Source organism: Schistocerca serialis, chromosome 2 (genome assembly GCF_023864345.2).
Source record: "Schistocerca serialis cubense isolate TAMUIC-IGC-003099 chromosome 2, iqSchSeri2.2, whole genome shotgun sequence".
Taxonomy (NCBI): Eukaryota; Metazoa; Arthropoda; class Insecta; order Orthoptera; family Acrididae; genus Schistocerca; species Schistocerca serialis.
Genome location: NC_064639.1, coordinates 379,283,846 through 379,428,024, shown reverse-complemented (window position 1 = coordinate 379,428,024; position 144,179 = coordinate 379,283,846). Strand labels below are relative to the sequence as shown.

Genomic DNA, 144,179 nt, shown 5'->3' with positions numbered 1-144,179 from the left:
CTACAACGTAACGAGGTTCGGTGGTGATCTGGTTAGCCATATCGTGGTATTTCTAGATCACGTAGTTGCTCTGCAAGGTCGGATTACTTCCAACAGTTATGTGACTATTCTGACTGATCAGATCCATCTCGTGGTACATTTTTTGTTCCCCAGTGCTGATGCTGTGTTCCAAGACGACAGGGCCCCTGATCTCACAGCTCGCATCGTCCAGGTCAAGTTCTGTGAGCACGAGGATGTATTGTCGCATCTCCCCTGGCCACTACAATCACCATATCTTAATACGGTATTATTGAGCATTTGTGATCTACGTTAGAGAGGTGAGTGCTTGATCACTATTCACCTCCATCATCGTTACCTAGACTTGCCACGATTTTGCGGAAAGAATCGAACAAGATTCCCTTGAAAGCCGTACAGAATCTGTATTTATCCATTCCGAAACGACTAGCAGCTGTTTCGAGTGCCAATGGTTTTTCTATGACGTATTAGGCATGGTAATGTGTTGGGTTTTTCGTTTTTCCATATTTTTGTCTATCCCCTGTACCACACCTTTGCCAATGGTTTTTCTACGACGTATTAGGCATGGTAATGTGTTGGGTTTTTCGTTTTTTCAGATTTTTGTTTATCCTCTGTACCACACCCTTGCCGAACTCTCCGACTCGTGAGCATTTTGGAAGCACCTATCTTTCCGCATCTGCAACAGTTATTATGTTAACACACATAATTTTGAATGACTTTAAGTAAATGTTTTCGTAAGCACTGCTCTGCATTATCTCTGACAATTTATTTCTATCCACCCAATCGAATGTTTTCACGAAATCCATCAGTGCCCGTACTTTTTTTCTTTGATAGTGATTTTGACCACTAATAGCGTTGAATGACCTGTTTATTTGTTTCTTTCTAACAGTGTACGTAATATCGATTATTCTTTCCTGGTGATACAGCCTTGACAGATAGTAAAGTGTATATCACATTTTTTTTTCCGTATCGGCTCCCCACCGGAAGCTTCTACACGTAATTTGTTTTGGAAGAATATAGGATCGGTGCTTCAAGTAGAGTACGCTCCATAACAGATCGGCATGACCGCTGTGGCTGATCCTCTAGAATCGCCTGCGGCCGTCTTTTGTCTCGCGGGCTCACAAGCATAGAGCTCAACAGATTTCACAGTGAACCGCTGACCTCGCTCCCAGTTAACGCGAACAGCTGACCTTGCCCACAGACTGGTAGCCCGGCCTTGATCTATGTCTCGCGCTCTCTCTCTCTCTCTCTCTCCCTCCCCATGTGTGTGTGTGTGTGTGTGTGTGTGTGTGTGTGTGTGTGTGCGCGCATCCCGACGGCAGCGCATCTGGCGTCCTCCTGCGCAGTTTCAGTCAGCTGTGCGTAGCGGAGCCCTTATTCGAATGGCTCATACGTTAATCATAGTGACAATCGCATTTAAGTCGAACATATTATTTGTGCAGTAGTTGTACTCGTTTCATTAATATTATTATAGATGGCTAAATGCTGATCATTTCACAAGTTATCAAACCGTTAATTTACAATGTTTCGCGACTGATCTAAGATGTGTCAAGATGCACGTTCTTTACGTGTTACAGAACTGCTTCATGCTCCATTTTCCGGTAAATGTCCCTGAAAGGATTTTGTAAGGGAGACTGAAGGATATTCTACTATTACTTTTCTTCCACTCAGCTGTGTTTATTACTTTAATCTACACTGACGAAAAAATAATCGCAACAGCAAGAAGGAATTGTGCGACATAAACGAAAGTTGGTAGCCGTGTTTCTGCACCTGAAAGATGATGATTCAAATTTCTCGCCAGTCCCATAACAGCAATTTGCTCTAAATGCAAGCTCTAACTGTTATTAGCGTAAGTTTGAGATTGGACATGTTGAGCTGATGTTAGTCAAAGACGCCTTTAAGGCGACAAAGATGCCATTATGAACACCTCATTCCTTCTGTGATATTGCAGAATGGGCAGGAATGTAACCGCTCTACATGGTTGCTGGCAGTGGTGATAACGGGAATGTACGGGCGCTAGAAGACCAGGGCCAGACGGTTACGTAGCACTACCGAGAGGGAAGGCCGTCGTGTTCAGCGTATGGCTCTGGCGTAACGCACAGAATCTGCAGCAGCAATCTGAACAACAGTTTACGCTACAGTGACACAAATAGCTTGCAAATCGGTTACTTCAAGGACAGTTCCAAACCAGATCCCCTCTAGCGTGCATTTTGCTGACCCAAAACCATCGCCATTTACGACTTCGATGCTGTCAAGCAAGACCTCATTGTAGGGCAGGGTGAAGGTCTGTTGTGTTTTCCGGTGAAAGCTAGTTCTGCCTCAGTGCCTGTCATGGCTGTGTGTTGGTTGGGACGACACCAGTTGAGGGCGTGCAACCAGCCTGTCTGCGTGTTAGACACTGGTCGCACACCTGGAGTTAAGATCTTGAGTATGATTTCGTATGATAGCAGGAGCACTCTGATTATCCCACGAACCCTGACGGCAAATTGCACATCAATCTGCTGATTCAACGTGTTGTGCTGCCATTAGTGAGCAGCATTCCAGGAGGTATTTTCGAAAAGGTTAACTTTCTCGCATACCTATGTCATAGCCTAACACGCTCTACAGAGTGTTCAGATGTTGCCTTGGGGTGTCCTCTATCACCAAATCTGTCTCCAATCGAGCACATACAGGACATTATTGGACGAAAACTCCAGAGCATTAACCACCCCCGTATTGGCTGCCCAAGAGCAACAGGTATGGAACTCCATCCCACAAAATGACATCCAGCAGCTGTACAACACAATGCATGCACGTTTTCATGCTTGCATTCAACAGTCTGGCGGCTGCACCGGTTATTAATGTACCAGCATTTCACATTTGCAATGGCTTATCTCATACTTATATTAATCTTTGATCTTGCAACGTTAATCACATACATATGTTAATTAGACAAATGTATTCCCGAAATTTCATTACTTTACATTAATTATTTTTTGGTGCTGCGATCCTTTCAGTGTATTTGAAATCTAGTTCAAAGCAGTTACAGCTTCAGTTTCAGGCACTTTAGCACTGTTTCTGATGTGGTATACCACCACAGGTATAACCTGCTATTTTCCCCTAGTGTGGAAACTAAGGAAGCATTTGCAACAAAGTGTCAAAGATTGAAGCACTCATAAAAAGCAGTGAAGATCACGTAATACTAAAAAAGCTGGGTAACACGCGAAATCGATATCACTGATATATTTGGAGGAGATTTAAGCATTTATCGAAAGGATAGGCTAATGGGAAATGGAGGAGGTGTATTTATCACAGTAGACAAGAAACTCAAATGCACCGAGATAGGAATGAGACTGTGCAAGACTAAGTGTCACGTATGGGCATAAAATTATACTTGGATTCTTCTATCGATCACCAGATTTATGAGTACCTCCTTATGTAACTAAAAAAGGATAGGCTAATGGGAAATAGAGGAGGTGAATTTATCACAGTAGACAAGAAACTCAAATGCACCAAGATAGGAATGAGACTGTGCAAGGCTAAGTGTGATGTATGGGCATAAAATTATACTTGGATTCTTCTATCGATCACCAGATTTATGAGTACCTCCTTATGTAACCAAAAACGTTGGAGAGAACCTCAGGTCGCTAGAATGTAACTTCTCTAATCATACTGTAATCACCAGAGGATATTTTAGTCAATAGTGGGACAAAGAGAGAACAAGCCCATTTTTATATCAAATTAATTATGCAAATTAATTAATTAATCACTTAATTACCCCCACCCCTTGAAGATGTCACAGGTTTTTCCCAGATGGCACATGCAACCCATCACCCTTCCCTCCCCCTCCACCATTGGAAATAGCAGGAAACTGAAATTTTGAAGGTAAATTAAAAATGGCGGCAAATACAAATTTAATGGCGGGAATATCAAATTTTGTGTGTTCACCTTGAGGTCCAAAGAACAATAGTAGTAGGACAGTGGGGGTGGGAACGTGGGCTGCCACTACATCAGAGATGGTCTTCTGGAGGAGGGAAAGGCATGAGTGTGTGTCATCAGGATGGTGGAAGGGGAGGGTTGGCTTCCGACCTGGGTGTCAATGAATTCCAGGTAGGCATCCCAGTCGGCATGGTGGTAGTCATGAATGACCTTGGGAGGGGCGACAGGGCAGAGAGCTAGGGGAGGGTGATGGGCAAAGGAAATGGTGAGAAGAACTTGGAGGTGGTCACAGCCAATGGGATCAGGTACTTCTGCAGTGAGACACCTAAAAGGTTGGGGGAAGTGAGAACAACAGCGAGTGTTGTATTAATTTTGGGATGGGTACGCTGAGGGAGGGGGATAAGGATGTTTGGAGGTTGGAAAGGAACTGATGCCACTGCCGGAGGATGGCAGGGTTGGAGCTATGAATGTTAAGGTCTGCAGCAATCACGTAGGTGGAGAAGGTGTGGTGAATATGGGAGAGGTTCAAAATGGTTCAAATGGCTCTGAGCACTATGGGACTTAAGTTCTGAGGTCATCAGTCCCCTAGAACTTAGAACTACTTAAACATAACTAACCTAAGGACATCACAAACATCCATGCCCACGGCAGGATTCGAAACTGCGAACGTAGCAGTCGCGCAGTTCCAGACTGTAGCACCTAGAACCGCTCGGCCACTCCGTCCGGCAGTATGGGAGAGGAAGTCATAGGCGATGGGAACAGCAGGATGGACATGTGTGATAGCACAGATGATGGTGGTGGTGAGGAAAACAACGCTGAGGACCAGGTGTTCAGGAGGATCATTGAGCAGGCATTGTTGCCAGATGGGGGTATACTAAAGGTGGCCTATAGTGATCCCACCTCACGCTAAGGGGTGGGGATTATCAGTACGGTGAAGAACATAGGGAGAAGTGTGGGCAGTGGGGTAAGGTTGGAGGAAGGTTTCATCGAGGATGAAGGTGTCACCGTGTTACTGGCACAGGGTATGCATGAATAGGGGCCTGTTGGCAGGGAAGGAGCAGATATTTTGATAAAGGAGGGGACATGGTCGTCGTGCCAGGATGGAGAGAGAAGAAGGGGAAGGACGGGGATGAGAGAGGCTTAGACGAGGGTGTCAAGGTGGGTAAAGATGAAGTGGGCTTGGTTGTGGGAGTAGGTGGCATAGCTGTTCAGGTGGAAAACAGAAAAGCCGGCGAGGGAGATCTGCTGGAGTATGCGAGGCCTTGGAAAGGGTGGATGTTTTGAAGAATGATAGTAAGGAACCAGATGATGTCTTTGGCTGTGGGGGGAGGGCGGAGTAAATTGTTGGGGTGGAGTGGTTGATCAATAGGATAAACAAGGACAGTGAGCACTGGTTTGCTTGGGGGCAGTTTGCCTTACATTTAGAGGAATAGGTGGGGTGGGCTTTATTACATGCGTTGCAGGAAGGTGGAGAGGTGAGGTTGGGATGTTATTTGAGGAGATGAGAGACTTTGCAGTGGAGGCAGGTGCGAGGATTTTTACAGGCGGAAGTAAGGTGATTGTTATAGACCAGGCACTTTTGTCACCAGTAGGACTGGGGAGGGTAGTGTGAAGGGTCAAATGGGTGGTAGCCGTTATAAATAATGGCTCTCTGGTTGAGTAGGTGGTCAATGGAAGAGGGAGATTTGGTGAAGAAACACAAAAGGAAGGTGGGCCTGGTGTCACTGTAGATGCAGCGACCAGAACAAATTTTGAGGACAGCGTGGGCATTCAGTTCCGCCAACACCTCCACCTCCATGACCACGGGGCTGAGCTTTGTGATCATGGTGGTGAGGGTTGGAAGATGGTGAGGGAGTTGGGGCTGGCATGGAGAGGATAGTGCAAGGAAGAGTGTAAGGGCAGCAAGGGGGTCAAAGGTGGCATGGGAGATCTTTTCGAGGTGGTCAGTGAGGAGGGAGGGATTGGGGGATTTGCTAAAGATGGAGTCCTTCTGGGGAATGAGTTGGGAAATGGGGGCACTGAGGAAGTATTTGCATATTTCCAAGGTGAGGGAGCGAGTGTCAAGGAACTTGTGGTCAGAGTGGGAGAGGATGAAGATATGCTTGGCAGGGGGTTGGGATGCGGGATAGACATGGTATCTATGGGAGTCAGAAGGGGTGGGGATGGGTAGTGGTTTTTTGGTGGATGGGGCAGGAGCGGGGTCAACACTAGGTAGTTAGGGTTTTTTTTTTTTTTTTTTTTTTTTTTTGAAGAGGGCGTCCTGGGAAGAAGGGTGAGGGACAGGTTGGAGAAGAAGGTGAAGGAAGGCAGGCTCTGCTTGGGACAAGGAGGTGCCAACAAGTGGTGTCAGTGAATCATCTGGGGCGGCGACTGTGGTCCAGCGAGCTATGACACACGCAAATGAAGGAGGTTCTGGGGTTGTAGGGCTACTAGGGAGGGGGGGGGGGAACTCATGAGGGTGGGTGACAGGGGCCGGAGTGGAAGCAGGAGCAGAAGTGGACTGATAAATGTGGGTATACAGTATGGGGGAGAAGATGGAGGGGAAGGAAAGAGTAATGAGGGGAGGCTGGGCATAAGGAGTGGGGCTGGGCAAGGTACTCCATGAAGTGATGGTGGGACCAGGTGAAGGGGAGGTGTAGATGATGGTGGTAGTGGTTGGAGTGTCCATGTTTAAATGGGAATGAGCCTCCTGGCAACAGGCATCACTGAGGTAGGGAAACGATGTGTGGGGAGACGACACAGAACAGGTGAAGATGATAATGAAGACGAAGATGAAGACACATGTGGCAACAGAGACGGTGATGGCAACGGGCAGCCAGCAGCCGGCAGCAGACCCCGAAGTGGTGGGTGGTGGCGACAGTAATGGCAAATGGTAGATGGCAGCGGCGATGGTAGACGGCGCTATTGAGAACCTGCATTTGAAGTTGACCACAGAGGATTCTACTGCCACCAACGTACATTTGGCATAGGGACTATGAAGATAAGGTACAAGAAATTAGCACTCATAGGAAGGCATATAGGTAGTCTTTTTTCCGTGCTCTGTTTCTGAGCAGAATAGGAAAGAAAATGACTAATAGTGGTACAAGGTACTCCCCACCAAACACCGTATGATGCCTTGCGAGGTAAGTGTACAGAAGGAAATGTAAATTTAGTCTACTTAATAAGATCTGAATCCATCCCTATATAGCTACACAAAACTCACAGAAGAATGTTGTCTCTTATTTATCAAGAAAACAAAACACAGAACTTCTGCTGCTGATTCCCTCTCTGTAGAAACCTTCACATTAGCTCCTAATTTTCTCATTGTAGTCACTTCACTAGATGTATGTGACAAGTTACAATATGTTTGCTAACAATACTTAGTAGAAACAGTATACAGCTCACCTCTCAACTCCGCTTTTTTCAGGGTATCACTTACCTATCAAATTCCCAAGAATCTTCCAGTCTTTGATATATAGCATTTGAATCCATCTGATTTCACCAAGTAAGAGATGTTCCCCACCAAGTTACAGACCCCTGCTAATTCTCTTGAAATCCCATCACGTTCCAACAGCAGTGTTCCATTAGTTAGAAGGCTGACAGATAGTGAAATTTCACTACAAGAAAAATAACACACTAACTTTCAAAAGGAAATTCAAAACCATACTGAGTATATATGAACTGCACGCTGAAATTCAGAAGTATAACACCTACAATTCATCAATATCGAATGAAGATTATTAATATCACTCCATACATGTCCTAATCTATTTTGTCGTGTTCCTATGATTACCAAGTCAGAAATACGACAGTGTGGTCTAATGGTGAGTGAGTCTTTGTTTGACATCACAGTGTCTCTCTCTCCCCTCGTAATTTTTGTAACAACCAATGGAGTAAAACTACGAACTATAAAAACTTTGCTAACATTACCTGGTAGAGAACTCAATAAGATCACACCACATCTCTCTCTTCTGATACACTATGGAAACAAATACCGTCTCCATGTTGACATCTACCATATGTGGTGATCTCATTAAATATGCATGTATCACCCACTGGAGCAGGCGAGTAGTGATCGAAGTCACTTCCACGGACGTGTGTAAAGTTTTGTCGCCTATACTGGAGGAAGACTATACTGACTATCGGGCACAAGGAGATGGTTCTTGTGTTGTTCATTCGTAAGCAGTTTGAGACATTGTTTTATTGCTGTAACACAACCAAGCAGTGTACGACTATGTACGATACATTTTGCTTTTCCATCATGATTTTGAGGTTTGTGTCAAATGCTAAACTGATATTAACATGTGTGGTGAATCCATTGACTCTCACAGAAAGCTAGACATCACATGGTATAAATTGTGCTGCTCCCACAAGACACAGGATGGTTGAAATAAAAGACAAAGTGGTGTTTGTTATTGACAAAAATGTGGAGGACAACTTGAAGAGTTTGCAGCGTTGTGGACCTCTTCCAAACAGCTGTTGGAAGGCGATGACCTCTACATTTTATCTTATCTTCCACAGTGACAGGATAGCATATGTCTCAGTGTTCCATTTTGAAGAGACCCTGAGCATTATTGATTCCTCATATCACAGCCATGTACAAGACTACTATTTTGGTGCTGGCCATCCCCAGAAGGTGTTGCTTCCACGAAGACCCTCTCAATCTCAAACAAGTGGCGCCAGTCGATCATTATTTCGTAATCACAGTGTACCAGTGCACAGGTGGGATGGAAAAGACACTGCTGATACGGGACACTGTACTGTATGAAGCAGCACTGTTGACAGTGACACCAATTCTAGGAATTTTACCAGCTTTTCTGTAATTTCAATGCCAAACAATGACACGGCTGCATGCTTCCAATTTCTGTATCTTCGCTAAACCACCCCTCCACTACTTTGTGGGTGCTGTATACTAGATTGCAAATCTAAATAGATGACTGTGCAGTACATCGATTCATGGTTAATTTTCAAACATATACACCAAAGTATACCGGACAGCGTCCTATACTTACGCAGTTAAGTTCTCTACATATTTCTAGAATTTCAATCATAGTGCGCAATTTACGATTTGCCATCTCTCTCTATGTGGGTAGGAGTCACAGGGTATTCTCGTATTTATAGGATCTCCTTGGATCATGTTTGACCAACTGTCCCTGCAACACTGTAGCTGATTTAATTAGCAACTGACCAGAAGTAGGAGGATCTTATGTTCACTATATTCCACATCTCATGAAGGAACAGAGTGACCTGAGTCCGTAACTACTGTTCCACACCAGTCTTACTCACAGCACACCCATCCCAATGCCAAGATCTCTCCAGATGAGTGGCCCCTCGAGCAGCTTGGTGCCCATTGTCGGCGTATAGTAGGTATTAGAGCGTTATGGTGCCATAACAGATGATTAAGAAGAAACGTGTGGTTTATGCATGATGAAGCTCCAGAAGGGCGAAGTTTGAAGCTTTTTACGTAAATGAACTGTAATATCAATTCTGAAGTATTGTTTTAGTGTCTAGGGTCAGTCCAGGAAAGTACTGACAATGATCATAGAAAATAAATACACAAACTCCTTCTCGATAAGTAAGAGACAATGTTCTTCTGTGAGATTTTTGTAGCTATATATGGATGGATTCAGATCTTAATAGGTAGACTAAATTTACATTTTTCCTCTGTATGCTTACTTCCCAAGGCATTGTATGGTGTTTGGTGGAGGGTACCTTGTACCACTATTAGTCATTTCCTTTTCTGTTCCGCTTGGAAACAGAGTGAGGGAAAAAGACTACCTATATGCCTCCCTATGAGTGCTAGTTCCTTGTACCTTATCTTCATGGCCCCTACGCGAAATGTAGGTTGGCAGCAGCAGAATGCTTTTGTAGTCAGCTTCAAATGCAGGTTCTCAATAGTGTTCCTCGAAAAGAACATCGTCTTCTCTCCAAGGATTTGAGTTCTCGAAACATCCACACACTAATTTGGCGGGAGCCAATAGGAACACTTCGATAGGGTTGTGTTCTGACAGAAACCTAGGTCTGCAGATTCGTACACGTTTGGGATGTTGCGGTCAATAGAAAGATATGTTGTTATTGTTCACTGCGTCGTCGACCCTTCCGAGATATTTCAAAAACAAATCTTGAAATCTTTTGTTTTGCAAGAGGGACGAGGGGAAGTATTTAAGCTCCCAGTCCTTCTGAGAAGGATAGGACAACTTTCGCGAGTGTGGAATTATTAATAGTTGTGCAGCATAGGAGTGGTTGGCTGTCGGCGTGGAGCGACACACCCCTGATGCTCGGAGGGAGGTTCGCGAAGTGGTGGAGGCTTTTGACGTACAACCCAGAGGCGGAAGCATCATGGGGGTGGAGAAGAGAGTGAAAAATCCTACAATCCCCCACATACCAACAGGTCTCAGCAGGTTTAGTTCGGGAGCTGAATAAGAAAATTTTTAAGTGACTAGCTTCCAGCAGGAAGACAAGACAAGAGAGAGAGAGAACGTAATTGGCATTGGATGTCTTCAGTTACTTGATGATGCTTCCTACCCATTTTGGTATCAGAGGAACTGACTACCTAGCCTGTGGGAAGCCTACAGAGACATCATGAAAGCGTCTGTAATCAGAGTGCAGGAAAAATAAATTTACTCTCCATGTAAAAGGACTCTCATGATCAAATTAATAAATTAACCTATCAGTTTGATATCAATGACATGCCGCTGGGAGGGTGGAAGCGAGAGTGAGAGTTGTAACGGTAATCAAGCGTTTTTCGTTGCAGCGAGATCTTTTAACGAAATTTCAGTCCCCCACCCATACTCGGGGAGCTGATCATCATAATAAAATTAGCTATTTTACCGAATTTGTAAAGTGATTATACACTATAAACCTGATATTTATAACTTCTCTGTGCTGTTATGTGGAGAGACTTCGCATGTGATGAGATGTTTGTTTACTTTAAGGGAGAGTACGAAAGTGAGGAGGCATCCTATGACAGCGGTAGAACATGCTCTTAGCACTCTGTCATAAGCCAAAAATGTTTTTAATCTTCTAGTCCTAAGATGCAGGACGTGGCAGATAAGAAAAGATATTTTTGTACCTGATGAGAAAATCCATAGAGCAAGTATAGCTTATGCCATAGTGTTGTCCAGGATTTTCACAATAAGTAACAACATTTTATCGATGTGAAAACACATGTATGGTCTGCCTGCTTCAGTCTTTGAAAACAACTCGTGTGAAAGGGTGGAACCTACAGTTAGGATGAGAAATTAGAGGTATATTGAGAAAACAACATCCACGTTTTGGATTTTTAAATGGAGGAGTACATGTCACAGCTGAAACTCCAGTAATTCTAAGTCGCACCACACTATGCCCCAGTCAGCAGCAGGAGCAGCTGGAAGTAGTGCTTAAGAACACTGCCACAAGCTGCAATTTCGCAGCTGCCCGGCTTTTCAGGTATACAATACACTCAGTAAATGCTACTGGGCTAGACTGGAGCTGGCCAGTCTTCTTTTACATATTGAGACACTGTGTTCAGGTAAGATAACAAGCACTGCAGTCGTAAAAAATATCATACGATATATTTCCCATGATTCTGCTGGCTAAGATGTAACTTGTCACTCATAAATAGCTATAATTGTGTTTCATTCCCAAATGATGTTGCTACAGGAGTTCTATATACAGGAGGCAGGAAGTTACAGGCTCACAACCAGAGGGTTAGAATTCCTCATCCACAAGGAAGAATTTGCCGACTGGGCTACTCTCAGTACCTACTTTTCTGATGGAAGTTCAGTGGCCCTACTCTGCACCGTTTTGCTGTCTTCTCTCCAGGGATTTCCATTTGAGTTCTCAAAGGATTCACCCACAAATTTGGCGGGAGCCAATAGGAACACTTCGATAGGGTTGGATTCTGAGGGAAGCCTAGGTCTGCAGATTCGGTGTTGCTGTCAGTAGACAGGTATTTTATTACTGTTTACTGCGGTGGCCCCTTGGGATATTTAGAAAACATATATCAGAACGTTTTGCTTTGCAAGAGGGGTGAGAGGAATCATGTAAGCGCCCAGTCCTTCTGAGAAGGATAGAACAACTTTTACAAGTGTGAAATCATTAACAGTTGTCCAGCATGGCGAATAGTGGGGTGTCGGCCGGGAGTGGTACAGCCCTTATGAGCAGGCACTGTTTCATGTCCCGGTGGCAGCTGTTGACAAGCAATCCGGTGGTCGAAGTGTCATGGGGGTGGAGAAGAGAGTGAAACATCCTGGTCGTGGTTGTGGTGGTGGAGTTGCAAACTATGTAAGTTGGTCTCCAGACCTCAAGGTGAATACAAAAAATTCAATATTCCCACCTATAAATTTGAATTTTGGCACCTTTTTCGATTTTCATTCCAAAATTTCAATTTCTGGCTATTCCCATGGGTGGAGGGTGAAAGGGGAAGGGGAGAGGACGGGGCCTATGTGCCAGCTGGGGAAAACCCATGATGTCATCAGGGTGTGGGTGTAATTAATTTATCAATTAATTAATTTACATAATTAATTTGTTGCCAGTTTGATAGCAAATTATTTTCTTTGCATAATTAAATTGATATCTATTTGATTTCAAAAGTGAACTAGGTCTCTTCCTGTCCCACTACTTTTAGTCATCCAACAATCATTTGAGATATTTACAGTTTTGTTAGTGATGGGCGCGACAAGACAATCTGTGAAACATTCCAAACTGCATTCTATGAAAAGTATGCAAAACAGATGGTTCAGAATCCCGCTTCCGATGGAAATTCACTATATCTAATGGTGAGAAGTAGACATGACCTCCTTCGAGAAGTCTATAGTGAAACTGGTGTCGGTGACAATGAGGCAGTTGCAACAATGATAATTACCAAAGTACAAGGCAAACTAAAATAAGTAGAACAATGTACATGCTCATTACATTAGATAAAGAGGAAATAGTGTCTTATCTCAATGAGGAACTTGAAACTTTTGGCTTAAGGCAGGAGCATGGCTCAAGTTTAATAGAATAGTTGACCATATATTGGAAAGATATATACCCAGCACAACAATTCGTGATGGGAGGGACCCTCCCTCGTAATGTAGTCATTGTAAAGAAAGTTCTGAAGAAACAGAGGTTACTGCACAATATACCCATCAAAAAAAGTTAAACATATAATTGGTCCTCATATTTTGAAATGAGACAGATGTCTTATACTGTAGTTTTTTATAGTATACATATTACACAAAGGAAAACCACGCTATTTGTTCTCTTTTAACCAATTACGAAATTAAAAGAACATTATTTGAAAAAACAAAAAGTTACAATGTCTGACAACATCAAAAAACATAAAATGGTGTGTTCAGTGCACTGTTCAATAACATGTAGGTCCTCCATGAACCCTCAGGCATACTTGAATACGAAGGGGCATGCTCAATACCAACTCATTTCAGGTCTCTTGAGACTTATTGCCCCACTCCTTAATGGCAGAAACCGAACGGGGTGGCAAAGTGATTAGCACACTGAACTCGTGTCAGGATGACAATGGTTCAAACCAGCATCTGGCCATCTTGATTTAGGTGTTCGGCGATTTCTCTAAATCGCTTAAAGCAAATGCCAGGATGGTTCCTTCGAAAGGGCATGGCTGATTTCCTTCCCCATTCCTCCATAATTCGAGGTGATGCTCCATCTCTATTGAACTCATTGTTGATCTCCTCCTCTTCCTCCTCAGTGACAACATTCATGAGTGTTTCAATTGTTAGTTGAGGATGTTGACGGCCTGAAACTGCCCTTTTGAGCAAGCTCCATGTATACTCTATCCAATTCGTATCCAGTGAGCATGCTGGCCAACCCATACCTCAGATCCCATGTCCTGCCAGATACCAACATGATGAGGTTGGGTATTATCACCCTGCAGTCTCTGCAAAACCATTGACTATGGGTTGGAGAACGTTGTTTTCATACACTGCAGCAGTCATGTTGCATTCAAATGGAACGAATGGTGTGCAGCGGCCACACATGACACCTACCCAGAATACGATCAAGCCACTGGATTATTGCTTACATTCCACACTCATAGAGGGGTGATTGCATTCCCCTGTTCACCTCTGTATGTAAACAGAGTCGTTGTCAAGGTGCAAGCCTGTTCCCACTTCATCTGTGGGCAGTGTTTTGGTCCACTGGTCTCGTGCCCAATGTTCATGTTCTCTAGCCCATCTAACATGAGCACCCTGTGATGTGGATGTCGTGGTGGAGTCTTGTTGAGAGGTCTTTGGCTGTAGTAACCCCCCCCCCCCCCCCCTCCCCATCACGAAGTCTGTTGTGCACAGTTTGGGTATTTGTGGTAACCCCTAAGGCTTCTTGAAGCTCGTGATGCAGCTTAGTTGTTGTCTTTGTTGGATGTCTCCGCACACATATCATTACATACTGATCCTGAGCTGCTGTAGTTTTGCGTGGAAGGGCTTCGCAATGTTGCTGCACTATTGAATAAATTTATGGAACTTTTTCCACAGTATGGAGACAACACTTTGATTAACGTGACCAATATTCGTAACGACAACTTGTCTCATCAGTGTGATGATTTTTATACGGTCTGCCATGGAGAGCCTGTTACAAGGCTTTGTACTGCACTGCTAGGCACACAAACAACTGTTCATTCACAAGAACTCAGCCCTAGTGTGTTTACAAGCTGTGACTGCACGGCCCCGTGAGGCAGAATGGCAACGACGAACGTATTTGCATTATGTACACAAGCACCTTCCTACACAGACACAAAAGGCATAGTGCCTATTGGCGGGTAATTTCGAAATACGCTTAACTTTTGTTGATGAGTGTAGGTGTACAACAAAGCATAGGGCTATAGATAGAGAGATGCTAAATGTAACGCGTTTAGCTGTCAAGATGACGTTATGTAAAGCCTTCAGTGACTACCATAGTAGAATATTATAAAGGCCTTTCACAAAATCCGAAGAAACTCTGACCCTATGTAAAGGCTTTTAGTGGTTCCAAAGTTAGTGTCCAAACACTCACATTCAAGGACAAATTGAGTGTAATATAGGATCACCAGATTTCCAAAATCAAAATATAGGATCCATATTAAAGGTTAATCAACATTTTGTGGAACCTTTAGTGAATACTATATCTGTGTAGTAGAGATGTGGTAAACTATTTGGTTTACGCTACACTACACAGATCATTCCCTTAAAATTCGCACTGAAAACTGTCAGAATACCTTTCATTACTAATCAAGTAAATACTTTGTTGTTATCACTTGCAAATAATATATATCCCTTCAATATAACGATGTCTTTAACTAGAGTAGAAAATGGTTATTGTTTACATCAACTGGACTGGAAGTTTCGTTCCAGTTTGGTTTAATCAAAGAGTGTATTTTCTTTTTTCTCGGGGTATGACCACATTTGCTCTTCATTTGGTTATGTTACATGTTAGTTAAAAACACGCTATTTCTGAATATACGGGACAATTAATCGAAAACGCGACAATATACATCCCGTACATATTGTGTCGGGCAAACAGGGCACTTAAGCTAAATAAGGAACGACCCCGAAAACTGTGGGGTGTCTGCTCACCCTTGGGTAGCAAAGCAAAATAAACAGAAATAGTTAACTCCATTTTCAAATGTACCTTCACAAAGTAAAACCTAAGAGTAATGTCACAGTTTAATTATCGTACCATTGCAAAGATGAATAAAAAAAAAAGATAGGTCCAGAGCCTGATCCAAGCCCTGACAGATTCTATACCGAACTTGCGCCTGAGTCAGCACCTCTTTTAACCATAACCCTTGAACAAAAATCTGTGCCCAGTGCTTGGAAGAAAGCACGGGTCACACCCTTCTACAACGGCAGCAAAAGTGATCCACGAAACTACCGTCAAATATCCTTAAAACATACCCTGAGCTAAAATGTAATGAGGTAAGGGAAATATGGAAACACCCAAAACATAACACATTTGCATGCCTAAAACGATGTAGAAAAAGCGCTGGCATTCAAAGTCGTCTCCTAAAGGATAAATACAGTTCCTGTGTGGTTTTCAAGGGTATCTTGTATCATTATTCTCTCAAAATATTGGAGATTTCAGGTAATGATGACAGAGATGTATAGAAACCACACAACCTTCTCTCCAAACTAGACCACAATGGCTCAGTAATTTTGAGATCTAGTGACTGGTGGCCAGCATCTCATCCTCGTGCTCACAAAACCAGTCATGGCTGAAGCGAGCTGTGTTAACAGGGGCCCTGTCGTCTTGAAACACAGCATCACACTGGATAACAAATATTGTACCAAAGAATGGACCTGCTTCAAGAAATTGAAAGAGGGTCTGGCAACTATCTGGTATTAATATTTCTGAATTATGTGCAAGTGTTTATCCTGTCCTCCGACCCAATTAACTAGGTGATTGGGTAGTTCGAAGTCAGGACGTGAATGGCAAGGAATACCCAGTAGCACATGCATAAAAGCAGTTGAATTGAGCCGAGCAGAATTACACCAGCATGGAGAAGAAGATACTGAGTGTCATATATTGTATTACCTATTTTTGCTGTTACCTGTATGGCAGGAAATTCAAAATCATAATGGAGCAACAGGACATTAAATTGGTTATTAGTGTTGAAGGACCCTTTGAGCATTGAAGTTAAGTGAATTGAATTACATACATAGGAAACATACCAATTACAATAGCTTAACTAGAAAGCTTAGGGTTGTACGAGTGACTGGCAGAAGCCTTGCAGAGTGTCAAGAGATGCAGACCACTGACACCGACTGCCAGTTATCTAGGACACCACCATATTTTGCTATGCATGATGGGCTGTAGTGTATGATGAAAAAGTTTCAGTCATACATTAAAGTACCTGTAGCACTGAGGTATGAAGTGTTGAAAGAAGCATGTTGGAACAAATGGTGCCTGTTGTCTGGGCTCTGAGATCATACTTGGATCACACCAGCGAGTGGCAGAGATCACTGACTAGATCAGCCTTGCACATGAAGTTTCAACAAAGCTCATGATTTGCAGCACTGTCCCAAGAACTCGTAGTGCCCCCTGGTCCTGAGTTGAATGGAAGGATTGAGTCAAAGGCATCCTGTGAAACAATACTAAATGCTTTCTCTGACAACTACATAGCACAGATACTTCTGAACCCACTCATGATGGAAATATATGAGACATAATGGCAACAACTGACCTGACCTCTTTGAGGATGTCCGCATCAGAACTGATGTTAGTGACCACGAGGTGGCTGTGACAACAATGATTACCAAAGTACAAAGGGCAACTAAACCAAGCAGAAAGAGATGTATGTTCAGTAAAGCAGATAAAAAAAAAAGTAAAAGCATTGTATTTCAGTGAGGAACTTTAAACTTTTGGCACAGTGCATGAGTATGTAGAGGAACTATGGCCCAAGCTTGAAAGACTAGTTGACCATGCACTGGATAGATACCTACCCAGTAGAACAGTTTGGGATAGAACCCTCCATGGTGTACAGTCAATGTAAAATAACTGATAAAGAAACAGCATATGGCTACAGATGTGGAATGAAATGTGTTTGGCTGTCAACAGAACAATGTGTGAGGCCTTTAGTGACTACTTCAGCAGAAAATTATCCAAAGATCTTTCACAAAATCTGAGGAAATTATGGTTGTGTGTAAAGACTGTTAGTTGCACTAAATTTAGTGTCCAGTCACTAGTGGTTGAGACAGAAACAGAAACAGTGTAGCAAAGCAAAATCAGAAATGCCTAACTCTGTTTTCAAAGATTCCTTTACAAAGGAAAACCCTCAGCTGAAATGACTTAAACGGAACAATCCCCAGGGCCTAATGGAATCACTAGTTGATTCTATACCGAATTCACAGCTGTGTTAGCCCATCTGTTAACAATAATCTATAACAGACCCCTCAAACAAAATGCCATGCCCAGGAATTGGAAGAAAGGACAGGTCACAAAGATAAGTAGTAATGATCCACAAAATATGATCCAATATCCTTGATGTCGATTTGTTATAGAATCTTAGAACACATCCTGAGTGCAAATAAAATAATGTATCTTGAACAAAATCACCTCTTCCATGCCAACAAGCACGAATTCTGAAAACATCGATCATGTGTAACACAAAACGCACTTTTCTCAAGTCACATACTGAAAGCCGTGGATGAAGACACTTAGGTAGATCTGATTTCCAAAACATATTTGATTCAGTACTACATCTACAGTTATTAACGAAAGAACAATCACATGGGGTACCAAGTGAAATTTGTGACTAGATAGAGGATTTAACTGGTACAGTGGCTGCAGCCTGAATGGAGAGTCATACACAGATGTAGAATAACGCTGAGTGTGCCCCAGGAAAGTAAGTTGGGACCTTTGTGTTCATGTTGTATATTAATGACCTTGCACACAATATTAATAGTAACCTCAGATTCTTTGCAGATGATGCAGTTATCTGTAATGAGGTACTGGCTGAAAGAAGCTGCATAAATACTCTCAGATCTTGATAAGATTTCAAAGTGGTGTAAAGATTGGCAACTTGCTTTAAATGTTCATAAATGTAAAATAATGCACTTCACAAAACAAAACAAAAAATTGTATACTATGACTATAATGTGAATGAATCACAGTTGGAATTGGGCAACTTATACAAATATCTGGATGTAACACTTTGTATGGATATGAATTGTAAAAACCACACAGGCGCAATCATCAATAAAATATATGGTATATGGCAGACCTCAATTTATTGGTAGAATACTGGGGAAATGCAATCAATCTACAAAGGAGAGTACTTACAAATCGCTTCTGTGACCCACCCTCGAATACTGCTCAGGTGTCTACGACACACATCAAACAGGATTCACAGGGGATATTGAATGTATGCAGGGAAAGGAATCATGAACAGTCATAGGTTTCTTTGATCCATGGGAGAGTGTCACAGAGTGCTGAAGAAACTAAACTGGCAGACTCATGAAGACAGCCTGCAAACAAATTTTCAAGAACCAGCTTTAAATGAGGACCTTAGAAATATATTACAACCCACTATATATTGCTTCTGTATGGGATCATGAGGACAAGATTAAATTAATTTCAGCAATCACAGAGGCATTTACACAATTATTCTTCCCACAGACCATACGTGAATCGAATGGGTAAAAAGACCCTAATAAGTGGTACAACGGGGCTTATCGTCTGCAATGAACTTCACAGTGGATCACAGAGAATAGACATAAATGTAGAAGCACACTGTCAGGTATTAGCAAGTTACAGAAGACAAACGAGAATTGATCATCAAATAGCTGAATAATAGTGGTGGAAGACAAGGAGGCCGGACGTTGTCCAGTATGTGAGCAGTTGCATACTATGTTCAGCAAGTACCGGTCTCAGTCATCAAAGATTACCAGAGACAAGCAAGTCATAGAAAATGGTAGGAATGAACTTTGGATCCATTTAACCTAACACCAGCTGGTAACCACTGTGTGTTAACCCTCGCAGACCACTTTTCATATTATGTTGCTCCAAATAAACAAGTGAGTACAGTGGCACAGGCAATGATATACAAGTAGTTATTAAAATTTGTCATTTCTGCCAAATAATTACAGATCAGGCACCAACTTCATGTTTAAGATGATTAACAGCTGTGCCATCGATTGCAAATTTGAAAGCTAAGGGCTAGTCCCTTCCACCCTCAATCAAATGGATGACTGGAGCATGTCCCTTGTACTATCAGTAAACTGTTAAGTTATTATGTGAACAGCCATCATGACAAATGTGACCTGCCACATATCATAGCTGCATATGATTCTAAAGAGCATGACAGCATTGGCCTCTTGCTGTACATGGTGGTATATATGGTAGAAATCTGTCATTGCCTTGAAAGCTGCCATTGCCTTTTGATGTGAGGAAGTCTAAAGTTGGGAAAAAATAAGGAGTCAATGAAGTAGTTTGTGGAAGTGCTTTGGGGTGCATGGAAACAGGCAAAGAAACCAAATACAAAACTGCTTGAGCATCAGGGATGATGTGATGTTAGGGTACCTGCATATAAAATGGGTCAATGGGTTATGCTGATGAGCCCCTACACACCCATATGCAAAGCAAGAAGATTCCTTAGGCAGTACCATTGGCGAGATAAGGTCACACAAAACACATCACACATGAATGTGAAGTTACAATTACTGACAGCAATTTCCATTGTTCATGTACCAGGTGTACCGGTATGAAATGAGCGTTAAGATAAGAATGTGTCCATAAGGAACATTTGTTGTGAACGAGCCTTAATTTTTTTTGTTTGGTTGGTATGACATCTGTCAAAGATATTTAGTATACATCAAGTCATGAAACAAACATCATCATATGTTTTCATCGTGTTAACAATGTCAAATTTTGTACCAGAAAGTGATGATCTGTGGAAAGCATTAATTTTTTGTTTTCATTTGAAAAAAAGTGCTGCAGAGTCGCATCGAATGCTTGTCGAGGCATATGGTGATCATGCTCTATCAGAAGCAACATGCAAAAAACGGTTTCAACGGTTCAGAAATAATTATTTTGATGTAAGAAATGAAGAACATGGAAGACCACCAAAAAAGTTCAAAAACGCCGAATTGCAAGCAATATTGGATGAAGATGATAGTTTGAGTCAGAAGCAAATGGCAGCAATGCTAAATGTTGCACAACAAACAATTTCTGACCGTTTGAAAGCTATGGGAAAGATCCAAAAGTGTGGAAAATGGGTGCCACATGAATTGAACGAAAGACAGATGGAAAACCAAAAAACCAATTGTCAAATTTTGCTTCAAAGACATGAAAGAAAATCAATTTTGCATCGAATTGTTACTGGCGATGAAAAATGGATTTATTTTAAGAATCCTAAATGGGAAAAATCATGGGTTAATCCGGGACAACCATCAACATTGACTGCAAAACTAGATCGATTCAGCAAGAAGACAATGCTCTGTGTTTGATGGGATCAGAAAAGTGTGGTGTATCATGAGCTTCCAAAACCCAGTGAAACTGTGAATATTAATCGCTACAGACAACTAATGATCAATTTGAACTATGCATTGATCGAAAAAAGACCAGAATGGGAAAGAAGACATGGCAAAGTAATTTCTTTTACACGACAATGCACCTGCACACAAAACAAAACTGGTTCAGGATACAATCAAAACACTTGACTGGGAGCTGCTACCCCACCCGCCATATTCACCAAACTGGGCCCCTTCCGACTACCATTTGTTTTCATCAATGGGACACGCATTGGCTGAGGAACACTTCGATTCCTATGAAGAAGTCGAAAATTGGATGTCTGATTGGTTTGCTTCAAAAGACGAACATTTCTATTAGGCATGGTGACCACAAATTGCCAGAAAGGTGGTCAAAATGTAAAAGAAAGCAATGGTCAGTACTTTGAAGAAAATGTTTTTACTTTTCAATTCAAAATTAGTGTTTCATTTTCACACACACACACACACACACACACACACACACACACAAAATAATAATAATAATAAAATTAAAAAAAAAGATAAAAAAATACACGCTCATTTCATGCCGGTACACTTGGTAGAGTGCATTAAACCTTTTAAGGATACTCTTGGGCACAGCACTGCAGGTGGAAGTGTCATACCTGCAGGAAAATTAAAATGAAGGAAGTGAGAACTGACAAGCAGAATGCGCGTAGAGTGTGTCACACACACGACATCAGTATGCACCAAATTATGCCACATATATAAATCGTTTCACAGAAGATTATGTGATATCTGTCTCATTGCCTTACCATAGTGGAATTTTTAAAATTTAGGGATTGTGTTGCATTGTTATTAAGCTCTGTGATAGTTAGTTAGTTTGTAAGTGAACCGGAGGATGCTATGGCAATACAATGCTTGAGTGGTAATCAATCGTGTACAACCAGACTTGCAAGACGGGGAGGGAAAAATGATGCAAATTTCTTTTTCCAAGATGGCATACTAATGAGAATGTCTAGGGTGCGTTTGATAATTCTTATGATACTGCATCTCTTCTGGGAAGAAGTAGTGGATTCACTACAGATCTAATAACTCCAAGTTTGAGTGCTGTTTTCCAGGCAGCAGGACATTATGTTAACCAGTCACAGGTGGACAATAAGGCTAACAGCAACATATGGAAGGTAAGAAATGAGAGACAAAGATTGGAAGAGATAATCATCGAGCTGCATCTCGAAGCTGTGAGAGGAGCAATATTCGGGGTACCTTTACGTTGAAGTCAATGGATGAGCTCCATTTGCACCAGGGAGAGAGGATTATGATATGCCCAACCAGGATGGTTCAAACCAGCACCCAAACACGAGAAGTGCAGCTATTCCTGTGTAAAGTGGAAGTGGTAGGATGCCACTCACACTTTGAGAGGGTGGGTATGCATTAGGTTTACTGCGTACTTGCTCCCAAGGTACTGATAGTTGATTGTTACAAACAAGGATGGCGCAAGAAAATAACGAGGTTGGAATTACAAAATGTTGAATATTAGTCAATGGTAACACTTGTGATATAGCGGGAACGACTCCCTGTCTCCCAGCTACCATCACTGGAACAACCATAATTAATCTGACACAACCTTCATTCTACTGGCAAAAAAAAAAAAAAAAAAAAAAAAAAAAAAAAAAAAAAAAAAAAAAAAAAAAACCGTTAGATGTGTTGCCAACACTGAACCTGACCTATTTAAATGGCATCCTAAAACCAGACATTCTTCATTCAATGGATGAGCTTACAGCTTCAAAAAAGGGGCAAATTACTACTGAGCAAATGTTTCACTTGCATGATAGTAATGTGATAAACAATGAAATAATTTCATGACCTTGAATATTTCAGTTTCTGGCAATGTTGTGTTTTAGTTTTGCATCTAACTCAGGCGGAAAACTGCTCGCCACTGTAAACTCAAGGCGCACCAATCACCAATGGATTGTGTTACTTGCAGCAAGTAATGGTTTTTAAGTAAGAAACAGATAAGAAGCCACCTGATAAACAAGGAAATATGATAAGCATCAGAAAGAAATGAACTGACTTACTCACTGTTAAATGTTTGCTGAGGAATTTGACAAGGAAAAAAATCTGATGGCATTATTGCACTAGTCTGTAAGTGATGGTGCAGTGGAATCATGTACTGTAGTGAAGCAAAGGAAGTTCAGTCGACTAAACATAGGAAATATTGTTTACATTAAGAAACAGCCAATACACATTTTAGTCCAACCTGAGCTAGTGTAAAAGAGGAAAATCAGTGTACTATATATAACTGTCAACTTGCAGACTATGTATTGTGACTTTGCAAGATTGCCATGAGCTGGATCTGGTGGACCAGATCTTTTGAAGGTGGGTAGCTAGCGTGTTGCACCACAAATAGTTTCTTGAGAGCACATGCGTAAAATTGAGACACCACCCGTGTCTAAAGCACAAGGTCATGGAAATAGGTAATTTCAGGCTGGCCAGAAGAAGTTACATCAAGGGCTACCTGTTAATATCACAAGTATTGTTTACAAGGTGTCAAACCAGTTACCGTTTGCTGTGGTAAAGCAGAGGGACCAGAGGCATAATAGCACAGATGCAGCAAAAGTCAGCATGGGTGATGTGATTGCTTCACATTCAAGCCTTGGTTCTGTTATGGCTTACATACAGAAACTGATGTATTAGCAGAACAAGGACAGGCCAAGCCCACATAAATCCTACTCATTTCTAGTCGGAGATATTGCAATCTGCCAGACACCAGCTCGGGGGAGAGGACCAATGATGGTACACGAACTTATGTGGATCAACCAGTCCCCACCTCCGGACTCTGCCACTGTTAGCTGTGGCACTGTTGCCTGTGATGTACCAATGCAGTGTACATAGCATCTTCCAAGCAGCTGGCCACCTGATGGCCTACAGTTCAAGCCCAGGGCAGTGCAGCTGCACAGCCACTGTCACTTGTGCAGGCAAGGTCCTCGTTGCCTGCCTCTGCTCTTGTAGGTAGATACTGCACCAAGGTTGAAGATGTCATTCTAGGCCCCAATCCTGTGCTGCCACGGTGTCTCTAGCCCACAACAAGAGCTGCTGCCGACTGCTGTGGTCAGTGGCCCTGCGAGTTGCTGCCTTCATCACTCCAACACCAGTACGATGCTGCAAGCAGTGGGGCCACCTGCCAATGACTGCACCTCTTCACAGGCTACGTACTGCTTATGGCCAAGGGACGTTGTCCTCTTCAAGTATCATCGGGATTGTTGTAGATGATGAACAATAAATGAATGCTTTAAGGGGACCAGGATGTCGTGGTCGATTATGCAAACTGGTGCTGCTGATGTGCTCGTATCAAATAACCTACAGAGAGTGATTAAGCACAGAACTCAGGACACATGTCTAGATTATGCGTATTATTTTATCAAAACACATATCTTAGTTCTGCTTAAAACAACAACAGTCATCAATACACTAAACCCTCCACGCTACGGTAGAATTATCACGTTCTTTCATATGGTTGTTGGGCTTGAGAGCTGTATCTCACACCTTTTTATAGACATCGAGCCTGATACATTAACAAATATATACCACTAAGTATGTGCTTCTTGGTGTGCATAGAAGTAGTGTGCTTGTTGTCACACCCCCACCCCATGATCTTGGGTATCAACACTGCAACACACACAAAACAGTGTAATTGGATTGCAGGTACAATCACATTTAGATAGTATGGCCAGGAGATTATGTGACTGGAAGTCATCGTGATCTTTTCCTGAAGGCTTTTTGCTACTAGAATGAATAATTATCATCAGTAAAAAGAGTATTTGCTGCTGGTTATCATATTCTTATGCTAAGATGCATTCCAGTGCTTGTTCTACACATTTAAGATTACTAAGAAAGATTGAACTGGGGTCTAAACTGGCATCTTCCGGAGAATAAATGTAAATGCTGTTGACATGTGTGGATGTACATACACCCCAGGTAATTAAGAGTGATGACTGGTTATAAAGCTATGCTCTATATGTCTATAATTATAATTATTTAACCTGGAAATTGAGCTACCAAACAGAAATGCTTACTGTCCTACTGTGGACTACCTCTGGGAAGATCACTGTCTATTTGTCATAAGCAAATCAGTATGGGAATCAATAACTTCCCAGAGGTTTCCTTTGTTAGTGATAAGAACATGGTAGGTTCTAGTGACAAAAAATATGAGTATACAAAGAACAACTATACATCACTAGAGAACCTGACCATCTTCCTGGCAAAGATATAGAACTGGTTATACTTCCCTGATGTGTAAAGGAGGCAATGTGTATCAAGTGAACTTGGATCATTACCTATTAAAGTTTCTGTATATGTAGTCCTAAGACTGTTCACCAGTTCTGTCTACTTCGATGTGTACGAGGGTTGAATGAGAAGTAATGTGTGTGTTTGAGGTTTACGGGCGCTAAACAGCAGGGTCATGAGAAGTAATGCCGCCACCTTCGTTAATTGGGTTTGGATGGGAATATTTTAATAAATCAAACACAGAAATAATCCTTAGAATGTGATTATTAATCTCCAATAGTAATTTTTCCACATAATCACCAGCCAATTGGATACATTTCTGCCAACGATGAACAAGCTTTCTGAAGTCGCCACGGAAGAAGTTAACATGCTGTTTCCGCAACCACAGTCTCACAGTTCTCTCAAAGTCTTCATCAGCAGCATAATGACATCCCCGCAGATCATCTTTCTTTATCGGAACAGATGGAAGTCAGATGGTGCTAAATCTGCAATATATGGAGGATGCCGTATGATGGTGAGATTCAGTCTCTGAAGTTCTGCTGTGGTGGCATGTGAACTGTGTGGTTTGGCATTGTCAAGCTGCAGGAAAACATTTCCCTTTTCCTTTTGGACCATTGTTGGCCACTGTTTCAGAGTTCACAGCGTTGTGATGTAACACTCTGAATTTATTGTTGTTTCACAATCAAGGAAATCTACATGGATAACACTGTCTGCATCCCAGAACACCGTGGCCATGATTTTTCCAGCTGAGGGCTGCGTCTTGAATTTCTTTTTCTGGGGCAAGTCTTTGTGTCGATATTCTATAGGCTGATGTTTTGTCTCCGGCTCTTAATGGTGAACCCCCATTTCGTCTCCTGTCACAACTGAATGGAGAAAGACATCGCCTTCATTCTCGTAATGTGAGAGGAGTTGCTGGCAAATTCCAAGTCTGTGCCCTTTCATTTCACGAGTCAGAATCTGGCGTACCCATCGTGCACAGATCTTCCAATAGCCAAGCAAAGCAATAATGTGACCCACACATTCTTCTGAAATACCGACTGTGCTTGAAATTTCTCTCTGAGTGATAGGATGCAGGTCAGATGTTACCGCCTCAACGTCTTTAAACTTACTCGCCCAACGACGCACAGTACTCACATCAACACCATCACCATAAACTGCTTTCATTCTCTGATGAGTCTCCTTTGGGGTGACACCTTCTGCTGTCAAGAACTCAATGACTGCACATAGCTTAAATCGCATTGACCGAACATTTGCACAGAGTTCCATACTTAACACTGTAACAACATAACTGTTCAACGCTAAGGCTTCCCGCCAACTGGAGCGGTAGAGAAGAGGCTACAGAGCAAGCCAGTACCTGCCGCATACAAATTCTGCCAACTGTTGAAGAGTTACGGAGGTTCTCGCAGAACTGTATTTCGTCGTTAAAATTTTCCTGATACATGCTGTATGGTTCACGTGAAGAGGTGTTGAATATAGCATTTGCACTAGTCCTGACCATGTTTGAAGAAAACTCGAAACCATACTTACCAATGGGATGGTCACTGAAGGATCGGTGGCTATCCTACCTGAATTTTTTTACATTTCTTCTAGCAATGTCACACACACACTATAATAATTATGCAATAGTTTATATTGTGTTGCGTGTCTCCATTTCACCTGGGAACTCTTGCTGACGGACACTGACACTACCCATTCATAATCACTAGTTTTGTAAGGTTCATTCTAATTGGTCCAAAGAGAAAGGGGAAGGGGAAAAGGAAGTGCTTGGCACTTAACTGTTAGAAACACTTATCTGCAAAGGCATCCACCTATTTCCACTGGTCAATGCATAGGTTCAGCGATTATAACTGATTTACTGTGGCGGGACGCCAGATTTCCTAGCAGTGCCTTTTGTGCCAGTCACCAGGTTGGCCGTGTTGGAGACAATTTCACACATGCATTGTTTAAATAATGTAAATTTCTTTACCATTCCTGGGGCGATGGTTTGGCGTAGTGTTGGGCAGATACATTGAGCTCTCTCAACAACGGCCAAGGATTCAGTAGCGACCACTGCGACTCAAAAGTTCCATTTCCTACCAGCACCTCACTTCGTTCATTTGACCTGCATTATCCAGCAGATATGGGAGAATGGGTGGAGTCCCTCATAATCTAGGTGTGTATTTGTAGCAGTCTCTGATATTTACACTGATGTGTTAGGATCTGCTTGCCATTATTACTATTGGGGGGGGGGGAATCCCTTGGCCAGAACTGATATAGCAGCCATGCCTTTTGTGCCGGCAACCAGGATGGAGAGGATTACACCTATAATAATGCAACTTCCTTGGCCACTGCTGGGTTGGAGCAAAAAAATGGTTCAAAATGGCTCTGAGCACTATGGGACTTAACATCTGTGGTTATCAGTCCCCTAGAACTTAGAACTACTTAAACCTAACTAACCTAAGGACATCACACACAGCCATGCCCGAGGCAGGATTCGAACCTGCGACCGCAGCAGTCGCGCGGTTCCGGACTGCGCGCCTAGAACCGCTAGACCACCGTGGCCGGCTGGGTTGGAGCAGTGTTCAATGGCTATACACCACATATCAGCATTAGAGGGGCGGGTCTAACACAACAGGCAGCATACTTTTCACAGGGGTGCCAGATACTGATCTCTTTCTCTCACAAATACACACACACACACACACACACACACACACACACACACACACACACACACACATGCACACTATCAATGTGTTCGTTTCTAACACAAACATTATGATGTGTCACACACACTAGTAAGGTAGTGCTGTCTCAGCAATGATAAACAGATTAGGTATATGCTGCATTGTGAATGGCTGAGAGCGCCATGATGTCAACACAAAGTTGGGAACAGTGGGATGGAGCTCTTGTAATTGGATAAAATGGAAACATGGGCGAAAATGTATAAAACTGGGGAACAGTGAGAGTTGTTACATACCTGCCTGGGTATGGTCTCTGCTGGTGCCTAAAATGACGTAATAGTAAATTGACAAATATACCTCAAGTGACATGACAACATAATTTGTTATTAACAAAAAGACACAACCTGATATTCTTCCTATGTTTCTCAGCTCCCGAGTTAACTCCCCCCACTTGTGTGTCCCAGATATGAAAGATGACGATGGGAAGGGGGTGCTTGATTCTCATTGCTCCAAGGGATGGGAAGAGGATGAGGATGAGGATGAGGGGGAGAGGGGTGTTGGGGTTCTCCTGGGTGACCTTGATCAATTATCAGTGATTCCCCGGTGAAAACTGCGGGGGCGGCAGGGGCTGGGTGGGTTGGGAGGCTTTGAATATAAGTTGATCTAGTGTAGCCTGAAACTTGACACTGGATGTATAATCTGATACCCCCCTTATCTTACCAGTGATAAGAATGGAATGTGCCAGAACTTACGCCGCTATTCCACTCAGCCCTCCTCCCAAATGCGCAGTGCCCCCCCCCCCCTCCCACACACACACACACACACACACACACACACACACACACACACACACACAGTAGTTTTCACAAAGAAGCAATGAGGCTGTTGAAAGTGCCACACACTGTCAGGTGGCTTGCGGAGTATGGCTGTAGATGTAGATTAGGTAAAAGCAAAATGTATTTATGTATGTTTACCAGCTTCTTTCACGACTATTCCTTTCACTTTGTATTGCGAGCAGAGTTTGAAAAGTCCGCACAAAGTCCAAGAGATGGCACCACCGGCACATATCGAGGTCATGTTTAGTTAGTAGCATCTTTGGAAAGAACGCACACCAAGTTTCAGCCATACTGGTCTATTTCTTTGTTTTTGGCATTTGTGTGAATCAAGGAAGTCGAGTGATTGTCAAAAAATGGACGAAAAAGAATTTCGTTTGGTGATTAAGCATTACTTTATGAAAGGCAAAATGCCTCAGGAGACCATAGAGAAGCTTGGTAAACATTACGGTGACTCTGCACCTTCGATTAGAACAGTTTATAAGTGGTTTCAAAATTTTTGGAGTGAACATAAGGGCACAAGTAATGCTGAACATTCTGGATGCCCTGTGGAGGTTACGACTCCAGAAATTATTGATAAAATCCATGATATGGTGATGGATGACGGAAGAGTTAAGGTGCGTGAGATTGCTAGTGTTGTGGGCATCTCGAATGACCAGGTGCATAATATTTTGCATAGACATTTGGACATGAGAAAGCTATCTGCAAGATGGGTTCCACTATTGCTCACAACTTGACCAAAACCAGAATCGTGTGAAGCGTTGTAAGGGTGGTTTGCAAATGTTCAGAAAGAATCCGCAGGACTTAAAGCGTCGTTTTGTCACTGTGGATGAAACATGGATACATTACTGTACTCCTGAGACCAAACAACAATCTAAACAATGGGTTACCAAGGGTTAATAATCTGCACCAAAAAAGGCGAAGACCATTCGTTTGGTCAGAAAGGTTATGGCAACTGTCTTTTGGGATTCGCAAGGGATAATTCTTATCGACTATCTGGAAAAGGGTAAAACTATTACAGGTGAATATTATTCATTGTTATTGGACCATTTGAAAATCGAGCTGCAAGAAAAACGCTGGCAATTGAGCCACAAAAAAAGTCTTGCATCACGACAATGCACCAGCACACATCTCAGCAGTTGTGGTCGCAAAAGTAATGGAAATAGGATTCCAACTCGTTTCACATCCCCTCTATTCTCCAGACTTAGCTCCCTCAGACTACTATTTGTTCCCCAATTTGAAGAAATGGATGGTGGGACAATGATTTTATTGAAACAAGGAGGTGACTGCAGCAGCTATTTTGTGGACTAGGACATTTCCTATTATTTGGAAGGGATAAACAAATTACAACAGTATTGAACAAAGTGTATAAGTCTAAAAGGAGACTATGTCGAAAAATAAAAAAAGGTTTACCCCAAACACGTAAGTAGTTTTTATTTTTGAACGCCCCTCGTATTTCTCCAGCATTATCTCATTTCCATACTCAAAAAATGTGCATATTTTTACTGTATCTCAAACCCCATTGGTATGAGCTTCTATAACTACTTTCCCCAAGCTACATTTGTCTGTGTGGCAGATCATGTACCACTGTCACTGTGACCCCTTCGTGTGTTCCAATTTATACTGACAGACGGATTACATCTTGAGAGCCTCCAGATCAAATCAAGTTGTGCTAATACTGCAATTGCTTCTACATCTGTGCTCAGTAAACCACTGTGAAGTGCATGGCAGAAGATATTTCCTACTGTACCACCTATTAAAGTTTTTCCCAGTTCGAGTTGCATATGGAGCACAGAAAAAATGTATGCTTGAATGCCTTTGTGCATGCTGATAACTAGTCTAAGCTTGCCCTCACAATACCGATGTGAGCTTTTAAGTTTAGTATATTACCAGATTCCTCATTTAAAGCTGGTCCTGTAGCTTTGTAAGTAGCGGGACAGTCTATCTTCAAGTGTTTGCCAGTTCAGGTTTTTCAGCATCTGCCACACTACATGTGGGTCACAGAGAAATGTGACCATTCATGCTGCCTTTCTTTGTATACATTCATACCTCTACTGATCAATTAATAATTTTAAGAATAATAATTACAATGGAAATTTGCTGGCACTGCAAAAGAGGTGCAACAATATGGAGTTCACTTGGGAGCATGTGTTTCGGCTAATTTACACGCAGCGACGCACACACCAGACAGTCAGGATTATGAATTTTTGTGTACGTGAAAAATAATATTGTATTATTAGATCATAGTTCTTTGAGCCTTGAAGTTATTTACCACCACTACTTCTTTGAAGACAATGTTACAGTGTCCAGCTCACTCTACTTTAATTTATTGCTTCTCCAAAGCATTACAGGTATCAGTAACGCAGATAGATAGACCAGGTGAAATAACGAACTGGTAAATGAAATTGACTTGGTACTATAAAAATTAAGGTATTTCACATTATTAGGGAATTAAACAGAAATCCACGTCTTCTCTCTATCAAGGATGGGAAAAGACAAACAGTACAAAACCTATGAAACATCCGATAAGAGTTTTTACAAACATAAGAAAACCAATGTTGTTCATCTTTTCTCACTAGCTCCACAGGCTTGATTGCTGCAGGCACACCGCATTTTAATCTTTTGTGTCAACTACTTAGCTGAATGAATGGATAAAAATAGACAGAAAACATAAATCATATACCCATATATGTAAACCAGCATAAGTTCCAATAAATATCCCTCGTTAGTCCTATTTGTTATGAGTTCCACAAACTTGAGCAATATACTAGGATGGGTCACACAAGTGTTTTGTAAATGATCTTTTTTGAAGGCTGACTGCATTTTCTGAGCATCCTACCAATCAACTGATGCATGCTACCTGCTTTACCTACGACTGAGTCTATATGATCACTCAATTTCATGTTCATGTTGTTGTTGTTGTGGCCATACCCTTTCACCATACTTCATCACATGCACCAAATTAGGCAAGAAGATGACGTCACACCACTTGGGGAGTCAATGAGTGGGATGTGCATTATCGCCAGTGGTATCTGACCACATCGCTTTATAACTCGCACTCCAGTGAGTCTACATGAGTTCTTCGCTTAACTACAGCAAAGTTCAGTCAGAGTTCACCTAGAGTTAGTCATCAGCTATGCAGTCCGGAGCTTGCACTCAGCAACAGTCTGAAGAGAACGGCCACCATTCTGGAACCAGTCACTAAAAGTAAACAGCCCACAAGGATAGGGTCTGCCACAGCCCTTAGTGCAGCGACTTAGGCAATGAACATAGTCTTTGGAATGGTATTCACTTGTGGACCTGAATCTTTGTCGTGGAACTTAGTTCTCTGCCTGGACAGACTAATACACGTGTCTACCTCAATGTTACAGTTTGTGTGTGCAGTGCAATAAATCAGTGTTCAATCACAATGAACTAATTAATTCTGTAGCAGTGCTCCCGAAACAAATCATGACAGATTTGTACGCCCACATACATTGGCACAGTCAGCTGGATATCAAACCACTATACATCAGTAGCACAGTCAGCAGCTGTGACAGGAAACAGATGAATGCCCACACTTTAGTGATACAGTCAGCTACATCTACATGATTACTCTGCTGTTCACAATAAAGTGCCTGGCAGAGGGTTCAGTGAACCACCTTCATGCTGTCTCTCTACTGTTCCACTCTTGAACAGCATGTGGGAAAAACGAGCACTTAAATTTTTCTGTGCAAGCCCTGATTTCTTTTATTTTATCGTGATGATCATTTCTCCCTATGTAGGTGGGTGCCAACAGAATGTTTTCGCAATAGGAGGATAAAACTGGTGATTGAAATTTCATGAGAAGATCCCGTCGCAACGAAAATCGCCTTTGTTTTAATGATTGTCACTCCAATTCACGTATCATGTCTGTGACACTATCTCCCCTATTTCGCGATAATACAAAACAAACTGCCCTTCTTTGTACTTTTTCGATGTCATCCGTCAGTCTCACCTGATGTGGATCCCACACCGCACAACAATACTCCAGAATAGGGCAGTCAAGCGAAGTGTAAGCAGTCTCATACGGATTACCAGATCTACTCCCTTAAAGAGGAGGATACATTATCAACATTTGTCGTTAATTAACTATATTTTTGATTTTGCTAATTACTATAAATAATTTAGTAATTTTTACCAAAAGTTTTTTATTGCCTTAATAAAAATCTCGTTTTGTGTATTTGCTTTGATTCTTATAGGGAATTAGTATTTTTTTAGCTTAACAGACATAAAAAATAATCAACAGGCTTAGTTTAAAGTTATTAGTTCACTGTCCTGTAATACAATGTACCAACCAAAATGCAGCCCCACTGTGACTGCTGTTCTTGTACACGGGATGAGTTGGTTGATGTTCTTAATCAGCTCGACATTGCCCTGACTACTGTCAAACAACTGGCAGCTGCTACAAATCAATGTGTTGAAAGAGCTCCTGAGAGTCATGTATCCCTGGTACCAGTGCCAAAGGCACCTTAAGTACTAACCTGTCCTGTGGATCTTGTCTCCTCCATAGAAAATACAGGATCTGTCATTACTTGTCCATTTGACTCCGAGTGGGATTCCAATTTCACATTTAGGCATCCTGTGCAGTGTAGATGGGGACCAGGGAGGACTCAGGGTGTGATACAGAACCCATTAGCCTACAAGTTTGAGGTGCTGTCTATCACTGAAACTGAGCCAGTGGGACCCACTTCAGCTGTTTTGGGGACATCCAACAAATATTACGATATCTGACAGAATATTTGCAATTTTTTCCTTTTTTCTTAGGAATCACTTCACTTCACTATACCTAATTTTGTCATCTGCAAAAAGTCTCTCTGGTCATTAATGTGAAACATAAACACCAACAGTCCTAATACACTTCCCTGAGCACATATAAAGTATTTTTACTTCCATCAATATTTCTTGATGCGGATTGACACACTGCATCCTTCCTACCATGAAATTCTCATCCCAGTCACAAGTATAATTTCATACTCATACGATAGTACTTTTGAGATACTTTCTGGAATGCATTCTGGAAGTCAAAACACACTGCATCTAAAAATAGTGGCACATGTAGGCATGAATGACACCTGCTGCATGGTTTCTGAGGACATCTTCAGTTCTTTTCGATTGATGCTGATTTGGTGAAGGCAGCTAGCATTGCATGCATGGTGCAGGGTAAGCTCATGATCTGTAGCATTGTACCCACAATCGATCAGTCGTCTGGCTTGGAACAAAGTGGAAGATATAAATCAGAGTCTCAAATGATTCTGAGAGAGTATCAGATGCAAATTTCTCAACCTCTGCTGTTGGGTAGAGAATTTAAGTTCCCCTTAATAGGTCACATGTGCACTACATGCAAAGTGGCAACTAGGGTTTCAGATTATGTGTGGCATGGACAGGAGGATTTTTTACGTTAGAGGAACCCTGCTTGGGATCAAAGACAAACTACTGCCCAAAATCATTGTTCTCAGATTGGGTACAGAAAAGATTAAAATATGAGTAAACTGTCGGAGCACCCAAGGAAAGGTCCTACAATTAGTACCACTTAATGATGTTTATAATGCCCAAATAGTATTAGGAACAGAACACTGCTGGAAACCAGAAGTGAGTTGCAACAAAATCCGAAGATCAGATTGGTATATTTATCGTAGGGATAAGTTAGTCGTCAATGGTGACTATATATTTGTTGCAGTACAGAATTCCATAATATCTAGTGAGGTTATCATGGAATATGAAAGTGAATTAATATGGGTGATGTTAAGCATCAAGGTGGGTCAAAAATAGTAATTGGAAGCTTTAATAGACAGCCTGGGTCAGGAGCTGTAGTGATAGGGCAATTCAGAGAGAGCTTGAAAAATACTGTTAATATCTTTCCTGATCATGCTGTTGTCATAGATGACTTCAAATTGCCAGGCACAGATTGGGACAGTCATTCTATCTAAACTGGTGCCAGAGACAGGTATTTGTACGACATTAAGAGTAATGTCCTTTCCAAAAATTACTTTGAGTAGATAATTTAGAGAACCCACCCAAGAAGATAACATCTTAGACCATCTAGCAACCAACACTTAATGTGCAGGAAGGTGTCAACGATCATAAAGCTGTGAGAGCAACTATCATTACAGGTATTACAAGGAACGTTAAGGGAGGTAGTAAAAAACTTTTGCTTTGCAAGAGTGACAGGATAGAAATTGCAGAGTATCCGAGTAGTCAACATCCAGAGTATCCGAGTAGGCAATATCAAATAATCAGTGCTGAGGATGAAGACGTGGAGCAAAAATGGAAAAAAATTCAAAAGCATCATTCAATATGCCTGAGACCAGCATGTACCAAGCAATTCCTTAAAGACAGGAAAGATTCACCATTGTTTAATAGTCTTGTTACAAAACTGCTACATAAACAAAGATAGCTTCATCACAGACTCAAGTGAAGTCAAAACGTACCTGACAAATGAAAGCTGAAAGAAGCACAGTGAGTGTAAGGAGAAAAATGAGAGAAGCGTTCAGTGACTTTGAAAGTAAAATTTTTTCAACCGATCTGACTGAGGTTCCAGTCTTACGTGAAATTGAATAGTTAATTTTGAACAGTTTACCAATCACTCAGTGACCATACTGGCACTGGAAAATCATAATATGGCCCCTCCTTTCAATCATTGTATGAATGTCAAAAAGGCAGAAATTGAAATACCTGATTGCGGATTAGAAACGCAACTATAGTTGCTTAGTAGTGGAAAGTCACCAGGACCTGTAAGATTCTACAAGGAATTTGCTCCCCTTTACCAGCAGTTTATCATAGATCACTGGAGCTCCAAAGGGCACCCAGTGGAAAAGGAAAGGGCAGTCATACCCATCTTCAAGAAGAGTCACAGGACAGATGCGCTATAGGCCTATCTCGCTTACATCAATCCATTGTAGAATTATGAAACATATTTATGCTCAAGAATTGTTAAGTTTCTGGAGTACAAAAATCTTCTCCATAAAGATCAACATGGATTTCTCAGAGATCTCGTGAAACTCAGCTTGCTCTGTTCCTCCATGAGATGCATAGGCTACTATAGACAATAGCACTCAGCTTGATTAAATGTTTATTGACTTCATGAATGCACTTGACTCCATCCCGCAATGCTATTTGGTGAAAAAATATGAGCTTACCGAGTTTCGGACCGAATCTGTGACTAAATTCAAGACTTCCATGCAGAGAGAACTCAACAAGTCGCTCATAATGAAACAAAATTGACAGTTATAAAGTACTGCAAGGAAGTGTGATAGGACCATTACTGTTTACAATGTGTGTACATGATCTAGTAGACAGCATCAGAAGATCTTTCAGACTGTTTGCAGAAGATGCAGTTGTATATAAGAAAGTAGCAATGCCAGAAGAGAGTATCATTTTGCAGAGGACTGATGAATGTTGCGAACTCTGGCAGCTGACCCTGAACATAAATAAATGTAACATACTGTAATTATATAGGTAAAAAAATCTACTATTGCACAACTACACTATTGATGACAAATTGCTGGAAACAGTATCTACCGTAAAATATTTAGGAGTAACAACCCTGAGACCCTACGCGGAATGACCACATAAAACAAATAGCAGTAAAAGCAGATGCCAGACTGAGATTCATAGAAAGAATCTTACGTTATAACTTATCCATGAAAGAAGTTGCTTACAACGCAAATGTTTGACCAATTCTTGAGTATTCTGCATCAATCTAGGACCCTTCCCAGGTAGGACTGACAGCGTTTAAATGGTGCAAGAATGTTACAGAGATGCTTAACAAACTCAGAAAACACAAGAGGCATTGCGCATCATGGAGAAGTCTACAATTAAAATCCAGAGACAGTACTTTCCAGGAAGAGTCAGACAACATATTACTTCCTCCCACATACATCTTGCGAAATGACAACAATGAGAAAATGTGAAAACTTAAAGCTAATACAGAGGCTTACTGACACTCATTCTCACCATGTGCCATTCGTGAGTGGAATGGGGAAATGGGGGATGGGGTGTAAGATAGTGGTACCCGAAGTACACTTCGCCCACACCATCAGGTGGCTTGGGGAGTACTGATGTAGATACAAATTTGAGATAGTAGTGTGTGTTTGGACAAGAAGAGAATAGAAGCTTTCGAAATGTGGTGCTACAGAAGAATGCTGAACGTTAGATGGAGATGGGTAGACCACATAACTAATGAGGAGGTATTGAATAGAACTGGTGAGATGAGAAATTTGTGGCACAACTTGACTAGAAGAAGAGACCCGTTGGTAGGACATGTTCTGAGGCATCAAGGGATCACCAATTTAATATTAGAGGGAAGCGTGGAGAGTAAAAATCGTAGAGGGAGACCAAGAGATTGAATACACTAAGCAGATTCAGAAGGATGTACGTTGCAGTAGGTACTAGGAGATGAAGAAGCTTGCACAGGATAGAGTAGTATGGGGAGCTGCATCAAATCAGTCTCTGGACAGAAAACCACCACCACCAACACAACAACAACAAGTGTGTCACCATGAACTCACATTCTTAAAAAATTTGAAGCTTCTTGTTTGAAGCCCTGAAAGTGAGTTATTTTCATGTGCTTTGGTAAAGCAGCAGACAGTCTGTAACTGCATTCCGAAATATGACATCAAGTTATAAAATTTTAAGTGTACTGTTTTTAATAATCATATGTTTTTGTGTACAATTCTCTCATAACACACATAGCTCAATAATCAGTCCATCAATGAAAGGCACATTGCATTACAGATTTCTTTCAGGATGTATATACATGCAGATTAACAAAATAAACACGTTCATATACATCTTGGGTCAATAATAATAATAATAATAATAATAATAATAATAGCAAAAAACCTGAAAATATGTTCCTTGAATAGAATTAAAAATACACATATATCTTACACTTTTGTAACATTACTATGTTTCATGGGGCTGCAATTAAAATACATCTATAAAACTTAACTCTTTTTAAAAAAGTTCATAAGTGTCGCCTGTTTTGATCTCTGAGGAGGTGAAACCTTTTTCCTTGGGCTCTCTCTAACATTATTCTCAGTCTCTTTTTTGGTATTGTTTGGTGTAGATTCATTTTTTGTCTTCACTTCATTTTCTTTCCCTTCTTCATGATCACTATCACTGCAGCTTTCATACACAAATTCCTTCTTTGTAACTGAAACAAAGCAGTATAGTGTGATTACTATTAAGAGACTAAAATTATTGCTAAATTATAGTGAGACTTAATAAAATTATGTTTATAAGCTATTCCTGCAAAGAGTAAAATTCCTTTTTTCTACGCTGAAGAAAATTTAGTGGACACTAATGAACACAGAGTGTGTCCATAAAAGTTTGGAACTTTAAAACCTAGTATATAGCAGGATGAAAGGACCACTACATGCTACAAAATCAATTACTCATGATAATAAACACCAAACCTCTTTATTTTATACCCAATTATTCATTCCTTGTGGTATATGTGGAATAAAATAAAGAGAAAAGTAGATAGACAGAGAAGTGCATCACAGGGGATGTATACCATCTAGGTGCTTGGAATACTATGTACGACAGTCTGACCACTAACACCTATACAAGAGTCAACAATGACTTAAAAAAAAGAAGGTAGTCTCAGTAAGTAAGAAATACAATTACATAACTTAAAACAAATGAAAATGCTGTACAAATATGTATGATATCGATAGTGGAAAACATTTTATTACTTGTACAGTTATTACTATCACGATAAACAAACAAATTCTCCTCTATAAAAATGTAGGTATGACTTTGGTGCCTATAGAAAACTTAAAAAAGTTTCTGTGCAACAGAAAAATTGAGAATATGCCAGCTATGCTCAAAGCAGGGATGCGTGAGAATGAAAAACTCAGAAATAAATTTATTTGAGTGACATATGCAAGCAGTCTTATTACTCAGCAGTGGGAAAACACAAAACTGTCAATGTAACAGTATGTTATACTGCATAAGCAGAATTCTACCCTGGGGGTCCATTAAAGATAAAAAGTGCTGTCTAGTAAAACACCACAGCTGCAGGACATGAGTTCCGCTACTAGACTAATATATAAAAAAGGTATATGATCACACGATGATTACACACTGAAGTCATTCATAAAAATGAATGTATCATGTAAATGTATGAAAGATACAGATTCCAATAGTGTAATGATAACACTTGATACCTACATTAAGGGGAACATAATTAAATTAAAATGCAGTTGTCACAACTGATATGAGCCATCAATTTCCTAAAACAAAGGGCAGATTCTTATACATCCAAAGGCCACCATCAGCAAGGAAGGAGCAGTCATCCAAAATATCTATACACATACACCACAAGCATCACCATCTGGTACATCCTCTTGCCGAAGAAAGTGGCATGTTAGAAACACTTTACCTCGTCTAAAAGTAGGTCCAATGTGAAATCAAACAATGGAAAATCCAAGATGGAAAGCAACAATATTATGAAAAGGAAAGTTGCTACTCACCATACAGCGGAGATGCTGAGTCGCAGATAGGCACAACAAAAAGACTCTCACAATTATAGCTTTCGGCCGTTAAGGCCTTTGTCAACAATACACACACACACACACACACACACACACACACACACACACACACACAGAAGACTGTAGTCACAGGCAACTGAAACCACACTGCGAGTAGCAGTGCATGATAGGAGGGGCAACTGGGTGGGGGTAAGGAGGAGGCTGGAAAGGGGAGGGTTAGGGATAGTATGGTGAGGATGGCAGACAATGAAGTGCTGCAGGTTAGACTGAGGGCAGTGGGGGGGGGGGGGGGGGAGGGCGGCGAAGTAGTGGAAAAGGAGAGAGATAAAGAGACTGGGTGCGGTGGTGGAATGATGGTTGTGTAGTGCTGGAATGGGAACAGGGAAGGGGCTGGTTGGGTGAGGACAGTGACTAATGAAGGTTGAGGCCAGGAGTGTTATGGGAACGTAGGATGTATTACAGGGAAAGTCCCCACTTGTGCAATTCAGACAAGCTGGTGTTAGTGAGAAGGATCCATAGGGCACAGGCTGTGAAGCAGTCATTGAAATGAAGGATATTATGTTTGGCAGAGTGTTCAGCAACGGAGAGGTCCACTTGTTTCTTGGCCACAGTTTGTCGGTGGCCATTCATGCAGACACACAGCTTGTTGGTTGTCATGCCTACATAGAATGCAGCACAGTGGTTGCAGCTTAGCTCGTAGACCACATGACTGGTTTCACAGGTAGCCCTGATTTTGATGGGATAGGTGATGTTAGTGATTGGACTGGAGTAGGTGATGGTGGGTGGACGTATGGGACAGGTCTTGCATCTAGGTCTATTACAGGGATGTGAGCCAAGAGGTAAGGGATTGGAAGCAGGAATTGTGTAAGGAGGGACGAGTACGTTGTGTAGGTTCGGTAGACAGTGGAATACCACTGTGGGAAGGGTGGGAATGATAGTGGGCAGGACGTGCGTCAGCATGACTTGGCAAGGACTCAGCTAATGTCTGAAGCAGTGCTGAAGGGAATTCACACCATTAATCCTGCAGGGCTGTCCACAAATCCGTAAGAGTATGAGGGGGTTGAGATCTCTTCTGAACAGCACGTTGCAAGGCATCTCAGATATGCTCAATAATGTTCATGTCTGGGGAGTTTGGTGACCAGCAGAAGTGTTTGAACTCAGAAAAGTGTTCCTGCAGCCACTCTGTAGCAACACTGGATGTGTGGTGTGTCCCATTGTCCTGCTGAAATTGCCCAAGTGCATTGGAATGCACAATGGACATGAATGGATGCAGGTGATCAGACAGGATGGTTATGTACGTGTCACCTGTTAGAGCCATATCCAGACGTATCAGGGGTCCCACACTCCAACTGCACATGCCCCACATCATTACAGAGCCTCCACCAGGTTGAACAGTACCCTACTGACATGCAGGGTACATGGATTCATGAAGTTATGAACATACACATACTCGTGCATCCACTTGACGCAATTTGAAATGAGACTCAACCAAAAACATGTTCCCTGCCATCAACAATCCAACGTAGGTGTTGCTGGGCCCAGGCGACATGTAAAGCTTTATGTCATGGAGTCATCAATGGTACACGAGTGGGTCTTCGGCTCCAAATGTCCATATCGATGATGTTTCACTGAATAGTTTTCACGCTGACAGATGACCCAGCATTGAAATCTGCAGCAATTTGCAAAAAGGTTGCATTTCTCTCACGTTAAATGTTTCTCTTCCGTTGTCATTAATCCCGTTCTTGCAGGATCTTTTTCCAACCACAGCGATGTCAGAGATTTGATGTTTTACCGGATTCCTGATATTCACTGTGCACTCGTGAAATGGTCATACTTCATCGCTACCTTGGAGATGTTGTGTCCCGTCCCATTGCTCAAGTGTTGACTATAACACCACGTTCAAAGTCACTTAAATCTTGATAACCTGCCATTGTAGCAGCAGTAACTGATGCAACAACTGCGCCAGACACTTGTTGTCTTATTCTGCCTGTTTACATATCTCTGTATTTGAATATGTATGCCTATATCAGTTTCTCTGGTGCTTCAGTTTATTTTAACTGGACAACTGCCAGTCATCTTCAGGTGAGCCATCGAAGATTGAGGAAGATGTTCTCTGCTCCGCCTTACGTAGCGGGCTGATAATACTGCCACTCGTGCGTCAGAGTAATGGTGACAGAAGTGCCACACTGCCCGATGGCAGCACCCTCGCTGGTGGAATTGCAACGATCAGCTGTCTTCAGTATTGACACTCATCGCAGTCATCAGAGTACTCTGGCATCTTTGTCTGGAGCAAATCTTATAGATGACTGAATTCGACACATTATCTAGCTGGTAGCCGCTGTCATAGTTCATTAGATTTTCCGCAATGCTTATTTCAATGGATTCTTTTATAACAAAGTCCCAAAAAGATGTTGCTGTGCCCAAAATTAATGTTTTATCATATTCCACTTAATGTCACTCTTCCATCCAACCAAAACATCCAGGAATGGGTAACAACCATCTTCCTTCACTTCCACATAAATTGAATGCTCTCATGTACAGAGTTAAGAGGATGTAAAAACTCCACTAACTTATCTTCTCTGCGGGGCCACACTATCAAAGTATCACCCATGTACCTCCAAAAAACAGTTGGTTTTAGAACCGCTAATTTAAGTGCTCTTTCCTCTAAATCCTCCACAAGAAAGTTAGCCACCAGGGGAGACAAGGGGATGCACATGGCGACACTGTTGGTCTGTTCAAAATATTCTTGGTTAAACATAAAATAGATTCAGGAAAGAGCATGCCGAAACAAAGCAGTGATGTCCAACTGAAACTGTTTACCAATTAGTGCATAGTAATCAGCAAGTGGTACCTTTTTAAAAAGAGATACAACATCAAAACTCACTAGGAGTTCCAAACTACTTAGCTGGAGAACTCCCAGTCTGTTGATAAAATCGGCAGAGTTCCATATATGATGTGGACATTTGCCAACCAATGGTCTCAGCAAGAAAGCAAGATGTTTGGCTAAATCATATGTGGGGCATCAATATTACTCACTCCACATCATAAAGGAAGATCTTCTTTGTGCACTTTAGGAAGACCATACAGTCTTGGTGGTACGCTACCTTGTGGTCTTAACCATTTGATGGTCTCTGGAGGTTAGGAGTAAGAATTCAGGAGTGTACACATTTTCTGTTGCACACATGCTGTAGGGTTGTGATCAATCTTCCTGTACACAGTATCACTAAGTATGTCATACATCTTCTCCGTTACTCTGATACACACGCGGGAATACTATCAGCATGCCATATAAGGTGGAGTGGAGAACGTCTTTGTCAGTCTTTGATGGCTCACCCAAAGATCACTGGCAGGTGTCCAGTTGAAATATGGTGGAGTGAAGTTTACGACGACTGGCTGCAATCCCAAAATCTCTTCGAGTATTTTCTTAACCAATCTTCTACGGTAAGTCGTACGGTCAGTATTGCCTTGCGCGTTTCTACATTTCTCCGGAATCGAAACTGATCTTCCCCAATACCCAAAGTTTGCTTCTACCAATTTTTCTATTCTTCTGTAAAGAATCCTTGTTAGTATTTTGCAACCATGACTTATTAAACTGATGGTTCAGTTATTTTCACACCTGTCAGCAACTGCTACCTTTGGTATCAGAATTATTACATTCTTCTTGAAGTCTGAGGTTATTTCACCTGTCTCAAATATCTTGCACACGAGATGGAAGAATTGTGTAATGTTTGGCTCTCCCAAGGCTATCAGTAGTACTGATGGAATGTCATTTACTCCCACGGCCTTGTTTCAACTTAGATCTTTCACAGCTTTGCCAAATTCTCATAGTATCACATTTCATATCTCCCGTCTCATCTTCATCCTCTTTCATTTCTATAACATTCCTTTCAACTTCATCTTCCTTTTATACACCCTCTACATACTCTCTTCACTTTTTAGCTTTCCCTTCTTTGCTTAGGACTGGTTTTCCATCCAAGTTTTTGATATTCATGCACATGCTTGTCTTCCCTCTAAAGGCTTCTTTCATTTTTCTGCAGGCAGTATATATCTTTACACTAGGAAATATGCTTCTAAATCCTTTCACTTGTCCTCTAGCATTGCTGCTTCACAATTTTGCACTTCTTGCCACTCTCATGTTTTAGACGTTTGTATTCCCTTTTGCCTGGTTCGCTTGCTGCATTTTTAAATTTCCTCCTTTCATCAATTAAATTCAACATCTCTTGTGTTATCCAAGGATTCATACTAGGCCTTCTCTTTTTACCTATTTGATCTTTTGCTGCCTTCACTATTTCGTCTCTTAAAGCTACCATTCATCTTCTACTGCATACCTTTCCCCTGTTCTTGTCAACCATTGCCTAATGCTCTCTCTGAAACTCTCAACAGCCTCTGGTTCTTTCAACTTTTCCAGATCCTCTCTCCTTAATTTCTTATCTTTTTTCCAATTTCTTCAGCTTTAATCTACAGTTCATAACCAATAAATCATGATCAGAGTCCACATCTGCCCCTGGGAATGTCTTAAAATTTAAAATCTGGATCCTAAATCTCTGTCTAACCACTATATAATCAATCTGAAACCTTCTGGTGTCTCCAGTCCCCTCCACCTTCTTTTATGATTCTTAAACCAAGTGTGAGCGATGATTAAATTATGCTTTGTGCAAAACTTTACCAGGTGGTTTGCTCTTTCATTCCTTTTGCCCAGTCCACATCCACCTACTATTTTTCTCTCTCTTCCTTTTCCTACTATCAAGTTCCAGTCCCCCATCACAATTAAGTTTTCGCCACCTTTACCTATATGAATACTTCATTTTACTTCATTATACATTTCTTCAATCTCTTCATCATTCCCTCACCTCACTGCCTCAACTTCCTCCTTGCCCCAACCACCCTAATTGCTTCACCCATCATGCACAGTTGCTTGCAGTTTGGCCTCGGCAGTCAGGGACAGAGGTCACATGTGTGTGAATTTTGTTTGTGCATGTTGCATATTCCAGAAAAAGCCCCTGAAAGCTTACTTGTTTAGCAGTCTTTTTTTTTATGCCTGTCTGCGATTCAGCACTTCCACTTATGGTGAGTAGCACTCTAATACTGTCATTATTCCATCACTGACTTTCCATTGTTAGATAAAGAGTATCCACATATGAGCTGCATGTTTCATCACAAAATTTGTTTAGTCAGTTCATGAATGTTACAGAAATCACAAAAAACTTCAGTAGAGACTTTATGCAATAATATGGGGGAAAATTCTGATATGTCATGTACCCTCCCATGGCAGCTCGACTAGTACAGATGACGATGTCATTTACTCGCGAGTAACATAAATTATGATTGTGATGAGAATGGATATTTTATCATTTTGAGAATGACAATGATGGCTACACATACATCAGTATCTTGTTCAATCTGTTTTGACAGAACTTCACCTACTCACTACCTACAACAGCAATATGAGGGAAAGGAAGATTTTCAAAGAAGTAAAATTCATAAAGCTGTTTCTGAATAATATACAGATAGTAGTACTATTGGCCTCATGAACTCTGAGAAGAAGGAAGGAAAAAGAAGGAAGATAAGGGTGTAACATCCAGTCAGTGATTGGGTCATTAGATACGGACTACAAGCTTGATTGGGGAAAGATAGGGAAGGAAATTACCCACATCCTCTTCAAATGAACCACTCCAGCTTTAGCTTTAAGTACATTAGGAAATCACAAAAACCTTAAATCTGGATGGTCAGATATGGACTAAAACTACATGCGCCTTGGACAAATTAGACAGATTAGGGCTCATTCGGATGCATAGATAATTGTTTTTCCTTCTCTCTACATGTGAGTGGAACAGGAAAGGAAATGACTAATAGTGGTACAGAGTATTCTTCGCCATCCACATTATGGTGACTTGTAGAGTATGTATGTAGATGTAGATGCACATGCAAATCCAATGCCTTAATCACCATGTCATCGGTAGGAAAGTCTCCAACATGGCACAGTTATCAGTGGTAGAACGGTTCAGTGAGAAGTATTAAGGACCACATCACCTACCTCTTCATTCTGGGTACAAAAACGTTGTTATTCCAAATCAGCAGATCTACGACTGTGCACGGAAAGAGGTGACCAACTATTCACAGTGTTTCAAAACTGACACACACAATTCACAATAGGATATTCATCAACAAACAACTAATTCTCATTTCACACTGAGCTTAAATGAAAAATAACTGACCTCAACAGCCATTTGCACAAACCTCTAGGCACTTCCCTGAATGCTTTGAATGTTGTGTGAATCAATACAAAACAAACAGGAAAAAAGTAAGTTGTTCACTACACATAAAATTTAAACATCACTACTACTTACAAGTGAAAAATATGTAGTAAGGGGACAGTATTAGGTCGGATATTATCAGAAAATAGCACACTGAGTAAAGAGACGAAGGAAACACACACCTGTAAAAGAAACTCTGAGTAGATACTTACTCATATAGCCATCCTCATCCATAAATGTTTTATCAACCAACTTCCGTATGCGTTTCCGACCTTTATTGAGTTCTTGCTGAGGAGTGCATGGTATTATGTCTTCCATGTCACTTCGCTGGGACGGCAATTCAGGTTCATGTTCTTCTAATGGTGGTGGTGATTCGGGAATTTCTTCTTTCTCAAATATATCTGCAAGAAAATACTTGCATGAAATCCTTAGGTAACTCTGATTTCTTGATAACAGTTGTCAGTTAATACAATAATTTACACACACACACACACACACACACACACACACACACACACAGAGAGAGAGAGAGAGAGAGAGAGAGAGAGAGAGAGAGAGACAAGCACACTATATTGTGAAATACATGCAGCTTGCTAGTTTTCTGGCACTAAAATATGGAAGACATATTTCTATTGTTTGATGACAGTTAACTAAATCAAATTGCAAAATGTTACATTTCATGCCAATAACATCAGAAACTAATCATTCATAAAATTCTTTAAATGGCATTATATCATTAGGCTGCTATTTGGTTGGGATCACAGAAAGACACTGATTTCTCTTTAATAGTAAGTGGCTTATATGTATCAGCCGTTACACAGGGGATGAATTGCAACTTGAGAACTGATAATGTAGTCGAATGACAAAAGTATGGAAAATGGGTGTAAATCCCAGAAGCCAACAAAGATGTCATTTTCACTTCAGGAGAACAGCTTGACAATTCACTTCATCTTTCAGATAATTTTTCTTCATCTCTGTTTTATATGTGAATACAGAAAACTGCATTTAAAAGTTTAAAATTTTGCCAACTTTGAGTAAAAAGATTATCTTATGAATGGCTGAATAGCTTCTGTACACCTCTTTTAAGACCTGAATATGAAGCATCACACCCAATGTGTGTCAAATTGTCAATGTGTTTTTTTTTTTTCTTTCTTTGGTTCAGTAACATGTATATCTACCAATAATAGCAAGGATATTGAAGTCATTGTTAATGCAATAATTTTAAGCTTAATGACATCACAAAGTTTGTGAAATTATTACAAAAATAGGTACTGGGGTTTAAAGTGTAATTACAGAAAGCATCTTTTAGAATGGCCAAAATGGGATTCAAATCATGATCACTGCAATCATACACTCAAGGAGTTAAATGTTGAAAGCCAAGTACAAAGGCTGTTTAGTCTGATGATCTCATCGTGGATGGGATGTTAAACCTCAGACTCTCATCCTCCCAATTAAAAACAGCTTTGGTCCATACCATCATTTAAGTTTCTCAACCCACTGATGAAAATAAATTATTGAGTTTAGTTCACCAATACACTCACTCATGTAGCATATTGGTTCAGAGAAAATGGTTTCCTGCTAAATGAAAATAAAACTCAGCAGACAATCTTCACTCTAAGAGACAAGCCACTATCTGATGACCCCAGTTCTGTTAAATTCCTGGGAGTTTATTTAGACGAAAAGTTATCCTGGGGCCAACATGTAAACTATATTAGTAGTAAGCTATCTAGAGTAATTTATTTATCAAGACAACTCAGAAATTGTGTGCCTGAAACATACATCAGATCATCTTATTTTGCATTTCTCCAAAGTATAATGTCCTATGGCATTATCTTGTGTGGTAACTGTAGTCATACACATGACATCCTATTATTGCAGAAGAAAGCCATTAGGATAATTACAAATTCTTCACATAAGGCTCACTGCAAACCCTTATTTACTAAACAAAAAATTATGACAGTAATAAACCTCTATATATACAATGTCTTAATCTTTACGAAGAAGAACCTACAAGATGTGAAACGTAGAGAAAACGTACATTGTTACAGCACAAGAAGCATCAAACACATCTACACACCTTACCACAGATTATCAATATCAATAAATAGCTATGAAGTCACAGGGCACAAACTATTTACTAAGCTGCCACATGCTATACAGGATCTTCCTGAACATACATTCAAAGAAAGACTGCATGAATGGTTTATTGCCCACCCATTCTATGATATCAATGAATTCTTCAACTGTAAAATGCAGTAATCCAACAATGACCCACTGTACATTTATTGTAATATAAGCTCAAATATTTCAGTAGTCAATACCTTATCACAATGTATTATAAACTGTATCTTCATTTGACGATGTCAATTGCTATAATGGCTTATAGACAATAAAATCTTTATTATTATATAGTCTGTCTTACACCAGCTAATGTCTGCTCAAATGATTGCAACATAGTGCATCTTGTGCACATTTCTGTTCTAGCATTGGCAAACATAATACTGTTTACTGTTACACTTTGCTATAAACTACATTGCAGGCATTGCTAATGCTGCACACACTGTGAGGAACATTGAAGTGTGTACATCATAGTTAAAAGTTACCTAAAACAAAATGGGTTGACATATCAAAATATTTATGTTCTGAGTGCTTGAGCATATGTTATGATTAGTGCATTTACCAATCGTCATTTTTTATTTGGAGTTCTAGCACGTATATGCTTGGCAGTTACATAGTGGAGTTTTCATACTTGAATCTTACAAACGTTGTTTGAGTGTTACAAAACAGTTTCAATTGAGACTTATTGTTCACTTTCAGCTTGTTAGAGTAACGATGACAGCGGAAGTCATTCAAGACATTTGTGCCATGTGTGGGGCAAGCGCTATCAGAGAAATCATGTCAGAAAATGATTTTTTCTATTAAGGAAAGACTGTTATGGTATGAATGATTTACCACATTCACAGAGGTCTCAATAATTGGAAAATATAATGAACTATTACCACTTAGCCTTCCTGTAACATTTTCATTCAACGGGCAAGGTTCAGAAGTTATGTGCAGGAGTACGACATGGTCCGATTCGAAACAATAAAACTCAAAGGGGTGCTCTATCTTCATTTTTGCTTGAACATCCTCAATTCATCCATCGGGTAATCCTATGCAATGCTGCTATTAGTGACGAATTATAGTGTCTTTATGCTAATTTCATGAGAGGGAGTTAACGGCTAAGCCGAAACAGAAGGCATCTCCTCAAGCAAGCGGCCATGTGAACAGCAAATATTTTGCAACCGTTGGTACAAAAAGGGTGCTATCTGCTACAAACTGCTCGCCAAGTGTGTTCATCGAAGCTGGCTTTTTTTGCCAACAACTGAGACATCTTTTGGTCTCAGTGTTGGAAGAATTATCTTGAAAAGTACATTGCATGTTGCTCCAGAACAATAGTGCCTGCTTGCACTTGGTTGATTTCACAAAAGAAGTTATCAAAATGCACTTCAAACCTGGCTTGATGGCATTGTTAGCTCTGAACCAGTAAGTTTCTACAAGCATGGAATTTATACACCACCTGCACAGTGTCAGCTGGTGAGAATATATTTTTTTATAATTAATTTTTCTCTTCTGTTTACCGTAGTATTCAAAAAAATAATGGAAAGAAAGCTATAGAAATATGTGCTGCACTAATACAAATGAATTACTAGGTAATATGATAGCCTAAGTACAAAAGCCTATTTTAATAAAACACTGCATTTTATTAAAACAGTCTTCTGACAGATAGCTGTAACACAAGCATGGCTGAATCACCACCAATTAATAAGCATTACACAATTCAGCTTTCAAAACTGCCTGTGTCCACGTGCTATGCAATATAGTATTTCCCCTCCTCACTTACAATCATCATACTTATTACTAAGGCAATCTGGGGATATACAATGTCTGTTCCAAAGATTCTAGAACTTTGTCCACAAAGTTTCTCTATGCTTACCTTTTACTTATTGTGCATGGTCTCCTTCGAAATACTCTCCTCCACAATTGATACACTGCTCCTAATGCTGTTTCCACTTCCGGAAGCAGTCTTGGTACGCCTCTTGCTGGCTCACACAAAGTGCTGCCTGCAAATTTTCTTTTATCTCATCTATCGCTGCAAATCTTTGTCTTTTCAATGGGTTTTGCAACTTTGGAAATAAAAAGAATGTCTGCAGAGGCTATGTATGGAGAGTACGGAGGATGAGGCAGCACAGTGATTTTGTTTTTTGTGCAATAGTCATGCACCAACAAGGATGAACGTGTGGGTGAGTTATCGCGATGCAAGAGCCATGAGTTGTCTTGCCACATTTCAGGCCGTTTCTTTCTCACAGGCATCACAACCTGTCCTGATAATATCTTCAATTAACAGTTTGTCCCTGTGGTCCGAAATCATGATGAACTAATCCTTCAGAGTCAAAGAAAACTGTCAGTATGGCTTTGGCTTTTGACCTGCTCTAATGAGCTCTTTTTGGTCGTGGAGAACCTTTCCCGACCCATTGCGAAGATTGAATCTTGGTCTCAACATCATAACCGCAGACCCACATCTCATCACCAGTTATGATTATCTTAAAAGACATCTCGTTCTCATCTGTGAGATCCAAAAGCTCTTCACAGATTGTGAGGTGAGGGTCTTTCTGGTCTTGCCTCATGAGCTGTGGGACGAAATTGGTGCCAACACAATGCATTCCACAAGATGCTGTGTCAGGATTTCAAGACATGATCCAACTGAAATGTTACATTATTCTGCAATCTTTCAGACTGTCAGTCTTTGATTGGTATGCACAATTTCACAGACATTCCTAACATCAGGGTCGCTAGACACCGAAGGGTGTCCTGAATGAGGGTCATCTTTTGTGAACCATTTGGGACACCAATTATGGCCTAAGCACTCGCTGCCATAAGTTTCCCACCTCATTTGGTGTGTTTGTGTGTGTAAAGACTTTCTTGAGTTTCTCGCAAAATTTAATGCAGATACGTAGCTCCTGTAACTCTGCCATCTCAAAATTTGCAAACTATGCAACACAACATTCTACTCAATACAACACTGAACAATAACTAAAAGACATAAAACAACAAAACTTCTGGTAGTTACACATCAAACACAGGCATGTGCTGGGGTGTCAACCGCATTTCACTCCCACAAACCAATGGCACAAAATTATGAATGTTCTGGAATTTTTTGAACAGACCTCATACTTCACTAATTTACTGTTTCAAGAAGACTTCAATAACTGTACTAAAAATAAATAATCTGGGTAAGTCTCCACATCTAATTGAGTGCAAGCTGACAGTCCATCACACAACTTATATATTTATCACACCAATTTGTGACACATAACATGCTTCACTGGCAGTGCAATAATTAAGAAGTAAGAAGCAAATAACGTCTTAAGGCTCATCTGTCCACTTGATTTGCCAGCAATTTTTCATGCAAAACAATTGAAAATATCAAGACAACACTGTTAGATCTTTCAGTCCAAAAATGATATCAACTGTGTTTCTACATAAATCATTAACAGTGAGTCAATAATGTAATGCTGATTTTGCACAAACTGGAAGATAAAGATGAGAAATGTGAACATTCAGAAAGCAAAGGAAAGATGCAGGCCACTCAGAAATCAAGCAACTGGCAAGAGATGAAGAAAATACAAATTATGAAACTTGGTATTGCTCATATGGTCATGTTTCTGTTAAAGAATTAGAGCAACTAAGGTTCTGTTTTAGTTGAGAAACATTTTGAAAATTACTTGACAGAAAACAAAAGAACTTTTGCTACAATAAAGCAGCACACAATGATAAGGTGAAGGAAGCCCTGAGAGGAAATGACATATCATCAGTGGTCTCCATATATTTACTAGGAGCTACTATGGTAGAACATGTACATCACTGATCAGACAGACTTACATATATAAAGATAATGGATATTCCTGTCTGGAAAAATATATAAAATACGAGAAAGGCAGCCAGTTATCTAAAGAGGAATTGTGCAAAGCACATAGAAAACAGTTAACACCAGTATTTGAGCTCTAGCTCTCTTTCTAGTAGTGCACACACGCACACACACACACACACACACACACACACACACTCTCTCTCTCTCTCTCTCTCTCTCTCTCTCTCTCTCTCTCTCTGTGTGTGTGTGTGTGTGTGTGTGTGTGTGTGTGTGTTCCTACTAAAAAAAAAAAAGAGCAAGAGCTCCAAAGCATTAATGGTATTCTACTACATGTTTGTGTGCACCACACACCAGTCATCTATAGGTCAGTGGTTGTCTTTCACTTATTTTAAATACTCATATAAAAACATATTTGTTTCAGAAAGGATAGCTCACATGAGTTACTGACTTCTCTCTTTCACCTTTTATACCTCTAGTAATTTTCAACATTCCTGGTAGGTTCCCACATAATAATAACTGAGCACAGCCTTTGGCACTTTAGAGCATCATTAATGTTTGCAAATTCTGGCAATAAATATTATTCATTGACAAGAAAAAAATTACAGTTTAAAGTATAGTTCAGCTGAACTTACCATCATCGCTATCAGAGTCAGCGACAATAATTCTCTTCCGTTTCTTGGCTGACTTTTCACTGTTATCATTGCCTTTTTCTTTCCTTTTATTTGGTTTCTTGCTTTTATTTGATTTGGTTTCAACAACTTTTTTTGACTTCATATTTACTTCTTCTGAATCAATTTTATCCTCTGAAATCTTTCTTCTTTTACTTGAAGTTGATTCTTGCTCTGATATTTCAGGAACTGACTTACGCTTCTTTTCTGGAGGACTATCATTCCCTTTAGGTGATGGGCAATGGCCATTCTCCTCACTTTTTGGCTTCTCTCCATCAGGTGCTGCTTCTTTTGTTTGGTTTTTAAGAAGTTTTTCATTGTTAGCATTTGTTTCTCCAACATTTTTATTGAAAAATGTTGCAATACCTCCACTCTTTCCCTTTGCAGTGGATTTTGCGGGTGCCTTTGACTGAAATAATACAGATTCTTTTAAACTAATACTAAAAACATATGAGCATCATGAAGAGGAAAAAATAATTTTTACATGGACACAACAACTGGACAAGCTTTACTTGAGCAAAGAGAAAGGAGCTGTGGCAGAAAACATGAGTACTAAGCTAGACCTCTCAGAAAGTGCTGGACTGATGTTCCACTACCGTATTCATTGCAATAGCCAATATATGAAGAAAATAGCAAATTCTCATTTACTTAATATGATACATGACGTAAGAAAACTATAATGTACTTTCCAAAACTAAATATTAGAGCTGCACATCTAGGCAAGTTTGGCAGCCATCAAATCTGAGCGAAGGAATACTGACCGCTTCTCAGAGGTTTTTCTATACCACTCGAGAGAAAAGAAATGATTGCTATTTTAATGAAACTAAGATTGTTATTTTCATTAAGAAAAGGAAATTGAACAACGAAAAGTCCAGGACAGAATAGGAGTTCTACTTCTGAGGAGGACTTTGTCTGAAAGCTTAAATATTTCTTGCATTCTTTTTTGTTGTGCCTGCCTGTGACTCATCGCTCCTCTATGTGGCAAGTAGCTATCTGTTGTTACTCAAAAAGATATTGTATAGAAAGCAAAAGCTCAAATATTGTTCTCTTCAATTTATGTCACTTTGGACACTGTTTGAATTGATTTTTTTTTCTTTACATACTTCGGCATGTACCTATTTCACTGTTTTTAGCAGTTTTAAATGAAGCAAAATGTAAAAATACTTACACTTTCAGATGACTTCTGGACCTTGCTACCTCGAGCTGCAAACATTGCAGCAATACTTCCTGGTTTTGGAGCATTTTTTACAACTGCACTGTTACCTTCTACAGTTTTTTCTGCTGTGTGTGCTTCACCATTGGTTACATGCTTGTTGGAATTTTCTGTCTGAAAAACCACACACAAAATATGAATGTGATTAATGGAAAAGTTCTAATTCGCTGATGTGTATAACGAAATACTTAAACATTAACAGAATACGCTCACACACATAAAGAATGAACAAATATTTCATTCAGCACATTTATTACCTTAAGAGAACCTAGGGAACTTCCTCAGAAAGCACTGCTTATTACTATCTTTCGAAAGTGGACACCCATTCGTATATTAATGATGGTGGATGACTAAATAATTGCTTTCTCACTTTTTCACGAAGCAAGAGATAATTGTTAGCTTTACAGCAATAGGTCATTTAAACTGCAAATTGAATTCCACAGTCGGTCTTCAGAAAAAAAGGATACTTCCAGCCCCACACAGTGAGACTGGCATGAGCAGCTATAGGTCACATGTACAGATACAAAGATCATTGATAATCTATTGGGGGGGGGGGGGGGGGGGGGGGAAGAACTGCATTTTCTGGCTGAAGTCTAGATCAGGGGCAGCACCAGTCAAGATGGTGTGTCTCTAATGGTCACTGGTGGCAATGCGTCAGTTGCGCATAGCCAATGGGAGGCACGAAAAGAGCACAGCTTAAACTGCTGCAAGCAAAATGAGCAGCAATTAAATTCATGTGAAAACCTTCTATGCTGTGCTCTGCAGCTTGTAAGTATTTCTTGTTAACACATTTAATGCAAGTAAAATATTTAATTGGTAGACCAGCGATACTGCAGCATTCTCTGGCCTGAAGTTGAATTGTGTGTGTGTGTGTGTGTGTGTGTGTGTGTGTGTGTTATGGGCACCCAATGGCAGAGTCATCAGTGCCCTTACACTTATTAAAACAAACAAATGTGGAGATGAACTAAAACTGTTGTACACGCATGCACTCGAAATGACCACACAGCCATTCTATCTCACATGCACACTCACATGAATTAAAACCAGTTAGGAGGGAATATAGCCAATCAAGAAATTAAAACACAGAGAAAACAAAATGCAGAAGAGCTAAAAGAAAAGCACAGGGAAATGTGACTGGCTGACCACCTACAAAAAACTTTGGTGAGCCAGCGACCATGTTGACAAATTAAAAACATCTCTCTAAAATACTGTTAAAAATGTTGGACAATTCACAAAACTTTAAAACTTGAACCACATTCATTTGAACATTACATATAATAGACTGTAGATCTGCCAGCAAATTCGTCGCAGTCCGCTGGTTGGCAAATGAAATGCAGTCCAATAAAATGTGTGCACCATGATCTGCACGCCACAAGCACCACACATTGGAGGGTCCTCTTGCTGGAGTAAGAATCCATGCATCATAGGGGCTGATTGCATATACAAAGTAGAATTAAGTTCCTAACTACAGAACTAAACGAGTGCAGTGTCAAACAGCTCTTTCAGTGTTTTTACTTCAGTATACACACAAGATAAGTCCTAGTAGTCTACAGGCCCTCAACAGGCAAATGGATTTAACTTCAAAATATTGAATACCTTAAGTCGAACTGCAGCCTAGTTTTTCAAAACAAACTACTCATCTTATCAGAAATGTGACCCAACACTAATTATGAGGTTATACACCAAGAAACAGCATGAACAAACTAGGAATAGAGACTGGGTCACAAGAGAAATGAGCAAGCAAAAAGAAAAAGATTCGTCTACGATTTTACCGTACTGGGGTCACATTTCCGAAAAAATACATGTACGTTCCAAAAAACTAGGCTGGAAATTGGCTTGAAGACAGCAGACACTGTAGAATAATGCATTATATGCAATACAGGATAAGAGCCAGGCATATAACATATCCAGAGCATATACATTAGTATGTAGTGACTGTGTTAGTGGTGTTGAGAAACAGCTCAAGTCGTTAAAATTGAAGAAAGCTCGAGGGCCCGACGGAATTCCTTTCAGATTCTACACTGAATTTGTGGCTAAACTAGCCCCTCTTCCAAACGTAATCTATCGTAGGTCCTTCAAACAAAAAACCATGCCCAGTAGTTTGAAGAAAGCACCGGTCGCACACGTCTACAAGTAGGGTAACAACAGTTATCCACAAAACTAACATCCAATATTTTTAACACTGATTTGTTGTAGAATCTTAAAACATATCCCGAGTTCAAACACAATGAGGTATCTTGAACAGAATAGCCTCTCCCAGGCCAACCAGCATGGATTTTGAGAACATCAATTATGTGATACCCTACTCACACTTTTCTCACATTACAAAACTGAAAGCTTTGGATCAAGGCAGTCAGCAGACGGCAGTATTTCTTGATAGACGAAAAGCATTTGGCTCACAGCCCGTACTAGAATATTGCTCAAGGGTGTGGAACCCAAGACACTGAAGGTATACAGAGAAGGGCAGGATAAATGGTCACAAGTTTGTTTGACCCTTGGGAGAGTGTCACAGAAAATCTCTTGAAGATAGGTGTAAACTACTCCGGAGAAAGCCTAATGACAAAGTTTCAAGAAGCAGCTTCAAATTATAACTCTAGGTGTATATACTGTGATGCCCTACATATCGCTCTCATAGGGATCATGAGGACAAGGTTAAATTAAATACAGCATACACAGAGGAAATCAATCATTCTTCCCATACTCTGTATGTGAATGGAACAGGAAGAAGCCCTAATAACTTTTATAATGGGATGTACCCTCTGCCATGCACTTCACAGTGGTTTGCAAAGTATTGATGGAAATGTAGGTGCGATAAGTTTTATGTTGGGCAAATAAGGAGAACCTTCAAGGTGAGGTTTAGAGAACATATTAATGTTAGTGAATCCAATGCTTCAGCATTTAGTGCTCATTTAAGAGAATGTGAGCATCTGTTAATGACATCACTAAAAACATCATCAGTCTTCACAAGGCAAAAAAATGTAAATTACTGAACATGCAAGGAGAAATTGTGATATACACTCACATGATGAGACATCCTGACAACATCCTTAATGAACCGACAGTTACAATGTACATACAGGATGTTAACAGTGTCTTGGTTAAACAGGTTCAGCTTAGAGTTTCCTCCATTTCCTGTGTGTAAAACTGACTAATTTGATATGAAACATTTGCTCACCATTACATCAAGGTCCTAGATGACAACTTATATGACAGACAAACATTTTCCACTATGTCCCACTTACTCTATATGTTGCTCGTGACAGGTAACATCAGTTTTTCTCTCTTTATTACACACTGACATACTGCACTGCACTAACGAAAGGACTGGCAAATAGTCCTAGTATGGCGGAGTGTAAGCAGCATGGCTGCTGTTCCTCCTTTATCTGCTTTGGTGATGTGGTGACCTCACGTTTGGATGGGCATAGCGCTACTTCCTAAGGTTGGTGAAGTACTCGATGGCAGTCTGATCTGGGGCAGGCTTTTTCCTGCCGGAGCACCACTCTTCCTTCACCCACTTCTCCGAGACACAGTAGACGTGCTCCCTGTCCCGGGGGATGAAGATAGGGCGGGTGTCGATGAGTCGCAAATCCTACCGGGACATCACTTCGTTCAACAAGCTATGGATGTGGCTAAGGTCATACTGTTGGTGGGGAAGGGGAGGATTGGGCACATCCAGTGGCAAGAAGGGGTATCGACGCCCCAATGGGGGTACGATCCATCCCTGAGAGGCGCTTCAATCTTCTTCCGGAAGGGCTGCATGCTGTGCTCGTTTGGGAGTGGCAGGCACTGGGGCAGGTCTTCCTCCTCTGTCTCTTCCTCGTCTTGTGAGGAAGTGGTTGGCATCTCTTCCTTGGCTCACAAGTTTGCCTCCACAGCAGGAGCGGAGAGCAGACAACTCCACATCCATCAGCAGATGCTCTGTCTCCTGCATTTCTGCAGGGGGCAGGGCTGTGGATGTCTGCGTGACAGTGTCCACACCCTCCGGCCGCCTCGCCGGGGAGGCAGCGGCAAGGACAGATGTCTTCTTCAGCACTCGCAGTTTATCACACAGCTGCTAGAGCTGATGATGAACAGCTGAGAGCTCTTCTTTCATTGCGGCCCGTAATCCCTCGCCAGAGTGGGGGGATGGGGCGGCTGTCTTGTCGCCAGACACCGCCACAGGACGTCTCACGGCATTCAGACTTCCGTGCTCCTTCAAGCAGCTATCCGTACTCCTTCAAGAAGCTGCAGCCGTGCAAATTTGTGGCGTGCGCTCCACCGTAGGTCACACACCTGGCAGCCACACCATGTGGCTTGGGGCAATTGCGCGCATCATGCGTCTCTGTGCACTGAGGCACGAAACGGTGCCTTGCATGTTTTGGCAACATGTCCCAGCTGCTGAAATTTGTAGCACTGCAGCACGATGCGCTTCTGCCTCGGCTGTCTTTTGCGGCCGTGGTCATTCCTCACAACATCTATGAGGAGTTCCAGTGCAGCAACAAGCTTGCTTCCCTTTCTGTGTCCGGCCATATCGTTCAGCTAGTGATGTAGGCGAGCGACGATAGTGAAGTGAGCTGCAACGAGTCGAGCAGCAGTGTGTGTGTAAACTGACATACTGTATATATTCTGCCCTTTTATACTAGTTGTGCAAACGTTGTATTTAATACATATGTGAATGCATGGTGCAGATGTATCTAGATATGATTCCTGGGATAAAAACAGATCTGTAATACAGACTCTTTGGCCTATACACCCACTCCATGTTTATATTCTGTGATAGTAGAGTCCAATGTGACCAGAAAATGCCACAGTTTAACTGAGTGGTTCCCAAACATCCTGAAACCATTACCCCTGAGTGCAATCAAATATTAGCAAGTTTCCTCCGACACCCCCCCCCCCCCCCATACAAATCATCAAAAACTCAAAAACATTAAAAGCTAACTACACTTCAGGATAATACAGAATATTCTCTGAACAATTTCATTTTCAAAATGACAAAAAATAAATGAAATTTAGCTTTTGTGCGTGTTCTGTTAAACCACAAACTAATGAGTCAATGAGACAACTAATACAGCTCATTTTTAACAGCCTTTTTCTAGAATGATGTAATCCTCAGTGCATTCCAAATGTTACCTAAAACTACTTCTCAGAAAAGAAAGCTAACTATCTACAATGAGGGTAGACACTCCTTAGAAAACATGCTTTCTTTGCAACACTCCTCTCTCTAGTAACACTTTCTTCAACCACACCCAGCACTCCCATTTAAAATCAGTCAAATCACAATGTGTGCACTATACTTATGTTTACTGTTAGTAAATCACTTTCCCTCCGAACTTTCCTCATCAACTAGTATAGCCACTGCTTCCCTGTAACTTCAGCTGCTTCTACCATTTGTGTTGACACCTAATTTACATTTGGTGCCTTCCCTCGTTTCATACTTTCCTGTGCTGATTCTACTTCTGCCCAAGTCAAATCCTTTTCAGTATATTTTCCTTGGTTTATCCATCTCTTCATTTGGTCTCCCCCTCAACTATCTAATGTGGATTTAGAAGGGCTTGCAGGAGCTCTTTCCACAATACTTAAATTTTTTATCATCGTTTATTTCTTTCCCATTTACATAATTATAGTGGAGTTTTCATTCACACATTTTCTCACTGTCTTCACAACCCATATAGTACTTTCCTGTTGCTCTTGCTGTTTTCCTTCATCACACCTGTCAATTTTACCACCAATTTCCTCCCCACCTCTGCTACTATCTTCTTGGTATTGTATTCATCCTTTGCATCCGGTTTCCTTCGCTAAAACTACATGCTACATGCTCCGTTCATTTCCTGAAGTGCTCCTTTAACTCTATCACTTCACTGAAGTATTAGTTTACATCTTTTAAGGTTTCTTGTTTTTCCAAAAACAAATTGCAGGGCAATTTTTTGTCTTAATCTTCCCCTATTCCTGTTCCATTGGCCCATATTCACTTACAAGTATCTTATTCCCTAAAATTTCCTAATACTTTACTCTGGTTTCTTCGTCTTTCAGTTTCCAGACATTTATTTTTTCCTCTCCTGTTCCCCTTAAGGGAAGTGCCTAACATTGCTTCTTTAAAATCAATGGAACAATTAGAAAGATTTTCCCAAAGCACATACAAAATACTCAATATTACTACATTTATCCCTGTAATATTTTCTAAACTTTCATTCTCTTTTCTGCAGACTAATCAGCTAATCTGCTGTTTTTTTTTTTCTGTGCAACAACCATGTTACGGAATAGATTGTAACATTATGTGATTGCCTTATCATTTTAAATCATTCTCTAATTGAGCAGTCACTCGGCAACAGCTACAGTTAGCAAATAATGTTGCGAGAATGTAAAAGGTGAACGTCCTGTGACGTAACGTGTTTATTGTCGAAGCACTGTCAGAGATGCAGCGAGTTAACGACTTTGAAAACAGCGGCTCGAAAAACGGACAGAAGAAGAACACTTTTACACATTCTTTTGGTGTGCGAGATATTTTCAATGAACAGTTTCTCAGTAACTCATTTTCTCTTGTCTCTTGTAATTTGTGTCGGACACGCATGTCTTGCCGCCGTATTATTATTGTTAAAAATAATAATATTGTAGTGTAAAGTAAAAGTGCAATACTACATAGCAGTAGATTTATTGTGCGATGTGCATGTGAAAGCGTCAAAGGAATTATTTTCATTACGAGAAGGGAAGTGCCAGTCAAAACGGCATCCATGTTAAATCCTTCACTGCAGTGTAAATTCATCTATTAATTGCCGTAAATTCACAGTTAAATGGAACTGGTATGGACTATTTATTTAGTATAGAATCAATGTCTCACTCCTTCATGAAGTTATTAATTTTCTTTATGTTTCTGCCAAATAGAGAGTTCACAGTCACGAATTCTTTCATCGAAATCAGACGGAAGTTGCATGCGGCGAAATATTTTCTCTGCGCCATATTCTACTGATAAATGCATGATAAACTACGGTCCCTTAGGAAATTCATGTTGAGCTATCCAAAAATAATTATATTATTATATTTTGAATAGGCATTTACCCTCCTCTGCAATGCAACTTCTGACTGATCAGACGATCCAACAAGAAACAGCCGCATACGGTCGGCATTCACAAATATATTTCCACCGCTGATTGTAGCTATGTTTTACAGCACAAAAGTAAACATATTGTTATAATTAGGGACTATGAACGGGGACATTTATAACTGTATGATGATGTATACACATTACATAAACATATCGTTACAAGATTCATAATGCAAATAATTTTGTTCTCTAATGCATTCGTCAGTACAATAACTCATTATTACCTACAGGACATACCATGATGAACAATAATGCATGTGATATTGGTAAGTTGCCATGTACAGGAAGAGAAAGACACCTTCCACATTGCCAAATAATATAACATGTTATTGTAATCAACAATCAGATTCAAATGGATATGTTACATCATGTTTATATTCAAGCTTAGGAGAAAATTACAAATGATGGAACTTGTTTCAAACAAATCTTCAGGTACTTCTTGTATTTATGATGCTGCATTAGATACTGCACAGTTATAGGACTAGATGCTTTACACTGAGCTTAACAGGAGACACCGAATAGTTGACATGGCATCATGAAGACATGATTTTTCCAAAGTAGACGGTTTCCTGATGACAAAGTTATCTAAACCAGTTACTACTTTTCAGTTTTAGTGGCATGTGGACAGTATTATAGTAATACAAAATTGCTGTTTCTATTTGAGCAATTTTCCCAAAACGATAGAAATGCCACTCATAAATGTCTATACCTGCAAATTTATTGGGGTAAAAATTCAATAAATATGGAAATTGATAGTCTGAAGGCAATTTTCTGTGATCTCAAATTGGAAATAATGAAACAAATTCAATAAAAGGTAATAAGTTCTCATACAGCAATTATCCAATCAATTATTTTAACAAACAGCAACTTTTTATTAAACTGTGCATTTTGAAAACCATGGATTACTGTTATCACAGCGACAGCGACGGAACACAGTAACATTCACTTTCTTGTGATTTGAGTGCTTTTCTGGCAACAGAAAATTAATGTTTCCTAAATTTTTACAGCTCTGATAATTTAATTTACAATCCAGTATACAGTTCTTTCGATGATGTTGCAAGCTTCTGCAGTCCATTTTTAACTTCAAAAAAATTAACAGAAGTCCTGCTTTCAGATTCACATTACAAAAAGTCAATGAAAACAGTGAATAAACCCACTTGCCTGATTGTGAAGCACTTCATATTCATTGCCCACATGAGACATTTTATATATAGATCACACTTGAGTGCTTAAAGTCGCAGATCCACATCTACATCATTACCACAAATCAGTGACAGTTCAGCTCCAACAAATAATGTTGTTGCTCTATGAAAAACTGTGGCCTGCAACGGCACTGTCTGAAGGAGAGCTGCTACCACCATCTAGGGCAGCTAATGCCGATGTGATTGGAAGGGGACAAAGACTTATTGGCTGATACTGATTAATGAAGGAGGAGACACAAAATAGCTTCAACAGGGTCACCTTCCGACTTGACATGAACAATAATTTATAGCTACTAGCTCAATCAATGAAGACATAGTCACAAGTTTTTGCACACTGCGAGGAGGCAGTGTCCAGAACAGAATGCTAAAAATCCTGTCTGGTTGGGTGTGAGCGTTGGGGTGGGTGCAGGATGGGGATGCAGACGTTTTAAGGTCACTTTATATTTTTCTCGAAATAACTCAAAAACTGTAGCTTCTAGTGCAAAATGTTTCCCGTACAAAACTAAACTACATTAAATTTTATTATTTTCCCCCACTAAGACTAATTATTTATCCACTGTAGGGGAAGGAAAATTGCAGATTATTAAAAATATTGTTCTGACAGTACAAGATTAATATTTGTCTTTAAATGCAGTGCGTTAAAAACAAATTTTAAATGTGTGTACGACGTCTAATGTAACGACATTTGGAATTCGGATTTACTGCAAACTTCGTACAGTACTCCATGAGGACAACAAAAAGTGTAAGCAGTAGCGCGTACTTCTCGAGCGTTATTGAGAAAATTGCAAGACAGTTTTGGTTGTCAAATATGCACCTGTGCGTGGCCGTTATCATCATCAAGTGGCGGCAGCCGAGTGGTTAGCGTCCAAGCCCTGTAATCGTTGGTCGCTGGATCGAGTCCCGTCCGTCACTTTTTGTTTTTTTCAAACTCAGTCATATTCTTTACTATTTATATTACAATTGATATAATGGGAAAAATATGTGTAATCAGATGAACTTTTATTAAATTTACAATGTTATTTGGCAGTCTACAAAGTTTTATTATCACAAATAATATAATATTAATAATTACCGACTAGAAAACGACCAATGAGGGGAAGGCCATGCTCGAAACGGGGTAGAATGGGGCTCATTCGACGGTTAACTCGCATAGCGGTGAGACCTTGCTTATGTAGCAAGAAGAAATAACATACATGCAAATTGTTCATGAAGTATAAAACCTTACATCGTGACTAGAAAAATGGAAGTAACAGCCGGTTCGCCGAGAACTGCGGATGAGGAATGTCATGAATATTGAATCCATAGGGCAGTTGCGAATTGTGCAAATTGAAAGATGCGTTCGTATATTGTGAGAGTCTTCTTCAAGAAGCAGATGTCATTGAAACAGAAGCATCAGCAATGATTTCTGCCAATGCTACGGTAATTGGAGAAGAACTGTATCGGGCTACTATGGAAATGTTAGGAGAAAAAATACTCATCACTGACGAGGACCTTATTCATTTTGATGAAGTAGACAAAGAAGATCAATTCCGTAAAGTCGAAGAAAATTCGTCCGACGATGAAGATTATGAGCCAGCAGAAAAGGCATCGAACGGCAATTATGTTCCGTTGGAGACCAAAATAAAAGTTGTTAAACTGGCGAAAGAACACCCCAAATGGAGTCTTCAAACTCTCCAGATAAAAGGGTCTAGAAGTTTGACAAGAAAAGTAGAATTGAAGAGATGGGAAGAAAACATAAAATCTGGAGGATTAACGAAAGATAAATATTCGATAATTAATTCATGGACCTATGACCGTTTCATGGAGTCTCGCCAAAATTATTTGCAAGTAAGTGTTCATTTTTATCGCTCTACATCTAATTTTCTATATCTTCAAAAACCTCATGCGAAGAAATAATTATATTAATAAAACGAAACTTTGATTTTACTTTTTGGGTAACAACCAGAAACCTACAGCAGTGGGGTTTGGCTGCTGCAGGCCAATTCGAATCAGACGACTTCATCTTCAAAGCATTGCTTTGATGGACAAAAAAAGTCAGACTATGGCACAGAATTCGGCAGAGGAAGATCATGCAGTATGTGAGCTTGAGGGAATGTGTGTGTGTGTGCAGAAATGCTGGAAGCCACAAGAAAGTTTCAATTGCAGATGAAGGCAATCATCCGGAAATTTAATAAAATAATAATAATAATAATAATAATAATAATAATAATAATATTGCTATCAATACAGACCAGACAGGTTGCCCTTAGCAGTCCACATACAAAGGAACTCTCGCCAAAAGAAATTCGAAGACTGTGTTTGTCAGAAGGCGCAATATGAATAAGGTGACGCACTTGTACATGGCACAATATGCAATAACATTGTGTGGCGAATTATTGCCGCACGTGTTTCTTTGTTTGGGAAAAGCCATGGGGAAGTTTGAACTTTGGACCAAAGGTTCAGAACACTTTTGACAAATTAACTAAAGATCTTCCAAATGTCATCACAACGAGTTCGAAATCCGGGAAACTTACCACACAATTATATTGTTCATTTTTATCTAGTGCCATGCTTCCCTACGTGAAAAAAGAAAAAATTCTGATTAACAATAGATTCTTGCAGGGATCAAACGAATCCTGGTTTGTACAACGGAATTTTCACCGATGACGAAGGACTTGGAACATGTACGGTTCAAGTCGTACCTCTGAAATGCACGCCAGTTTGCCAGCCGTGCAATGTTTATTTCTACAGGCAAGTTAAAAATCTCATTAAGCGTCTTCAAAATTGTTCTTATTTAATCGAAAGAGAATGAGAAATTGCTTCTTGTTAAGACATATTAAAATACGCCTGATACTGCATGACGAATTACCAGCGCTGATATTTAAGGAAATGCTGCATTATGCATGGTTTGCTTACAAATTATCGGATGGAAGGGAGGTTTTTAAAAATGTTATCGAGGTTTGTTTTTCCATGGAAAATCTCAAAACACCTTGCCTATACGTAAACATAGCATTTATTCAATGCAGCTGGAGCCATTTAACTTTATGTTTTCCATGTTTTTATGAAAAATACCATCCAACAACTTGTACTCGTAATGTCGAAAGCAACACATAGTTGTACATCTTTCAAAAGCCGTCTGCGGCAGTTAGAACTTGTAGGTAACAAGTAGTTTCGGGCTCCTTTCAGGCATAAGGGATTTTTCAAATCATGGACAAGCAAACATTTTCAGTATAACTTTATGCTTTTGGTCATTTACTAGTCGGCAGTTATGAATATTATATTATTTGTGATAATAAATATTTGTAGACTGCCAAATAACATTGTAAATTTAATAAAAGTCCATCTGATTACACGTATTTTTCCCATTATATCAATTCTAATATAAATAGTAAAGAATATGACTGTGTTGGGGAGGGGGGAGAATGTCGAATGGGACTCGATCCAGCGACCAACGACCTACAATTATGGGGCTTGGAAGCTAACCACTTGGCTGCCGCCGCTTTATGGTAATGACAGCCATGCACTGGTACATATTTGACGACCGAAATTATCTTGCGATTTTCTCAATAACGCTTGAGAAGTACGTGCTACTGTTTGCACATTTTGTTGTCCTCATGGAGTACTACGAGTGTACGAAGTTTGCAGTAAATCCGCGTTTCAAACATCGTGGCCCCCCCCTGCAAGTGCAGTAGATCCATATTAAGGGATAAATTGTTTTCCAGGGGTTTAACAGGATGGAATGGGGAGGTGTGTGGGGTAAAAGCACTAAGGAAGGTAGGTAACTGGATTGTGTTCAAACACTTTCCTCCTCCATAGGTTTGCAAACTGATGAGCAGGTCATTCCCTCTCAGGGTGTATATGGGGATGAGGAAAAAACTTTCTGGATGAAAATACACTGTAAAACTTATTAATACTTTGCATGGTTATGGTTTTATACACTGACATAGAAATTCTCGGCACTTTAAAACAAAACTCAGGGGGAAAAAAACACGTTTTGGAAAGATGTCTGTTGTTCAGCAACATGTACACTGCATATTTTCGTATTAAGAAAGTATAAATTCGAATTCACCAAACACCGCATGTTAGTTTCCAAAGCACTGAAATCAAGATTGTGATGCACTTTTGTAAGCCAGCCATAGTTCATGTCATGTGATCTCACCAGCCAATGACAGCGGATATTCAGAGCATAGGACATGTGATGTAGTCACCCAATAGCAACATAATTATTAAGTAGTGTGAACACACAAATAGGAAAAGTTAATCGTTTAAATTAATATACATAGTGTTGCTACAAGAAAAGAAAAGCTTTCACATATGATATTGGTCTCAAAGGTTAATAAGCTGCAAGAGAAGCTAAGCTTTCACATATAATTTTGATCTTTTTGTGCGTGTTACACATTAAGATACATCACACAAATGTGCCAGTAAAATTTTTAACAATGACATAAATGTCTGATCTTCTGGGCTTGAAATTATTCTAAATAGTTGTCCTCAAATAGTTGATTTTTAAATGAGAGTCAAACACACTGTGATTTAAGAAATTCATTGTACATTCTCACACATAGTTCACTTTGTGTAAAAGGAAATTTACTTTGAAAGTAACACTTTTCAAACAACCATTCGTAAGATTTTCCCGCGACCTGTTAGAAATAGGTTTATTTCAGTAGTTGCCAGAGAGCACCACATAACAGGCACCACCACACTTGCGCATCTACAACGACGCAGGAAGCCCTTGTGTAAAACATTAAAAGATCTCCCATTATTTCATAAAAGAAACAAGATATTAGAGGATACTTCAAGAGCATTGGAATTTCGTGAAGCATGCTAAAATACATAATTTGGCTTAAAGTGCACATTCGTATGTCCAGATTCAGTTGTAAATTTTTTTGGAGTATCAGTACTATATTACTTCATGTTTGGTTCTTTATTATGGCATAATGCCATAGTTGCTAGAAGATGAAAATGTGCACTTGAAATACAGCGAACAGTTGAAACTAGCCAATAGTGTGGAATTAAACATTTTGTTTCAAGTAAATTGACTGCCTCAGCGGGAAAGATTAATAAGAGCCAAATGTCTTTAACAAATCGACAAAAATAACTTCATTGTTCAGCAAGGTGATTAATGCTCGACTGTCAGAATGGTGGAAATAAAATAAAATTTGAAACTAGTAACATATTTTCACTTTCCTTAATTATTTGAATGTATTTTAATTCACTTGATAGCTCCCGGCCACAGAAATCCATTTTGTTTCCATTTGACGTGAGAGCAATAAACGAAGAGGATACAGCAAAAACACTAAATGTAAACACGGGGCACGTGGAGATTGCGCACCTTCCCACTAAAACTCAGACAGCTCTGTGCATCAGGCCCGGATGTACTATATGTCCGAACCGGGACAATACTAGATAGTGGTGTCTCCCCTCCCTCGAGCGTTTGAGGCATGACACCAAAAACTTTAAAAAAATCAACTTTTCAAAAATACTTTCATTTTGTAGTGCACATCTTCCTGAAGAGTCCGATACATAAAACGTGTGTTGGAAGAAATGTAAGACATGTTACTTGGTCTTAAGTGAGCCAAAGTGCAGTGCCACATCTTTCACTCAGCATTCTTCTATAGCACGTCACTGTATTTAGTTTTGTGCAATTCAAATGTGTAATATTTTGTAATGGATGCCATCAAGCTACATTCAGGACAGTAGAAATTAAAATGTCCATTGGTGCCTCTCCTACTCCCAGTCAGCCAGTTTGATATCCTGCCCCTCTTTTTTAAAACAAAAAACCTCACAATTAATACTGGATGGGATTATTTGTAACCATGAGAACAAGAACTCTTCAGAAAATTTGCACTCTTTATTGCCTACTAGCTAATAACTAGTCATTTTGTGATATAAGATTAAATATAGGATACATTAAACCAGTAAAGACAAGAGACAAACAGGACAGTACACATTTCTTCAATTGTTAGTCTTGGCATTTTTTTCTCCCTGATGTTGCTACAGCTTTACACGGCGTGCTTTCCTTTCTAGGAAAGAATCTGTTACCTCAAAGTTCGCCAAATGTTTTGCTACATGAAAAAACAAAATGCTGCTCTCTAATACTGAAAAAACAGTTAATACAAATAGTACCCAAGACCGGTGTGGTTTCTCGATCTCACTGTGTGTATTCTGTCACTGTCTGCTAGATAAAATGAAATAGGCCTGCCCAATATTGCAGAAATCGTAACACACACTAAATAAATGAGACTGTTTTGGCACAAATGGTCATTTTTATGACAAGACAGAATATAATTCATGAAGTACCAATATCAAATGCCTATTAGGCCTACTGCAAGCAAAAAGTCTTATGCTGGAAATAGTTCCACATTTCATCTATAAGCTCTAGTTTCTGAAGCATGTGATCGAAAAGCAGTAGTACAAAATTTTTATATAAATTTGGAATCGTCATAGTCTTCCATAATATGTGTGATGTCCCCGTTTCTTCTCCTTCCTCGTTTTAACAATCAATATTGTCATCACTAATTCTGGAACTATTCCTACCAGTGTCAAAACTTATTCTCCGTTTAACTTCACTAATCCTGCCACAATCACTGGTTTAGTTATCCTGCGTTTATTATCTGGTTAGGTGTTGTTACATGTTCGCACAACGCATTTTCGTGCTACTCCCAGAACAGAACTTTCGCAGCTGCTAGCCTGGGACAGTCCAACTGGCCCTTACTAGAGTAGAGGTCTGGCCAAATATTTTCTGCCAAAATTTCATTTTCTTGGATACAATGAGAAGATAATATGTAACCTTTCTTATATGTTATTCCTGTTAGTCATTTATTTCCACTCTGGTAGTCTGAATCTGTGGATTTCGCTAGTAATTATAACAATGCCGATCATTCTCAAACCCAGTCAACCACACAAACAGCGATTGGCATTCACCCATTCCGCTTTATTCCGCCCATCTCATATAGCCCTGTCCCCTTTTGTCTGCAGCAAAGTTTATTTCTAGACACGGCAGAAATTCCTGTGGCAGAGACATCACGTACACTATACACACATTCAAAAATCAACTTATTCATTTATAAATAAGGTATACTGTGCATGGTAAAACGGTGTTATCCAAAACCGACATCGAGGCAACTGTGGTGCATCACGCATCATAGATGAGAGGGCTCAAGAACGGCTATGGAAATGTGTACCAGTCGAAACAATGTGCAACTATTGAGCAAATGACTGCCCAGGTGAACCAATGGATCAACACATGTACAGATCTATTTTTGGGGACCATGTCCACCTCTGCATGCTGTTTGTTTTTCCTCAGCACAATAGTATCCATCAGCAGGACAATGCAACATGACACATAACTCGCAGTGTACACGCATGGTTCGAAGAGCATCAGGATGGGCTACTGTTCTCCCTTCACTATAAAACTCCCTGGATTGAAGCCAAATCGACAATCTGTGCGACCATCTCAATTGGTCTCTTTGCACCATGGATCCTCAACCGAGAAACCTAGCGCAGCTGGCCTCGGCACTGGAGTTGGCATGACTCCAAATCTCTGTCAGTACCTTCCAGAACCTCAATGACTCTCTTCCTGCACATCTCACACTGGCCCACACTGCAAAAGGTGGTTATTCAGGTTTCTGACAGGTGTTCACATTAATGTGATTAGACATTTTATGATCCTCTATACATGCAACAGCAGAAAATTGGGATGTACGTAAAGCACTTACATGGAAGTTCTGCAGTAAGGCCGTGTCTTATGTGAGCAACAGAAGCGCAGCAGCATCAGGCGAAAAGCTCGGGTGTCCCGCATGCGTGCGAGCAACTATGTCCCGTTACAAGATGGTTGCCTAGAGCCAACCAGCTGTTTCTATAAAACAGCATCCCTAACCTGTAGAATACTGTAGCTGGAGAGTAAGGCTACAGAATTAGATTTACCAAAGAAAATAAAGCGAAAAGGAATGCTTTGCATGAAATTTACAAAGGGAGGAATCTCCATGCAGAATTTCATAAATATCATCAACTACGAAGATCACTAGACAAATTCTTCAAATACACGTGAATGAGCAGAGGAGCATTTGACTATCTCACCAATAAATTAAGTACAAATGTTTTTTACATGATCAAGAACTTTTAACAGCCCATAAATGCGGAGGAATGACTACTACATGACTGACTATGCTAAATACAAACGTAAGTACGAGATTGATACCAGTGAACAAAAGCTAGCTGTGGTGTAGGGGTAGCGTATACAGTTTGTGATTACATGGTAGGAAATAGTCCTGGGTTTGATTCCAAGTCCTTCTTATATTTTTACTGACTCCGTAACAATTCTGTATACTGTTTACACTGCATTGCTAAGTATATTTTTAAGATCTTGCCAAAGAACTTGATCTTCACACCTATCCCAGTATATCACACTCACTTAATTCCTAATAAATTACAATGAACCATGAAATTTTACAGATACTTGATGTTGTGAACGTAATTCATCAGCAGTCAATGTTAAGGCCAAGTGCTGCAATTACTCTAAATAGTCTGTAAAAGTAAAGCATAAAAATTTTTTGAAAAGAAAGTCAAACATTTTTTGTAATGATTTGTCTAAAAGCATGAAATAAAAAATATTAGGAAAACGTTTGGTGCACCTCATTTTCTGTTCATGATTTCGAACATCCTTCAAAGGCACGTAGAACGTTTCTCTGATCTACTCATTTAATAAAATATTTGACTGATTTCTTTCATTTTTTATTTTCAAGTTTTATTCAGAAAGCATGATCTTACTGACTCCTCGTTTGCCTTCCTAACGTACTTGATTCGAAGGAAGCCTTTTTGACATTTAAATACCGCTCCAATGTATCTTTTTATGTGCAAAATAGCTAGGTCTTCAACTGATGAACTCTTTTTGACATTGCATTTACAGCAGCTTTTCGTGAAACATTTCAATTTTTCCTCAGCTCATTAATTAAGTCTTCATTACTTACCCTGATTACTTTCAAGAATTTAAATATTTTTGTGCCAAATTAGACTTCATGCTGGTCACTTTGATACCCCGTTTACCTGTTTCTCTCCCTTTGTTTGGCTATGAAAATTTGGACAAAACCCCATGCTTTTCTAGTGTTAATCATATGATAAAATAGTCCTTTCTGCATGCTATCATTTCCAAAACTCATCGTTTCAATATCTTGAACCTTTTATGAGATACAACGATTTTTACGCCACTTGATTCCCGAAGCGCAGGAAAGGTTCGGGCGCATCGCGAGTGAACCGTCCGCAGATATAACAACCAATATCTCAAGAATGAAAAGATATATCATTCTGGTCTCAACTTAAAATACAATTTAGATATATTGGTTACATTTCATATGCAGTAATGTATGGCCTGTCATTTAGTTATGTACAACATGAACCTGGTAGGATACTACTTCCATTCTACACAAGAGTATGCGACAGAACTTGCCCCTCTTCTAGGAGCCGCTTACCATTAGCCTCTGGAGTAGTGAAGCATTCCTAATGATTGGAAAAAAGCACAGGTCACACCTAGTTTAAAGAAGGGTCATCAAACAAACAAACAAACAAACACACACACACACACACACACACAGGTATAGGCCTATATCTTTGAAGTCAGTCTGTTGTAGAATTTTGGAGCACTGTTCAAGCTTGCAGTTTATGATATTTCTGGTGACCAAAAAATCTCCTCTCTAGAATCAACATGGGTTCCAAAGACAACGATAGTGTGAAACCCAGCTCACTCTGTTTGCCCACCAAACCCAGAAAGCAGTAGATACAGGAGCCCAGGATGGTGCCATGGTCCTTGACTTCCAAGCGGCATTCAGTACAGTTCTATACTGCCCTCTAATGAGCAAAATATGAGCATACAGAATGTCTAACCAGCTGTGTGATTAGACTGAATCATTCCTAGCAAAATAACATAGGTTGTCATTCTCAATTGAGATAAATCTCCAGACATAAAAGTGACTTCGGGCATATAGGCATATACTAAAGGAGTGTTATAAGTCTATTATTTTTTACAACAAATATAAAGACATAGTAGACAACATAAGAAGTTAGATGAGTTTTCTGTGGATCATGCTGTTATGTGTACGGAAGTCACAACGCCAGAAAATTGTAGGGAAATGCAGGAAGACTTGCAGACAATCAACACTGGTGCAGGGATTGGCATTTGGCCCTCAACATAAGCAAATGTAATGTATTGTGCATCAATAGACAGATAACACAATTGCAGAGCAATAGCTGGAAACAGTCACAACCTTAACATGTATGGAGCGATTTATAATGGAACAACAGCATAAAACTAACTGCAGTAAGGCAGATGCCAGAATGAGATTCATTGGAAGAATCGTCAAGAAGCGCAGTCCGCCCACAAAGGACAAAGCTCGCAAAATCCTGGTTGAAACTGCACTTGAATACTGCTCATCAGTCTGGGATTGGTACAAGACATTATCTTCGCAAGGTCAGCTTATTAATTAATGGGGCATCTTAATGAGCAGATCTGGCTTAATGGTAGAGGGTGGCTGGATGCTCTTCATATCACCCCCCACCCCCTCCCTGGCACAGATTCTGTCAATCTTAATGGTCTGTGTCTAATGCTACCCCATGTGCAACTGTGTGAACATTTTCTAAACGTTTGCGAATCATGGAACTGAAGGGGGATGTGGGCATCAGCCTGGTATTCATGTACTTGGATTTGGGAAACCACCTGATGACAACATCCAGTCTGACCGGCACACCGGCCCTCATTGTTAATCCACAGTCATCAAACCTCTTTAATTCATGGAGGCACTTTACTAATGTGTACGACTTTTTTTGCAGGTACTGTACCAGACGGGACTGATAGAGGAAATACAGAGCATCTAATGAATAGCAGCAGGTTTCATTACAGATTCATTTAGTAAGTGCAAAAGCATCATAGTGAGCACAGCCAATTTCAGTGCCAAATGCTGAAAGAGACATGTCCTGCATCATGGTGTGTTTACTGTTAAAATTCCGAGAGCGTACTTTCCTAGAAGAGTCAACCAATACTGCTTTCTCCTATGTATATCTCGCAAAAAAGAACATGAAGATGAAATTAGAAAGATTCCAGCTCAAACGGAGACTTATCAACAATTGTTCTTCCCGTAAACCACTTGCAACTGGATCGAGGGGGGGGGGGGGGGGGGGGGGATGACTGTGGTGCAGAAACCACCTTCTAGCAAACACAATATGGGGGCTGTGGTATTTTATTTACAACTGTCAGAAATTTGTAACTTGATAAATAAATGTTAACCAACACCTAAAAATGAGAAAATAAAACAATTTCATAATGAAAAACATTTACAAGCACATAGTCAGGGCTCATTCAAAGCAAAATATATGTATGTCTGAGTTGCTTCAAAAGATCATTTTTGTCGCCTCTCAAAATAATGATCTTTCCTCCTGGGACATCCTGCATAACATAACAAAGTTACAAAGACTATATTATCAAAAACCAAACACCATGGTGGCATGAGTAATGTAGAGGAGCTAATGGAAGGTATTTTTTATCAAAGTAATTACATTTTTGCTTGGTGATTTGGATGATGGCGCTTTCTTTGTAGGACCTGTTGGCCACTGTTTGGAATCACTGGTCACTGTTGCAGCCTCTGCCTTTATCCTTAACTTCGATAGTTCAGAATCCGTTCTTGGCAGGCACTTGCTACATGATATGGCAGGTACCCTAAAATATATGTAAAAGTCATTAACAATTATTTAAAAAGATAAAGAAATCAGGGAACATTCCTACATTCAATCACAGTAAATAAAACTATGATAATGTGTCGGCTACTACATTATGTCTACTGCGGCATTTAAACTTCAATAAGCTATTTTTAATGGGCACCACAGTAATCTATGTGCAAATTCCATTACTATTTATTACATTGTGTGGAGGAGACCTAGCGATGGGGAGGGGGGATCTAAGGCAAGGAAGGAGGGAGGGAGGGGAGAGGAACCATGTTGGAGACCCAAATGGCTCACACTACAAAATCGATTTAGAAAGGAAGGTCAAATCCCAGGTGACAACAAAGGGAGAGTGGAAACATGAGATACAAGAGTGAAAGCAGAACCAAGGGAATGGCCGAGTTGTCATAAAAGGAAACACTGAGGCAGAAAGAGTGTGTGTGTGAGTGTGTGTGTGTGTGTGTGTGTGTGTGTGTGTGTGTGTGTGTGTGTGTGGGGCGGGGAGGGGGGGGGGGGGTAGAGGGAGGCACAAGGATAGGAAGGAGAGGATAAGGGGAAGGGATGTAGCCTAGGAGAGAAGAAAGGCTGCAATAGCTCGAGCCCCATGCACACTACACACGTACCCAAAAAAGAGTTGTGATCCCCCTGGGAGATATTTCTATTGGCTATGCATGGATTATAATGAAATGAAAGTTGTCGCCTACACACTGAACTTCTGGGACTCCAGAATCAAGGAATCTGTGGAAATACGACCACCTGATGACAAGATCAATCTAGATGGTAGTTTCCAGTTGGCTAACGCATCAAATCTCGTCACTGAGAAACTTTATGCTTGGTGTAACTGACTCATTCATGTCATGCAGTACAAAGAACAACAGTCCCATTTCCCAAATCTCTCTGGTTCTTTACCTTCCCTTTCAACCAGGATGCTGGTTCCGAAAGCTTGCACATTTCCTTAACTTCTATACATTTTCTCCTGCAATAGCTTTGTGCATAGACTTTTTACCATCTCATTATATTATATTTTCAAAAATTGATTATTTTAGTTGATACAACAATAAGGAAAATACCCTCAAGAATAAATGTGCAGATTTATGGGCACTTATCACACTCTATTAAGCAAATAATGTTTTGGGAACAGATAATCATATGTTAAAAGTAATGTAACACTGTTAAACATAACCACGACATAGAGGCAGCAGCAGCCCCCATTATCACTTTCTTAAACAGGCCGTCTGATAATTTGTGCAAATAATTAACAAGCAGTTTCTCAGCAGGAAATGAGGTAATTCCTTGTAAAAGTGCACTTATGGCATACCTGGATTTTCTTATGCTTGCTTGCTGCAATTGGTAACTGTCTGTGCAATGACTTTTGGGGAGCGAACAAGGATGTGGGTAGCCAATGATAGTGCTCATTTGTAATTTCCTTTGCTTCTTAAATGAAATTAGTTCATATCTTGTTTAAGCTGGGGCATTTGTCCCACCCTAACCACAGCCTCAGAAATGGTAACATATTCAGAAGAAACAACCAAGTATTTCAGATAACCAAGATTATAAACTTCACTGATTCTCAAGGTGCTATTAAGTACCAACTAACTACAAGCTAAAAAACTGTGATATATGGGACAAATAACTATGACAACCGAGGTTATGAGGCTGAGCAATTCTCACTGACTATCATATACTATCACCTGATTGGTTATGACCAACGATAAATCGATAACAGCAGCATGCAAATTAAGAGCCAAGTACAGTGTAAGTGCACTTTAGTTTAATTCTTAATCCTATCTCACTTCAGCTTTGAGATCTCTTGCTTTCCTTCATGTTCTACATTATATTAGTTACAACAATGATACACATATTTCAAGTAACTTACGGACTACTGTCATCCTTCTGGAAACTATCAACTTTATACAGGTCACAAAGGGCTGTGTCATTCTTCACTTTCTGCACACTGTATATGTGTTCCGAAGTTATAGTTTTGAACTGGTCTTTTAATTTCTCCAAGTTTTCTTCCTGCACAACAGCAACTTTGCACCCACCATCATTCAACAAAACCCCACTGATAAGGAAGGTTTTCTTAATCCCTGCGGTCTTTGCCTCTGCACTCTGTGTCGCAAACGCATACAGCAATCTGGAAAAGAACAAAACTGGGTCATTCCACATCAAATCAGTCTAATTTAAAACTGGTCCCCACCTGATAATCTACAATTTTGTTAAAACTTTTACCATAGCAGCAGGCACAACGCAAAAGAAGCCCTGTAAAGCTTTAGCTCAGATGTGCTGTACTTCTGTCACCACAGCCATCAGCTTCCAGGCCACTCTGCCAGTGAGGGTATTATCATGAATAAATCATGTTTGACAACTCTTTTTATGAATTGACTATTATAGTGAGAAACCTGCAAACAGATGTTTCTACTCAACGTTTGGTGTACCTTAAACTTAATCATCAAATTTGACCAATTTCTGGGGTCAAATATCTCAAAATGTTAGCCAATCAATTTTGTTTACAACTAGTTCTGGTGGGGAGAACAGATTTTTATCTTCTAGGCACCTGACTTTGATTGTTGGTATCTTTTGCTTAAGGGATGCTACTATTTAAAAAAAAAAAAAAATGGTAATGCCATCACCAAGGGGCCTCACCTGATAAGTCATGCAACATCCACTGGTGGGTCTCTTCGTAGAAGTTCCCAAGCCTGAATTGTGTTGCTTACCAGGTTCGCAAACCTGTTACAGTGCTTCTAATCAGGTTGCCAAGCATAACGTGTGTCTGGCATGTTCCTAAGCCTACACTAGGTTTCTTATCACATTTCCAAGCCCAAGCTGCTCCTTACTATTGACCTGACTTTAAATTTTTCTCGATACTGGATAAAGTTTGCTAAGGAGAAGTTAAACTGGTGTCCTGTCAATGTTAGGGATGGAGCAGGAATGTTGGTGACAATATGCTGCTCTGGAACTCTGTAACGGTCTTTTCTATATGGACAAGAAAATGAAGGTGCAGGACCCCCAGCACGCATGAAGTCCATTAAAACATCACTCTGTTCAAGTGAGATGTCATAGATATTCCCAAGCCATCATTTATTGTCATAAATACATGCTACATAGTATGTAGGTTGGAGATTCAAAATCTTTTCATCAAAGCAGTTTGCAATATATTGGTCAGGGTTAGCAATAAAAGATGCTGTATCATCTGAAACTTGCTCATATGAATTCGTTTATCAGTCCACACAAATTGGTGAATATCTCTCATTCCTAAAATCATTTGGCCATTTTCAAACCTTTCTTCTTGCAGTATCAACATTTTTTTTATTACATATGTTGATGGAGTTCTTTAAATTTTTGTGTAGGGCAACAGAACCAACAGTGATTTCCCCAACTGTATTTTACAGGTGTTTGATCAACCTTTCCACATAAACGTGCACAGCAATAGCGTTATGACTGAGGGAATCACTGATTACGCAAATATTCAAATTTTTGAGAGCTTCAGCACCTTTATAATAAACAACAAATGGCGGTAAAGTTGCTTGCCTCTTTTCCCAGTGGAAGGGTTGCGCCACAAATGAACATTTTTCTGCTAAATCCATTGAAGCAACAACTTCTCCCATTTCTGAACTGTCCCTGATCATATTCAAATGTTGGCTTTGCTGCTTCGCAATGCAGAACAATTTATATTTCAAGTCCATATAAACTGGAATTATATAAATTCCAGTTTATACAATCTTAAAAATAAACTGATTCTCATTAATTCATTTACATCATCAAATAAGCATTTACCACGACAAAGTTTTCGATGCTGCTGAGCCACAGTCATACGGCATTTTTTAAAAGATTTGAATTTTGATTGTACCAAAGAAAAATACAGTATTTTCTTTGGTACAATCAAAATTTCAGTTTTTATGCCATTATTGTGAACAAATGTAGAAGTTCTTAGACCATTAACATACTGTATCTGGTCAAGTCAGCCCAAATCTAGATTGCACAGAAGAAAAATACACTAATGTAGAGTGAAATGGTTATGTATTCTCTCTCAAAAAAAAAGGCAAGCTTACCTTCGGAGCTAAATATAGCTAAATATTATTCCTAAAACAAAAGATACCAATAAGTGAAAACAAGCGCCTAGGAGATAAAAATCTGCTGTTTTTAATAGAGCTACTGACTCGTCACAATTTTTGGATATTTGCCCCCCAAACATTGGTCAAATTTGATGATTAAGTTCAAGACACCATGTCTAGATCCAAGTATCTCAATAACTATACAAACTTGAAAGATAATGTTAATTAAGTGGTCTAATATCAACTTTATTAATACATAAATCAATTATCACGACATGTTTTAGGCTGTAGATGTCAATGGCTATAACTGGGACAGCCTGTGTGTGCTAAGCTTTCCTCCCTCAAACAACATGACTTAACAAATGAGCCCCTCAAAGCAAAGTTGTGTAACTCTCATTACTCTTGTTTTGAGATATTTAATGGTGTACCATGATTGTGATACAAAATTTATAATTACTTTTTGAACATCGTCAGAATCGATTTTTCTACCTCAAATTAGCAATTACAATAAACCCAAGCCAGTTATAGACCTAATATAAGGGCGCAAATGAAGTTACACCACTTGTGACAAACAGGTAAAGGAATTTATTTACTATGAAAATATACATGGCAAACAATAATGCCGTATTTACATAATTTTTCATAATATCTGTTACTCATCACCAATAAAATCATTTCCTCTCAGTGGCCCAATGTTTTCAGCAGTGTGAAAAGAAAGAAGACTCAAAGTAGTGGTGATGAACAGGTGGAATGAAGGGCAAAAGTTCTTACATGTCCTTGTTCTTCTTCTCTTCTGCAACAAGCTGTGTACATGTTTCCCTTACAAGCTGTGTACATGTTTCCCTTAGGTATATTAGACAGAGAAATAGTTATTCCTTTTTTTATGTACCGTCTTCAAGTCCAATTTGCAAAATCCCATGTCAGTAGAAACAATTTCCTCGAAAAATTGTGAATGGGTCACTCTTCTGTTACTGAATCCATTGCATCTTTAGCCATAACACTCATGGTTTTCAATGTCTTCCTCTTAGTGACCGACTTTTAGCAATCTTTCCACAGACAAGTAGTAATGGTTTGCTGTTACAGTGATATGAAAGGGATATTTTCCTTGAATTGACAAATAATATTGTACCAATCAGTTGGACATAATATCTGTTGCGTCTTCTGCAGTTTCCTATTGACGTTCTGCGGACTTCGTTTTTGATTCTATGTGTATGGTCAAACAAGCAGCAATTCATTCTACGAGCAGATATTCATTCTACGAGCAGATATCTTGAATAACAATGTAGGATTCATTTACATCTGTAACATCTAACTTCTTGTGCTTTACATTAGTAAAAGTATCAAATGCAAGGCACTATTACTTCTGACTTTAAGGGATAAGAAAATAGAACATACTGATAAGAACTGGATGGCTCTGAATGTTCTGGAAGTTATTCATCTCTGGATCCATTATCATCACAAATAATTCGTTTCCCAATACTGTCATCATCACTGTAACTCATGATGAATCACACTGAACACATTTCAAACAATAAAAGTGAAAGCCTATTGCTGAAACAGACTAGATCAAACATCCGATCAAAGCCAGAAAACTCAAAACAGCAGCAAGCACAGAGGTGTAACTCAACTACACCATTCAACTCTTAACTTATAGTTGTCTCTACTTACAGCAGAAACTTGTTGCGGTTGTTTTGTGAGTTATTAATTAGACCATCTGCATTGTTAACATAAGGCCATTTGCTGAACAATATCTAAAGGAGTGATACTACTTGTGATTTACAAAGCTTAAATGTCCTTCAATAGAAGTGTTGTGGTTATCTACTTTAACACAGTTAATAGTCTGCTTGATTACACATATTTATTACCTATTGATTATGCCATTTCTTATAATGAAAAAAACAAAATCACTACATAATTAATTTTGACTCTTCACTATTAAATGATGACCAGTTGCAGCTACCTTCAGAAACCATAACACATGGTCAGTGTATGGTGAAAACTAGTGATAATTACAAGCATGTTACAATAACTAGACAAAATAAATAGGAAAAATATACAGTAAGTGTTATTTACGATTCTAACAAGTCTGATCAGGAAGCACCTAAAGTAAACAATCTAAAAAACTGTTGATCACTGGTCGGTTTTCGTAACTATCCGTTTCGGAGTCACTACGCTCAGACATTGGTACTAACTGATTCATTAAATCAGTGGAAATTATTTTGCCATTAACGCAAACTCACTAAACGGTGCGTAGATCTGAATGTGTACTAAACTTGATGTAAAACACATGCAACAAAGTGTGTGAAGAAACTCATAACTTAAATGCACTTTTTTCCACTTTCTTGAGGGAATTAATTACAATTCTGAATTTAGAACTTGCTGAACTGTCACACAAAAATGTGCAAGCAGCGTTGCATGTTAGTTTTCAGTAAACAATTTCGCATCATTATTGTAATCAGTGCCAGTATAACACACTTACTGCTTCGCCGTGTTCACATGCACACCCAAAGTCTTACTAAGCCATTTGTAGGTAACCTGAAAAAGAAGAGTTGTTTATAAACAATTCTGTAAGTCTCGCCATAAAACAAACTTCATACAATACAGTGACATGATTCGAAAAATACGGCTGCAATATTGGCGATCCTCTTAACTTACCACTTTATTTTCATCGAGAACAAATTCTTCAATATTCTGTATATATAAATTTTCCGTTTCTTCGTCCAACATTTTGGCGGTTTTCACAATCGCATACCAAAGCACCAACAACAACGTAAATCTCTGACAAATGCATTGATTCTTTGCGTAACGTCTAAGTGAATTTGACAGTTCATGCTCAATTCCACAGGCATTGAAAACTTGCACATGGATGAAGCTTTCTGTCTCAGATCAAAAAGAAACAACGATGTGCCAGTAAGACATTCGGTCGGAAAGCACCTAAATGACGTTCCGGCACCTCCCAGGAAACTTTTCTTGGACAGACTGTAAAAGGTCGGCATTGGGGATTCAAAATAGTACATAGGTATCAAATCGCAGTGTAACTGCATATAATTTGCCGCCAACTGGTGACCAACGTGACACACCTGTTGTATACATTCAGACTTGTTGTTTTCTTGTTTTGATTACAAGAAATTATGTTTTAAAAACTTGGATAGTATTTTGTAAAAAAAATGATTTCTCATTGTAAGTTTTATCAAACGTTTTCAAAAATCGAAACTTGAGTTTTTTATGCTTGGGGTGGGGGAGGGGAATTGTATGGTTGAAGAGGTGCGATACGGCACCAACATTTTTTGAAATTAAGCACTGCAGTCAGGAGGATGAATCTAGGTTCAGTCTGCATATGACATTACTTGCAAGCCATCATCTAGCCATTGCTCAAATAATTAATGAGCTGAAAGTTCATTTAAGTTCGGTTTTCGATGTATACGCACACTTCGAATGTTATAACAATGGAAATGCATTTGCAGACAAATTATGAAAGTATGCTGAGCTACGGAGTGCCACAGTATTGGTACTAGGAAATTATATGTTCTTAGTCTTCTGTCACATGTCGGAGGTCGTACAGTTCCCTTTCAGAATCTAAAGTTCAGACGTTTATCTACATGAAACGGCCTTTTTTGCTTCACTGTCATTCTGTCTCCCCGAATTACTGCATGGGACAGGATTTTGTAGAAAAGTATTTTAACATCAGATTTCTCCAGATCTACTGATATTATTTCAGAAATATTGGCTATCCATAAAAGATATTCTGTGACATAAAATAGTCACAGCTATTAATAAGAAATGGTAGCTGACTTTATATTTTAGTTTCATATATCAGTATCCTATGGACGAGTTCTAGGGCAATGGAATGTTGGATGGAGTGGTGAGGGGATGTGATCACCAAAAGCTGCACGCAAACTCCTGTCCTTCAGTGCTTCTGTAGGTCCATTGGGCGTGGAAGTGGGTGTTGGCTGATGCTATGCTTTCAGTTGGCTGAGCGCTTAAGTCCCAAGCTTCCCTAATGATGTAGCCACTGTCTCTATTGGTCAGATCACTGGCCACTCATATTTCAATGCCCTCCTTCAGAATATAGTCCCAAAACGACGAGGTCTGTCTTAACACTTCCACTTCTTGGTACTTCATTCAGTCCCTTCTAGCCTAGAATGTTCTGCACCCGCAGATTAGGTTTGGTGGCTCTTCTATGTTCCTTCCATCTCTCTTTCATTGTCGGCACAGTCGGCCCGATGTATCTCTTACTGAATTACATGGCCTAGAGTAAACACCTGGTCATGGAGCCCCAGTTCGTCTTTTATCATACATAATAGTGCTCGCACTCCCGGAGGTGGACGGAAAACATATTTAATGTTACTTTGAGCCAGGATTCCGACGATTTTGTTCCATACTTCGCTAGCATACGACAGATAGACCATTATCTTATCCTTCTCGTCGTGATCTATTTGCTGGGCCGGTACCTTTTGCTTGAAAGCATGTCGTGTTGGTCAGTGGCCTTATTCGTTCCTCTTCAATACATCTTGAATGTTACTGAGCTGCCTTGCTTGGCTTTCTTAGTCAGATAATGTATGGGCTCTGTGTACCACTTTGCATATCACAGTCACTAGCTGTGAAGGATGGTGACAGTGTGGAGATACAGATCAATGTGAGTGGCTTTCCTGTATACACTAATCTGTTTCGCACTTGACTAAGAAGAAACCCCTTGAGTGTGAGCTCACAAGTTCAATCTTTATCAGGGCTCATTTGAAAGTGTTTTGTTAATAATTATGTTCAAAACTGGTTGAAATGGCTCTGAGCACTATGGGACTTAACATCTGAGGTCATCAGTCCCCTAGAACTTAGAACTACTTAAATCTAACTAAACTAAGGACATCACACACATCCATGCCCGAGGCAGGATTCGAACCTGCAACCCTAGCGGTCGCACGATTCCAGACTGAAGCGCCTAGAACTACTCAGCCGCACCAGACGGCAACAACTATGCCAGGAAAAATATTAGCTGCTAATGACTCACCCTGTACATCTGGAGGGCGACAGAAAATGGGTGTCCAGGAGATGCAGAGATCAACCTTCTATGGGATGTGTGTATTACACTTCACAAAATGGACATCCTTGGCAACAAGAAACGTTCCAAACAAACCATTAACTTGAGTCATGAACACAGAATGAAAAATGGCGAGGAACAGTGATCAGAAAAGTTCGCACCATCAAGACCGAAGGTGAACTCCTTTCAAGACCGAAGGTGAACTCCTTAGGAGTTACAAACTGTGCAGGGCGTTCAGCTAGTATCCACTCTTAAAGAATGCATATCGAATCACATTGGCGTAATGGGGCGAATAGAACTGATGGAATGTGATAACATTCAAACGAATGTAAAAAATCTGTTGTAGAGCTTATCATGAACCTGCATATCCTTCAAGGTGTAGCTGCAGATAGTGCTGTAATATGGTTTATAGACAAGGGAAAAACAAATATCCAGAAGCTGAATTTGTCCAGTGGTGTGAACTGCAATGTCACACTTTTCATGAGGGATAGTTTGCTCTAAAGGAATGTGATTTTTATACACAGACCACTCTTGCTTGGCCTGATGTAAATATTCCCTACTGCCCTTGCAAGATCATGCACATGAGAAACAATCGTAGGGAGCTGAGCACCTCCAAGTTCTAACAGCACAATAAACAACTTTCCAGCCAATTTACCATGCACATTATCAGTGGTTATAATTATACATGAATGATTGAGGCATTGGTGTTAGTTGGTACTTTCTTGGTACCTCTATGTTCCAGGCATACGCTTTTCCTCTTCAAATCCTGATTGTTCGGAGTTGAAAACAAATTCCTTACTGAACTACAGGATACGCTTGTTTATCTCACTACAAATTATCGGGCCGATTCCGCAGTTTGCTGTACATTATCACCCTTGCCACTTTGTCTGAAATTTCGTTATCTTATGTCTTCCAATTCTGTAGTTATGTTCGAAGTTATGCAACCATCCACTGCTTCTTTTCAAATCACTATAATCTATGTTACACGCAGTTTGATGAGTTAACTTAGTAAGTCACTATCAAGCACATCCTGTAAACTGTAACGAGAATTCTCGAAGCAAGCAAACACCAGTTTTTGGAACAAATATGCCTTGTCCTCTGTTGAATATTTGTTCATATGGTCATATTGCTGGGGACTCATTCGAAATCTGTTCATAATTTTTTTTCTACTATCTACATCTACATCTAAAGCTACAAACCATCATGAAGTGCATGGCAGAGGGTACATCCCACTGTACCAGTTATTAGCGTTTCTTCCTGTTCCACTCACATATCGAGCATGGGAAGAATGATTGTCTGAATGCCTCTGTGCATTCAATAATTATTCTAACCTTGTCCACACGATCCCTGTGTGTTCAGTACATAGGGGGTTGTAGTATATCCCTTGAGTAATCACTTAAAGCTGGTTCTTGAAACTTTGTTAATAGACTTTCTCAGGATAGTTTACATCTGGCTTCTAGAGTCGGCCATTTCAGTTCCTTCAGTATTTCTCTTCCATGAATTAGACAAACCTGTGACCATATGTGCTATCTTTCTCTGTATTCACTCCATATCCCCTGTTAGTCCTTTATGGAATGGGTCTCACACACCAGAGCAATAGTCTAGGATGGGTCGCACAAGTTATTTGTAAGCAATCTCTTTTGTAGACTGATTGCACTTCCCCAGTATTTTACCAATAAACGAAAGTCTACCACCTGTTTTACCCATGACTGAACCTATGTGATCATTCCATTTCATATCCCGATAAAGAGTTACACCCAGGTATTTCTATGAGTTGTCCGATTCCAACAGTGACTCATTGATATTATGGTCACAGGATACTGCGTTTTTTTCGTTTTGTGAAGTGCAGAACTTTACACTTCTGAACATTTACAGCAAGCTGCCAATCTCTGCACCATCTTGAAATCTTATCAAGATCCGACTGAACATTTATGCAGATTCTCTCAGATAGTACTTCGTTATAGATAACTGCATCATCTTCAAAACGCCTGATTTTACTGTTAATATTGTCTGAAAGATCATTAATATACAACATGAACAGTAAGAGTCCCAACAGGCTTCCTTGCGGCACACCCAAAGCTACTCCCACATCTGGCGATGACTCCCCATCCAAGATAACATGCTGTGCCTTCTTTACCAAAAAGTCCTCAAACGAGTCACAAATCTCACTTGATACCCCACATGATCGTACTTTTGACAATAAGTGTAGGTGCAGTACTGAGTCAAATGCTTTTCAGAAATCAAGAAACACTGCATCCACCTGGTTGCCTTAATCCAAAGCTATCAGTAAGCTATGTGAGAAAAGTGAAAGTGGTGTTTCACATGATTGATGTTTTCATACACCATGCTGGTTGCCATAGAGGTTATTCTGTTCGAGCTACCACATTATCTTTGAGCTCAGAATATGTTATAAGATTCTACTACCTTGTTGTAGATGGATGTGACCTGTGACTTTTTCCAAGAACTGGGCCCAGTTTTTTTGTTTTGTTTTGAGGGATCTACCATAGATTTATACTTAGATGAGGGGCTGACTCAGCCGCATATTCAGTATAGAATCTGATGGCGATTGCATTGGGGCTTGGAGCCTTGTTAAATTTTAATGATTTCAGCTGTTCCTCAACATCACTGACACTAATAATTATGTCATTCATCTTTTCAGTGGTACGAGGATTAAACTGGAGCAATTCTCCTGGGTTTTCCTTTGTAAAGGAACATTTGAAAACCGAGTTAAGCATTTCAGGTTTTGCTTTGTTACCCTCAATTTCAGTTCCTGTCTCTTATGCTGTGGATGATCTTTCATGTACGTAATTATGTTCGGTACTCGCTCCTTGGATAACAATTGTCTGTTACTGTGATTCACTGGAGACAGGATTTGTGGCTCTCTGTCCATAAGAATGATGAACTACATGGCTCAACAACTGTTTCAATATCACTTTCACTTGTTAAGCATATATAGTCATCATTGTAATCCTCATGTACGTTGTCTGCACAGTCGAGACTGTACAACACTACTGAATTTCAGAGAGTTCAGATGTTGGAGGAACTCCTAACGTTTTTCATTTCCATGTGGCCACACCACAAGTGTGACATCAACGTATTTGAAAAAGCATGTAGGCTTCAGTGGACCTGTTTTCAGAGCTGTATCTGCGAAATCCTCCATGAATAATTTTGCTGTAAATGGTGACAGGTGACAGAGGGCATCCAACGCTGAAGCCATCCTTTTGTACATAATAGGTGCCACTGAAAAGAAACAATGTTGATGCGAGGACAAATTCGAAGAGATTAGTAGTTTTCAGGTTGAATTTCTCCCTGATCAAGTTGAGGGAATCAGCAAGCAGAACTCTGGTGAAGAGAGAGGCCACATAACATTTGAAAGCTTTCAAATTTGAATGAGCGAACAGAAAAAAATGGTTCAAATGGCTCTGAGCATTATGTGACTTAACTTCTGAGGTCATCAGTCGCCTAGAACTTAGAACTAATTAAACCTAACTAACCTAAGGACATGACACACATCCATGCCCGAGGCAGGATTGGAACCTGCGACTGTAGCGATCGCTCAGCTCCAGACAGTAGTGCCTAGAAACGCACAGCCACTCAGGCCGGCTGAGAGAACAGACATGCAGAAGTTTTCAACTACTGTTTGTCTTTCTCTTATGAATGATGATTCCATAATTTGAATACAACTTTTAAGTTCCTTCTCTGCGCATGATGCAACACTTTAAACAAGCAGGCTTTATCTAAGCCTACATGACTACTCCACAATTTACAGTTAAGTGCCTGGCAGAAGGTTCCTTGAACCACCTTCAAAGCTATTTCTCTACCACTCCATTCATTAACAGTGGATGGGAAAATGAATGTTGAAATCTTTCTATGGGAGCTCTTATTACTCTTATTACAGCGATCATTTCTCCCTATGTAGGTGGGCACGAACAAAATATTTTAGAATCTTGAGGAGAAAATTGATGATTAAATTTCGTTAATATATCCTGCCACAACGAAATACATCTTTGTTTTAATGATTGCTACCCCTAACTCGTTTACCATATCTATGACACTCACACCATTATTTTACGGTAATACAAGACAAGCTGCCCTTCTTTGAACTTTTTCAGTGTCATCTGTCAAAGCTATCTGATTCACATCTCACTGCACAGCAGTATTCCAGAATACGACGGTCAAATGTAGTGTGGGCAGTCTCTTTAGTACACTTGTTGCATCTCATAAGACTTCCGCCAGTAAATCACTTTGTTTGGTTGGCTTTCCCTGCAACATGATTTTTGCAACTTACATTACTCATAATTGCAATCTCTAAGTATTTAATTAAATTCAAAGCCGTTAGATTTGTTTGATTTATTGTATAAACGAAATTTAACAGATTCGTTTTATTACTCATGTGGATGACCTCATACTTGTCGTTATTTACGATTACTTGCCGCTTTTCACACCATACAAGTATTTTATCTAAATATTTTGCAATTCGTTTTGATTTCTGATGACTTTACTATATGGTAAATGACAGCATCACCTGCAAACAGTCTATTATGGCTGCTCAAATTGTCTCCTAAATCAGTTATATAGATTAGCTACAGCAAATGGCCTGGAACACTACCTTGGGGAACATCAGATGGCTCTTCTGTCTGACTTGTTGACTTTCCATCAGTTACTATTAACTGCAACGTTTCTGACAGAAAATCACAAATCCAGTCACGCAACTGAGATGGTACTCCATAGACCTGCAATTTGATCAGAAATAGCTTGTGAAGAGTTTTGTCAAAATCCTTCTGGAAATCTAGAAATATAGAATTAATCTGAGATCCCCTGATAATAACTTTCATCCCTTCATGTGAATAAAGAGCTAACTGTTTCACAAGAACGATATTTTCTTAACCTGCGCTGACTATTTGTCAATAAATCGTTTTCTTCGAGACAATTCATTATGTTCTATAACAGAACGTGTTCCAGAATCCTACAACAGATCGATTATATTGATATGAGTCTGTAATTCTGTAGATTAACCCTGTTTCCTTTCTTGAGTTTTCGTATGATGTATGCAATTTTCTTATTTTAAAACATGAATCCACTTTCAAAGAACGAATTTTTGGGAAGTTTCTGCAAGTGAAGTGTATCAGCAAAAACAAAAATGTCTTTGCAGACCAGTGGGATTTCTGACAGAGACATTGTTGGTAAAAATACACAGCTCTCCCCACAGAGCACAATTTCAAGCACCCAAACCTGGAATTAAAGAAATATTTTTTGACCATGCTCTTTAACTACAACTGATTACTCAAAATGGTATTTCCATTTTCTTTGATTGATCAGAATTATGGTAAACAGACTACTTTCAGCAGCCATTGGTGCCCAGTTCCATCATACTATTATAAGGCCAAATATCCTTTCCCCTCCTCACAAAACATGTTTGGAAATACAGATCCGTTTAAAAAAAAGTAAGAGCTACCATCTATTGAGCATCTTTGATATTTTGGCTAAATGTTTCATAAGGAACAGTACATTGTGAAGTATACTGAGAAAACAAACACTGAGGCTCATTTCCGAACTGTATTCGGATCTGGAAGTAGAAAATGCACTTCATTAAGCAAATTTTAGTAAGCTATAAGACCTATATTTCTCAAAAATCCTGAAGCTAAAATGTCATATTTTCTTGAAGAAATTCCTCTTTTGTTTTGAGCAGAGACTGAACCTGCCCTGTAGTGACCATTGTTTATAAAATTCGCCTCCTTTTCGTTGAATGTCTTTGCATCATTTCAGAAAACTTAAGTTGAGACTAAAGAGAGGGTTTTTCTGCTTCAGCAATTTTTGTTCTTCTGTTCAGCTGTCATCATGGTTATTTCTCCCTCTAATATATTGATTTCTTTACTGTAGCGTATGAAGTACTCTTGTGAAATGTGATGCAACCTTATAGCATTTTCTATAACGAATGAATGTTCTGCACTTCGAGCTATGCTAACAGCCTGCTGTATACTTTTTGTCAGAGTTACTGAACACTCAGTGTACATTTCTATTGCTCATATCTTTGGCTTCTAAATTTTATTCTATTATCTTGTGCTACACACTGAAATGTAACAGGGGTAAGTGAATTTTCTTTGCTGAAAGAAGTGATACCTTTTCATAAACTTTCCAATAAATCATTGAAACTATATGGTTCTAGAGATCTATTCAAGTTCAAGTGTCTGTGATATGTACATATGCAGATGAATCAACGAATGAAAGTTGATACCCAGGCCAGAATGGAACCTCAATCTCCTGCTCACTAAGCAGATGCCCTAACCACTATGTCACCCTAGCACAACGACTTTGCAGAGATGCATGGAGTACCCTAGCATGCCTCCCTCTCCAGTCCAAATTCCCATTTGCACTTCAGTCCACTTCGTATCCCCCTAAAGGAAATGTTTATGTTAGTAGTATATGATATTACTGGTCAAACAGAAGCAGTTATTTGAGTTTTTATGATTCACAGTTAACAGATGCAAATTTTTGGGGATATTTTTTCCATAATACATAAGTGAAGTATTTTTCAATAAAAGTTTCATCTCATCATTTATTTGAAAAACAAGGAGTTATAAAAACAAAGAAAGAGCTTTATTTAATTGTTTCACATTATAGTTTTGTGTTACACAATCTGTTAAATACGGAATGTGTAATACACAAGTTTCTGAAATTATGAAGGTTTTATCTAAAGGACTACAGGGTAAACTTTATAACTCAGTACTTAGTTTACCACTCTTCTGATTGTAGCTAGGTCATTAGTTCCATTGAAAACATTTTATTTACAGAAACATAATTAAAATTGAAATAGCAAACAAAACATTATGTAAAATTTCTATAAAACTATTTGAATTAAGATTAACATGTCTTTATTGTGATTTCTCATTATCATCTTTTCAGCAAATGTTTTAATTTGTCTGAAATATTATTGGTTGAAAAGTTTCCATAATCTTTTGAAAATTTATTATTCTGTTTGGTTTGGTTGTTTGGGGGAAGAGACCAAACAGAGAAGTCATCAGTCTCATCAGATTAGGAAGGGACAGTGAAGGAAATCAGCCATTCCCTTTCAAAGGAACCATCCCAGCATATGCCTGGAGCAGTTTAAGGAAATCACAGAAAACCTCTATCAGCATGGCCAGGCAAGGGATTGAACCATCGTCCCCCTGAAAAGTCCAGTGTGCTAACTACTCTGCCACCTTGCTTGGTATATTATTCTGTTAAAATTCATATCCTTTTTATGAAATTATTATTATTAAAATTAGGATATTCAAGAAAATCCTGGGGTCAAAGAGTAACCTACAAACTGAAGCAAATCACCCCAAAAGTTAGTTCAGTTCAGTTTTTGTTATGATGCCTGTTCAAGTGGTGAGTCTGTCTTTTCTATATGATGTCATCTAGATATTGTTAACTAAAAATTAGTTTTGTAAGTAATATAAAAGATTATGAGGACAAATTTGGATGAAAATAAATGACAAAAGTAAATTCACAAAGAAATATTTCATTCCAAATTTATAAATCTGGCCTATCTTTGACAACAAAGTCACACATCAGCTGTAGACTGCATGTAAAGCTAAGTAAACTTATTTAATACATGGAAATATTCCTTACCAATTGGATTTATAAAGTGCCATGTCAGTATATTGATTACCAGAAGTGCAATTATACTGACTGAGGTTAATGTAATTTATGAAATGAACACTGCAAGATTTAGTTGCCATCTGAGTTCATAACAAATCTATTGCATGTTTGAGATTCAGTATTTCAAAAGTATTGCTTATCTGGGTAGGAAGTTTACACCATCTAGGTATTTGTAGAGTAGAAATTTCGTCATTTTTCAGATTTATAATTTTTGAGGTAGTCATGTGCCCAGCTACTTAAGGGTACTGTCAAGCAACTCTCACAAAAATACTCAGAACAAATTATCATATTTTCAACACCAATATTTTCATTTTGACACGAAGTGTGAATTGTTTCTTTACCCAAGTTTTCATCTCATGAGAATTCATAGCATTCACTGATGCACCTTTCACATTCCTGTTCATATTTGCGTACCCATAGAAAATGCAATTTGGCTTTTAAATAAATAATAAAGAAATTTAAGTAAGTGACTAGAATTTGCACTGATATCCAAGCTGAAGCCGCATCACACATGCAACTAAAGTAGCACAAAGGTTCATGGCATGCTGCAGTGGCACTATGAGTTGTCATTGACACATGACACCAAAAATTCTATGTAGTGGCACAAATTTCAATATGGCAACAGCTGAGATGATTCAGATGAGAATTAATGCTATACAAATAACATTAGAGCTGAGTTAAATACAAGGAAAGGAAATCTGGTGTTGGATTGGAAAATTGATTTCTAGTGGGAAAAATGAGCCCAACAAACACTTTTATAAAAGAAGTAAAATCTGAGAACAAAAATTCTGTTGGCTTGTAAATATAACCCGCAGATGCACTGGTCAACTGATATATTAGAATTTTATTGTATCCACTATTAGAAGCATTTAAAATACTTCTAATTTTCAGTATAATGTCTGTTGCATTACACCTGGGTGCTAATTCCCCACATACTGTCCGCATTTCTATAGTGCATAGTCTCTAAAATCAAGATGGTCAGATTAGTCTTATTTTTGGTTGCATATCTATTTCCTTGATATATTGTTGTAAATCTAATGAGCGGTTTGATGCAGCTCTCCATGCTACTCTGTCCCACGGAAGCCTCTTCATTACTGCATAATTGCTACTCTCTCTACAATTTTTACCCCCCCCCCCCCCCCACACACACACACACTTTCCTCCATCGCCAAACTAATCCTTGATTCTTCAGGATGTGTCATATCAAGATTTCATGTACTAGATTGGCTAGATTGGGAGATGAGTGTAGCAGATACTGAAGGCCTATTGTTTCCTGAATTAAAGGTTTATTGAAATGCAGCAGAACGATGGGTGGATGGCATCTAGACATACCTATTCAACATATTAGTTATCTATTGCCAAAATTTACCAGCAACTGACTGAAAGTTTATAAAGTTCAGTACATATCTGAACCAGTTTAAACAATTAATGCAACTCTTCGATCGACATAAGATTTAAACTAAGTTTATTCCGCTAAATATGAAACAGAGCGATTATTTGAAACCAGGATGGGGCAAGCAGACATGTGATAAAATATCAATGAACAGTGCCACTGGATACTGATGTTCATTTAATAAAATAGCGCCATTAATTTATCGAAATTCAAACGAAGTTCTATAACTTCATTATTATTATGATACTAATACTATTGTTCATAGGCTATATTCACTGTTCAACATTACTCACGAATTTTACTAAGCCATACGTATGGCTAACTACAATATTTTACAAATACAGGTACTGATGAACCTTTAGAGTGCTATGTTAGTGAAGGTCCTGAGTCACTGCCCTAAAAGCAGTGGATGAGACTGAGTTGTTGCCACTGCTTCCACAAAATAAACTGTATTGCCTCTACAAGAGTAACTGGGGTTGAGTCCTCACTGTATTCACACTATGAAGATAAGAGCAATTGATAGATTGTATATTCATTGGGAAAGGAGATCGAATGTTTTTAATATTACTCAAACTTGTGCACATTTATTGTATAAAATAGATGTATGTAAATTATTTACATTAAGTACATATGTATCATGTCTTTCTTATCCTCCTACTTGAGCATTCAGACTGGAGAGATCACTCCCCATTCTCCTACAATTTATGTTTTTAATCTTGATCTTATTATTTGACACTTTCTCTACATAAATGTCAGTAGTTAATCTTCTGAAAGTATATTTCGATGCTAAATTGCTTCTAACTTGACTTGCATTTGAGTGCCAATATCTTTCTTGCTGCTTCATTACGAAGTTATTAATTGTATAATTGCAATAGTTTGTGATTTTTGTCATTATGGTATATCATATTACAATTCTGAGTAGGTGACTTGATAACTTTTACTGCAAGCTAGCCAGCGACACCTGCATTCCTAAAATGTGGTTAGTACTTTTTGTGTTGTTAATTTTACAAGTTTTAGTGGACTTCCCTTTTTTCAAGGCAAATATCCTTAGCAGAATTATCATATCAAGAAACCATTATGACCAGTAATATTGCTCTCTCAGGGCTGTAACCTATGCTCATGATTAATAGTGTGCTACCAAGTACTCTAAGTTGTTGTTTCTATTTTACTCACAATATTTTAGTGACTGATTGAGCCATCCTCTTCATGTGCTGCGGCTTTTGCTATTATGTTCGAGACCTAGGAACATGGTCTTTAACACCGAATTTCTTTGTGAGAGATGAAGATGGCTCGAGGTGTAGAGCTGGAGGTCAGTGTATGTGGGTTTTCTACACACGTAGTGACTCAGGAATCTGCCTGTTCTTTTCTTAACTGACAGATTGAGGAAAGGTAGTAACCCTCTTTTTCGAATCCCTCTGTGAATTTTGTATTATGGTGGATGGCGTTTAAATGTTCCAGGAACTCTTCAAGCTTTTCTGCTCCATGTGGACACATTACGAATATGTCGTCCACTTACTGATAGAAATACGTCCACTTCAACTTGGCGGATTCTAGAGCCTAGTGTTCCATGTATAAGTTCGTCATGATAGGTGACGACACACTACACATCGTCGTGCCATCGGTTTGTTTGTAATATTTCCCGTCGTGTAGGGAATAAGTAAATCTCAGAACATCTATAAGTTCTATGAAACAATCTTCCAACTTTTCCACGATTAGTTCCAAGGAATCAGAAAGTGGAACACTCATAAAGAGCGAGACGACATCGAAATTGACCATAATATCTATATCCTAGAGCCACTGAGTAGGTGTTCGCGGTTTCCCATATATTCCCTGAGAATGGGTTTTAGGAATTTTTCCAGCTGGTCTTTAGGTATGCCAGTATTACTAACTATAGGTCTTGGGGTAATTTTTTTCCTTGTATACCTCGGAAAGGCCATATAGTCAGCGTGGCTCCACTGCTTGTGTTTTAAGAGCCTTAAAAGTGTTTTCGTTGCAAGCTTAACCCATTGTCACAAATCATCTTCCTCTCAATTTTGTTCATGGGATCGAGTCCTTTCTGTCTGTATGCAGTGTCGCTCAAACGACCGAAAATCATCTTATTGTAGCACACAGATGATATTAGGAGTATAGTAGGGCAGTGTATGTTTGGCATAAAATGTCCTGACATCAGCGTCAGTGCTCTCTTATGTGGTATCATATTAAAGCTGAGACAATTGTGCATATTATATTTCACTTGCAGCAGCATCAGCACTTCATTATCTCCAAGGCCATTCCAGGAAGCATGAGATCCTGCCATTTGCTGAAGTCATGGTGAGGAGGGGAGGGGAGGGAGGGCCCTATGCTTCTGCAAATTTTGCATGATGCACTCCCCCTCCATTCTGAGTGCCCTCCCCTCCCCCCCTCCACTCAGCTAGCTGCCAATGGCGTGCAACTCAGTTCTCCATGAGCATTCCTTAAAAAAATAATGTAGTTGGATACATACCATCATTTATTGTTCAGCATGAACCACTGCCAGCAGCAGTCATCAGCTTGGATGTAGAAGAATATCGGTGTGTATTAAGTCGATCCATTTCTAATTATTATTGCTAAGTGTGTATCCTTTACTATACTTCTTTTTTTGCTGTAATTATTACAGATGCACAATACCAGCTGCAGCCCATAAGATGTCTTCCGTTTTTGGATTATATTGTAGCATGAGCAGAGCAGGTGTAATGAGCACCTGGCCCAGTGCTGAACAAGGACAGTTAGTCACAGCTCAAAGATGGTCTTTCCAACCACTGAGACCTGGTGTCATTTGACTACGCCATTGCACAACCACAGCAGCCAAGCTCCACAAGAGTATTGTAATTTTCTAATACATACAATGTAGCTGTCAGTGTTTCTAAATGTGTAAATGTAGGTTTGGAACCTGACAATGACTTTTAAGTAGCTGTAGAGGTAGGAAATGCTCAACATGCCAATGCTAAAGTGCAGTATTCGTGCTTTGAGTGAGACTATCTATGCAGTATGGTGCAATATAGATAGGAAGAAGACAGATGAGTATGATGCATCTCATACTGTTATTGACATTCATATGTATGGTTGTAAAGTGCCTACAGCAGGAATATATCGTGAGGCGATGCTGAAATTAACCTCATGGAACATGAAAATATGTCTAAAACATCCCAGTGTCGTTAAAGTGAAAGATTTGTACTGTGTATTACCATTGCCACTGACAGACTGTGTCATAGGTATCAGTATTTGAGAGGAGTTTAGTATGAACTTGTTGAGGATTTGCCCAATAACACTCATAAGAACTGCAGTGTTACGTGCTGTGGCATACGCTTCATGGCCTTTCTTTCCTGTGTATCACGCTCCAAGTCCACCGCTATTTGACTTGTCACCAACACTGCCAGTCTCTTTTAACTCTTCATGCCATTTTTTGTTGCTCTTCACCTTAGGAAGATATCGACCACGTGCACTTCGGGACCGTCGCTCAACTGTAATAGATGAGCATGTTTCATGAAATCACAAAATACGTTTCGCTTCCTGCTACATAGACGTACTTCGGCCTGTAACAAGAGGGAGAGAGAAAACAACTAATATGCTAACAGAGCATGTGTGGAAATGTATCCATAAAAGCTTCATGAGTTAAGCTGCCATCTGCAAAAAAGCGTATAACTGTATCTCATATAGTTCCTTAGAAATAATTTTTGTAATCACAGAAAGACTTTGTAAGTATGTTCATCCTGTAAGGTTTCTGCAGCAGTTGTCAATCTCAGTGAAAACTTTCTGAGCATACTGCCACGTCGTCTCACAGAATATTTAAAATAATAAAATAAACTGAGATGTCGATCAGGTTGCAGTAGCCTTCCTCAGCGCATTGATAAATTAGCTGGGAAGTGGGTATTTCAGGACAAAAGCTCTTCGAATGGTGTCACTAGGTCAATGACGTCATATTTGTTGGAGTTTATTGTCCCTAAAATGGTATTGTTGGGTGTTAGGGAGAGCTGAGAGAAAGAGAGAGAGAGAGACATACAGAGAGAGAGAGAGAGACAGAGAGAGAGTGAGAGAGGGGGGGGGGGAGTGTGGCAGGCTGCGTGTTGTTCGCCTTGGTGGCCATTGGAGCCCTTTAACAATCAGGGATGGATTTCGGTAGTTAAAATGCTGAAATTCACATCAGGCATGTGCATATACACTCCTGGAAATGGAAAAAAGAACACATTGACACCGGTGTGTCAGACCCACCATACTTGCTCCGGACACTGCGAGAGGGCTGTACAAGCAATGATCACACGCACGGCACAGCGGACACACCAGGAACCGCGGTGTTGGCTGTCGAATGGCGCTAGCTGCGCAGCATTTGTGCACCGCCGCCGTCAGTGTCAACCAGTTTGCCGTGGCATACGGAGCTCCATCGCAGTCTTTAACACTGGTAGCATGCCGCGACAGCGTGGACGTGAACCGTATGTGCAGTTGACGGACTTTGAGCGAGGGCGTATAGTGGGCATGCGGGAGGCCGGGTGGACGTACGTGGGGCGTGAGGTCTCCACAGTACATCGATGTTGTCGCCAGTGGACGGCGGAAGGTGCACGTGCCCGTCGACCTGGGACCGGACCGCAGCGACGCACGGATGCACGCCAAGACCGTAGGATCCTACGCAGTGCCGTAGGGGACCGCACCGCCACTTCCCAGCAAATTAGGGACACTATTGCTCCTGGGGTATCGGCGAGGACCATTCGCAACCGTCTCCATGAAGCTGGGCTACGGTCCCGCACACCGTTAGGCCGTCTTCCGCTCACGCCCCAACATCGTGCAGCCCGCCTCCAGTGGTGTCGCGACAGGCGTGAATGGAGGGACGAATGGAGACGTGGCGTCTTCAGCGATGAGAGTCGCTTCTGCCTTGGTGCCAATGATGGTCGTACGCGTGTTTGGCGCCGTGCAGGTGAGCGCCACAATCAGGACTACATATGACCGAGGCACACAGGGCCAACACCCGGCATCGTGGTGTGGGGAGCGATCTCCTACACTGGCCGTACACCACTGGTGATCGTCGAGGGGACACTGAATAGTGCACGGTACATCCAAACCGTCATCGAATCCATCGTTCTACCATTCCTAGACCGGCAAGGGAACTTGCTGTTCCAACAGGACAATGCACGTCCGCATGTATCCCGTGCCACCCAACGTGCTCTAGAAGGTGTAAGTCAACTACCCTGGCCAGCAAGATCTCCGGATCTGTCCCCCATTGAGCATGTTTGGGACTGGATGAAGCGTCGTCTCACGCGGTCTGCACGTCCAGCACGAACGCTGGTCCAACTGAGGCGCCAGGTGGAAATGGCATGGCAAGCCGTTCCACAGGACTACATCCAGCATCTCTACGATCGTCTCCATGGGAGAATAGCAGCCTGCATTGCTGCGAAAGGTGGATATTCACTGTACTAGTGCCAACATTGTGCATGCTCTGTTGCCTGTGTCTATGTGCCTGTGGTTCTGTCAGTGTGATCATGTGATGTATCTGACCCCAGGAATGTGTCAATAAAGTTTCCCCTTCCTGGGACAATGAATTCACGGTGTTCTTATTTCAATTTCCAGGAGTGTATTTTGTAGATTCCTTACAGATAACAGGTGTCACTCTAATTTAACTTTCATCCATGATGTCATCCAAAAATATCAAACTACATCTTCGCCGAAATTTTTTCGTTTTTTAATAGTTTGGTCGAGCGGTTCTAGGCGCTTCAGTCCGGAACCGCGCTGCTGCTATGGTCGCAGGTCGAATTCTGCCTCGCGCATAGATGTGTGTGATGTCCTTAGGTTAGTTAGGTTTAAGTAGTTCTAAGTCTAGGGGACTGATGACATCAGATGTTAAGTCCCATAGTGCTTAGAGCCATTTGAACCTTTTTTCATTGTTTGTTTCGCATCTAAGTAAGGACATACACAGTCATCGATACACATTCTGCTACCTCTTCACCTACATACTCAGACACACATACTCTCTCTCTCCCTTTCTCTCTCTCTCTCACACACACACACACACACACACACACACACGCACACACACACACACACACACACACACACACACATGGGACGTATTCACCCATATACTCGCACATACATGTTTTAGGTACTGTTTTCAACGTCAAGATAGAAAGCAAAATTGTAAATGCAGTTGCATCACATTAAAAGGTGACCTGTACTTCTATTTAAATAAGCGTAATTGCTAAGAATCGTGGCACAGTTACACAAGTCAACAGAGAACAATACATATTGATAACATGTTGTAGTTGCAACAGTTTCTGTAGGTGGTGTGTCTGGTACGTGGTGTTGTGATACGAATGTACAGTTCAGGATTAACTTTTTAAATAACGAAATAACCTATACAAAAGAGAGTATAAACAAGACTGTATTTAACACATCAGATAACCCGATTGATATTGTGGAGTTTTCAGCAGACTGGCCTTGTACTTGGGATGACTGTGGCTCTAATCTCCAGTTTTTTTTTATTTTCGTTTTTCGTGGTTTTCTTGAAACACTTCAAAGGCCGGGATGGTTCCTTGCATAAGGTAGTGGCCGATGACCTGCTCCATTCCTGTCAAATCAACCTTTAAGAATGTAAATGCCTGTATGTATGAACTTTTCTTCTAAAACTTTAAGACAATAACATGTCCAGTACTCTTGTAAAAGTGAACTACCGATTAATAAAATTACTACTATATTTTAAACATAGCTGCACAACAGCAACAGTTTCATGTAATAAAATTTTTAACAGCCAACCAGTTGCAATGGATAAAGAAATTCTTTACCAAGGTTTCGACAAATATAAATTTGTCTTCTTCAGAAGGCGGCAGTTTTACATTTGTAAGAACTAATGTACCATCGCCGTTTTTACAATTTTCGGCATAGATCCATGTGTCAAAAATAAAATATAGCTGTAGAATTAGCGTTTGTCACGTAAATATAAAATAGCTCATGGATCTTGCAGAGCTCACAACACGAGTCCTTACTAATGTAAAATTGCTACCTTCTGAAGAAGACAAATTTATATTTGTCGAAACCTGGCTAAAGAATTTCTTTATCCATTGCAACTGGTCGGCTGTTTGTAATTTTAAAACTACTACTACTATTACTGCTACTACTACTACTACTACTACTACTACTGCTGCTACTACTACTACTACTACTACTACTACTAGTACTAATACCATTACTGCACCTGTAATGAAATTTTATGAGCATGATGTTGGAAAACATAGCAACAGATATAAGTGAATCTCTTTATTATGCTAGTAGGTCAGATTTACGATTGCTTGGTATCCTCTTCTTTATCACAGTCGCATAGTGAGAACGTGGCCAAGCCAATGCGATGTAGGTGTTACATGTAGCAGTTCTGGTTGAAGATGAGGTGTATTTTAACGTACTTGGGATTTTTGCAGCATTGATCTTTCACATTCCAGAACACAGTCACCAGTATTGGGCGCAGTTTGGCATGATTTCTATCTTTATGCTTGTGTGACACTTGCCAAACTGCGTTTCACTTACCCATGAGTATTAGCCTGGCTGTGAAAGTACTTGCAGCTTAATTAATAAAGTCAGCCATAGTTTTCGATTCGTCGACATGCTGCAGTCATTCACTGACTGAAAGCACCCACTTTTCAAATATAAACTGTAGTCACTGGTAATGCGTAACTTTATCGTACTGGCATTTTCTTTAAGGGCGTGTTCACAAAATCCTCCCAAAAAGGAACGATTGAAAATTGGTACACTCAATATCTTCACTCACCAACAATGTCAAGAACTAGTAGATCTTATGGGCAGGCGTAAGCTCAGGATATTGGTTAAGTGAGACAAAGTGGAAAAGCTGTGCAAAGAAATCACTGAGAAATGGATATGTACTATACTGGGGTGGTAACAACAGTGAATCCAAAAATGGAGTTGGTGTCCTCCATAAAGATATATACATGCACACGTCAAATACGTGAGTGACAGGATCATCGAGATGAGACTAAGGGCTGGTAATACACAGCACACTGCTTTGCAAATACACGGACCACAGATAGGATGCGCCATGGAGGAGAAAGAGCATTTCCTTAATGAGCTTGAAGAACAAATAACAGAAAAGGACACCATCGTTACGGTGCTCACGTTGCTAAAGAAAGACTAGGATGTGAAAACATCATCGATCCTCATGGTCATGGGAACAGAAACCCGGAAGGAGAGAACCTAATTGATTTATGTGTGTGAAACAGCCATACAGAACATGCGGTATCAGAAGAGGGAAAGTCATAAAATAACGAGATACAGGTGGAATAGTAAGCTCAATACTATGATAGACTTCATAATCACCGATAGAAAAGATGGTCAGTAAGTTACAGATGTTAGTCATACCCTTTGAGTGCCTAGATAGCGACCACTGGCTATTAACTGCTGACTGCCAAAATTAAAACAAAAGAGAATGCCAAAGATTAAGACTTGTTGTTAGAGGACATGGAAAAGAATAGAAACTATGAAACGCAAATAACAGCCACATTAACCAAAACTGAGAAAGTAGGAGTAGAAGAAGAATGGTCCTTATTCAAAGAAACCCTTGTTAGAAAAGCCATGGACATCTGAGGAAAAACGAAGGGAAGGAAACACCTTAGTAGAATGATCGGGTAAAGACAGAAGTAAAAGATAGGAACGTACTGAAAAGAAAATTAGACCATGAAAAACAGAAAACAGATGATAGACGAAATGAATTAGCAATTGAAATCTAGCTCAGGAATACCGGAGAAAGAAATTACCTGTAAAAAGTCTGATCCAAGGAGAAAACAAAAATGCTGGGAAGACTTTACCACAAGGATAGAGAAAGACTGTCAGGGAAGTAGGAAATTACTACACAAAGTATTAAAGATAAAACTAAATGAATATGTAAATATCCTTGCCCTAGAAACAGATGACGGTAACTTAATACAAACAGAGGTACGGATCAGGGATGAAATTAAAAAGTACTCCAACATGCTGCTAAATGGAGTCATTAATGAAGTCCAAACCAACGGATTCCCATTGACATGGTGTGAGGTAGAATCAGTGTTAAAGAGCATGTGGAAAGGAAAGTACCTCTGTTCTGTCCAGCTTATAGTTCATTGTTGGGTACTCACATCCACACAAATATTTTGGCTGCACCACTGTGGTATAGTGTTTTAGTTTAGTTTTTCTAGATATGCATTTGTTGTTGTAAATATTTTTTGTCAAAGCATATGCTCTCTCTCCGTTTTGTTAACTTTTATATCTACTGCAAATTTTTCTAATCCATTCTGTTGTATAGTTCCTCCAAGATAATTAAATTCACTTACTCACTTTATTTCACCTGTTTGTGTTTCTATGAATTTTGATGTATTTTTTATATTTTGGTGAATATTTTTTTCAACTGAAATTTTAAGACCTGCATATGTTAGATTTTCTGAAAGTATTGCAAAATCGTCTGCAAACGCCAGACAGTTCCATTTGATTTGCTTCCTAGAAGTAGTGGTTCAATTTTGTGACTTTTTATCTCCAAATTCCAGATCCTTACATTTTTTTCTAGAATGCAGTTAAACAGTAAAGGTGATACGACACCACATTATCTAATAACAGTTTTTATTTCAAATGCTTGAAACACTTCTTTAATAAACTGAACTTCAGATATCATATTCAGAGTTTCAGGAATTAAGTAGGCAAATTTTGCTTTAACACCAAATTCTTATTGATTTTATCTGTTGTTTCGCTGTCTACAGAATCAAATGTTACCTTGAAATCAATAAATGAGACTATTATAGGTTTATTGCTTAATATTCTGGGCTGAAATATTGTTTTTAAGTTAAGAATGTGTTCTGTGCAAGATTTTCTCTTTCGAAAGCCACCCTGATATTCTCCCAGTTGTATGTCTTAAATTTCTACAATTCTGTTCAGGAGAATTCTTGATAATATTTTGTATGCTTCTAGCATAAATGGCACTCCTCTGTAATTGTTAATATTTTCTTTGTCTTCTTTTCTTATGTAGCAGGAGAAGTAACGCTATTTTCCACTATTCTGGAGTTGTCTTTTTATCCAAATGTTCTCAAAAAGCTGTTGTCTTTGGTTCTGACTATTTAAATAATTCTGCTATAATGGTATTCTCACAACTTGCTTTGTTGTTTTTGAGTGATTCGAAGGCTTCATGAATTTCTTGCTCTGTTGGTGGGAGATCTTCCTGCAGATTTTGCGGTATTTCTGGGCATTACATTTTAACTTTAAGAGCTGGTCAAAAACTTTTGGTAGTGTTTCACAATTTTCGTTGTTATTTAATGCTGTTTCGCCCTTTTCATCTTTGAAAGAAATACTTAGTGTTTGTACCCTTTAAGTACATGATTAAAAGTTTGGTAAAAATTTCAAGTATTATTTTTGGAAAGTTTTCTCGTATTTCTGTAAATTGAGATTTTTCAAAGGTTCTTTTTATACTCCGCGATTTGACGCTTCTTTTCTTTGTTGTCTGAATTATTCTAAATGTTAGTTCATGCCAGTCACCTTTCTTGCTGTCTCATTTCCTTCTCTAAATTTTTCTATATTTTCTATTATCACATTATCAGTAGTGGAGTTGTATCTGATTACTTTCTTGGTTGCATTTTTGTTTAAGAAAGGAGAAATTGTATTTTAATCTTAGAGAGATGATGATGCGAATAAATTCCCCATTTCTGATCATTTTAACATTTATAATTTCCATGGTACTCCTTTTAGATAAGAGTAAGTGATCCAGTTGAAATTCCCCTTGGTTCAGATTTAGAAATATCCAAGTTTTAGCTTTCCTCAGTAGTTTGCGAAAATGTGTGGACATCAGTTTTAAGTGGGCCATTTTTCACCTATTAATCAATTTTTCGCCATTTCTGTTTGTTCTTAAGTGTTCTGCACATTCGCCTACAGTACTACTAAATCCCTTTTATTTCTCAGCTTGCACGCAGAAGTTGTTGAGAAGCATTTGAACAGTGTGTTTAGGTATGTCGGAGATTTCACATTCTAACATGCTAAAACTGATTTACTCTCTGCATATATCTTCTGCTATCATTGTTTATTGGAGCATGGCAGTTGTTATAGGTTTTATTCTTGCACTTTATTGTCAACATGAACATTCTTTCTTATTTTGACATAAATTCTGCTATAATATATACTCTATTATGCTCCAAATTAAACTGATGAAATCTGAATGGAAACACCTTAGAGATAGTTGCAGAGAAAAACTTAAGAAAATTCCGCAAAATGAGGACACACGATTCAATGAAAAGTCTCCACTAGGCCTTGGTTGCATCACATGACTTACTCAAAAGGTATCTTAATTTCAAGAGCTATGCACAGTTCCTTGTCAGTGGAAACAGAACCAGTGAGCCACATACTATCTCCAGAATTTTCATCTGTCAGTTCGTATGTGTCACGAGATGATCATTTTGAGAGGTCGTCATTGGCTCCAGTCAATGAACTATTGCCATTGTCATGCATCACATCATTAAGGAAAAAGAAAGAAAATTAGTAGTAAATATACTGAATTTTTGCAACTCGAAATGGACAAAATGCTTTTGATGAAGGCACAGCAAGACACTGTTGAAGAGGACGACGCTAGTTACTCTCTGATATGTCAGACGACCAATAGACTTCCTTCTTCTTCAAAGCCAGGCGTTTTTAAAACTGAAAATATAAGAGCTTGACTGTAGTGAATTGGAGGCAATAAGCTCTATGTGAAGTTCTATTCCAAAACAATCAATGTGCACAAATTTATAATACCCTATCATTACACACGATTTTTCTTCTGCTTTTATACTCCTGCGAAAATTTGTGTCCTGTTTCGAAGTTTTGTCCTGAATCTTCTGAAAGACAGTCTAAAATGTATTATGATTCATTCTGTGATATGAACAGTTTTTCAGGAAAAGAAAAAGTCTTTCCTAGATGTCCTTCGCTATTTACGGGATGCGTCCATAAATTCATGTTTCTTCTGCTCTTCACAACTAGACGAGTTACTGCATTGTCAAAATATTACCAATAAAATAATAAAGTTATTGTTGTATATGATAACACAACTGACAGGCGGTGAAGAACCGATGGCTTCACCTGTGGTATCTATAACTTTGTACGTCAGCTGTCGAAGAGAGAAGATTTCCTTGCAGGTGCAGCTCAGCCCACCAAGGGGAAAAAGAAAAAGAAAGAACAATGGCAGGTACAATAATAATTTGTTTACCTGTTTTACAGTGTTTGAGAGTATGCTGAACCTGCCCATTATTCTTTCAGTTAATCGTCTCTAATGTCCTCAAAGTCGATGGAACTTTAAACCCTAATGTTTCTTCTGTCCTTCTGTTAACTCTGAAAAATCGGACTGTACGCTTCATAGAGACAGAGAGGAGAATTTAAAAATTTGACAAAGTGAGATCAAGCAGTTCACAGAAAAGTCCACCGAAACGTAGTTCCACTTGCCCTTGTTTTTATCACATGAATTTCTTAAAAGGAACATTGTTAGTAAGAGCTATCCACAGTTCTTTGGAATTGAATGTAGGGTCGAACTAAAGCACGTAATTATTTATAACGTATGAAACTTCCTGGCAGATTAAAACTGTGTTCCGGACCGATACTCGAACTCGGGACCCTTGCCTTTTGCGGGCAAGTGCTCTACCAACTGAGCTACCCAAGCACGACTCACGCCCCATCCTCACAGCTTTAATTCCGCCAGTACCTCGTCTCCTATCTTCCAAACTTCACAGAAGCTCTCTTGCGAACCTTGCAGAACTGTACGTGTCACAGTTCTGAGAGGTCATCATTGTTATCGTAGATGACGTATCACCACTGCCAAGCACCACATCGTTAAGAGAAAAGAAAAAAAATGTTGGGGAAGAAATTGAACATTTTTTGCAACTCAAAAACGACAAAATACTTTTTATAACGTATGTTTCTATTCTCCCACAGAAATATGGAATTGAAAAGGAACATCTTGCAAACCATGAAAGTGAAAAGAAACATTTTACACATTAGTCAATTTAGAAGTAAAAACATCTAAAAATGCAATTCTGTCTTTTGTCACTTGGTGTTTTCATCTCCAATTAGAAAGCAATTAAGTGAAATGTTCAGGCTTTTATTATCGTCCATACACAGCAAAGTCTCATCTTACATTATCACATTATATTAGTCTTCTGTGCCAGTTCGAAATACGAAATGTATATTTTACTAATTGTAGAATGTGTGTGTTAAAGAAGAAGATTTTTTCACATGTCGCAATCAGTGATGAAAACTACAAATGTTGTAATGATACATGCACAGTTACTCAGACCATCTACATTTATTTAGTCCAATAATTCTTGAGTATCTGTAATAATAGAAAACTGAAGAGGCACATTTTGTTGCATTCGTTTATTATTCTTCAAATTCAGATGGTGAAACCGAAATGGTAACACCTTAGAGACAGTTACAGAGACGAACTTTAAAATCTTGGCAAAATGAGATCCGGTGATCGAGGGAAAAGTCCATCGAAATGCAGCTCCACTTGGCCTTGGTTTCATCACACGAATTTCTTAAAAGGTAGCTTAATTCCAAGAGCTATGCACAGTTCCTTGTCATTGGAAACAGAACCAGTGAGCCGAATAGCATTAGCTCAAGAATTTTCAGCTGCCGGTCTGTGTTTGTCACAAGATGATCATTCTGAGAGGTCATCATTGGCTCCAGTCGATGTACTATTGCCACTACCAAGCAACGCACAATACAGGAAAAAGAAAGAAAGTTAATAGCAAAAATATTGAACATTTTTTTGTAACTCGAAAAGGACAAAGAAGTTTCACCTGTCAACCTGTGTGTGTCACAGTTCTGAGGGGTCATCATTGTTGTCGAAGATGTATCACCACTGTCAAGCATCACATCGTTAAGAAAAAAGAAAAAAATGTTGGGGAAGAAACTGAACATTTTTTGCAACTCAAAAACGACAAAATACTTTTGATGAAAGCACTGCAGTTCATTACTGAAGATGACGACGATAATTACTTCCTGATGTTTCTCAGCAGTCCAGTAAACTGTCTTCTTCTTCAGAGTTAAACGTTTTTCAAACTTAAATTGCAAGAGATTGACTACAGCGAAATGGAAGCAGCGTGTTTTATGCAAAGCTCCATTTCAAAACAATGATTGTGCACTAATTTTTCTTTCCTTGACGTTATATACAATTTTTCTTCTGCTGTCATTCTTGCGAAAATTTGTGTTCTGGTTCGAAATTTTGTCTTGAATGCTCTGCACGGCATACTGAAATGTATTATGATTTATGCAGTAACATGAAAACATTTTTTTATTTGTGGGATGAATCTATAGCTTTATATTTCTTCTGTGCTTCAAGCTTTGACGAATCACTGTATGCTTCAAAACCCAACAAGTCACTGCACTGTCGAAAACAGACTGGCTGAGGTGAAGAACTGATGGCTGCTACGCCTGTATTATCTACGATCTTGTTCGTCAGCTGTCGACTAGCGGGGATTTCCTCACAGGTGCAGCCCAGCTCGCCGAGGGGGAAAAAACTGAACCTGCCCTTCTTTAACGATCTCGATGTCGACGGAACGTTAAACCGTAATTTTCCTTCCTTCCTTTCTGCTAAAACAGAAAAATCGGACTGGAAACTCCTAAGACATAAAGATGAGAATTTAAAAATTTGGCGAGGTGAGATCAAGCAATTCAAACAAAAGTCCACTGAAACGCAGTTTCACTTGCCCTTGGTTTCATCATAAGAATCTTTCAAACGAAATATTATTGCCAAGAGCTACCCACAGTTCTTTGAAAACGGATATAGGGTCGATCTAAAGCAAGTAATTGTTTAGAACTTGTCTTACTGCATTCTCACAGAAGTACGTAATTGAAAGTTCACCTTACAAAACATGAAAGTGGAAAGGAACTTTTTACGTATTAGTCAACTTAGACGTAGAAACATCTATAAATGTAATTCAGTTTTTCGGCATATCTCCAATTAGAATGCAATTAAGTGGATTGTTGCGAGCTTTTACTAGTCCACACAGCAGTCTAAAATTAATATATTCTTCTCTCCTAGTTACAAATACAGACTATACATTCTACTAAATTATTATATGATGTGGACAGGAAACATATGCTCGCCTTTCAAACGTAAAGTTTTACCCATTGTAAAACTGTAGCAGATGGTTGTCGAATATAATCAGCCTTGGCCAACGGAAAAATTCGTACGTAATTGGAGTTTTCTGGTCATGGATGATTAAAACCACACGGGAGTTCGCTATTAGGCATGCATTGATGGTTAGTACTTCGTTTTTCTATCTTGTAGTGTTTGACACTACGAAAAAGCCATGCAAATTCCATAGGCTTACGGTTGCGGCGTTGACTGCCTGCCGCCGTTGGGTAAGCAGCTGCCAGCAGCAAGTCGTATACCCCTAGCTTACTTATTTGTTACATAGTTTAATTCTTAGTTTCTTTGCGTGTTTTTGCGTACTTGCATTCATAAATTTCGGGCGTATTATAGTATTTGAGAGTTGTAGCATCGCGCCTTAGTGTTTACTTCGTAGATTCTTACTTAAATTATGTGTGAGTTTCGTATAGGAGGTGTAATCTCGAGTTTTAGTTACTGTAATCGCAAATTCAGGCAGATTGTAGCGCAGTCGCTAGGAATTTGTACAGGTTAGTTCATACATTCTTTGCGTGTTTCCCTTGCGTTATCTAGGCACGGACTCGTGTTTCAGTAACTGTTGTTCAACATCGTTTAGAATGGACAGGGACTGTGATTGCCGTGTTCGGATGAGGGCTGAGTTGGTATCCCTTCGCTCACAGCTGCAAACGGCGCTGACTTCGGTCGCGCAGCTTGAGGCTGTTGCCAATGGGAACCACTGTGGGGAGCCGGACTTGGGTATCACGAGGATGTCAACCTCGTCCCGTCTGTCCCCAGATCGGTCTGCCGCTGTGGTTTCCCCGGTTGCTGCCCGCAGTGGGGCTGAGCCCTCGCCTGTGGTTGATTGGGAGGTCGTTCCAAGGCGTGGCAGGCAGCGAAAGACGTCCCCGGAGGCAGATCAGAAAGCCTCCCCGGTGCGTCTGACAAACAGGTTTCAGGCACTGTCTCTGGCTGAGCCAGATGTAGCTGCCCGCCCTGTTTCAGAGGATGATTCTCAGCCTTCAAGGTCCGGGCAGTCGCAGAGGGTGGACTTATTGGTAGTTGGGAGCTCCAATGTTAGGCGCGTAATGGGGCCCCTTAGGGATATGGCGGCTAAGGAGGGGAAGAAATCCAGTGTGCACTCCGTGTGCATTCCGGGTGGAGTCATTCCTGATGTGGAGAGGGTCCTTCTGGATGCCTTGAAGAGCACAGGGTGCAGCCAGCTGCAGGTGGTGGCACATGTCGGCACTAATGACGTGTGTCGCTTTGGATCTGAGGAAGTTCTCTCTGGATTCCAGCGGCTATCTGATTTGGTGAAGGCTGCCGGTCTTGCTTACGAGACGGAGGCAGAGCTCACCGTCTGCAGCATCGTTGACAGAACTGACTGCGGACCTTTGGTGCAGAGCCGGGTGGAGGGTCTGAATCAGAGGCTCAGACGGTTTTGCGACCGTGTTGGCTGCAGATTCCTTGACTTGCGCCATAGGGTGGTGGGGTTTCGGGTTCCGCTGAATAGGTCAGGAGTTCACTACACTCAGCTGGCGACTACACAGGTAGCGGAGGCTGTGTGGCGTGGACTGGGCGGTTTTTTATGTTAGAAGGCCTCGGGAAAGTACGGGGTGGGCTGCAATCTCAAAGGGTGCATGGCAAATACAGGACGTGCTTGGATCAAGGACCAGTCGAAATTGTAGTTGTAAATTGTTGTAGTTGTGCTGGGAAAGTCCCTGAGCTTCAAGCGCTAATAGAAAGCACAGAAGCTGAAATCGTTATAGGTACAGAAAGCTGGCTAAAGCCTGAAATAAGTTCTGCAGAAATTTTTACAAAGTCTCAGATGGTGTTCAGGAAAGATAGATTAGGCAGAATTGGTGGTGGAGTGTTTGTGTCTGTCAGTAATGGTTTATCTTGTAATGAAGTCGAAGTAGATACTCCGTGCGAATTGGTATGGGTGGAGGTTATACTTAACAGCCGAACTAAGTTAATAATTGGCTCCTTCTACCGACCCCCAGACTCCGATGATATAGTTGCTGAACAGTTCAGAGAAAATTTGAGTCTCGTAACAAATAAATAGCCCACTCATACGGTTATAGTTGGTGGGGACTTCAACCTTCCCTCGATATGTTGGAAAAATACTTGTTCAAAACCGGTGGTAGGCAGAAAACATCTTCTGAGATTGTCCTAAATGCTTTCTCCGAAAATTATTTCGAGCAGTTAGTCCACGAACCCACGCGAATTGTAAATGGTTGCGAAAACACACTTGACCTCTTAGCCACAAACAATCCAGAGCTAATAGAGAGCATCATGACTCATACAGGGATTAGTGATCACAAGGTCGTTGTAGCTAGGCTCAATACCGTTTCTTCCAAATCCACCAAAAACAAACGCAAAATAATTTTATTTAAAAAAGCGGATAAAGTGTCACTAGAAGCCTTCCTAAGAGACAATCTCCATTCCTTCCGAACTGACTATGCAAATGTAGACGAGATCTGGCTCAAATTCAAAGATATAGTAGCAACAGCAATTGAGAGATTCATACCTCATAAATTGGTAAAAGATGGAACTGATCCCCCATGGTACACAAAACAGGTCCGAACGCTGTTGCAGAGGCAACGGAAAAAGCATGCAAAGTTCAGGAGAACGCGAAATCCCGAAGATTGGCTAAAATTTACAGACGCGCGAAATTTGGCACGGACTTCAATGCGAGATGCCTTTAATAGGTTCCACAACGAAACATTGTCTCGAAATTTGGTAGAAAATCCGAAGAAATTCTGGTCGTATGTAAAGTACACAAGCGGCAAGACGCAGTCAATACCTTCGCTGCGCAGTGCCGATGGTACTGTTACCGACGACTGTGCCGCTAAAGCGGAGTTATTGAACGCAGTTTTCCGAAATCCCTTCACCAGGGAAGACGAATGGAATATTCCAGAATTTGAAACACGAACAGCTGGTAGCATGAGTTTCTTAGAAGTAGATACCTTAGGGGTTGCGAAGCAACTCAAATCGCTTGATACCGGCAAGTCTTCAGGTCCAGATTGTATACCGATTAGGTTCCTTTCAGATTACGCTGATACAATAGCTCCCTACTTAGTAATCATATACAACCGCTCGCTCACCGATATATCTGTACCTACAGATTGGAAAATTGCGCAGGTCGCACCAGTGTTTAAGAAAGGTAGTAGGAGTAATCCATCGAACTACAGACCTTTATCATTGACGTCGGTTTGCAGTAGTGTTTTGGAGCATATACTGTATTCAAACATTATGAATCACCTCGAAGGGAACGATCTATTGATACGTAATCAGCATGGTTTCAGAAAACATCGTTCTTGTGCAGCGCAGCTAGCTCTTTATTCGCACGAAGTAATGGCCGCTATCGACAGGGGATCTCAAGTTGATTCCGTATTTCTAGATTTCCGGAAAGTTTTTGACACCGTTCCTCACAAGCGACTTCTAATCAAGCTGCGGGTCTATGGGGTATCGTCTTAATTGTGCTACTGGATTCGTGATTTCCTGTCAGGAAGGTCGCAGTTCGTAGTAATAGACGGCAAATCATCGAGTAAAACTGAAGTGATATCAGGTGTTCCCCAGGGAAGCGTCCTGGGAACTCTGCTGTTTCTGATCTATATAAATGACCTGAGTGACAATCTGAGCAGTTCTCTTAGGTTGTTCGCAGATGGTGCTGTAATTTACCGTCTAGTAAGGTCATCCGAAGACCAGTATCAGTTGCAAAGCGATTTAGAAAAGATTGCTGTATGGTGTGGCAGGTGGCAGTTGACGCTTAATAACGAAAAGTGTGAGGTGATCCACATGAGTTCCAAAAGAAATCCGTTGGAATTCGATTACTCGATAAATAGTACAATTCTCAAGGCTGCCAATTCAACTAAGTACCTGGGTGTTAAAATTACGAACAACTTTAGTTGGAAAGACCACATAGATAACATTGTGGGGAAGGCGAGCCAAAGGTTGCGTTTCATTGGCAGGACACTTAGAAGATGCAACAAGTCCACTAAAGAGACAGCTTACACTACACTCGTTCGTCCTCTGTTAGAATATTGCTGCGCGGTGTGGGATCCTTACCAGGTGGGATTGACGGAGGACATCGAAAGGGTGCAAAAAAAGGGCAGCTCGTTTTGTATTATCACGTAATAGGGTAGAGAGTGTGGCAGATGTGATACGCGAGTTGGGATGCAAGTCATTAAAGCAAAGACGATTTTTCGTCGCGGCGAGATCTATTTACAAAATTTCAGTCACCAACTTTCTCTTCCGAATGCGAAAATATTTTGTTGAGCCCAACCTACATAGGTAGGAATGATCATCAAAATAAAATAAGAGTAATCAGAGCTCGAACAGAAAGGTTTAGGTGTTCGTTTCTCACGCGCGCTGTTCGGGAGTGGAATGGTAGAGAGATAGTATGATTGTGGTTCGATGAACCCTCTACCAAGCACTTAAATGTGAATTGCAGAGTAATCATGTAGATGTAGATGTAGAAATAACTCGCATTTACGAAGATGATTTGACAAGTCTGGTAAATTTCCATGAAAGAAAATTTTTTGATGGGCCTTCATAGTCTGAAAGCCTGATTACTCTAAGGATCGTGTAAAGTAGTTCAACAACGTTCAGCATACAGTTCATTGACGACAGCCATCTGAATTGGTCAGTTTGTCGAATGAGATTGAAAATGGAGGAAACCGAATTGCGTGCTTTATTAAACATATTGTCCGCCCGTGGTAGGTCAGCGCGACGGAATGCCATGCCTAACGGACTGGGGTTGGAGATTTTCTCTGCTTAGGGACTGGGTATTGTGTTGTTCTTATCATCATCATTTCATCCCCATCGACACGCAAGTCGCCGAAGTGGCGTCAACTCGAAAGACTTGCACCAGGTGAACGTTCTACCCGACGGGAGGCCCTAGCCACACGGCATTTCCATTTCCATTAAACATTTTAATTTGAATGGTTGAACCACCATGCAAATCAAAACAGAATTGTATGAAGTTCACATGGCATATTCACCGTCATAGAAGACCATTTACTTTTGGAATAATGGATTTAAACGTGGTCGGACAAGCATCAAGATGAAGCGCGCTCCGGGCGTCCAATTGAGGTCACCGCAAAGGATACCATTGACAAAATCCATGATATGGTAAAGCAAGACCACCAAACAAAAAAATTTGAGACTGCTGAGACTACTGGCATCTCAACTGAGAGAGTGCATGATGTCCTGCATGGAGAATTGGGTATGAAGAAGCTGTGTGCGAGGTGGGCTCCGCGATTTTTCAGTCGAAGAAAAGTGCATCCAGCACAACGTTCCAAAACAATGTCTAGCGATGTTTAATCGCAATTGGGTAGAATTTTTGCTCCGATTTGTGATTTTGATGAAACGCTGATCCATTATTACACACCAGAGTCAAAACGGCAGTCAAAACAATGGACAAAGGCTGGTGAAAGTGCACCGAAGAAGGCAAAGACCATTCTGTCAGCTGATAAGGTGATGGCCACTTCATCATTTTTTAAGGGGGATTTCCAAGAAATTATTCTCATAAATTACTCGGAAGAAGGTAGACCCATAATTGGATCGTTTGAAACTTGCGTTGGCTGAAAAAGGACCAAAGTTAGCACGCAAAAAGGTGCTCTTTCACCTCGATAATACACCATCCCACACATCAGCGATAACAATTGCGAAAGTGCATGAATTGGCATTTGAGCTGGTTCCTCATGCACTCTATTCACCAGACTTAGCCCTAAGTCACCTCTTCCTGTTCTCTAACTTGAAATTTTGTCTTCTTAGGAAGAAATTTTCATCAAATGAGGAAGTGGTAGTTGTATTCGACGAGTATTTTGCACATTTAGGCAGAGCCTGTTTTTTCCGATGGGATGAAAAAGCTGAGGGATCGCTGGACGAAGCGAATATCCCTCAAAAGGAGGCTGTGTCTAGAAGTATGGTGAACTGTTTGCGAAACAAACATTTTTCTTGCTTTTTTACCAGACTTATCAAATCACCCTCGTACTTGTGAAAGGAGAAAGATATCAGTGTCCCTACGATTTCAAAAACACCCTTCTACTTTTAGCTATATTTCACTTGCGATAATTTACGGGTTAAAACATCAGACTTTTTCGATACAAGATTTGTAAGTCAAGTACGCGTGGTTGACAAATAGTGTCATTTCACAATGATTGCCATGAACAATGAAAAAGTTAAAGGTTTAATTAGGAAGCTAAGATGCTATACTGCCATGCGTACAAAAATCAGATTCTTTAAATGAATACTTTCTCCAAAATCGGTTTGGGAAAAGTTACGGAACTAAAACCAAAGTTATGGAACTAAAACATCGCACAAAATGAAAAGTAAGCATTTTATTTTTTCGCAAGGAAAATACAGTTTTTAGGCAAAAAAGGAGTTCGTAAAACGATGTGGCATAGTTTCATATACCGTCAACAGTTCTTACGACGCGGAAACTGGAGAAGTGGACTTCTTCACGTACGGCGTGCAGCGTGAATGTCCCGTACGACTTGTGCCGGTCACGCGTCAACCGGTCCAGTAGGTCCCATCGGAGCCCGACCAGGCGCGCAGTGAGCTGGCAGCCTACAGCGGGGAATCACCTGTTAACCAGAAACAGTACTGACGTAACTATGTGTAACCGGCCCGCAGTATCAGCTTGCACGTGAGGTGGGAGCTATATAAACGTAGTGTGGCACGCAAGAAGACGAGTAGTTGGGAAGAGAACAGAATGCTAACCTGTAAGGTGAGTTTGCTTCGTACTGCGCTATGGACTATTGTGTTTATCTTTACTGACACCCACATGTTAGCGCACAGTCAATTGGCTAATACTTCTCACTGTCTAACTTGAAACTTTGGCATCAGACAAATGCAGCGACTTTTCCCCGGAAATAACAATTCCACAATCATATATTTTTTTTCTTATTCCTTGGCCCGCCACGAGCTTCGGGGTCGCATCTCCATTTCAGGACACAAGTGTACAATAAACTGCGAGTAGTGACGATATCAGATAGCGGCATGACAGTTTGCCTGATCGGAACGAGAACGAACACTTGAGAATGGGTAATTCTGTAGCTGGAATATGTATTCTGCGATGTGCGACACGTGCTTTTCATATCTGTACGAGTCTCAGCAGAAGCTGTAAAAAAAAAAAAAAAAAAAAAAAAAAAAAAAGTAAGATCTTGTTTCAAATCAAATATTCGCAAGCGTACAGCAGGCATAATGCAAGACTGAACTGCATTTTTCATGATATTCTCCATTGTTTCGTGACCAGAATTTTATAAGTTGATCCGTTGCTAATAAAAAATCTGATCCCATGATACCATTCGGTATTGGAGACAGTGTTATTTGCCCAGCTTTCTCGAGATGACCAGGATTTTATAAACGTACGGTAGTAATATGACAGCGCTTTTCGATGTACTGAGAGACTCAGGGCATCATATACCATGCTCTACACGTAAGGTGAACCCAGAAATTTTATTAAATTACGACCCTAACTTACCAAGAGTAGAATGAAATTGTGCTTCCACATGTGACCATACTGTCGCTTTTTCTCTAACTAGGGGTCCACATGACGATTGAATTTTTGTAATTTTTTATGTTTATGGTACGTGAAGCTCAAAACTCAAATATACGTCTCCCGAAGCAGTTCGATGCAAGTCTCAAAAATTCTCGAGAAAATACACTTCTAAGTTTTCCAGCCATGTTTATCACGCTAAAATCAAGTTGACTGTTTTCGACTAGCATCAGCTACCATGTTACTGTCTGTGTGGGTGGATTCAAATTTTTAAACAGTTGTGTGAGCGTTTACGTGAAGGATAAAATACAAAAAGACAGAAAAAATTAATTCGTAGTTTTTTAATTATACAATCAGGATTGACAATCTTATATAAAAGAGCAAACGGTGGAAACTCCAGGTAGGAGTATCAACAATGAAGGAAAAAACAGATTGCTACTTACCGTAAAGAAGACACGTCAAGTTGCAGACAGACACAATTAACATATATAGCTTTCGGCTACAGCCTTCGTCAGTAAAACACACACACACACACACACACACACACACACACACACACACACACACAATCAAGCATACCTCACGCACACACGACTGCCAACTACATACTCGGGCTGTACAGAGACGCTGGAGTTGGCGGCCCTGTGTGTGTGTGTGTGTGTGTGTGTGTGTGACGAAGGCTGTGGCCGAAAGTTATATGTGAGTGTCTTTTAATTGTGCCTGTTTGCAACTTGATGTGTCTTCTTTACGGTGAGTAGCAATCTGTCTTTTCCTAAGTTGTTGTACACCACTGGCCATTAAAATTGCTACGCCACGAAGATGACGTGCTACAGACGCGAAATTCAACCGACAGGAAGAAGATGCTGTGATATGCAAATGATTAGCTTTTCAGAGCATTCACACAAAGTTGGCGCCGGTGGCGACACCGACAACGTGCTGACGTGAGGAAAGTTTCCAACCAATTTCTCATACACAAACAGCAGTTGACCGGCGTTGCCTGGTGAAACGTTGCTGTGATGCCTCGCGTAAGGAGGACAAACGCGTACCATCACGTTTCCGACATTGATAAAGTTCGGATTGTAGCCTATCGCGATTGTGGTTTATCGTGTGGCGACATTGCTGCTCGCGTTGGTCGAGATCCAATGACTGTTAGCAGAAAATGGAATCGGTGGGTTCGGGAGGGTAATACGGAACACCGTGCTGGATCCCAACGGCCTCGTACCACTAGCAGTGTAGATGACAGGCATCTTATCCGCATGGCTGTAACGGATCGTGCAGCCACGTCTCGATCCCTGAGTCAACATATGGGGAGGTTTGCATGACAACAACCATTTGCACGAACAGTTCGACGACGTTTGCAGCAGCATGGACTATCAGCTCGGAGACATGGCTGCGGTTAGCCTTGACGCTGCATCACTGACAGGAGCGCCTGCGATGGTGTACTCAACGACGAACCTGTGTGCGCGAACGGCAAAACGTCATTTTTTCGGATGAATCCAGGTTCTGTTTACAGCATCATGATGGTCGCATCCGTGTTTGGCGACATCGCGGTGAACGCACATTGGAAGCGTGTGTTCGTCATCGCCATACTGGCGTATCACCCAGCGTGATGGTATGGGATGCCATTGGTTACACGTCTGGGTCACTTCTTGCTCGCATTGACGGCACTTTGAACAGTGGACGTTACATTTCAGATGTGTTACGACCCGTGGCTCTACCCTTCATTCGATCCCTGTGAAACCCTACATTTCAGCAGGATAATGCACGACCGCATGTTGTAGGTCCTGTACGGGCCTTTCTGGATACAGAAAATGTTCGACTGCTGCCCTGGCCAGCATATTCTCCAGATCTCTCACCAATTGAGAACGTCTGCTTAATGGTGGCCGAGCAACTGGCTCGTTACAATACGGCAGTCACTACTCTTGATGAACTGTGGTATCGTGTTAAAACTGCATGGGCAGCTGTATCTGTAGACGCCATCCAAGCTCTGTTTGACTCAATGCCCAGGCGTATCAAGACCGTTATTACGGCCAGAGGTGGTTGTTCTGGATACTGATTTCTCAGGATCTATGCACCCAAATTGCGTAAAAAAAAAAAAAAAATGGTTCAAATGGCTCTGAGCACTATGGGACTTAATATCTATGGTCATCAGTCCCCTAGAACTTAGAACTACTTAAACCTAACTAACCTAAGGACATCACACAACACCTAGTCATCACGAGGCAGAGAAAATCCCTGACCCCACCGGGAATCGAACCCGGGCGTGGGAAGCGAGAACGCTACCGCACGACCACGTGCTGCGGACAATTGCGTAAAAATGTAATCAGTTCTAGTATAATATATTTGTGCAATGAATACCCGTTTATCATCTGCATTTCTTCTTGGTGTAGCAATTTTAATGGTCAATAGTGCATAAACGATCGGTAGTTACGAATTCTTGTTTACAATGAAAACTGGATTTTTGTGTGCGGTAGGGCCTATATTTCTAGAAATAAGACGAGAATTTTCATAAAAATGACACTTAGATATGTTAATTAGCATGTATTTGATGAATTTTATATTCAAATGACGTAGGTATCCGAACTGAACGGAAAAAGACGAAAGGAATAATGACCAAAACTACACATTGAACATTGCTTCTGTTACACTGCAGCTGTGAGTTCTTTTATTTTCAAAAACAAATGCGTTCGCACCGATGAGTTCGAAAAGTACACCCGTCTCGTACTTCGCAACATTTGACATTATTCTTTTGTTTCCCATTTCGTCAGACGTAAACGAAAGTACTAGTAGTGAGAATAAACACACTTCTGCCTGTTGACGAAAGTGAGAGTAGGGCTATATGACAATGACGTCAATCACCAACGGTTGTCTAGAAAACTTACGTATATAGGCAGCCACGTGCAAATCCTAGCAGCAAACATCAGGCGGCTCATTGATTGCGTGGCAAATGGACCAATGTTGGTAGTTCAGGCTGTAGTGTCAGTGCCAGTTGACGTGCCTACAAGCTGCTGCGACTCCTGGCGCATGTATAGTAGTGTAGTGTAGAATTATAAAGCACAAAATCTGTGCTGTGGCAATGAGGAATAGTACAGAATCATTGTGCATTGCAAAGAACCTTTTGCTCTCCAGATGTGCACACATCTGCACGACAAAGAGCTAAACGGTAGTAAGTAGAAAATACATTTTTTCTTAACATGTAATTACTGTCCTTGCTCCCTCATTTGGTTCCTCTTTTCTCCTACCTATTCTACTTTTCATCGAAAAACCGCGTAACTTAATTCCGAAAGACAAGAATACCTTTTTAATAGCTATGTAAAGAGTTATACATTGTCCACTCACATTACTGTGACCACCTGTCAAAAGTCTGAATAACCATCTGCAAGATGTGTAGGAAGGTACCGACAGGAATGTGGATCAATACAGACTCCAGTGCCACGGCCAGTGGTGCAGAGAGTCCGATCGAGATGGTCTCACAGATTCTCGAACGGGTTTAAATCCTGAGAGTTTGCTGCCCAGGGGAGTACAATAAGCTCTTATTGGTACTCTTCGAACCATGTACGTACACTGCGAGCTGTGACATGCTACGCTGTCCTGTTGGTATGCCATCGTGCCGAGGATAAACAAACTGCATGTGGGGATGGGCATAGACCCCTAGGATAAATGCATACTTTCGTTGATCCACTGTGTCTTCACCCAGGGAATGCCATGGAAACATTCCTCTGGCCTGGATCTTTCCGACAATTGTTGCAGGATGTTTGCTTTCAGACGTTTCACACCGCACACACCAACGGCCATCTGTCCGTTGTTGTTGTGGTCTTCAGTCCTGAGACTGGTTTGATGCAGCTCTCCATGCTACTCTATCCTGTGCAAGCTTCTTCATCTCCCAGTGCTTACTGCAGCTTACATCCTTCTGAATCCGCTTAGCGTATTCATCTCTTGGTCTCCCTCTACGATTTTTTTCCCTCCACACTGCCCTCCAATGCTAAATTTGTGATCCCCTGATGCCTCAGAACATGTCCTACCAACCGGTCCCTTCTTCTTGTCAAGTTGTGCCACAAATTCCTCTTCTCCCCAATTCTATTCAATACCTTCTCATTAGTTATGTGATCTACCCATCTAATCTTCAGTATTCTTCTGTAGCACCACATTTCGAAAGCTTCTATTCTCTTCTTGTCTAAACTATTTATCGTCCATGTTCCACTTCCATACATGGCTACACTCCATACAAATACTTTCATAAACGACTTCCTGACACTTAAATCTATACTCGATGTTGACAAATTTCTCTTCTTCAGAAACGCTTTCCTTGCCATTGCCAGTCTACATTTTATATCCTCTCTACTTCGACCATCATCAGTTATTTTGCTCCCCAAATAGCAAAACTCCTTTACTACTTTAAGTGTCTCATTTCCTAATCTAATTCCCTCAGCATCACCCGACTTAATTCGACTACATTCCATTATCCTCGTTTTGCTTTTGTTGATGTTCATCTTATACCCTCCTTTCAAGAGACTGTCCATTCCGTTCAACTGCTCTTCCAAGTCCTTTGCTGCCTCTGACACAATTACAATGTCATCGGCGAACCTCAAAGTTTTTATTTCTTCTTCATGGATTTTAATACCTACTCCGAATTTTTCTTTTGTTTCCCTTACTGCTCGCTCAATATACAGATTGAATAACATCAGGGAGAGGCTACAACCCTGTATCACTCCCTTCCCAACCACTGCTTCCCTTTCATGCCCCTCGACTCTTATAACTGCCGTCTGGTTTCTGTACAAATTGTAAATAGCCTTTCGCTCCTTGTATTTTACCCCTGCCACCTTTAGAATTTGAAAGAGAGTATTCCAGTCAACATTGTCAAAAGCGTTCTCTAATTCTACAAATGCTAGAAACGTAGGTTTGCCTTCCCTTAATCTTTCTTCTAAGATAAGTCGTAAGGTCAGTATTGCCTCAAGTGTTCCAACATTTCTACAGAATCCAAACTCATCTTCCCGAGGTCGGCTTCTACCAGTTTTTCCATTCGTCTGTAAAGAATTCGCGTTAGTATTTTGCAGCTGTGACTTATTAAACTGATAGTTCGGTAATTTTCACATGTGTCAACACCTACCATCTGTCCACTGGAGCATAAAACGAGAGTTGCGGTACTGGCATGCATATTCCAGCCTTCGTCGCCCATGAACAGCAGTCACCATTAATGCCTGAACCAGGTGCCTGCAGGGCCATACGCAGCAGTGTTTACTGAGCAGTCGTTGAGGAGACACTGTTGGTAGCCCCTTGGTTCATCTGGGCGGTCAGTTACTCAACAGATGCACGTCTGTTCGCCTGTACACATCTCTGCAGCCGCCGTTCACCCCTGTCATCTATGGCCTGTGGTACATCACAGTTGCCTCGGCGCCGGTTTGGGATAGCGCCATTCTGCCATGCACGGTATATTTTCACCACGGTGATATGCGAACAAAACTTTGACGATTCGGAAATGCATCCATCCTTGTCCCGAAAGACAATGATCATGCCCTTTTGGACGTCAGATACTTGTAAATCGCTCCGTTTCCGCATTACGAGAACGACTACACAGTTTTCCGTGTCCTCCCCGACACACTGTGCCTGGGACTGTGATATGTGTTGAAGGATACCAAAGATCAATAATGCCGGCCGCGGTGGTCTCGCGGTTCTAGGCGCGCAGTCCAGAACCGTGCGACTGCTACGGTCGCAGGTTCGAATCCTGCCTCGGGCATGGATGTGTGTGATGTCCTTAGGTTAGTTAGGTTTAAGTAGTTCTAAGTTCTAGGGGACTGATGAACACAGCAGTTGAGTCCCATAGTGCTCAGAGCCATTTTTGAAGATCAATAATGTTGTGAGTACATGATGGCTTGGTGTGTCTAACGTTAATATAACTTTGCACATTGACACCACAACCCACCATGACCAGCGGACGTACACGTGTAGCTTATTGCCATCTTTCAGGCGTTGGGAAATGTTCAACAGTGAGAAGAAGGACAAGAGTGCATAATACCAATAAGTCACTCAGTTCGTATACGGATATGGTGTTGTTCTTTCGGACATGTCATGACCTGCAGCCGTCTAGAACGAAATTAGAATTATATTAATACCTTCAGCTGCTAACAGGCGTTATTATATAGCAACGGGGACAGATGAAAATTTGTGTCCCTAACGGGACTCGAACCCGGGATCTGCTGCTTACATGGCAGACGCGCTATCCATCTGAGCCACCGAGGGCACAGAGGATAGCGTGACTGCAGGGGCTATCTCGTGCACGCCTTCCGCAAGACCCGCATTCTCAACTTGTACGTCCACACACTACATTCGTAGTGTCCCACCCCAACTCACTCATTACTCGAGGAAGACATTCTTACCGAGTCCCGTAAGAATTCGGCGAATATGTGTGCATCCGCACAGAAGAAGAAGGTCACGGCCGGTGTTGCCAGAACTACGAGGGCGGTTCAGAAAGTAACCTCCGATTGGTCACAGTGCGGGTTGTGGGGGGAGTAGCGACGCCATCTGTGCGTTCACGCACTCAACAGGTCAGTCGGCATCAAGCCGTGGTCGAGTGAACGTCGTACCTGCGCTAGTTTAGTTTTTGTGGCAGTTTGAAATGTGTGCTGCAATAGAAAACCCCGCCAAATGTGAAGTGCGTGCTGTCATAAGGTTTTTTACAGCCAAAGGATATTCTGCAGCAGCTATTCATCATGAGCTTTGTGCCGTGTACGGACCAAGAATTATGAGTGAAGGAGTTGTCCGTGAATAGGTACGTTTATTTAAAAGTGGACGAGAAAACGTTCATGATGAAGAGAGGAGTGGTAGACCATCATTGGTGACTGACGAACTCGTTCAGACAGTTGATGCAAAAGTTCGTGAAAATCGACGTTTCTCAATGTCGGAGTTGTCTACTGGTTTTCCACAGATTTCTAAGACTCTCTTGTACGAGATAGTGACAGCAAGATTGGGTTACCGTAAGTTCTGTGTACGATGGGTGCCCAAAATTCTTACCGACCACCACAAAACTCAAAGAATGGCCTCTGCGTTAGACTTTCTGTCACGTTATGAGGATGAAGGAGAACCATTGTTAAACAGAATCGTGACCGGTGACGAAACCTGGACTAAGTACGTGAACCCTGAGACAAAAGAACAATCAAAGATGTGGGCACATTCAAATTCGCCTACCAAACCAAGAAAAGCCTCGCAAGATTTTTCTGCCAGAAAACTGATGGCAACGGTGTTTTGGGATGCCAAAGGGGTGTTGTTGGTTGAATTCATGGAACATGGTACGACCATTAATCAAGACGTGTACTGTGAAACAATAAAAAAGTTACGACGGGCTATACAGAACAAACGCCGTGGTATGCTGACTTCCGGTATCGTTTTTTTGCACGATAACGCCCGTCCTCACTCTGCTCGCAGAACAACGGGGCCCTTCTTGAGTCCTTCAAGTGGGACGTTATCAACCATCCACCTTACAGCCCAGACCTGGCGCCAAGTGATTATCACCTCTTCATGCATTTGAAGAAATGGCTCGGGTCACAGCGGTTTGATGACGACGAAGAGCTCAAAGATACGGTCACAGGCTGGCTCCAGGCACAAGCGGGTGATTTTTATGCAGAAGGAATTTCAAAGCTTGTGAAGAGACACGATAAGTGCCTCAATCGCTATGGAGACTATGTAGAAAAATAGTGCAAAGATGTAGTTGTAAGATGTATATATTAAAATATTTTTATTTAACTTGGTGTATTTTTTTAAATCAACCGGAGGTTACTTTCTGAACGGCCCTCGTATATACGTATAACACTGGACGCGCATTCGGGAGGACGACGGTTCAATCCCGCGTCCGGCCATCCTGATTTAGGTTTTCCGTAATTTCCCTAAATCGCTCCAGGCAAATGCCGGGATGGTTCCTTTCAAAGGGTACGGGCGACTTCCTTCCCCATCCTTCCCTAATCCGATGAGACCGATGACCTCGCTGTCAGGTCTCCTTCCCAAAAAACAAACGAACTATATACGTATATGGATATGGTGTCTGTTCTTTCGGACATGACCTTCTTCTTCTGTCCGGATGCACACATATGCCCCGAACTCTTACAGGACTTGGTAAGAATGTCTTCCTTGAGTAATGAGTGTGTTGGGGTGCGACACTACGAATGTAGTGCGTGGACATACAAGGTGAGAATGCGGGTCGCGCGGGAGGCGCGCGCGAGATGGTTCCTGCAGTCGCGCTATCATCTGTGCCCTCGGTGGCTCAGTTGGATAGAGCGTCTACCATGTAAACAGAAGATCCCGAGTTCGAGTACCGGGCGGGACACAAATTTTCATCTGTCCTTGTTGATATATATCAACGCCCGTTAGCAGCTGCAGGTATTAATATAATTCGAATCACTCAGTTGGCTGCAGCGTAATTACTGCAGAATGAGTGGCGACGAAATTGACTAAGGACAACAGAGTGGCTACAAGAGTAGGCTCGGGTCCTTGCAGAATGACTACACCATGAGATGATCAAAGGACTGTCCGATTGGCTCGGAAGAATAGACAGATGATCACAGTTGAAATTCAGTCGGAGGTTACAATCAAAGTGTCACCAAGAAGAGTCAGGAACAGACCACTGGAAGCTAGGTTGAGACTTCGACTCATCATGTGACGTACACAGCTGACGTCATACCACAAGGCGGGACTTGCCTGGCGTAGAGCCCGGGGCAATTGAGACATTGAGTCTGTCATTTTGTGATATACAGCGATGACTCTCGATCCCATCTGTGGTGGTCAGATCGACGCCAACGCGTTTGTAGACAGTTTAACGAAGGACTTAAGGAAGCAACGTATCTTGAGACTTTTATACAGCTCCTGGAATCAAAATGTGAAGAACTATTAGATGACAACGGAACTCATTTCATAATTGTTGAATGGAGGCTGAATGCTTACCAGTATGAGGCATGAATGCTTAACCCTGTTGCCCAGCTCTTCATGCGCAGAGTACCAGATGATATATTTCAGTAGGATAATGCAAGAGCTTACACTACAGTCATCATAAAGGCCTTGTGTGATATACGGATTCTTGATTGGCATACCCAGTCCAGTTGTTTGTCATTTACAGAGCATGACTGTAATGCAGTGGGAAGATGTACACTTTCATACAAACCTCTAGCCAGCTGCCTTTACCAGATGACAGCGTATGTTTCATGTATGGCAAAAACACCCCAAGATAACATACTAAAGTTTACTAACGTGAGACAGTGAATACAGGAGTGATACGCGGCCTTGGTGGACACACCTCATACTGATGTTGACGATGGACGTCATTTGTGAATGAAATGAAAGTTTAATCATTTAACACCTGCTTTGTGATGAATATCTCCACAAGATAATGCTTTGCTCGTAAGGTCCTCTCCTAGTGGCAGCATTAGACTCACTGCATACAATCGACCCTCGATTTCAATTTGGAATACTGTACAGAGAGCTGTTGGAAAATCTCAATATTCAGTATCACAGTTTTAGGAAAAATTGCTTTAACAGTCAGTTCTAGTTTCAGTCCTTACATTAACATTTATTGATCACACTTTGTTCATATGTCAAGTTTCTTGTGGTGGCCATTTTCATAGCAGTTGTATGTAAATTATGGTAGTTCAAAAGAAAAACTCCTTTTGCATGTAGCACAGAAGGTTTTTAAGTTTTGCATCCAGACTCGTTTCGCTTTAATTACAAGGCATCTTCAGTTGGTGTGCTGAAATATTACGCGATTTCTTCGTTTGCACATATAGGTTACCGATCGTAAATATAGCTTCATTGAATTTTCTATAACAAAATGGAAAACTACTAACAGATTAGCGTCTAATTCATTATTTGTAAGCCAAACAGCATTCGCTCATGTGACAAACTGGCTGAAAGCTTGCAGTTTTCCTTGTGATCACTGTTTTCGAAATATGACAATGTAACTGTCATTTTCTGTGTCAAGTCGCTTCTGTAAGTGTTGCCCACTTTCTCAGGTTATATTTCTAATTTATTTTTCTTTGACTATTCGTATGCTGATGTAACTAATGTGTGTGTGGGAGTGTGCCTTTTTTATTTTATTATTTATTTTCACAAGCATATTTTTATTTTTTAACGTTTATTGTTATTATTGTTAATATTATTATTCATTTTTATTTATATACTTGGGAGGGAAATGGTATTTATGATCATCTGTTAGGATTACCATTATGTGATCAGAGTGTAAACAATGAATGGTTAGTCACATTCACATTCATTTAGCAGTAGCCTCTTTTCAGCCTTTTTTTAATTATGTGTGGTAATTTTCTTGTAAGTTTAGAAGGTGTCTTTCATTATTTATTCTATTTTCATGTCGCTCTCTCTTGTATTAGGTTTGTGTTTATTTTCTCTTAAATGTTCATATGTGCACTGATAGCTTTCGATGTCAAGAGACTTCAATAGTAAGGTGCGTATTTCTTCTTCCCATGCATAAATATTCCAAGCAACTTCGTCTGTCTCCATTTTTACCGTGGGATTGTTAGCGATTCGAGAGGTTCTCTAATTTGGTTGTCATGGGGGGCTCCAGAACATACTGAAGGTATCAATCTCAATTCAGAGCTGTTGATAACCCAAAATACACTCCTGGAAATGGAAAAAAGAACACATTGACACCGGTGTGTCAGACCCACCATACTTGCTCCGGACGCTGCGAGAGGGCTGTACAAGCAATGATCACACGCACGGCACAGCGGACACACCAGGAACCGCGGTGTTGGCCGTCGAATGGCGCTAGCTGCGCAGCATTTGTGCACCGCCGCCGTCAGTGTCAGCCAGTTTGCCGTGGCATACGGAGCTCCATCGCAGTCTTTAACACTGGTAGCATGCCGCGACAGCGTGGACGTGAACCGTATGTGCAGTTGACGGACTTTGAGCCAGGGCGTATAGTGGGCATGCGGGAGGCCGGGTGGACGTACCGCCGAATTGCTCAACACGTGGGGCGTGAGGTCTCCACAGTACATCGATGTTGTCGCCAGTGGTCGGCGGAAGGTGCACGTGCCCGTCGACCTGGGACCGGACCGCAGCGACGCACAGATGCACGCCAAGACCGTAGGATCCTACGCAGTGCCGTAGGGGACCGCACCGCCACTTCCCAGCAAATTAGGGACACTGTTGCTCCTGGGGTATCGGCGAGGACCATTCGCAACCGTCTCCATGAAGCTGGGCTACGGTCCCGCACACCGTTAGGCCGTCTTCCGCTCACGCCCCAACATCGTGCAGCCCGCCTCCAGTGGTGTCGCGACAGGCGTGAATGGAGGGACGAATGGAGACGTGTCGTCTTCAGCGATGAGAGTCGCTTCTGCCTTGGTGCCAATGATGGTCGTATGCGTGTTTGGCGCCGTGCAGGTGAGCGCCACAATCAGGACTGCATACGACCGAGGCACACAGGTCCAACACCCGGCATCATGGTGTGGGGAGCGATCTCCTACACTGGCCGTACACCACTGGTGATCGTCGAGGGGACACTGAATAGTGCACGGTACATCCAAACCGTCATCAAACCCATCGTTCTACCATTCCTAGACCGGCAAGGGAACTTGCTGTTCCAACAGGACAATGCACGTCCGCATGTATCCCGTGCCACCCAACGTGCTCTAGAAGGTGTAAGTCAACTACCCTGGCCAGCAAGATCTCCGGATCTGTCCCCCATTGAGCATGTTTGGGACTGGATGAAGCGTCGTCTCACGCGGTCTGCACGTCCAGCACGAACGCTGGTCCAACTGAGGCGCCAGGTGGAAATGGCATGGCAAGCCGTTCCACAGGACTACATCCAGCATCTCTACGATCGTCTCCATGGGAGAATAGCAGCCTGCATTGCTGCGAAAGGTGGATATACACTGTACTAGTGCCGACATTGTGCATGCTCTGTTGCCTGTGTCTATGTGCCTGTGGTTCTGTCAGTGTGATCATGTGATGTATCTGACCCCAGGAATGTGTCAATAAAGTTTCCCCTTCCTGGGACAATGAATTCACGGTGTTCTTATTTCAATTTCCAGGAGTGTAGAATAGTAAAATGAATACTTGAGAACAGAAAATTGTATGAGAATCACTACAAAATACGCGGAAAGGTACGAGAATATCATTCCACTAACCCCAGCTCAAGTGGGATTGGTTTACAAAGAGAAGATCGACATGCTGGTGAAGGAGGCCAGCGTTTCTGGCCCTGTAATGAACGTCATTCTACCATCCTCTGATTTTAAGATACAGGTACAGAAATTGGCCGAGGAAGAATGGGAAGAGGACTGGTACCTATGAATCTGCCACGAAGGTCAACACTACACTCCAGTCTGATCAGAAATTAGAAGCTTCTCCAGTTTCGAAAATTTCAGGAAAACGGGAGGCTTGGTACAAATAAGTAGCAATCCTGGTGCAATTCCTTCCCGCTTACATCGGATAGGCATCAAGGATAACCAATTCTCGACTGTCTGAAGAAAGCCACTTGCTGTTTTTCTCCACTTTCTTTCTACTAAAAGTAAACGTTTACTATGAAACCTTCTAAAATTGAAGGAGCCACTTTCTACAAATGCTCCTGTTTTTTTGGGTCATGATCATCAAATACGCAAGGCCATTTCTTATTTTACACGAGATAGTAATGGGTGTATATGCAAACTGGTGTATTATATTTGGTTGTACAGACATTCTGTTCTCCAGGTGTATCATTCCCAACCTACTAGCTGTACCCAGCCACGCTTTGCTGTGGTTCAGTCTGCTTAAACGAAAAAGAAAGAAAAGAGAAAACACACTCTTTTAATAGGTATGGGAATTGGATATATGTCCTTATCTCCTTCTCTCCCCTACCTCTTTCTTTGACCATCTCCTTCTGCTTCCTGCTCTCTCTGTCCATTCCCCCTTCCACTCTCTCTGTCCACTTTCTCCTTGCCATCTCTTTCTCCCCCTCCCCCCGACCCCTCTCTCTCCCCCTCCCTGTCCATCACCACCTCTTTCTTTCTCTGTCCATCTTCTTCTGCCCCCCTCTTTGTCGATCTCCCCCATGATCTCTGCCCATCTCCTCCTTCCCGTTTTCTATGTCCATTTCCTCCTACCCCTCTGTCCATCTCCTCTTCCCACACCCCCTCTCACCTCGTTTATTGTTATTGAAAATTCAGTTTCTGTAGTAGTATTCTGGTCATAAACCAATAAGCCATTAATGTTTCTTGTTTGGTAACGACATTTTCGCTATTGTATATTTTATAAATTTATTTATGTATTATAAATGTATATAGTATATGTGTCTAAACGTTATTTACAATAACGTCTAAAAATTTGGAATAAATCGGAAAGGTACATTTTGACATTTTTGGTAACAATGTTTCTCTTTATATATTACATATAGTAAAGAATTTGGCACCTAAAAATACGCCCGTATTAAATTTCAACGTTATGCCAAAATTTCGAAGCAATCCGTCAAGAACGTTTTTGAGCAAACCAACATTTACAGTTTCATAAAGTTGCCCTTCTTATTACATATATCTTACACATATACCAGATGGTGTTCCAGTAGGTCTATAAAAACAATTGAGTGATCGAATGAAACGTTGTATACAAATTTCAAAGCTATCAGTGAAGGATATTCGGGGATTTGAGATTCTGAAGAAACAAAGAACTACCTTTGTGTTTGTCCAGAAAATGTAGATCTTCCTAATCGCAGACCTCTGAATGTTTTTGTCCAAACGCTTTAAAATTTTGACACAACATTGCATTGGAATATGCGTGTTTTTATATACCTATTTCTTGAACAGATGTTATATGTAATTATTCTTAAATTTAATAATAGGGAAATGTTGTTACAAAATATCATTTTTTAAAAAAGAAATAGATAGCTAAAATACATCTGCATTGCATGCAACGTTGTTTCAAAATTTCAAAGCAATCCGTCAAGAACTTTCAGAGATTAACGATTGTACACAAACGAACATTTACATTTTTATTTATATGGATTTTGACTATAGCTGACAAGTCAAGTCAATAATAATAAATATTGTACCTATGTAGACGTTGTAAAATAATCCTTAATCATCGTTGAAACTACCTGTATTTTGTATCCAGAATGAATTTTAGCTCTGTAACAGAGTGTATCTGGTAGATTAAAACTGCGTACCGGATGGGGGCTCTAATCTGGAAACTTTTTCTTTCACAGGCAGTTGCTCTGCCGAATGTGCTATCCAAACCCAACTCACAACCCACCCTTACAGCTTTACTTTCGTCAGTATCTCATCTCCCACCTTCCAAACTTTACAGTAGTTTTCCTGCATACATTGCAGGACTAGCACTCCTGGAAGAAAGGATACGTATTGTGGGGACATGACTTTGCCACAGTCTAGGGGTTTGTTTCCACAACGAGTTTTCACTATGCGGTGGAAAGTGTTCTTGTTTTAAACGTCGCCATGCTTGGATATCTCAGATGGTAGAGCACTTACTCGCAAAGGACGAAAGTACCAGGTTTGACTCCCAGTTCGATGCACAGTTTTAATCTGTTTATATTGTAATCTTTCTGTAAACATGTACTTTGATTTGCAGCGACCAGTTGATAGTATAGTTCAAAACCGAATCTAAAGTTTAGAAAAGGTTTTTAGAAAGTTGTATAGTTATCAGACAGGTGCTTCATGGTCACACTTTCCACTTCAATCAGTGTTTTTTTTCACATCTGTACTACCTGGTCGAACTGAAGTGTAGCTCCTTACAGAGGCCTAGTTTGGCTGTAATTATCGTATGGCAGCGAAACTAGGTGCATGTGCTAATGTGTTAATGCAGAACCGATTTACACTGCAAAAATTAGTTCCAATACTGGCCACCAGGTGCAAATTTGGCGCTGAACACTGTTCGTACGATTTTAAGACATCCATGCTGTCATTTAACAAGCCATAATGGTTAATAATGAAATCAAAATTATGCCTTTCTCACTTGTTTGGCGTTTCCTGCACATGTCCCGTTGCTAATCCATTACATATGGAATAATTTCTATATGTCTTTCTTGCAATCACAGCACCAAATTTACACCTGGTGGCCAAAATTTGAACTAATTTTTTTCCCAGCGTAATCGGATCCGCATTCATGCACTGGCATATCTACCAGTTTCGCTGCCATAGGATAATTACAACCCACACTGGATCTCTGTGAGCAGCTGCACTTTAATTATAACCACCAGGTATTACAGACACAAGCAGCACACTCTACATACATATTGTCGATATTCGGCAGATACTGGTCGTAGCCGCAGTGGCGCTGATGCTGGCATCGCTGGCAGAGATGTCGCCTACCCCTGCACCGGCAGAGGTCAGCACAGTGTGCCGCTACGTCTGCCGGAAGGTGAACGAGACGCAGTGTGAGGAGCGCGGCGGACGGGTGGTCACCCCCAGCCAGCCGTGCCACTGCGCTTGCTGCCCCTACTGCTCTGCTGACAGGGCTGAGTGAAGGGCGCCGTCGCCCCAATCACCTGCGGAACAGCCAACGCACCTGCAAGCTCAGCACCATGCATACCACTCTAGCACAGTGTGTTTCACCAAACATGTAGATTAACAAATGAAAATTAAAAATTTCAACAACAGAACATTTGACTTAATACGGAGGGCCTTCAGTAAGTAAAGCAACACATTTTTTTTCTGTAGCAGGTTGGTTTTATTCAGGATTCCACTGTACCTTATTATTCCCCATTATTTTCACTACAAAAATATGTTTTTCATCATAATCCCCGTTCCTTGCGGCAGCCCTATGCCGTCTTTCTGGGAGGGTGTGTATGCCCCCTTGACACCACTCTAATGATCGACGTCGGCGACAACGTCTTGCTGCATCAATAACCTCCCCATCACCTACGTACTGGTTCCCATTGAATGCATCCTTCATTGGACCAAACAGACGAATGTCGGAAGCGGCAATCCTTTGAGTGGCACCACACCCCGTCTCCTCTGAAGAGGAAGAACAACCCAACGAAGTTTTGTAACCTCTCTAACGTGCAGACTTTTGTGAGACTTTGTGCTGTCATGAAGGAGAAGTTCTTTAGTATTTCTGCGACGACGCCCATTTTGAAGTCGTTTCTTCAGTTTCCGGAGAGTAGCACAATGCATTGAAGAGTTGATCTCTGCACTACGAGGGAGGACATCAGGCAGAGCAACCCCACCGGGGTCCCAGAAGCCGTGACTTTGCTGGGTGAGGGTGCAGCTTTGAATTTTCTCTTCAGAGATGAGGAGGTGTGGTGTCTTCAAAGGATTGCCGCTTTGTTTCCTCTTCGAAGTGATGAACCCATATTTCATCGCCTGTGATGATGACGGACAAAAAATTGTCACGATCAGCCTTGTAACGTGCAAGCAATTCCGCACAGATGGTCCTTCGTTACTTTTATGGTCGTCTGTTAGGCAGCGAGGTACACAGTGGACACACACCTTTTAGTACCCCAACTGGTGTGTCAGCACTACCAACAAAGACGTTCAGTTCTGCAGTGAGGTGTTAGATTGTGATCCCACGATCACCTCGAGCGAGTGTGTCCACATGCTGAAAAAAAAAAAAAAAATTATTCAGATGTGTGTGAAATCTTATGGGACTTAACTGCTAAGGTCATCAGTCCCTAAGCTTACACACTACTTAACCTAAATTATCCTAAGCACAAACACACACACCCATGCCCGAGGGATGACTCTAACCTCCGCCAGGAGCAGCCGCACAGTCGATGACTGCAGCGCCTCAGACCGCTCGGCTAATCCCGTGCGGCACACATGTTGCAACACTGCAGGAGTCGCAGCTGAGTACGGCCGCCCAGTGTACGAAGATCGGACAGGTATGCGCGACCTTGTGATGGTGAGAGACGACTCGCACAACGAATCACCGTGCTTTTGTTCACTGGCAGGTCTCCGTAGACATTCTGCAAGCGCCCACGAATATCTGCGACGCTCTGGTTTTACGCCAAAAGAAAAACTCAGTAACAACTCTCTGCATGGTACGCACCTCCGTTACAGGCGCCATTTCGAAAGCTACGGTTGGTTGATTTGTGGGATTGAAGGGACCAGACTACAAGAGCCATCGGTCCCTCGGAAGCTACGTATAGCGCCGCTGCGTATCTAAACTTCATGAAAATAAAGGGGCTGAAGCGGGAATATCCCAAGATGTTCCATAACAGATCCTGTTTTGTTTGTTTGTTTGTTTTTTCACCGCAAACTGGGCGAGAAAAAAGATGTTGCATTTCTTACCGAACGCTCCTCGTATATTCACACTCATTTGCTCTTCCCTTCTATGTAATTTTCCTCCTGATGTTATCCACTAAATTCATGAGACTTTTCTCGTTGTGTACCTGCTTTTCGTTTCTGCAGCTAGGTTTCTTAGGGCGTTGTGAAATCGAGCTTGGGGGTATTTCTTCAGTCTAGATTTTAATCGGCTGTTGTAAAGTAATACGATAGCGTCTGAATATAGACTGCCTGTTTTATCTCGAGGCAACTAGATATCTCGAAAACGACGCATCGTACCAAAAACATGTTCCAGGTGAAAATTTAATATTAGTAAAGGGGAGAGCTGTGCTACAACTGGCCACCTCCTAACCATCCCTCGTGCGTGAGCGAGCTCCACTTTGTATTTTCAAATGGACACCCCCCCCCCCCCCCCCATTCTAATTTCATATTCGGATTCTACGCCAAAAATACGGAGGGTTTACTCAAACCATTGTTTCCTATTTGTGGTACATGGCGGTTTAATCGACAAGCATCAAGCGCGCCTGTTTTTACATTTAAGAACCGGTGTATTTGATTCCACATTTCATTTACGATGTAGATGTAAATATTTGTGATTTAACGGTTGATATCTGTGTTCGAAATTTACTTTAGTGTTGCAAATTTGATTGAACAGTGCAATATGCTTACCCATTTGTGTGGTTAGAAGCTATGTTTAGTGTGATCCAGGAAGAATGATGTCGATTTAATAGTCCTCTTTTCCCATTGGGATGCCTGATATTGGCGAGTGCCTCGACACTCATCACTGGGGTGCATGATTTCGGTGAGTCCACATGCCTCTCATGATTAGGGTGCTTGATTTCGGTGAGTGACAGGTTATAATGGGAGTCTCCGTAGAACTCCAGGACCCATACCGTGAGGTAAGCAATAAAGCAATATTTTGGATTCCTGTCCTTCACAGTCGCAGTTTTACAAGCAGTATGAGCGTTTTTCCATCTTTCGTGACCGTATAAAGTCTTACTTGGACCAGACGCACTTAGCTATATTTAAAACATCTTTAGTGGTGAGATTTCTACCTCCTACATTCTAGGTTATCGGGCGCCTGCTCCACGCCGGCAAATCACCGGCCTGTAATTTACAAGAACTGCGTGACTTGTGCACAGGCATCTGGTGCCACGTACCTCTGGATACCTACCAAGTACTTTTCGAATCCATGCTGTGCAGAATTGCAGCTGTATTGCGTTCCATAAGTGGTCCAACACATCGTTAAGAGGATGGTCCCGTCGGGTAGGCCGTTCGCCTGGTGCAAGTCTTTCGATTTGACGCCACTTCGACGACTTGCATGTCGATGGGGATGAAATGATGATGATTAGGACAACACAACACCCAGTCCCTGAGCGGAGAAAATCTCCGACCCAGCCGGCAATCGAACCCATGCCCTTAGGATTTACGTTCTGTCGCGCTGGCCACTCAGCTACCGGGGGCGGACAACAAAACCTATGATAGTTATATCTACCTAATTTTGCATGAAGATGAAATGGAAAGCAGTGTCACTCCAATATCAATCAAATTACTTCTTGCCGTCTTAAGAATTTACTCTCTCCCTGTACTCAGTAATAACTGACAACTATCTAAGCCCATAATTCTCGATCGGAACAGTAACTGGAAGTTTGTGATAAAAAATCCAGAAGTCGACACATACATTACCTCTGCAAAGGAAATGAGACAAGCGATCTTCCTGGATTCCACATGTGTGAAATCAAAGTGAACATTTCTCTGCCGGTGCTGCGAGTTATGCTCACCGTAAGTAGTCGTCAGCACCTTCGCAAGACTCCAAGATGTGGCAGCCTCTACCGCACTACAACGCTCAGTTGATCAGGCCACCTTCGCGTCCTAACTGATTTCGATACGGACACTCTTGCGTCCTACCCCGATCTAGCCGATGCGGACACTATCCCGTTCTATCCGCAAGTCGAACCAGACTGTTACGCGTCCTGCAGGCAAGTACTTCTCTTGTGGCGGTCGCTTACGTCCTGCGCATTCCTCGTCGCCAAAAGGTGACAGTCGCCAATCGTAAAATTATGATACACTGCGGCTCAGTCGCGTGGATTCGCTCCAACAGAGAATCTCGGAAAAAGTAGCACGTCTTTTCCTGCCTCCAGTTACAAAGTGAAAGTTTCTCCTACTTCCAAAAAGCATTCATTTCAACGCTGCAATCTGATGCCATACATCTTTACGCGAACCTTGTGCTCTACCGCCAACTGGGTTCGAAAAATTCAGAGACGACCGCTACAAGGCTAGGGTTTCCAGAATGAAATTTTCACTCTGCAGCGGAGTGTGCGCTGATATGAAACTTCCTGGCAGATTAAAACTGTGTACCGGACCGAGACTCGAACTCGGGACTTTTGCTTTTCGCGGGCAAGTGCTCTACCAACTGAGCTACCCAAGCGCGACTCAGGACCCGTCCTCACAGCTTTATTTCCGCCAGTACCTCGTCTCCTACCTTCCAAACTTTACAGAAGCTCTCCTGCGAACCTTGCAGACCTAGCACTCCTGAAAGAAAAGATATTGCGGAGACATGGCTTAGCCACAGCCTGGGGGATGTTTCCAGAATGCGATTTTCACTCTGCAGCGGAGTGTGCGCTCATATGAAACTTTCTGGCAGATTAAAACTGTGTGCTAGACCGAGACTCGAACTCGGGACCGTTGCCTTTCGCAGGCAAGTGCTGTACCATCTGTGACTAAGCCATGTCTCAGCAATATCCTTTCTTTTAGGAGTGCTAGTTCTGCAAGGTTCGCAGGAGAGCTTCTGTGAAGTTTGGAAGGTAGGGGACGAGGTACTGGCAGAAGTAAAGCTGTGAGGACGGGTCGTGAGTCGTGCTTAGGTAGCTCAGATGGTAGAGCACTTGCCCGCGAAAGGCAAAGGTCCCGAGATAGGGTCTCGGTCCGGCACACAGTTTTAATCTGCCAGGAAGTTTCGAGGCTAGGGTTTGTTTCCTGTGGCCTGCGCGTTCTACAAGTGGCCGACGCATATCTTCAAAAGAAAGAAAACGGAAAGGGGCCCACGACCCCCGCACACGACGCCGTACCGCCCTTAGCGGCAAGCAGCCGTGTGGGATCTCAATATTATTGAGCCATTGTGGTCTACTTTGGTGAGAATGATGCAAAATCGCCATCCACCTCTATCATCGTTAACTAAACTTGGCATTATTTAGCAAGATGAATGGTATACGTGATGTGTCTAAAAAGTTCAGCGAATGCTATCAGACAACAAAGAAAACAAAATATACAAACAAATGTTCTTTATTGCCCTTTAAAATAGTCGCCACCCGCTACAACACACTTTTAACAACGTTCATACAGCTCCTGGAAACTATCAGCAGCCGGCCGGTGTGGCCGTGCAGTTCTAGGCGCTTCAGTCTGGAACCACGTGACCGCTACGGTCGCAGATTCGAATCCTGCCTCGGGCATGGATGTGTGTGATGTCCTTAGGTTAGTTAGGTTTAAGTAGTTCTAAGTTCTAGGGGACTGATGACCACAGCTGTTAAGTCCCATAGTGCTCAGAGCCATTTGAACCATTTTTGAACTAAACTATCAGCAAAGGTCTCCTGTGGAATCGATCGCAGAACGACTGTCATACGATCTTTAATGGCATTCACGACTGCACAACGTTCACCTTTCATGGCCGCCTTCAAGTGGAGAAACAGGAAGTCCACAAGAACCAGATCAGGGGAGTACATAGGGTGTTCAAGAACAGTTCCCGTCATCTGCGCCAGGAATTGGCGCACACGGATCGCGTAGTGTGCAGGAGCATTGTCATGGACCAGCATCCATTTTCCAGTCCTGTGCAACTCTGGCCGAACCCGTCGGTTACGCTGTAGTAATCGGCTCAAAACGGACTGTTAAAATGCAGCATTAATGGTTTGACCAGCAGGAACAAATTCCTTGTAGACGATGCCATTGTCGTCGAAGAACACGATCAACAGTGTTTTTAACTTGGATTTTTGCAGACAACTATTTTTTTTTTTTTTTTTTTTTTTTTTTTTTTTTTTTTTTTTTTTTTGTCGCGGGGAAGACTGTGAACACCATGACATCGATTGCCGTTTTGATTCCGGATCGAACTTTGTAAACACATTTTCTGCTCACGGCTTCCCTCCCGTACACCTGCACCAGCATTCCATGTGTCTCCGTTGCAGTCTTCCCCAATTTATAGCAGAACTTGATGTTTACACTGCGCTGCGACACTTCCTCCTCTCACACTACGTTCAACTGGTCACAGTCTGTTTATACAGCCAGTCACATACAGTGCATGCCGTGTATCGATTCTCCTCAAATCTCTGAAGACCCATGTGCATGCACGCAAACATGCGCCAAGTTGCCGTTCAGATATGACACCATTCGTCGAACTTTTTAGGCACACCACGTCAGTTTCCCTTGAAAACCACACAGGGGCTGTATTTATCCAATCCGAGCTGACTGGAAGCTGTTTTGATTGCCAACGGTTTTGCTACACCATATTAGGCATTGTAATACTGTTTGGTGTTTATTTACGTATCTGTTCATTGGAGCCACACGTGTGAAAAAAATAGGTCACAACCTTACGTTTAAGCAACATGATGAAACAAAGGCTATTTTGTCAAACTGTTAGACAGTTACTTAAACGTTCAGTGAGATGAGAAAAAAACAAAGCTATGAAACAGTCAACACAATATTCTGAGCAGCTGTATGTTATATTTAGATACAAAGTTATAATGCGAAATAAATCTTTTTCTTTTTACTTAACCATTCAGAAAATGTCCCTGATTTCATTAATGAGACTTTATTCTACAGTTTCAATTTTTGCACTTGTTTCTGCAGGTATTTGCGCTATCATCAACGAAGAATGTTTTTAATAAAATTTAGCTATTATACATAATGGTATGCACTTAAAACTTATATCAACTTACCTTCAGTTAGTCAGTTCTTCAAAGTTGTCAGCAACAACAGAATGTTTCCAGGAAATCCGCCGACACGTTTTCCCACATGCAAACAAAATGGCTTTGTGACCAGCTCAAGTGTGATGCACGTATTAGTAGCTTCCAGTAAGTATGATCACACTGCAGAAGAGCTATATGTTGAATGTTGACCTGAGTTACAGGATATGACCCTCCGCCACACACCGTCAGGTGGCTTGCGGAGTATGGATGTAGATGTAGATGTAGAAAATGGCTGTGAGTGCTATTGTCACAAAGGTATACCTGAGTCACGAATTTGCTCGATTTTACAGTACTTCGGCTGTGATAATTATAGCAGTTCATGAGGCGTGTAAACTATGAAGTGGTTCAGATGTACAACTGCAGTAAAAGTGCACACATACAATTTCTCCACGAATTTCTATATATAGGTAAAGGATAAATATAGATTTATTTCAAGAGTTCATAAATTTTGATATTTAAATACATACTCGATTACCATGCAACTGCCTCTGCCTTAGCTGTTTTCTGATGGAGTGCCCAATCTAATCAGCGATCACATAGTGATAGTAGTCGAACAAATATTCTTGCTGTGCTTCTTTTATCGTTCATCTGTTGTGACTTTGTAATGTAACTAGTTATAAATGACAAATCACAAAAGCAGTTACAACATACTTGCTGCATTGGCCACCACTTCGCAGCTTGTCCTGCATTTCAACATTTACTAGCAGTCAACATTCGAAAATAACACGCAGCCCGTTACATTTCTGCTGATGCTACACTTGTCCTGAGAACCGTTACGGTGTTAGGAAGCAACATGTGTCCGTTTGGCTAGAACCGTTATGCAATGCCACTCGTGGTTTACGTGGAAAGCGAATGAAAACTGTAGTTGAGTCGACGTAGGTTATACCTGACAGTTGCAGGGAGCTGGGCGCTGTAGATATGCCCGCCTACCTCAACTAATCACTAACGCGATGTTTTAAACGTCTCTATGGCAACGCCTTAATTTTGTCGTAGCTCTATAGGCTATCGTTTTCGTCCACAGCCGTTTCCGCATTGCAGCTGAAAGTTGGCATCGGTGCTGCTAACTGTCGGTTTGAACAGAATTTTATGCAGCACAACAATCCATTTCAAATAGAGGGACAGATGTGTAAAATAACTTATTCCGTCCTCCAACAACTTCGTGCCCCCTTTCGTACTTTCTCTTTCCAAAATGTGATTTATCTACTTCAACTACAAACCCTCCCCCCCCCCCAAATGACCCCCTATACTCTATAAATTCTCCGCAGACTTCTCTACAAAACGAGAACCAGTTGACTAAAGTGCCACACGAAACCCCTGTTTCATGCATGGCAGATTTTCAAGAATATTCATAGCAAAAATAGTAGGTTTGCATGACAATTACTTCTACATTCAGCCTCGATCTTTCAAACCACGTCCCCCTGCGTATGGATCTCTATATGTTATTTTTTTTGCACCTCCACATGAATTCGTCAGAAGTTCGTGATGACGCAACCTTCATCAAAACCATATAATTTCCACAGACACTGCACTTGCAAAATTTAGCAATGACGCCCAATGATTGCAAAAATTTTATAGTTGATTTACGGTCACTCATTTTCTGAAGCAGAATTTTCGCAGTAAAAACAACTGACTCATCCATAACGAACAGCGTCAGAAATCAAGACCTTATAAATCTCGACTACTTATAAATCACGACTACTTCCATTAACAAAACATGTCGGAAACAAATTACGAGTTGAAAACAAAACAATCTACATCGAATTCTTAATATACGCGCGTAACGAGGAAATCCAGAGAACTCATTTAACGTTCATCGACAGCAATCTGCGGCACAAACAAAATAACATCGCACATTACGTCATTGGTCAAAGCCGAAGAGTGGTATCGGACACTAGAATTGACCCCAGAATTTTATGCATCACAACAATCCATTTCAAATAGAGGGACAGACGTGTAAAATAACTTATTCCGACCTCCAACGTTTGCTAGTTTTAATGCAACAGTAATTTTCTGCGTATCTGGTAATTAATTCGTTTGTAACGATCGAAATAATGTTGCAGAAAATCTCAATGATAAACAGACAAACAAAGCGTATAGTACTCAAAAGCCACACTCAAGTCGATGTTTCTTCATCCACTGATGATGTACATCCTGTTCTACTACTAGAACAGCAGCTATCGTTGTACATTGTCACTATCTTAGCTAGTTGGACACATATGTAATAGTTAACAAATGGCACTAAACTATTATCGCATGGTATGGAATACATAATTTGTATTTTTTGGTTTTAGCACAGCAATTTTCCAGAAATGAATTTGTGTTCGAAATGATACAGCTCTTCTTGCTTGATATTAGATCTGCTTGTAATGAGCAGGTGAATCACACTGGTTCTACATATCAACAGCTGTGGAGACGCTAGTAAGTGATTATGCATGGCAGCGACTCAAGAAAAAAACTAATAACGGCTTGTGACGTTCTGATTTAAGTCTACTCACAACTGGGGACCAGAACTCCAAGAAAAATGCACACGCTGTACTCGGGCCCAACTAGGAACCATTAATGTATTTACTGTTTAACACTCTACATTATACAGTGCTTCACACTTAAATTGTGTCACTCATTAACCAGAAGAAAAATATGTATAACAAATTAAGCGGAAATAAAAACCAATTAGAAACACTACCTTCAGAGCAGCGGTAACTCAGATTGTAATTTCAAACAAAATGATGAAGCAATAGTGGGAGAAGAGCAATATTATGAAAATAATAAAATAGTAGGCACAAATGCCATGTTTCTGGCATGCTTTTAAGAAACAATATGAGATGAGAAAACTGAGGCGTGTTATATAAACACTGATGTTAAAGAGTAATGTATGTAAAACAAGTAAATTTAATGAATAATTTACAAAAGTTGTCTTGTATTAAAAAATATAAATTGGATGCATTATTCATTTGTTGCTTGAGACATTGCGGATTATTCTATAGTAATGATGGTACAATTAATTCGTTCGTCGCCGCGCAGGTATAAAAAATAGCTAAAACTCCTTATAGCAAATGTTGGCAGTTTTTATTGGTTCGTTGAATACTTACCTGCTTACAGTGCTTCAGTTTCACCCCTTACAGATACTTTTTCCAGAAGCGGCTGTGCTTAAGAAAAAGTAAACGATCTCAGATTCCAGATAGATCTCGTGATTAAAACAAATTAATATTGTATCAAGAAATGGAAAATCCTGGATGGAATGCAACAATATTGTGAGAAGGAAAGTTGCTGCTCACCATATAGTGGAGATGCTGAGTCGCAGTTAGGCACAACAAAAACACTTTCACACTTAAAGCTTTCAGCCATAGGCCTTTGTCAACAATAGACACACACACACACACATGCAAACGTAACTCATACACACAACTGCAGACTCAGGCAACTGGAACCACAACTGAGTGTGGTACCAGAAAAGCTCGAAATTGTTTCGTTGGGACTTGCCTCGATTTCGTTGATAAAAGTATGGCACGTAGCATGTTCTACACTTTTCCCTGTAAAATATTACATTTTATCTGAAGAGAAAGGAAGTTAAAGAAATTGCAATAGTAATATGCATCTTAGCCTAGATCATAAATTTATAAATGGTTCAAGCTTTTTTCATCAATAGATTAATGATGAAACAAATGAACATGAATAACTGGGCAGCAAATCTATTATTGATGTCTAGACATCAAGGAAATAGCCCACATTCAGGCTATTGTGAATCAACTGTAGCCAGTCTGTTTTAATTCTGTCCTACGAATTTCATTAGATATGATTGTATAGAATAATGAAAATAAAATACCTTTGTTACAATGCCAAATGCATAAAACTTACCCCTGGGAACTTGTATGGAAATTCATTTTAATTATTGTGGTAAGAGCCCAAAATGAAGAATAACTTCAAGAGCGAATTGCATTAATTGACCTACTCATAAACATTAGTCCTAGAAATATCAACTAGGGGATGGGGGTGGCAGTAATCTAGTTGTCTACTCTATATTTCAAAAATTTTGAAAAAGTATTTACTGTTTCTAACTAATTCCGCTGCCAAATTCTATAGCTGTGTTGCATTTCCTCAGTTAAACTTAATTCAGAAATTTATGTCTAATTTAGGTCGTAATAAGGTTTTACTGGGACTTTTCACAACCAATGCCATATTCAATTTTTTTCACATTCTGGAACCAAGCAACACATCACTAACTCTTTAAAAAGTACACTGTTCATAAAGTCAACAAGTGTTAACAAAGTGTGTAATTTTTTATGTGTTGTGGTTATCATAAAGTACCCCTTCCTTCTGTCATTGGTAGTATACACTATTGAAAATGTGTTGATATTGCAAAGATGTTACTAAAAGATATTTTCTGGGCCTGGACCCAACTTACATATCAGTAAATCTTCAAGAAATATGTTGTCAGCAAAAGTAAAAAACAGTTAAAGAAGTTAGCCTTTCAATTTTTTTACAATAGCAATAAAGCAAAACAATAGCAATGTGAAAATTACCGAACAATCAGTTTAATAAGCCACAGCTGCAAAATACTAACACGAATTCTTTACAGACGAATGGAAAAACTAGTAGAAGCCAACCTCGGGGAAGATCAGTTTGGATTTCGTAGAAATACTGGAACACGTGAGGCAATACTGACCTTACGACTTATCTTAGAAGAAAGATTAAGGAATGGCAAACCTACGTTTCTAGCATTTGTAGACTCACAGAAAGCTTTTGACAATGTTGACTGGAATACTCTCTTTCAAATTCTAAAGGTGGCAGGGGTAAAATACAGGGAGCGAAAGGCTATTTACAATTTGTACAGAAACCAGATAGCAGTTGTAAGAGTCGAGGGGCATGAAAGGGAAGCAGTGGTTGGGAAGGGAGTAAGACAGGGTTGTAGCCTCACCCCGATGTTATTCAATCTGTATATTGAGCAAACAGTAAAGGAAACAAAAGAAAAATTCGGAGTAGGTATTAAAATCCATGGAGAAGAAATAAAAACTTTGAGGTTCGCCGATGACATTGTAATTCTGTCAGAGACAGCAAAGGACTTGGAAGAGCAGTTGAATGGAATGGACAGTGTCTTGAGAGGAGTATATAAGATGAACATTAACAAAAGCAAAACGAGGATAATGGAATGTGGTAGAATTAAGTTGGGTGACGCTGAGGGAATTAGATTAGGAAATGAGACATTTAAAGTAGTAAAGGAGTTTTGCTATTTGGGGAGCAAAATAACTGATGATGGTCGAAGTAGAGAGGATATAAAATGTAGACTGGCAATGGCAAGGAAAGCGTTTCTGAAGAAGAGAAATTTGTTAACATCGAGTATAGATTTAAGTGTAAGGAAGTCTTTTCTGAAAGTATTTGTATGTGGAAGTGAAACATGGACGATAAATAGTTTGGACAAGAAGAGAACAGAAGCTTTCGAAATGTGGTGCTACAGAAGAATGCTGAAGATTAGATGGGTAGATCACATAACTAATGAGGAAGTATTGAATAGGATTGGGGAGAAGAGAAGTTTGTGGCACAACTTGACCAGAAGAAGGGATCGGTTGGTAGGACATGTTCTGAGACATCAAGGGATCACCAATTTAGTATTGGAGGGCAGCGTGGAGGGTAAAAATCGTAGAGGGAGGCCAAGAGATGAATACACTAAGCAGATTCAGAAGGATGTAGGTTGCAGTAGGTACTGGGAGATGAAGAAACTTGCACAGGATAGAGTAGCATGGAGAGCTGCGTCAAACCATTCTCAGGACTGAAGACCACAACAACAACAACAACAACAACAGCAATAAAGTACACGTCCCTTGCTAATAATCAGTATTAAAAATACTTTGGTAATGCTTGTGTTAACGCACACCACACTGGCTTGCAACAGAGGGACACCCAGATTGAATCCAGATCGAAAGTTAACGACTGTTCCAACTGGTACATCTTGTGTGTTTCCCACAGTCATACAGACAAATACAAGACTGTTTCCCAAACTCTGCCTCAGAGAATACAATGTACAAATAATTAGAATGCGAACACAAATTTAAATTTGGACGATTCGCAGAAAAATGGCGCCCACAGCTGTGGTAACAGGAAGAATAATCGACCAAAAACTAAACTGAGAAATCAAGTAACACAGAGGACGCTATAGGATGGTATAAAGCTAGAAAATGGAGCGAGTGAATCACTTTAGTTGAGAGTTTTGACTCTTTGATGTGTCTGTCGTGCGATAATAGTGAATCAAAAGAGTCGGCTTCAGCATATTGGACTGAAAGTGACGTAATATTGTACACTGACTCTAATGGCAGTTTTGTTGTATGGGCTAAGGGTAATTCTAGGAGCCTAGAGGTACCTCAAATTTCAAATGTCAAACAAAATATTTCTCAACACATTGTAGTGAGACGTTATATGGTTCAAATCATCAATCTGCATTTGAATCAATATCTACATTTATATGTTCTGTAACAGATTTATAAGATGTGACCTAACTCACAGATAATAAAATTTCTCCGGCTATTATGCAGTGGTCGAATGGATTTCACATTAAAACACAATGTTTCGTCTCCATCTGAGGAGGACTTTTTCATGGGGGATCGTAACTTCTTTGAAGGTCTGATTCACACCCTGCTTCATTACTGAGTACAGCAAAATTCCATTTCTGTGTGCTTCCGCACATTTGCGTCATGTCACATGTTTGAAATGCTTGAGCACAATTGCCCTTTGTTGACTGTCATCATCCACAGTTGCTGTCTTACCATGGTAGAAGACTGGTGAGATGTATACCAGTGTTCTACCATGGGGTGAGAGCAACAGCAGACGACAGCAGTCGACAAGGGCCAATTCCACTGATGTATTCAAAACATGTGACGTCACACCATTGCGCGGAAGCACATGGAAGCAGAATCTTGCTGTAGTCAGTATCAAACCAGGGTGTGAATCAGACATCGAAAGACGCTATGATCCCCCTTGAAAAAGTCCTGTGCAGACGGGGATGAAACTTTCGATTTTCAGCTGAAATCTGTTTGACCACAGCATAACGGCCTGGAATATTTTATCATACATATTTTATTCATACAGACATACATACATATATATACACATACACACACACACACACATTATATATATATATATATATATATATATATATATATATATATATATATATATATATATATATATATATATATATATATATATATATATATATATAAAATAACATTGAAACATTTCGGGCCATGAAAATTTTACAATTTACAGTTGTACCAAACTGTTCTCAGCTCATGAGTGTAAGACGATTGTTGCACGATGGGGCCATTTTCCAAGCTGTACTTTCATGGAGTATTACATGCCATGATACTCGAACAGGAAGAAATATATGGCCCATAAATACATGTACAGAGAATAATTACATATAAATTGCGCTTATCTCATTTGGCTTATACTGATTTCATTGACATCAGTTGAAAGCATGCAACCGTAAAACAAGATACGTCTAGGGCAGTATAAACTTACAGAAATTGCGGCCATACACATTATGTTTCGTAATTTACTGTCTTCTTTCGTTTCTATGTTGGAGAAGTTCATGTTCATGTGGAGAACACAAAACAGTCTGCAATATCTTAAGTAACTTGTGAGGTCCAACAAGGGTCTCAATCCATTTCTACAAATGATAGAAGTAAGTATTTGATTAGTACATAAAAGGAAAAAGGAAAAATTTTCAGAACAATATATAAATCAAGCTGTTGAATTTGTAGTGGTGATTTGTGTAAGGGAAGACTTTTAACATTCAAACTACACAAAGTGGTTTTTGAGTAACTGATGTAGAACTAGTCTTTCAGGTGCAGACAGTGTATAGATGTTTGAAACATAGAGTATAAATTTCTCTGGAGTTCAGATGAACAGAACTGATTTTCTATTATCAACATACATTGCTACCATAGTCATGTGATCTCAGGATGGAGTGGGTTTACCTGTAACATGTCCTAGAAACTTTCAATGTCGTCATATCGCTAGTACAGACAGATTCCCTTCTTAAGTGCTGTGAATTTGGTATAAACACTCTGTAGACACCATAATAATTTGCATTTTATAACTGTAATAAACTGGGTTCTTAACTTCGATGAGCAAAATGAACGGGCAACACTCCATGGCACCTT

At 40.6% G+C, this 144,179-nt stretch overlaps 1 protein-coding gene and 1 long non-coding RNA gene across 2 annotated transcripts; one reads left to right on the top strand and one right to left on the bottom strand.

Annotated features, from left to right (window-relative positions):
• Positions 1–37,256: 37,256 nt before the first annotated feature.
• On the bottom strand, positions 37,257–80,072 carry LOC126457199 (DNA polymerase delta subunit 3). The gene is made up of 8 exons (XM_050093299.1): positions 79,850–80,072; positions 79,674–79,729; positions 75,019–75,276; positions 72,981–73,140; positions 53,130–53,288; positions 51,926–52,370; positions 45,595–45,783; positions 37,257–37,783 (listed from the first exon to the last, which is right to left on the bottom strand). Exons 1-8 carry the CDS (start codon positions 79,919–79,921, stop codon positions 37,575–37,577), a joined length of 1,548 nt encoding a protein of 515 aa, XP_049949256.1. The 5' UTR covers positions 79,922–80,072; the 3' UTR covers positions 37,257–37,574.
• A 32,840-nt stretch (positions 80,073–112,912) lies between these two features.
• LOC126455556 (uncharacterized) lies at positions 112,913–129,441 on the top strand. Its single transcript, XR_007585334.1, has 2 exons — positions 112,913–113,093; positions 129,093–129,441. It is a non-coding gene; the product is annotated as an uncharacterized LOC126455556 (long non-coding RNA).
• Positions 129,442–144,179: the final 14,738 nt, after the last annotated feature.

Excerpts from the sequence above, each read along its gene's own strand:
- LOC126457199 (XM_050093299.1), bottom strand. The coding sequence starts at position 79,921 with ATGTTGGACGAAGAAACGGAAAATTTATATATACAGAATATTGAAGAA. Across the intron at positions 79,730-79,849 it reads TTCTCGATGAAAATAAAGTG|GTTACCTACAAATGGCTTAG; the intron begins GTAAGTTAAGAG and ends CTTCTTTTTCAG. Across the intron at positions 45,784-51,925 it reads TGACTCTGATAGCGATGATG|ATATATTTGAGAAAGAAGAA; the intron begins GTAAGTTCAGCT and ends ATTTTCTTGCAG.